General features: G+C 43.1%; 1 protein-coding gene and 1 non-coding gene across 6 annotated transcripts; both read right to left on the bottom strand.

Annotated features, from left to right (window-relative positions):
• Nucleotides 1–37,089: 37,089 nt before the first annotated feature.
• ANAPC1 (anaphase promoting complex subunit 1) lies at nucleotides 37,090–136,388 on the bottom strand. 5 transcript variants are annotated; one of them, XM_027554519.1, is made up of 48 exons: nucleotides 136,294–136,388; nucleotides 133,611–133,847; nucleotides 132,526–132,687; nucleotides 128,911–128,962; nucleotides 128,589–128,689; nucleotides 127,918–128,000; nucleotides 126,769–126,842; nucleotides 124,917–125,062; nucleotides 124,059–124,279; nucleotides 123,158–123,367; nucleotides 120,398–120,493; nucleotides 118,019–118,109; nucleotides 117,855–117,920; nucleotides 113,712–113,846; nucleotides 112,213–112,350; nucleotides 111,581–111,641; nucleotides 109,458–109,645; nucleotides 104,515–104,589; nucleotides 98,714–98,982; nucleotides 95,709–95,800; nucleotides 94,754–94,902; nucleotides 91,245–91,323; nucleotides 90,810–90,846; nucleotides 90,658–90,728; nucleotides 88,174–88,352; nucleotides 86,144–86,358; nucleotides 84,271–84,389; nucleotides 82,986–83,257; nucleotides 80,184–80,418; nucleotides 75,730–75,821; nucleotides 74,271–74,405; nucleotides 74,013–74,095; nucleotides 72,878–72,956; nucleotides 72,017–72,091; nucleotides 66,240–66,316; nucleotides 65,604–65,694; nucleotides 65,453–65,506; nucleotides 64,410–64,603; nucleotides 59,391–59,477; nucleotides 57,819–57,936; nucleotides 56,417–56,494; nucleotides 55,997–56,064; nucleotides 54,905–55,043; nucleotides 52,906–52,992; nucleotides 51,410–51,505; nucleotides 49,387–49,585; nucleotides 42,824–42,958; nucleotides 37,090–37,458 (listed from the first exon to the last, which is right to left on the bottom strand). In XM_027554519.1, exons 2-48 carry the CDS (start codon nucleotides 133,821–133,823, stop codon nucleotides 37,343–37,345), a joined length of 5,832 nt encoding a protein of 1,943 aa, XP_027410320.1. In that variant the 5' UTR covers nucleotides 133,824–133,847; nucleotides 136,294–136,388; the 3' UTR covers nucleotides 37,090–37,342. The 5 variants fall into 5 exon arrangements, with proteins under 5 accessions (XP_027410320.1, XP_027410319.1, XP_027410321.1 ...); XM_027554518.1 differs by having other exon boundaries at nucleotides 136,076–136,351; XM_027554520.1 differs by having other exon boundaries at nucleotides 117,855–117,917; nucleotides 136,076–136,351.
• Nucleotides 113,292–113,396, bottom strand: LOC113902008. Its single transcript, XR_003513655.1, has one exon. It is a non-coding gene; the product is annotated as a U6 spliceosomal RNA (small nuclear RNA).
• Nucleotides 136,389–144,179: the final 7,791 nt, after the last annotated feature.

Genomic DNA, 144,179 nt, shown 5'->3' with positions numbered 1-144,179 from the left:
CGCTGCCAGCAGGATCTTAGTTCCCTGACCAGAGATCAAACCCGTGCCTGCAGTGGAGGCAGGGCATGGCAACCACTGGACCACCAGGGAAGTCCCGTAATTTTTTTTTAAGTCATCAAATAAATTGTCAAAACTGATTTCAAAAGAAGCAACCATTTCACACTTTGGAAGGCAGAAAGACACGATGAGCAAGCGGCTTCCAAAATACAGTGCCTGGGGTTTCCCTGGTGGCTCAATGGCGAAGAATCCACCTGCCCATGCAGGAGACTTGGATTTGATCCCTGATCCGGGAAGATCCCACATGCCGTGGAGCAACTAAGCCCGAGTGTCAGGAAAAAAAATATAGCAATGACTCAGGTGCTGCTCACAAACAGGATGCCCCCAACACCCCCCAAAGGGCTCTGTAAAACATCCAGAACATTCAAGTCCAAAGCCAAGTCAAGTGTTTCAGGCCCATAGCTCTTTTTTTCAACTGGGAGTCAGTTTTCACCAGGTGTGAGACACAGAGTCATTGACCCCAAGCAAGCACTTAGCAGAAACCTTGCTTAGCGTCAGACACTTGTCATCTTGGATTTAAATGTGACCCAGCCTGCCCCCACCTCACATGAGATAAAGGTCAGGAAACAAAACAGTTCAGCAAGACATCACTTCCCACCTGATTTGACAGCCTCAGATATTTTTCCCTCTCGCCCGCAGGCATGATCTCAACAAGGATGAACTTGAAACTCTCATTTGAGGCACACACAAAGCGGACACGTGAGTGCTGGAAGGATCCTCGTAAGGCCTGACTCATACTCGGACTGTGGCGAGAAGTGTTTGGTTCCCTTGGGAGGACAACACAGACGTTCGTATGGCACTCAGAGTTCAACACTCAGAGTTCAAGACATCCAGAGATATGTAATCATCTTTTCCCTAAAAGCCACATACTTAATTACATGTGGGATCCGATAAACTTCTCGAAAATCATTGCACAGATAGAAACCCATGGATGTCAGGAAGACCAGTTACATGTCCTGGACTATAAGTACCCATTTGGGAAACAAATTGTTCCAGTCACCTTGGAAAACAGTTAGGCATTATCTTACAAAATTAAATATAACATCTACCCTGGGATCCAGCAGACCCGAGAAAAATGAAAAGAGAAGTCCTCACAAAGACCTGTACGTGAATGCCCTCAAAAGATTTATTCCCAATCACCCCAAACTGGAAACACCTTTAACGTCCATTATCTGGTGAGAAAAGAAGGCGAGTGGTGGTACATTCATACAGGGCAAAGCCACCCAGCAATAACGAGGACCTACCACTGCCGCCCACAAGGACAGGTTCAGTTCAGTTCAGTCGCTCAGTCGTGTCCGACTCTTTGCGACCCCATGAATCGCAGCACGCCAGGCCTCCCTGTCCATCACCAACTCCCGGAGTTCACTCAGACTCACGTCCATTGAATCAGTGATGCCATCCAGCCATCTCATCCTCTGTCGTCCCCTTCTCCTCCTGCCCCCAATCCCTCCCAGCATCAGAGTCTTTTCCTATGAGTCAACTCTTCGCAGGAGGTGGCCAAAGTACTGGAGTTTCAGCTTTAGCATCATTCCTTCCAAAGAAATCCCATGGCTGATCTCCTTCAGAATGGACCGGTTGGATCTCCTTGCAGTCCAAGGGACTCTCAAGAGTCTTCTCCAACACCACAGTTCAAAAGCATCAAGGACAGGGACAAGCCCCAAACAGATTCTGCTAAAGGAAGGAAGCCAGATGCAGAGGCTGCACACTGTGTGATCCTGTGAATGTATTTTACTCCCGGCTTGCTGGGCCCTTGTTGCTGTGCGGGCTCTTCTCCAGGCGCGGCGAGGGCCTCCCTTTGTGACGGCCCCTCTTGTTGCGGTGGGCTCCAGTGCTGCTGTTAGTCACTCAGTCACGAGCGACTCTTTTCCACTCCACGGACAGTAGCCCACCAGGCTCCTCTGTCCGTGGGATTCTCCAGGCAAGAATACTGGAGTGGGTAGCCATTCTCTTCTCCAGGGCATCTTTCCGCCCCAGGGATTGAACCCAGGTCTCCTGCGTTGCAGGCAGATTCTTAACCAGAGCCATCAGGGAAGCCCCTATCTGAAGTTCTAGAAAAGGCAAAACCATCATGATAGAAAACAGATCACGGGGTTCCGGGGCCAAGGGGTGGGGGTGGCCGCAAAGAGATGGAAAGGGAGGCTTTGGGTGGTGGGGGCAGCGGTGCTGATCACACAGCCACGTATGTGCAACATGTCGTCACTCAGGCGTGTTCAACTCTGTGCGACCCCACAGACCTAGCCTGCCAGGCTCCTCTGTCCCTGGGATTCTCCAAGCAAGAATGCTGGAGTGGGCTGCCAGGCCCTCCTCGACGCCCACCCAGAGATCGAAGCTGTGTCTCTTACATCTCCTGCACTGGCAGCTGGTTTCTTTACCACTAGGGCCACCTGGAAAGCCACATAACTACACACAATTACCAAAATTCATTAAGGCCGCCTTATCTTCCACACAAACTTTATCTAAATACCTTTAAAAGTTCTTCACCTCCGTTGTATAAAAAATTCACTCTACATCTCAGTCCCTGTCCTTCTTTACTGAACATGCTGTCTGCACCTCTGTTCGGCAGAAGATTGTGGTTACATGGAATCAGAGGCCAGGAGGGATTCCCTGGTATCCCATCACTTCTAGAACAAGGGGGTCTGTATCAGGACACACCATCAGAAAGCCGGAATGGGACCCATAACCTGGACTCTGGGACATCCCTGGAGAGACAGACAGACGTAAAGCATTCCACCCCAGACAGATGCATTCCATCCCCCCACAGAGGACAGGTTCCCCAGGGGGAAACATCGCCCCAAGGATCAACCCTGTGAGTTCCCGGACTGCCCAAGAAAGGCTAGCGTGATGGTTAGAGATTACCCGGAAATAAGACGAAGGACCCCTGATGAGCCATGAGCATCCGTCATTCAAGAGAGACAGATGAGTCTGTCAGAGTCAGAGGGAAGGGACACTGCAGACGTGAGTACAGACGGGTGTCACCCCGCAGGGCCTAGCCAGATTCTAGAGGACCAGACTTCTCTTTCTTCCTCACTAGAAAACAGGCCAGGAAGCTGCTTCTTTAGGGGGCGAGCGGTGAAGGTCACCTGTGTTATTTTGTCAAAGGGACACACGCCCTGAGCCTGGGAAAATTCTTGACCAGGCATGCGAGGCACCCACAGCCGGTGTTTGCAGGTCAGCAAGCTGACCACACTCCCTTCCCCGACCCCACTGTCCTGGAAAGGTGTGGGCAAACCCAGGATGATCAGCACCACCTCCGGACATGCCAGCCGTGGCTGCCAGTTTCTGTGAAATAACAAAGACATCAGCCCAGATTCTCTTAAAGCCAAAACCCCGAATAACACCAACCATGCCACAGCTGTCCCCAAATTAAAGGTTGCAACGGCCAGGCATGAAAGGACCACGGGGGCTCGCCCAGCCGTGGCCCTCACTCTCTGCTGAACGCTGCCCACATTCCCCATTTCACAAGCCACAAGAAGGTGCCCGACCGTTTGCAACCAAACTCCAAGGAATTTGCACAAATAGAGGAAGCTAGCTAATGCCCCGACTCAGCAAAGATTCTACAGCCTTCGAGTTTCTCAGGCTCCTGGTCAGACGAGCTGACCTCACTTTCTGTCCTTCTTCCTCCCAAGGGTTGTGCTTCTCATCTTTGGGAGGGAGGTGGGTTCTCCACACTCAGTAACCCTTCCAGGAGAAGAAAAGGCCAGGCAGACCCTGCCCGTGCTGAGTTTGGAAGAAGAGCCATGACAAAGGGGAAGACATAACCTACAGGGGAAAGTGGGCAGGGTCGTTAGCTCGTGAGTGGCCAAATGGGATCGGCATTGGTCATCCTCTCCTGCCTTCCACACCCATAGATACAACGAGTTTGCATTTTAGATCACCTGCCCCAAAGGTGAACTCTCTGGCAAAAGGAGCTTCTCAAACACCAGCAAGTGTATCTCAGAACTGTGAACAAATGAGGACTTCCCTGGTGGTCCATGTGGCTAAGACATCCGAGCTCCCAGTGCAGGGGGCCCAAGTTGGATACCTAGTCAAGGAACGAGATCCCACACACCACAGCTAAGAGTTAGCACTAAACATCCTATGTGCTGTAACTGAGACCGAGTGCAGCAAAATAAATAAACATTCAAAATAAATAAAAGAAAGTGAAGAGGAACTAAAAAGCCTCTTGGTGAAAGTGAAAGTGGAGAGTGAAAAAGTGGGCTTAAAGCTCAACATTCAGAAAACGAACATCATGGCATCTGGTCCCATCACTTCATGGGAAACAGGTGGGGAAACAGTGGAAACAGTGTCAGACTTAATTTTTCTGGGCTCCAAAATCACTGCAGATGGTGACTGCAGCCATGAAATTAAAAGACACTTACTCCTTGGAAGGAAAGTTATGACCAACCTAGATAGCATATTCAAAAGCAGAGACATTACTTTGCCAACAAAGTTTCGTCTAGTCAAGGCTATGGTTTTTCCTGTGGTCATGTATGGATGTGAGAGTTGGACTGTGAAGAAGGCTGAGCGCCGAAGAATTGATGCTTTTGAACTGTGGTGTTGGAGAAGACTCTTGAGAGTCCCTTGGACTGCAAGGAGATCCAACCAGTCCATTCTGAAGGAGATCAGCCCTGGGATTTCTTTGGAGGGAATGATGCTGAAGCTGAAACTGCAGTACTTTGGCCACCTCATGCGAAGAGTTGACTCATAGGAAAAGACTCTGATGCTGGGAGGGATTGGGGGCAGGAGGAGAAGGGGACGACAGAGGATGAGATGGCTGGATGGCATCACTGACTCGATGGATGTGAGTCTGAGTGAACTCCGGGAGTTGGTGATGGACAGGGAGGCCTGGCGTGCTGGGATTCATGGGGTCACAAAGAGTCGGACACGACTGAGCAACTGAACTGAACTGAACTGAAGCATCCATTAAAAAAAGAAGACATGAAACTGATTTCTTTTTAAAGCTGTAAAGAGAAAAAAAAAAAAAAAGACCAGAAACCTGAATTAAGCAGAGACAGGAGACCAGAAGAGGGCGCCCTCACAGCCTGCAGCCACAGCAGAGCCTGACAGGAGAACAAGGACTCCTCTTCATTCCTGGGCCCGGCTTAGCCGGTGAGAAGCCACAGACGCCTATTTACTATAACCATGCCAACTGCCTCTTCAATTCTATGTGTGGCTCACGGTGGTTGCAAACCCCAAATTGCAATTCTCTGCAATAAACTCATTTTTGCTGGAGAAATATCTGGCCGTTTGTTTAATTCAGATCAACAGAACTAGTGCCAAAGACAGAGGTCGACTGACCAGGACTTAGGATGCACGTGCTGTGGGGAGCCATGACCAAAATGAGCTGTCCTCACGGCCCCGGCCTGCTCCTCAAGACCCTCGGGTCTGCCCCTCACGCCCCCGGGCCTGCCCCTCACGCCCCCGGGCCTGCTCCTCAAGACCCCCGGGCCTGCCCCTCAATATCCTCGGGCCTGCCCCTCACGGCCCCGGGCCTGCCCCTCACGGCCCCTGCAGCCTTCCTGCACCCTTAGTCTCAGCCTCCATCTCCCCGGCTATCATCCAGGCACTGCGCTGTCACATGGGTGTGTCACAAAAAAAGAATGAAATGAAGTCAGCAAACGGGATACTCCTGCTCCCTTTGGATAAATGTGCATACGCCGTGTCCCTGGCAGGGTTTATTAGATACAGTTAAGTCCCCTGTGTGCGCATGAGTTCCTTTCTGAGTTCCTTCGTAAGTCCAACTTGTTCATTAAGTCCAGCTAAGTTAGCCTAGGTACCCAACTAACACAACCGGCTATATAGTACTGTACTGTAATAGGTTTATCATACTTTTTGCACAAATAATCCATAAAAAACAAACACAGGGGCTTCCCTGGTGATCCATGGGCTAAGACTCCGCGCTCCCAATGAAGGGGCCCAGGGTTTGATCCCTGGTCAGGGAGCTAGATCCCACACGCTGCAACTAAGACCCAGCGCAGCCAAATAAATAAGTAAAAATAAAGATTATTTTTTAAAAACACAAAAAATAAGAAAACATTTTTAATCTTACAGTTCTGTACCTTGAAAAGTACAGTTGTACCAGCTACGTCACTGCTACTTATACTCATGTTTCCAGACATCCTGGGGTTAAACCAAAGATACTGTATGACTGTACTGCATGACTGTACTCTATGCCAACAAAGATCCATCTAATCAAAGGTATGGTTTTTCAAAAGATCCATCTAATCAAAGCTATGGTTTTTCCAATAGTCATGTATGGATGTGAGAGTTGGACTGTGAAGAAAGTTGAGCAGTGAAGAATTGATGCTTTTGAACTGTGGTGTTGGAGAAGACTCTTGAGAGTCCCTTGGACTGCAAGGAGATCCAACCAGTCCATCCTAAAGGACACCAGTCCTTGGAAGGACTGATGCTGAGGCTGAAACTCCAGTACTTTGACCACCTCATGCAAAGAGTTGACTCATTTGAATAGACCCTGATGCTGGGAAAGATTGAGGGCAGGAGAAGGGGATGACAGAGGATGAGATGGTTGGATGGCATCACTGAGTCAGTGGACCTGTGTTTGAGAAAACCCCGGGAGTTGGTAACGGATAGGGAGGCCGTGGGATCACTGTGGCGTGCTACAGTCCGTGGGGTCACAAACAGTCGGACACGAATGAGCGACTGGACTGAACTGAACTGTTACAGTCCTGTAAAGTACACAAAAGCACAGCCACTTGTAGAGGAGGATGCAAGCACGTGACAACATACAGCAGAAACATGGACTACCTCACGTGATTCGCGCCTTTGAAAATTTGCAACTTGAAGGTTCAAATGTAGTGGAATTACTGTATTTCAAACTATAAACAGTTAACCGAGATGACTACGAAGAACCAAGTTATTAGCTTCCACTTAATAAAAACCAGTACTCATGAATAACCCATTAATTATCAGCCAGCAAACATCTTAAACCTTACAACGTTTAATGAATGATGTGATTTGTTTTGATAATAAAACTGGAACTCTCCTGCTCTTGAATGAATTGTACCTGCCCTGGGCAGCCTGGCCATTGGCTAAATGCAGGAACAGAGCAGAAATCTGGGCAGAGCCTTCAGCTGGGAAGCTGAGCCCTTCCGAAGTCCAAGTACCAGTTGAGTCAGACAGTGGCCGCTCCTGTGTGGGGACTTACCGATGACCCGAGCGGGGAGGGCTGCCTCCCTCCCCCCTCCCCACTGCAGGGCGCACGTCTGCCTGTCTGTCTGCCGGGGAGTTGCTGTTGTCTGTCTGCTGGGTGCCACTGGAGGATCGAGGCTCCCAGTCTCACACCCTGACCTTGCTCCTCTCGCTCCCATCTCGTGCTAAGCGGACGGCCAGAGGGGAAAGAGTGAAAGGGTGCAGAGAGCCTCTGACTCGCTTTTCGTTGTTTTCGCTGTTACAGTCACACAGAATGGCCTGCCTCAGAGGACCCTGCCCCTCTGCCTGACTGTTAGAGCGCCTCTGTTCAGAACCCATCCACCTGTGGATGGCAGGAAGGAAGAAATGAACACATCCCCCGCCTCAGGCTTGACATCCTAGAACTAATGGCCTTTTCACTTTGCTTCTTCACCTTCTCCCATCTCTGGTCTAGAAAAGAACCTGGCATCCAGACCCCAATAAGATGGTTATTTTGAGGCGCTAGCCTGCCATCTTCTTGGTCAGCCGACTGAAGTCGTTTCCCTTGCCTCAACCCCCATCTCTTGGATTCATTGGCCTGGCCTGCGGCAAGCAGGGTGAGCTTGGACCTGGCAACAAGAACACTGGCAAGCACCTCTGCTTCTGTCCCAGAGGCCTTCTATATCCATCATTGCATGCTAAGTCATTTCAGTCGTGTACAACTCACGCAACCCCAGATGACCCACCAGGCTTATCTGTCCACGGGATTTCCCAGGCAAGAGTACTGGAGTGGGGTGCCATTTCCTCCTCCAGAGGATCTTCCTGACCCAGGGATTCAACCAAAGTCTCCTGCATCGGCAGACAAATTCTTCACCACTAGCGCCACGTGAAAAGCCCATACTTATCAATAGCTCGTCCAAACCTTCCCCCAACTCCAAGATAGCTATCCTCACTCTTGTTTTTGCCCAGGACACAGAGCAAATAAGTGGCCAACCTGGGACTCGGGTGCAGGCCAGCCCGAGGGCACCACCCAGGTCATCCACCACCACAGCCAGCACCCCGATCCTTCCCGCAGAAGCTTGCCACACCGTGCCCTGGGGTCTCCCCCTCCTCCGTCAAGCTCAGCTGTGTGGGGGCAGACTGCCTCTTCCTGACTCGTGTCTGCCACAGTGTAGCTCTTAGGGGATGTGCAAGAAAGTTTTAAAAATAAACAAATCTAGAAATAAGAGACTAACCCACCAACAGACAGCAGTTGCCCCTCAGAGAATGTTGCGGGTGACTGAGGGCATGGTGGGCCAACACCTCTGGTGTTTCTGCTCCTTTTGGACAAATGGGCAGGCACCAGGTCGCTGGCAGTGTTACTGGATATTATTGTCGAGGGCCTTGAGGCGTGCTGGCCAGGAAGAGAGCTTCAGGCTTCCCGACCTCTTCGGCCCCATTCCAGGGAGAGGCTCAGCAAGGAAAGAACTCCTGGAACCGTCCAGCCATGTGTGGCAGGAGGGTCACACAGTGCAGTTCATAAACCATGCAGTTCCTGTCCCTCGAGGGCCTGCAGCTGTGTCCTCTTCAGCAGTGGCCTGGGTACACCTCACGAAATCCCAGTGACCTGAGATTGGGCCAAATGAAGCTGCTTTCAAGTGGGTCCCTGGGGTAGTGAGGCCGGACCTAGAAGTACCCACATACGAAGGGCTCTGCGGGCGGAGGCTCCAGGAGGTGGCACGGGGGAGAGCTATCTATCGCAAGACCACTGTCATAAGAAGATATCAATCTGCCTAGGCTGCCCAGGTGCTGCTAGTGGTAAAGAATCCACCTGCCAATGCAGGAGATGCAGGAGACATGGGTTCAATCCCTGGGCCAAGAAGATGCCCTGGAGGAAGAAATGGCAACCCACTCCAGTATTCTTGCCTGGAGAATCCCATGGACAGAGGAGCCTGGCGGAATACAGCCTGTGGGGTTGCAAAGAGTCAGACACAACGGAAGCAACTTAGCATGCACACACAGCCAACTCAAGAGCAAGTACTAGGAAAAAAAAGAAAGAACAGTGTCTAGTGTCTACACACCAGCTCACACCCATTAGGATGGCTACTATCCAGAAAAAAAGAAACAGAAATAACACGTGTTGGGAAGGATGTGGAGAAATTGGAACGCATATGCACTGTTGTTGGGAACATAAAATGGGGCAGCCATTGTGGAAAACAGTAGAGCAGCTGCGCAAAAGATTAAAAATAAAACGACCACGTGTCCGGCCATCCCACGTGGGAGCATAGACCCAAAAGAATTGAAAGCAGGTCTCAACAGAGGTATCTGCCCACCCGTGTTCACTGCAGCCTCATTCACAATAGCCAAAATGTGGGAACCATCCAAGCATCCATCGGCAGAGGAATAGATAAACAGAATGTGGTCTACATGTGCGGTGGAGTATCACTCACCCACCAAAAGGAAGGAAATTCTGACACCTGCTACAGGATGGATGAACCCTGAGGACACTGTGCTAAGTGAAAGGAGCCAGACAAGAGCAAACCCTGTGTGACTGCAATTACAGGAGGCCCTTAGAGCAATCAGACTCACAGAGACGGCAAGTGGGACGGTGGTTGCCAGGGTTCGCAGGGAGAGGACAATGGCGAGTTTAGGGTTTAATGGATACAGAGTTTCTATTTTACGAGAGGAAAACCTGGGGAGATGGATGATGGAGATGGTTACACTGAAGAGCAGCCAAAAATAAATAAAAATTTTAAAGTAATAATTTTTGAAAAAAATAAACAGTTGCTTTAAAAATGTATTAAATACCACCAAACTATACACTTAAAGGGCTTCCCTGGTGGCTCAGAAAGTAAAGAATCCGCCTGTAATGCAGGAGACACAGGTTCGATCCCTGGGTCAGGAAGATCCCCTGGAGAAGAGGATGGCCACCCACTCCCCAGTATCCTTGCCTGGAGAATCCCATGGACAGAGGATCCGGGTGGGCTACAGTCCATGGGGTCATAAAGTGTCCAACACGACTGACCAAGTAACACACACATACACTTAAAATGGTTAAGGTGGTCAACGTTTCACTGTGTATTTCACTACAATGTTTTAAAGTGTCCACACATATTAAAATTGTTGTTGTTGTTCAGTCACTAAGTCATGTCTGACCTTTGCGACGCCGTGGACTGCAGCACTCCGGGCTTCCCTGTCCTTCACTGTCTCCTGGTGTTTGCTTAAATTCATGTCCACTGAGTTGGCGATGCTATGGAACCACCTCATCCTCTGCTACTCTCTTCTTTTGCCTTCAGTCTTTCCCAGCATCAGTGTCTTTTCCAATGAGCCGGGTCTTCACATGAGGTGGCCAAAATATTGGAGTTTCAGCTTCAACATCAGTCCTTCCAATGATCATCCAGGCTGATCTCCTTTAGGATGGACTGGTTGGATCTCCTTGCAGTCCAAGGGACTCTCAAGAGTCTTCTCCAACACCACAGTTCAAAAGCATCAATTCTTCTGCGCTCAGCTTTCTTTATAGTCCAACTCTCACATCCATACATGACCACTGGAAAAACCATAGCCTTGACTAGATGGACCTTTGTTGGCCAAGTAATGTCTCTGCTTTTGAATATGCTATCTAGGTTGGTCACAACTTTTCTTCCAAGGAGTAAGTGTCTTTTAATTTCATGGCTGTAGTCACCATCTGCAGTGATTTTGGAGCCCCCCAAAATAAAGTCTGACACTGTTTCCACTGTTTCCCCATATATTTCCCATGAAGTGATCATTAGAGTAGAATTATCTGCATATCTGAGGTTGTTGATATTTCTCCTGGCAATCTTGATTCCAGCTTGGGATTCATCCAGCCCAGCACTTCGCATGATGTGCTCTTCTGCTGCTGCATCGCTTTAGTAGTGTCCGACTCTGTGCGACCCCACAGACAGCAGCCCACGAGGCTTCCCGTCCCTGGGATTCTCCAGGCAAAAACACTGGAGTGGATTGCCATTTCCTTCTCCAATGAGTGAAAGTGAAAAGTGAAGTCGCTCAGTCGTGCCCGACTCTAGCGACCCCATGGATTGCAGCCTACCAGGCTCCTCCGTCCGTGGGATTTTCTAGGCAAAAGTACTGGAGTGGGGTGCCATTAAGTTAAATAAACAAGGTGACAAGATACAGCCTTGACGTACTTCTTTCCCAGTTTTGAACCCGTCTGTTGTTCCGTGTAAGGTTCTAACTGTCCAATCCTCACTGCTCCCTCGTTGACCAAATGACGTGTTTTGCTTTGCTGTGATGTGTATCCTCTTCAGGTTCACATCTATTGAGTATACGTTTTATTAATGGCAGAATGAGATTCAAAACAACTTTCTTGCAGAGAAAAGACAAACCCAAGAAGCAGGCAACTTGCCAGGACCAAAGGACAGGAAAGTAAGCCAACATCAGTTCGGAAAGTGCTGGCTCTGCCCCACAGGTTGGTCCTTCTGAAATCTGCCCTTGTTGGTGGGGGATGCGGTGGGGGGCAGGAGGAGGGGCAGGGCGAAAGGAGGACCAAGTTACAACCCAAAAAATGTATTATTACTCTCCTTCCGGGTTCAAAATGCTTCTTTTGATGAGTCACAAAGGTTAGCTGAGAGGCTCTTCAATTAAAAACCCACAGAGTTTTCCTTTTATAGACTGTCCTCAGGAGCCCTCTCGCTGAGCGTTCCCTCTGTCCTCACCCCGAAGTGGCAGCTGCTCTAAGCATGTGTGTTTACAGAAATACCAGTAGTTATTGCATGTTCCTTTCCATGTCATTAGGCACTGCCATAAAGCCAAGCTGGGTTAGAAATAGACCTTTCCTTCTGGGAAAAGCCGAATGGGGGCCGAGCGGGGGCCATGGTGTGTGTCTTCTGCCACCTGCTGGCCTCTGCTGGGATCACATAGCAATTACCCGCGGGATGGACAGGGTAGGCAGGACGGTGGGGACTGGGAAATGCCACTAACCAGCTGTCCCACACTGGAGCTGATTTCCAGACCTGTACTCCCTAGCAAAGGGCTCCAACCCCCTGAGCTAGTGTCTAAGAGGCAGCCCCTTGGGTCTCCCGCTGCCAGTTGAAGGGCACTCCAGGACAAGGGGAACTTACATGACAGCATGACTCATCACGTGCATGCTTAGATTTGGAGATGAGGGGCGTGCACGCCACTGTGGTTTGCAACTTTATACAACTCGCCAGGTAACTTTTTTGGTGGGGGGAGGTATAGTTGCTTTACAATGTTGTGTTAGTCTCTGCTGTACAATGAAGTGAATCGGCTATACATAGACACATATCCCTTCCCTCGTGAAACTCCCTCCCTGCCACCCCCATCCCGCCTGTCCAGACACCGCAGAGCGCCCAGCCGCCCCCGGTGCTGTACGCAGCTTCCCTGCCAGCCCTCTGTTTTACGCATGGCAGCATATAATATGCCAGTGCTACTCTCTCCATTTATCCCAGCTTTTCCTTCCCTCAGCGCATCCACAGGTCCACTCTCTACATCTGCGTCTCTATTCCTGCCCTGCAGATAGGTTCATCTGTACCATTTTTCTAGATTCTACATTAATGCATTAATATACAATATTTGTTTTTCTGATTTACTTCAATCTGTATGACAGACTCTAGGTCCATTGACATCTCTACAAAGGACCTAATTTCTTTCCTTTTTATGGCTGAGTAATATCCACGGTATAAATGTACCACATCCTCTTTATTCAATCATCTGAGCCCAGCAGTGCATTTCAGTTCAGTTCAGTCGCTCAGTTGTGACTCTTTGCAACCCCATGAACCGCAGCACGCCAGGCCTCCCTGTCCATCACCAACTCCTGGAGTTGACCCAAACTCATGTCCATTGAGTCGGTGATGCCATCTAACCATCGCATCCTCTGTCGTCCCCTTCTCCTCCTGCCTTCAATCTTTCCCAGCAGCATTTGACAAACGTACCTCTTCTAATCCTCAACCCAGCTGCATCAGGTTTGTTCTTATTTTAGAAGTGAGGAAACCAGGGCACAGAGGGGTTTGATCACTAGGTTAATTACCTTTCTGTTACAGAGAGAGAAAAATGAAGCATTCTTGGCGTCTTGTTGGGAAGCTAAACTACAACACAATTGTAATCCATTGTCTATTTTCCCAAGTAAACACACCAGCATAATGATATCCGAGCATCCTCTTAATAGCTTGGAAGATCTCACTTGAAAGTTCCACAAGCAAATGAAGCATCCGTACCTTTATAACCACCATTCCATCTCTTGGTTCATGACAACAAATATGGGTTGACCCTCTTCTGGGTTCAGCTACTAACTACTCCATCACTGACCTTATGATAGGGGGCACTCTTGAGGCCAATAAAAGTTTGGCTATTTCCCAAATACAAACTAATCTTAAATAATGAAACTTTGCCAGCTCAGAGGATATTCATGCTCTGAAGCCTGTTCACAAAGAATTGGGGGCAGATCATGTTCTCCATGGGCTTCCCTGGTGGCTCAGAGGTTAAAGCATCTGCCTGGAATGCGGGAGACCTGGCTTTGATCCCTGGGTCGGGAAGATCCCCTGGAGAAGGAAATGGCAACCCACTCCAGTACTCTTGCCTGGAGAATCCCATGGAGGGAGGAGCCTGGTAGGCTACAGTCCACGGGGTCGCAAAGAGTCAAACAGGACTGAGCAACTTCACTTCACTTCACTTCATGTTCTCCTAGGTGACCACCAGGGGGAGTGGCTGGGTGGCAGGAGCCCAGGGCAGAACAGCTTCCAGGGGCAGTGAGAGTGTGAGGGATCTGAGCCCAGACCCTGAGATAGGACTGTGCTGGCACCATCATCCTGGTGGGCTGACATCCTGAAATCCAACAAGACCCTGGGACTTTTGGCCTCCAGAAAGACAGGTGATGGGGCCACTGCAGTCAGCAGCCTTCACCGGCTGCACAGACCTGCCTGGGGCAGAGGCACCTGCAGAGCAGGGAGACTCAGGGAGAAGGAGGCAGGCAGGGGAAGGACGGGGGGCTCTTCTCTCATTTTCTGCCCCTCCTCCAGGCCCGCCCAGTGGCCACTTTCCTGCCTTCTCAAGAGCCATGTGTGAAAGCATTTGATCATCGCCAAAGCCAGGTCGGGGGGACGAGGACAGCCACCGCAGCACCCCAGCGCCCCGGCCTGGTTCCCGTGTGCCCACCGCCTGTGGCTGCCTGCAGCCCCCACAACCTGACCCAGCCCCCGCCCTCCGCTCTGGCAGACCCACTGAGTTCTGGGCTGTGTCCTCCACCTTTACCTCCCACATCCCCTTCATTCGTCCACACTCACTGAGTCTCAGGGTCCTTGCAGTCGACCCCAGAGGTCTGCACAGCTGCCTTGTTTATCAGAATGCGTGCTCACTACCTGTTCACTCTCCGCTCCATGGACACACTGTCCCCTTGTGGGAACTCTTGCCAAATGCCATCTTGAGACCGTGATTCACTTTTATGGTGATTTCTGGGTGCCAGCCTTCTTCTTCCTTTCCCTCTGTCTCCTCTTTCTTCTTCTTCATCTTCATCTCCATCTCCTCCTTCCTCTACAGCTTTTATAAGAAGCCTGCATGTAGGAACTGAACTCATTTCACGCATATAAATATTTTGGCCACCTGATGCAAAGAGCTGACTCATTGGAAAAGACCCTGACACTGGGAAAGATTGAGGGCAGGAGGAGAAGGGGACGACAGACGATGGGATGGTTGGATGGTATCACTGACTCGATGGACATGAGTTTGAGCAAGCTCCAGGAGTCGGTGATGGACAGGGAAGCCTGGGGTGCTGCTGTCCATGGGGTCGCAAAGAGTCGGAACTGAGCGACTGAAGTGAACTGATATAAACCCAGGCTCTTGACGTCAGCTCTTTAAACAAACGTTTTCTTAATTTAAATAAATAAAGGGCCAAATCAACTAAAACCTTGGTCTTCCTGCCCCATCAGTGCTTAACAGTAGTCAGGGAGGAAACAACTTTGTATTTGAGGAAGTGATGTTCTTTCTGACCACAGCTATGACCATGCCTTTCAGTGGCCCTCTCTTTGGCCCTGCTTGCTGACCCTGTACCTCACAGACCCCCTGCATTTCTGCACCCACTACACAGGAACGCTGGACTGCACGGTCCAGCCAGTGCACTCCAGGACCGCAGCACAGCTTCGTTTAACCTAAAAACCCACTGAAGAGGGAACATTAGCATAGACCCAATCTCTGTCAACAAGATAAAAAATAGTTAACAACTTCTCTCAAACAGAAGTGGTATTTAGATTAATCAATATCCATAAATACATTTGAGCTTCTAATAAGTTATCCCATAAACACCGCACATTATTTCAAATTAAAATGTTATAAACTCCTCAAGTCATGTGACCTTTACACTCTCAAGACACTCTCCATAAGTTACCACGGCAGCCCCTCAAGAGACATGTGCAAAATAATAAACACAATCCCTGCACCTTAGCAATTTGGGGCTTCCCGGGTGGCTCAAGTGGTAAGAATCCGCCTGCCAGTGCAGGAGACGCAGGAGACACAGGCTCAATCCCTGGGTAGGGAAGATCCCCTGGAGAGGAAATGGCTACCCACTCCAGTATTCTTTCCTCGGAGAATCTGATGGACAGAGGAGCCTGGTTGGCCACAGTTCAGCGGGTCGCTGAGTCAGACATGACTTAGCAACTGAGCACATTAACAATTTAAGACGGTGATTTTTCACAGTGATTTTAAAGTACATTTAAAATTTTAAAGTACATTTAAATTGTAAATCCCTTAAGCATTTATGTCCACTAAAGAGGTTGAGTACACTGGCCGGGAGAATTTTTGCCCAGTAACCAAGATGCTCTGTGTTGCTGTTCAGGCTTCCTCTCAGCAGGGGGCACTGCAAGCCAACCTAAGCACATCCTAAGCACCACTGGCGCCTGATACTCACCTGGCTGAGATCTAAGGAATTTACAAACCCATCGTGCATCAGCCAATCCTCGCAACAACTCTGGAAGGTAGGAACTGGACTGTGTTGGCCACGATCCCATACTTAACGCCAAAGTGTTGGTCTAATTATAACTTTGGTCTGGGACAGCAGACCACGTTTGGGGCAGCACTTTCCTCTAAGATGGTCTCCAACCATGAAGCCCTTCCACCTAAAGCGAAGGAACACATTTGTTTTTGTTTCCCTCTCACAAATCTGTGAAGGGAAGAGAAAAGGGGGCCCGAGTAAGACCACACCTGTTCCCTGTGCTGGGGAGACCCGCTGGCCAGGCCTAAGGGGTCACGGAAGGAGGAGAAAGGGCTTGGTGGTCCAGGAGGGTCCTCAGACAGCCTGCTATCTGTGACAGAGTTATGCTGAGACTTCCTTTTATTATTTTATTGAGCAGTGTTCTGTGCTTCATTTATTTTTTAAGAAGTCATCTTATATCTCTTCTGATTCCATGGATTGACAGAATGTGATTAATGTCACCTCTGCATTTTCAAATTTAAGTATAAAAATGATCGAATGAAAAAGAAAAGAAGTGTAACGTGAAGTTGTCAAGAGCTTTCAGTTTGCATTTTTCTCCCTAATCTCTTGATAATTTGTATTTACAAATGCAGCTTTCAGGGAAACCACTTCCTGTGTTGAACAAAGTTTGTTGATAATATAATAAAGGCTAGAAGCTCAAAACGTAACAGCAACAAAAAAGTTACTACCCTGGACTTCTGGTTACAGACAAGATGTACTTCTCCATATTCCTCCTGCTAAGAACAGTTATAAAACCTGGATGTTATAGATGAAACATGAGAAGATTCTGAAAGGTAGAGAAGAAAAAGAAGATTGGATGAGGACCTCAGGACCTGAGGAACAACCCAGCAGTAAGTTCTCCAGTTTCCTTCTTGACTTCTTATATCTCAGACTGGGCTGGAGAAGCTGGCACCTAGAAACACCAGTGGGTGCAGGCAAAAAGCCCCCCAAGATGTGCCGGCTCTTTTTAGTTAAAAGATCAAGAAGATAGCAGCCTAGCAAAACAGAAAACTTCTGGACAAAAACCACCTACTCCGGCCAAACACCATGAAAAACAAAGGGGGGGCCTTAGTCCCACACTTGTTATTGAAGGATGAGTGGAGAACCAGACGCTGGAGAAGGGCATGGCAACCTACTCCAGTATTCTTGCCTGGAGATTTCCATGGACAGAGAATCCTGGCGGGCTACCCTCCATGGGGTCTCAGAGTCAGACATGACTGAAGTGACTTAGCACACATGCACACACAGAGAACCAAAACATCCATCCTCTTCTGGTTGTAACAAGATGCTCTGGTGTTCCCTCCACAGCCAGGATGGTATCAGAAAGGGCTGAGTGAGAGCCCAGAATTTTCATCCATGCATGGGGTAAAACATGCCCCACCACTTGCAGCGCCGATGGAAGCCGCATAGAGATCCTGGGCTCTCACCCGCTCCCAGAAGTACAACCACTCAATAACTTACACAAAGAAATACACAAGAATGCTCTACCCCAAACTGGAGTTATAAAGTATACTAAAACAACTCACAGGAAGGCAGGAAAAAGAAAACAGAGGACCAAAAAAGAGAACAGGAAGGAAACGAAAGAGGAAACGGCAGGCTTAGCCCTAATATACAAATCCTGACACGAAGTGTAAGTAGTTCATTAGAGAACGATCTTACGGTTGCCAGGGGTGGGGAAGGATAGGCGTGAGGTATAGTTAGTTTGGGGTGGACATGTGCGCGCTGCTGTGCTTGGAATGGATCACCAACAAGGACCTGCTGTGTAGGACAGGGAGCTCTGCTCAGTGTCATGCGGCAGCCCGGGCGGGGCGGGAATCTGAGGGGGAAGGGATACATGTATGTGTATGGGTGAGTTCCTTTCCTGTCCTCCTGAAACTATCACGACTCTGTTAACTGCCTATACTCCAATATAAAATAAAAGTTTTAAAAAGCAAATGTAAATACTCTAAATACACCTACTAGGGACTTCCCTGGCAGTCTAGTGGTTAACACTCCATGCTTTCAGGGGGCATGGGTTCAATCCCTGGTCAGAGAATTAAGATCCTGCATGCTGCAAAGTGTGGTAAACAAACAAACATACTAAAAAGACAGAGTGGATTAGAAAACATGACCCAACAATACGCTGCCTACATGAAATTCACTTCAACTATAACAACAGAGGTAGGTTGAACATTAAAGAATGGAGAAAGATACACTTTGCAAAGATCAGTTCAAAGAAAACAGAGGCTACATTTATATCAAATAAAGTAGACTTCAGAGGAAAGAAATTTTCTCAAGAGAAATAATAGGAAATGTTATCTAAATGTTCCCAAAATACCCAGAACCACCCCAAGTTCTTTCTCAAAGTCAAATCCGCGATACTCGACTTGGGAGCCCAATTTCCTCTAACTGCCCAGCTGAGAAGAGAGCAGCTAAGTGTACTCTTCTCCCGGAAAACGGGCTCTTTGAGGAAAAGGCTCAGAGCAGACTGTGTCTCACTGAGAACTCCAGGTAGACCCCAGCTAAGTGAAGAAGCAAGACAAGAGAGGCGCAGGACAAAAGGAGGTGCTCCTCTCAGCTCCCATATTCACTCTGGGGATCATACGTTAACAGATGTTGGTCTCAGATACATCAAGAGGGTGAATGGAGGGAAGATGGATGATTTAAGCCTCTTGAGAATAAACAGAGGTTTCCCCCAAACCTTTCATGGTTCAGGTCAATGCTACACGCTCTTTCGTAAGATCTGATCATCTTAGGGGAGCACACGCGGGTGCCCGGCACGGGGAAGAGACTGCTGACCGTGTGGTCTGGGGTCACCATCGGTGGAGCTCTCCTTGACTTCAGTCCCAGCCAGGTGGGTCCAACATGTATCCATTCACAATCTAAAAACAATCCCCAAATCTCGTCAAAGCGTCTGCCTTACACCATCCGCCCACTGCAAGAGACTGAGTGTCGTTCAGGGTCCCTGGCCACGTTCCCGAGGGAGATGTTCCTCCTCAGCCTTCAGGCAGAGGAATAGATGTTACCTTCCTAGTGGAAGCTGTGGCTTCTACCTTGTTCTACATCCTTATTCAAATGCTTTATTGGGAAAACAGTATGTATATGCCTTGCTGTGTGGTTCACAAAGGTATCTTCATGGTTATTATATTATTGTACCTTCAGCATCACGGGCATTACCCGACTCATCCAGAATTGCTCAGATCAGTCAGAACGACTCCACTCTAGGACACTTGCCCCTCACTGTAGGTAGGGGCAGCACAGGCTCCATTCTGGGGGAAGCAGCAAGTCCCATGGAATATGTTTCCATTCATCCTCTGCAGTGCCTACGTGAAATCATGGGTTCTCCTCAGTTGCTGATGGTGTAACCCCAACAAAGGCCTCCTCTAATTTCAGTAATTGAATATGACTGGTCAGCTGAGAGCATGGGGGAGGTGGGGTGGGAGGATGTCTTCATAACTCCCGATAGTGTGTTTCTGAAAAGTTGGTTGCTGTCTCAACATGCAACAGCAGCAATGACCTCTATCAACCATGACTGCTGGGCTTCCCTGGTGGCTCAGTGGTAAAGAAGCCACCTGCCAATGCAGGAGACACAGGTTCAATCCCCGCGCAGCAATGAAGACCCAGCCAAAATTAAATAAAATTATGTTTTAAAAATGAATGGTAGCATCCATTCCACAAATAACCATAGAGTCCCTACTGTGTTCTTCAAAGGGCTGCACAAGTCACCCTCCTGACTCCCTCCTGAACTCACAGTGGCAAACCCCAGCAGGAAGAACAGCCACCATCCTACCGCCAACACCAACACCTGCAGAGAGAGCCAGGAGGGTTCATAGTCACACCCTATCAAGGAAGAGGGAGAAGAGGAAACCCACAGACACCTTCCTAGCATCAGCAGCCACAGAGCCCAGTTGCATCCTGCTGCTGTGTATGTGTGTTAGCGGCTCAGCCATGTCCGACTCTGTGCGACCCCACGGACTGTAGCCCGCCAGGCTCCTCTGTGCATGTGGTTCTCCAGGCAAGAGCACTGGAGTGGGTTGCCATGCCCTCCTCCAGGGGATCTTCCCGACCCAGGGATCGAGCTCTCATCTCCTGCATTGTAGACAGATTCTTTATCGTCTGAGCCACCAGGGAAGTCCATTCCGCTGCCAGCAGTCTCATAAAGATGGGAACACGGAGGCTGGTGCCACGGCGTCTCCACCACCACTCCTATGTGGGGAGAGTGACACCATCACAGGAAGGGCGGAAACGGGGCTGGCAGCGTCAGGAAGGGCAGTGGGGAGGACACGCTCATCCCTGTGGCCCCCAGAGTGACCACAGAAGCTCCATGGCCGTCGGTGCCCTATTTAACACCACCGACTCAGTGGAAACTCTGGGTGATAGAGAAGGACAGGAGGGAAGGCTGGCATGCTGCAGTCCATAGGGTCGCAGAGTCAGACCTGACTGAGCAACTGAGCAGCAACAGCCTAGTTGGAGAGGGATGTTTTGTTCTTGTTTGGTTTGTTCATTTACTAGCTGCGCTGGGTCTTCATGGCTGCACTGGCTTTTCTCTAGTCATGGTGAGCAGGGGCTATGCTCCAGCTGTGAGGCGCGGGGGCTTCTCTTGTTGCTAATCACAGCTCTAGAGAGCAGGCTTAGTTGCCCTGAGGCACGTGGAATCCAAGTTTCTGGACCAGGAATTGAACCTGTGTCCCCTGCATTGGCAGGTGGATTCTTAACCACTGGACAACAACGGAAGTCCTGAGAGGGAATGCTTTAAAGGAAAAACATGACCCCGTCAATTTAGTCTTGCACAGACATGGCCTGATGAATCAAAAGAAGAGACTAGTCCCTGTCAAGCCCCCCATCACCCTGCCCACACTGGAATCCCCTGCTAGTGGCTCTCAGAGCCAAATCCTGAAATGCAGAGCCCCTGGTCAGGCTTAGTAGCTGCCGTGTTCTGCATGCCCTCCACACAGCACTCCATTTTTTCCATTTGTTGCCATTGTTTAAAATATGCAAGATTTCACTTAATAAAAAGTCCGGATTTCTGGCTTCTTTTAAAGCATCATAAGACCTAGACCCAAGTCGGTGTGTAGAACTGGGGTGGGTGACGTTTGCTGCCCAGGACTGACACCCTCGCCAGCCCTCTGGGCCACCAGCTCTGTGCTGGCTTCCCCGTGGGGGTGCTGACTGGTCCCTGAAGACATGTGTGCTGGAGTCCACGCTAGCGACAGTAACAAACTTGCCTCCCTCCACCCTACCTATGCTGGAGATTCCCAGGACAGAAAAATTTCCAGAATATAGAGACTCCATAAAGAAGCTTCTGCTCCTGTCCCCTTTCACCACCCTCCCTGCCCCCACCAAAAAACCCAAGTTGCCCTCCAAGAGTCATATCTTTTGTGAAATCTGAAGAATGGAGGAAGCTTCAGGGCAGCTCTGGCTTCAGGATATACTGCTCTGTGGGGCTAGAACGAGAGGTGGAGACCACAGACTCAACCAGAGTCAGAGTGTCTGGGGGAGGAGAGAAGATGCCACTCTCCCCTCACCCTCCCACCCTCTGTCTCCCTCAACTCTGGGGAGGGCATGGGGTGCCAATCAGAGGGAGCCATGGCAGAACTTGTGGTCACTGCACCACAAATTCTGGCAGCCAGGCTCCCCGTGGAAAGAACGTTTTCAAGGGGCCCGGCCTCTGCCATGTTTGTGTGCGTGCAGGGCCACTGTTTTCTCATTTATCAATAAAGTACTTAAGATGACTCTGTTTCAAACGGCTTTTAGCAGTGAACTATTCTTTCCAAATTGATTTCTCTACCAATCCCCAGTAAGCAAAACAGACACAGAAGATGAGCGGCTATCTAAAGCTGGAGGTGAGAATGGGGAGTGGGTGCAAATGAGGAGGAGGAATATTTTGGGGGGATAGACGTGTTCCAAAATTAGATTGTGGTGATGGTCGTTCAACTCTGTGGAAATACACTAAAATTCATTGAACTGTATGTTTTAAATGAGTGAAAATTATGCTGTTTAGCATATATCAATAAAACTTGTATACCTTAAACTTATACAGTGTAGAATGTCAGTTATATTTCAGTAAAACCAGAAGAAAAAGTGGTTTAAAAAAAAAGAGGATGAAAAGGTAACCTACAGATTGGGAGAAAATATTTGCAAATCACATATCTTACAAAGGACCTGTATCTGGGATATATATCATAAAAAATTCTCAAAATTCAACGGTAAAGAAGTTAATTCAAGTAGGAAAAAAACATGAACAGACATTTCACCAAAGAAGATACACAGATGGCAAATAAACACATAAAAAGATGTTCAATATCATTATGGAAGTGCCAATTAATTCCACAATGAGATATGGTTAAAATAAAAAGTGATAACCCAAATGCTGACAATGATGTGGAGAAAGTGGATTATTCATTCACTCCTAGTGGGGATGTACATGGGCTTCCCTGGTGGCTCGGTGGTAAAGAATCCACCTGCAATGCAGAAGACACAGGAGATGCAGGCTTGATCCCTGGGTCAGGAAGATCATCTGGAGGAGGCACGGCAACCCACTCCAGTATTCTTGCCTGGAGAATCCCATGGACAGAGGAGCCTGGTAGGCTACAGTCTATAGTGTCACAAAGAGTCAGACATGACTGAAATGACTGAGCGCATTGGGGATGTATGACAGGGCTACCCTAGATATGGCAGATTCTTACAAAACTAAATATGCACTTTACCATACAACCATGGATTACGACTAAGCGATAAAAAGGAATAAACTATTGATCTATGCAACTCAATAAATAGTTCTCAAGATAATTATGCAAAGTAAAAAAAATAGACCAGATTATAGTTTCCACTTATATATTTTTGAAAGTAAAAAATTACATGGGAGTTCCCTGATGATTCATTGGTTAAGAATCCACCTGCCAATGCGGGGGGACATGGGCTCCATTCCTGGTCTGGGAACTAAGATCCCACATACCTTGAGGCAACTAAGCCTGTGCCCCACAGCTGAGCCCAAGCGGCAATGTCCATCTCCTATGGTGATACTCTGCTACAGACATACAAGTCTGTACCACTGAAGGAAATTTGTTAAAAAGGGTGTATAGTGTCTGTCTATCAGTTTTGACAACTGCATGTGAATCTACAATTATAAATTGAAAAGTCAAAATTTTTAAATCTTAATATATATAATCATGCTGCTGCTGCTAAGTCACTTCAGTCATATCCGACTCTGTGCGACCCCATAGACAGCAGCCCATCAGGCTCCCCCGTCCCTGGGATTCTCCAGGCAAGAACACTGGAGTGGGTTGCCATTTCCTCCTCCAATGGATGAAAGTGAAAAGTCAAAGTGAAGTCGCTCAGTCGTGTCCAACTCCTAGCGACCCCATGGACTGCAGCCTACCAGGCTCCTCCGTCCATGGGATTTTCCAGGCAAGAGTACTGGAATGGGGTGCCATTGCCTTCTCCAATATAATCATAGCTAAACACAAATCAAGAAATGTAGTAAACACAGGAAAGATAGAAAAAATAAACAACTTTATTATGGATATTCATCAATTTTTATCACTTTTTGGATATGTGGATGTATCACTTTCATTTAGAAACATGAATTGGTTAGACAAAACAAAAGCTGAGTTTCAGAGCTATTACTGGGGCAAGAGAAAGTGATCCCAGTGTTCAGCCTGGGACACTAACTCCCTCCTCCTGAGGCCCACAGTCTTTTCCTTGAGAGTCTTATAAACCCAAGAGCACTTCCTGGCGGAATGGTGTGACATCATCATGAACTCATGGCAAGGGCTCCGGAATCTCGGAAGCCATGGGATCCTGAACACTTGGCTACAGTCCGTGGTCTTCTCCCGCTGCTGTAAGTCTGCATGTTGAGTAAGGGTGGGGGCCTAGGTCTTGAGGGAGCCTCGTGGTGTTCCCTCAGGGTGGGCATCACTCTTTTCTGTACTAAGGCGAATCTTGGGTCCTGAACTGTGTCCTTCCAAACTGTCACAGTGGATGTGGAAGGGGCCACCTGTGAATTTCCAGATGAGTGACTGGGATGCAGTAGAAATACAAATAGGTCTCAAGTTTGGGGTGCGGGGGGGAGAGAACCAGAGAGGATGTGGGTAAGAGGAGAACAAAATGAATCTGGGGGAAGGGGGGAGAGAGAGTAAAGCGATTTCTACAGAGAACTTGCCCTTGAGAACCCTGGGCGCATGTGGACATCATTCAGGGGGAACACTGCCCTCAGAGGCACAGGCGGGACTGGACTTCTGGAGGGGGTGCCCTCTCAATCAGCTTCCAGGACTGTTTCAGACTGGCTTGGGCCACTCTGCTCAGACTTTTGCCAGGCTTGATTGCCCGTGGTTTTATAGTGGTTCACAGGGCTTCCCAGGTGGCCAATGCAGGAGATGCCAGAGGTGGCAATTTGATCCCCTGGTCCAGAAGATCCCCTGGAGAAGGAAATGGCAACCCACTCCAGTATTCTTGTCTGGAAAATTCCATGGACAGAGGAGCCTGGCAGGCTACAGTCCATGGGTTTGCAAAGAATTAAACACAACTGAGCATGCACACAGGTAGAGCTGATAACATAGCATGAAAGGTGGCCCAGTTCGACCCTAATGGAAATGAGACTGAGGCTCAGTGGTGGCTGCCACAAGCCATTCTTCCCTTGAGCACTGGTCAGACACGAAGTTTTTTTAGTATCTATTCACTTATTTATTTGGTTGTACTGGGTCTTAGTTGGGATCTAGTTCCCTGACAATATGGAACTCGAGGCCCCTGCATTGGGAGCATGGAGTCTTAGTTAATGGACCATCAGGGAAGTCCCAGACTCAAGTTCTAATCCCAAGTCCAAACAGCTCTAGCCACAGTTAAGGAGCAAACCTGAGACAAATTACATCATTGCTTCCTCACCTGTAAATAGGCGAGTTATATACTTAACCTCATGCCTCATTATAAGGATTGAATGAAGTAATTCCCAACCACTAAAAAATATCTGAAGTTTACTAAGCAGTCAATAACTGTTAGCTACAGTTATTGCTATTTTAAATATTATTTGGTCTCACAATCAGCAAGTTAAGCAGAAAGAAATGGCCTGGTCAAGGTCAAGTTGGTTTCTTTCTTTTCTTTGCTGCCCAGAAAAGACAGGATCCCTCTGAGCTCCTCATTGGCTGCCTCGGAGACAGCTCCAAGCCAACAGGACTCAGCAAAGAAGAAAAGGGTGTGCATGGAAGGGAAGGCAGGTGCGTGTGGTCATTCGCCACCCCCACCCCCCACTTTATCCCTGGTCTCTGAATGAAGGTGACAGGTCGCCATGGCTCCAGCATCAATTCCCTGAACTCTCACGACTGTGCATCTGCAGGGTGGGGGAAAGGGTGTCCAGGGTGGGGAGACAGGAGGCCACTCTCTTGTTCACTTTTGTAGTTATTAAAGACACCAATGACCAGAGAATTTCACATTTATCTCCATAGAGGAGTCCCCCAGGCAGAAAGAGCCATGGAAAGAGGCCCAGGAGCACAAGATTTCCCCGGCAAAGAAAGGTAATTATTTACTCAATTCCTACCCTCCTTTATGAGGATTCTGAAGTGGTTTAGTGGGTATAGAATCCACCAGCAATGCAGGAGACACAGGAGATGCAGGTTCAATCCCTGGGTTGGGGAGATCCCCTGGAGGAGGGCAAGGCAACCCACTCCAGTATTCTTGCCTGGAGAATCCCATGGACAGAGGAGCCCAGCAGGCAACAGTTCATGGGATGGCAAAGAGTCGAAGCCAACTGAAACAACCAAGCATGCACACACGCACCCTCCTTCATAGATGAGCACAAAGCAGGTGATGGTCATTCTTATTCTTCAGATATCATATGCAAAGACCTCAAGGTGAGCAAAGCGAAAAGGAAAGAGCCGAGTATTTCCCAGGTGTGTCCCCGCCCCTGACCACACAGGGTCCTTCCTCTCTCCAGCAGCTGCCAGGAATGGGAGCCCTCTGGCCTCCAGTCCTGCCCCTCTGGAGGCTGGCCCTGAGCAGAGAACCAGGAAGATGAGAGGCCGGAAGAGGAAGAAACTAACGGATGTGAAGGCAGGTATGTGTTCTTGGCTTCCCTAGCCCTCCACGAAGCATCAGTTACTGCTGAGCAACCACTGTCATCTTGCCCTCATGGCGGACCTTGGGTGGCAGGATCCCGTCTTCAGGTGAGCTAAAAGGATGGATTCAGGACCTCCCAGGTGGGTCAGATCTTGTTTACACAAGAGTCTTGTGTTCACACAGAGTCTTGTTCCTGCAGCAGCCCACAAGAGCAGCTCCCTGGCCTCCCACCCCAGCTCCTCAGAAGCTGTCTCTGAGTTGAAGTCCTGGAATAAGAGGGAGCAGAGGAGGAACATATGGACTATCGATCACATTGAGGGAACAAAACTCAGGATGAACAAGAGGAGAAGACCTAGCTATCGTCCAGAAGACCAAGAAGCCTTCTATCGACTTCTGGGTGTGTGTTCTGAGCCAGTGGAGGGTCAGGTCTCTTCTTCACCGAGGATCCCAGGGCCCAGGGATTGTGGCCAAGACCCCCTGGGGCTTGGAGCTGAGAGGTGTCCAAGTGGCGCAGCAGCAGATCACCAGGCTTTCATGTTCTGGTTCTGCTGTGGTGCCAATGGGTTTTCCTCTGAGACAAGTTCTTGGTGGGAGAAGAGAAAAAGACTCATGGCTATGTTCAATGATCAAGACAGTTTAGGACAAATCAAGGGGGGAATTCTCTGCTCACATTTATTCCATCCAGTTAAGGTTTTAGAGATCAGTGACGAAAGGATCAACTAGATCTTGCTGCCTTGATGGTCAAAGTGGGAGGAGGCCCAGAATAATTACAAAAGTAAGTAATTTGCCAGTGACAAATGCAGAGAAGGAAAATTCTGGAAAGGCAGTGACACCTGAATATCCATTGGCAGGACTGATGCTGAAGCTGAAGCTCCAGTACTTTGGCCACCTGATGCGAAGAGCTGACTCAGAAAAGACCAACAACATCGGTGACACCTAGGGGCTTCCCAGGGGGCACTAGTGGTAAAGAACCCACCTGCCAAAGCAGGAGACCTACGAGACGGGTTCAAACCCTGGGTCGGGAAGACCCCCTGGAGGAGGGCATGGCAACCCACTCCGGTCTTCTTGCCTGGAGAATCCCATGGACAGGGGAGCCTGGGGGGCTACAGTCCATAGGGTCACAAAGAGTCAGACAGAACTGAAGGGACTTAGCACACAGCACAATGGCACCTAGAGATGGACTGTGGACAAGAGTAGGAGTTTTGTGATACAGATACTCAGGGAAGGTCTGCAGAGGTGACGTCATGACCTGAGGCAGGGCCCAGTGTGGTAGTTTAGGGATGACACACACATGACACTGTCCACTAGCTGCGTGCAGTTATTCAACACTGAATATTTAAACTTCTGAAGCTCAGTTCCTGGTTCTTCTCACCAGCCACATTTCATATGCTCAGTAGCCACACATGGCCAACAACTACTTTTTGCTGCTGCACTGGGTGTTTTTGCTGCATTCAGGCTTTTTGTAGTTTCTGTGAGCAGGCTTCTCCTTGCGGGGGCTTCTCTTGTTGCAGAGCACAGGCCCTGTGCTCAGGCTTCAGCAATCACAGCACACGGGCTTAGTTGCCTCATGGCATGTGGAACCCTCCCTCCCAGAGCAGGGATCGGACTCGCATCCCCTTCACTGGCAGGCAGATTGCTGTCCACTACACTGCCAGGGGAAGTCCTGACAGCTACCATGCTGGATAGAAAGATCTAGACCATTTTCATCATCACACAGCTCGGAGCCAGGCTTTCGGCTGCTCCCTGTGTCAGGGAGGGCAAAATGATCCACAATCCCTCCATCCTCCCATCTGCGCAAATGTCATTGTCCAGGGTAAAGAGTGAAGAACAAAGAGGATCTGATATTCTCAGGTCACCACTGGAAAATGGTGACCTCCAAGGGACAACAACTGTAGCCCCCCATGAGCCTGCTGGGGGCAGGTGAGGCCAGGTTATTATCTGCAGGAAGTGGCAGAATCCAGGAGAAAGAGGGCAGGATGCCCAATACCGCCCACCCCAGCTTGGGGGAGAGTATGAACTCCCCACCGCCCACACAGGGTGCTTGGTTATCAGATGGGGCAGGAAACCCTTGCAGTGTGAGGAAGTGAAAAGAAATGTGGTGCCCAGAGGCCCAAGGCCATATCCAAGCTTTGGCTCCAGGAATACTGTGTTAAAACTTTGAGAACCAGGTTCGTATCTCTTCGTGAAGCACACTTATTAACTCCCATGTGTTGAAGATTAAATAACAATAGCAAACCACCTGCGGCTGAGACCCACTCTCCCTGTGTCAATGGAAAAAACAGCTTTGTCACTCGTTAAAGCTCTGAGCCTCCCAGTGGGAAAGAGAGTTGCCTGCACTCCCTGAAATAGAGGAAGGGGGGAGAGGCTTCCTGTCCTTCTCCTCCCTGTGAGCTGAAATCCCACAGCCCCAGGCTCGCTGCTCCTGGGCCCTCATCACGCCTCCCTTCCTTTGCAGAGGATCCGGTCATCCAGAGCTTCTTGGAAGCTGACATTTTCCTGAAGGTGTCTGACAAGGTATTCACAGCACTAACATGGGGAGGGACTGAGGGACTGCAGGGTCACCACCCCATGGGCACAGGGACAGAGGACCAGACGTCAGCCTGGGCGGAAGCCCTGGAGAGACCCACCCCTGGTGCCAGAAAGGAAGGACGGACAAACTGGCAGTGCCCTGCACTGGCCCTGAGCGTCTCCTTCCTGGCTTCCCATGGTTGGCTCGTCTCCACATGTCAAAGGGCCAGGAGGCCCCCAGCAAGGCCTACCCTGGGTGGCTCTCCCACCTGGGCGGGGGTGGGGCACACAGCCCATTCAGAACGCTCTCCCTGCCATCCAGCCCTGGCCGCCCTCCCCTGCTCTCTGTCTCCACGCAGTACCTGCTGTCCATGGTGGTGGAGTACTTCGGCCGTGTGGGGCTTCCCGGTCACCTCTACAACAGGATCCACTTCTTCCTGGCCCTGTGAGCGCTTCCCCGAGGGCCCCCAGTGGTGGTTCAAGAAGGGGTCACAGGGTCAGAGGAGGGGAAGGCAACCAGTCAGATCCTGGGGTAATGAATGTACCCAGGAGACACCGCGTGCTGCCCAAAGACACAGTGACCCAAGGTGGAGAGCCCCAGGGGAATGACAGCAGCCAGACCCTTGCCCTGGGCTGGACAGGCTTGGAGTTGAGCGCCGTCCTGCCGTCTGGATCCAGGAGCCCCAGCCAATGGGGCTCCCCTGGACCCAGGCCTGGATACCCTGCCCTGGACGCTGGCTCCTCAGGGGGACCTTGGCAGCCTCTCCACTGCCCCCCTTGCCCTGAGGCTGGGAGCCCTTGCGGGGCTGAGTCCAGCCTGCCCTCTTTTCTGGTGGCAGCTACATTGCCTCCGACATGGAGGAAGACAACCCCACGTCCAAGCGGAGCATCTTCCAGTTCCTGCTGGGCAGGGAGCACTGGCCAGACCTCTACAAGGAGTTCCTCAAGCTGAAGGTGGAATTCTTCCATGCGATGGGACACCGAGCCTGGGTCACCCCCGAGCTGTGCGAGGAGGTCTGTCGGGGATGAGGGCTGGGGGGCCACACCCCAGAGGTGACGGGCTGGGCCATTCCTCAGGGGGCTTACCCTGCTGTGCTTCCCTTTTAGATCCAGGCTCAGAACCCACATCACTGGGTCTGGAGTCGGGCGCGCCAGTGCGCCCCCTAGGTTCCCACGGAAATGGAGTGGGGAGTGCAGCTGGTCCAAGTGAGTACAGGGCTTCCTGGAGGGGACAACGCCACCCCTCTATGCCCTTGCAGTCACCTCCAGGGCTGGTGGGCATGAGGAGGAAGTGCCACTGCGTCCCTGGATGTATGATTAGCCTAGTAAGCGCTCTGAGAACTCCCGTGGTACAGAAAGTAATTACTGTGTTTATATTAAAATTCTCCCAACGGATTCCATTACGGAATCATGAACTATGCTGTACAAAGTCCCAATTTGCATATCAATCTTTTTTCTTTAGGAAAACTCTCGAAAGCGCTGATCTAAGTCATGAAAACCTCTGCAGGGTTTTGATCTGAGTTGAAAATTTTAAATATAAATACATGAAAAACAGTGAGGTCATCCTTTCTGGAAAAGGAGCTATTACCCTGGTGGCTCTTGGGGTAAAAAAAAAAAAGAGAAAGATTAATTCCAGCATGTCATCAAAAGTTCTGTGCGCTTTGCTCCCTGGGCTGGGTCCCTGAAGGATGTGGCAGGGTCTAGCCTCTCAAGGATTAAAGGAGCTCCTAGAGCTCTCTGGTGTTTGAACAAGTAAGCTCACTGGAAAATAAAGCAGCACACACGTGGAGCCAACAGAGGACAGCTGCGGAGACTCGGCGCCTGACATGCAGCACACTCTTCAGTATCTGTCTTCTTTGCCTTCAATTTCGTTCTTCTGTGTGGATCTACTTTAAGTGAAGGGAGACCTTCCATGAAGGGCATGAGGATCCCTCCGCCTGGGCTGGAACAATCCTGTGAGCTGAGCCCCCACCCCGTCTCACAGCAGGGCGTGGCGGGGCGCACACTGACCCCAGGAGAAAGAAAAGGAGAGACAGAGCAGGGTGGCTGTGTTCTGAGATAAACCGAGTTTGGTATCAAGTTCCATTCATCCCCAGCGTTTTATCTGACAACCAGGCATATGTCAGGACACACATTCCTACCGTACATATCAGGAGTCTCAAAATTCCAAAGAAAACAGCATTTTTACCACAATACTAAACAGAGAACAGCAGTCGCTGGGGCCCCTCCTGGGCCTGGCCATGATAAAGACGACGAGGGTAACGGGGATTCTCCCAGAGGCCGTCCTCTGCGCACCTGGAGCTGCGGTCCTGACAGCCTCCTCACCAGGGGGCCTGCCACCCACCCTGACCCCACTCTAACTGGGGTGCCTCCTTCCCAGGCCTCGGGCAGCCTCAGACAGACAAAGCACTGGATGGGTCTCCAGCTCTCCACAGGCCTACGGACCATCGCGAACTGAACCTGCGGCGCCAAACCAGCTAGTGGTATGATGGCCCCTGGCCTCCCGGTGGGTGTCAGCCAACAAGGCCCTGAGCCCAAGGGCCCTGGAAGGGCTGAACAGTAACACGGAGGGGCCCCCATGGGAGCCGAGACCAGAGCAGGTGCCTCCATGGTGACCGAGGGCAGATGGAAGGAGAAGGGCTGGGAAGTGCAGCAGCAGGCCTGCACCGCCAGGGAGGAAGAACCTGAAGAGGAGCCCAAAGAAACGCCCAGGCGATGAGGAAAAGAGGTGGAGGCGGGAAGGAGAGAAACCCGGGAGCAGAGAGCACGACCAAGGACACCTGCAGCCAACCTGCTGGAGAGCGGCCATATCCGGTGAGACGGGACACTCCAGCTGAAGGGCCGAGGGCAGACACGGAGCACACGGGCAGGTGGATCAAAGGCTGCCAGTGGGAACAGAAGAGAGGGCTCAGCAGTGAAGAACCCTTCTGCCAAGGCAGGAGATGAGGGCTCAGTACCTGGGTCAGGAAGATTCCCCTGGAGAAGGAAATGGCAGCCCAATGACGTATTCTTGCCAGGGAAACCCTGTGGACAGAGGAGCCTGGCAGGCTACAGTCCATGGGGTTCAAAGAGTTGGACACGACTGAGCGACTTTCACTTTCTTTCGTATGTGTAGCCCCTTTAGGTACAAAGTTTTCTTACTGAGCGGCTGCTATACGGTATTACTGGGTAATTGCCAGACAGAAACTGTTGAGCTCTTCATCTTTTTTTCCCATGAAAATGTCTAATTTTGCCAAGAAATTTCTGCTAAGGTTCCCAGGAACCTCACAGTCAAGTGTTACAACAGTTGGTCTTGAAAAAGCCAACTCCTTTCGGGAAGCAATACAATTGTTGTTCAATGCTATTTCATGAAGGTTTAGCATTTTCTTCGCGTCTTCGAACCTTCCAGAAGCAAAGGACCACAGTACTTCCAGCCTGCGACACTCAGTCAGTGCTTCCCCAGAAGGCCAAGGTGGAAGCAGCTGGGCTAAGGGGCGGTTCTCTCCCCAGGGTGGCCACTGAGGGGCAAACCCAGAACCGACAGGATTGGACAACAGGCCACACCATGTCCCCACCCACCCTCCTGAGTTCAGTCCTGGGAAGCCCGATTCAAATGGGGCCAACCCCAGAACACTCCAGCGGCTCTGCTAAAAGGTTCCCCTGGCATGTGGGAGGTAACCCAAGGCCTCTTGGAGGTCACCGCTGCTGCAGTGCTGAGAATGGTGCCATCAGCGGAGCTGGTACGGGGATGGCAGGATCACAAAGAAACGTGCGGGTTTCAGAGACTAGCTGGGCCTGATCATGGAAACGGCAAGTGAACAGCACTGGGAACTCAGGGGAGACTGCCAAGGGGCAAGGGCGGCAAAGCCCAGGGGAGCCGAGTGGTAGGCACTCTGGACACACTGTGTTTGCACCTGGATCATTACATCTGACATAGCATGACAGGGTTTGCTCAGGAGCCCAAGCAGAAAGGGTGCTGATAAACGGAAGCAGATGGAGGGGCTTCTGGGGCAGAGGATACAGAAGCCCCAGCAGACCTGCAGAAACCCCAAGGCAAGGTGCCACGCAGAGCTGGCATTAACACCCTGCAGCCAGGTGAGCACCTCCACCCCCTTGTCCACCTGCAGCAGCTCCGCCTCCTCTCCCCCCTGTAGGCCACACTCGGCATGTCCCGCTGGCACCTCCGAGGGCACTCTTCTTACCTGGCCCCCATGGGAAATGTGGGTGGAGGCTGAGGAGTGAGGAGGAGGGGGTGAAGATGCCCAGCTGACATCCAGGCACTGCGCAGGGCAGAGGCGGTGACCCACAGGCTGGAGTCTGGAGGGGGTGGCACAGGGCACACCCAGCCCTCCCCTGGGGATCTGCAGATTTCACCCGAGGGCTGGTGCCGCTCTCATCTGATCTCACGGGTGCTAATGACAGTGGATCTGCTCAGGATTCTCCCTTCTTCCTTCAACTCCAGAGTTCTACACATTTACCCAAATACCTGCTTAACCTCAGAAAGGCTACAGTAAGTAGAATGAAAACATTCCTGATAAGTGAGAGATATGCACACACATAAACACAAATGAAAGAAACACGAGTGGCCTTAAGTAGCTTTCAGCCACTGTTCCTGTGACAAGTCCCCCAAGAACACGACTCGCCGGGCCAGGATCCCAGCATGTCAGGGTTCTGAGTGCACACGGTCCAGAGCTCGGCACCTACCCTTAAGAATCGAGATGGCGCCACTGACTACAGAGACGAGGCGGCAGACCACACCTGACTGAGTCCTGGAGAGAAGGCGGTGGAAATCAGGTGCTTATCCACAGATTTTCAGTGCTTTTACTGAACTTAGTATAAAGTTCTTTTCCTAAACTTCTTATTTCATGTTCTAACGTACCATGGAAGAAATAGTTTTAGCTAAGAGAGAAACAGTTTAAGATGGTTGTTGTATGACTAAGAAAGCAGCACAAAGACTAATTCAATAAATCTAATTCCAAGAAAATACACACAAAGACCTTTGTTTTTCCAAAGATGTGCAGAGAAAGCAAGAGTCATCTGTCTGCTTTTTAAGGTGTTCATAAACTCTGCCTGGTGCACTAGCCGAGTAACTCACACTTCACCAGCCTCTTCCTGAGTGTCTACTGGACCAGGAAGACGGGCAGTTGTGGACCAAGTTCTCTGTATGAACAGCATGGCCTGGGTGCCCAGGCTTGTCTGGGCAGTGACTGGGGGTCGTGTGGCCTCGGGCCGGCCACCTCCTGCCCTGACCCTCAGGTCTCAGCTACGGAACAAGAGGCAGGACCAGGGGCCACCCAAGGGAGTGTCTGGTGTAGATGCCTGACCAATGGGCTCCCCTCATCTGGAGCCTCCAGGTCTGGCCCTCTTCGCAGCCCCTACTCTGCATGCATGCCACACTGCACACCAACAGAAGACGCAGCAAAGCGAGAGGATGGCCAACAGCCAGGTCTTCCTCGTCCACGGGCCAGAGCCACGGATGTGGTTTTAGAGGCTTTTACCAAAGAACACTTTTCTGAAGCTCATGACTGCACTGAGAAGCAGCCACCCTATTTCAGAGTAGGGGGAGCCTGGTCTTGGAAGCAGGAAGGGACAGTCACCTGGGAGCTGTGGGAACCAGCGCGAGTATCTGCATGGTGCAGGAAGTGTTGACACCGCCCCCCTCCCAGCCTGGGAGAGGCCTCTTAGGAGGCTCTCTTCCCACCTTGCCCCCGGCTCCCTTCCACTGCTGGTTCACAACTGCAGACACAGCAGGCGCAGGGCAACCAGATTCTGTCCCCTCTCCCACTGCTGAGCTGGAGAGATCATCATACAGGGAGGCTTCTCCCACAAAACTTGGTCAGGATGAGGATGGGGAACCCAGAAGAGGCCCGCAAACCTTATGAAGGAGGTAACAAAATCTTCCTGGCTTGGTCTCAGATTGGCCTACGGCCTTCAGTTTCACCCAGCCCCCAGTGGTGTCTCCCGGCTGGCCCACTCAGGATGGGTTTGGCACGTGCGTCGCTTGGAGTCCTGACACGTCCCTTTCTCTAACAATTCCTTCTCCGCTCCATGGCTCTCGTTTCCAGCCCCCATCTGGGCTCCCACACTCAGGGGCTGCCCAGCAGGTTCACCAGCCTCACACCACCACCAGGCTGAGAGATGCAAGTCCCGCCCCCTTCTTGCCTCTTCTAGGATGTCAGGAGGTCCCCTGAGCTGGGACATGCCCCTCTCAGCAAGCTGTGAAGTTGGCTGGTCTTCAGGCAAAGGGTGAGAGCGTGGCCTTACTCAAGGAAGACCGGGCAGCACTCAGAAGCTCTGTGAGGCTTCCACCACTGGCGTCCCTGCTCAGGCCTGGCGACCATGCCTCAGAGCTGCTCCCAAGTTCATGCCTTCACTGCTTTGTAAGGCGTTGGAGGTAGGAGCACAGGTGTCAACATCCATCAGGGAAACAGTATTAATGTACTGTTTCTTTAATTACATCCATCTATGGAGGCAATGCCACACATTTCCACCTGTGTAAGCAGAAGAGGTGGACGGACGGAACTAGCAGGAGTGAGGAACCACATTATGACAGATGCCACCAAGACGCACCAGAGTCTGGACCTCCCCTTTGTAAGGGAGCACTTAATGAGGTGGAGGAATTTATTTCCCGCCAACATACAGTAGCAGGAAGTGACAGAGGCCACTTCTGGGTCCACTCGGACCCGGAAGCATTTTTCTTCAACTCTTCCTCCTCCACAGCTACGAGGAGGCTAAAATGTCCTGGGTGGTGGTTATACTCTCAAGATTTTCGGAGAGCCCATGAACAGCTGGCACTGACTTCTCCGATGATTCAGGCATGCTTACTCAGGAGTCAACTGTTCAGAACATCCTCTGTCTCCTCAGGAGGCCTGAGATATAAAGTCAACGCTGTTTCCAGACTGCAACCTTCCAGCCTGCTGAATCCCTGATAAAGCCTGATCACTGCTTCTGTTGACAACATTCTAATGACCGTTCTCCTTCTACATGACAATTCGTAAGTAACTCAAGTCATTCTTCAATCAGAGAAAAGCTTACAAGTTACAAACAACTCAGAGTGAAGACACCAATAGCTGCCCAGTACTGACTTCTTTAGGTCCTGGCTCAAATGAAATTTTCATAATCTACCCTTTTTTTCTTCTATTTTTAATTAGAAGAAAAACTTTTAAATGTGAAGGAAGCACATTTCACCCTCTCAATCAGCCACTTTGCCCTTGATTCACACGTGAGGGTAAGACAGTAAAGGTCTGAATAAGAACCACTGTGCACACTTTTGGGATGCAAGGAGCAAACACCATTTAGGTTTTTGTCAAAATCTCATTGGAAACATTTCTATTTGTTTTAATTTTCACTTTTAAAATTAACTGTAGAATCTCACAATTCAGGATGTGGAAACATGAAATCATAAGATAGACCTTGCAGCTTTGACTAGTTTAAGGTCCCACTGGCCATTTAAGGAGGCAGAGGGCATCTCAGAATTTAGACAACAGGAAGTTTTCTTCTTCTTAGTCCGGAAACCTGAAGCTGGAGACATCTTATACAAATACCGTTCCTCATCATCTAGTCCAGAAACTTGATGTGGGTGTACATTCTCTAAATCCTGGGTGGAAATGAACTTTTATTTTAAAATATAATTTCTGAAGACGTCTCTGTAGTGAGAATTTTGCATTTTCTCTAGAGCAGGATTCGTGCTGGGCACGAACCTTTACTAAGGTAGAAATCTCTTCCTGCTTAAGATGATCCTTCATACTACGGCACTGTCACAGGATGAGCAAGCTTACAGTGGTGACACCTTCAGTTCAGTTCAGTTCAGTCGCTCAGTTGTGTCCGACTCTTTGCGACCCCATGAATCGCAGCACGCCAGGCCTCCCTGTCCATCACCAACTCCCGGAGTTCACTCAGACTCACGTCCATCGAGTCAGTGATGCCATCCAGCCATCTCATCCTCTGTCGTCCCCTTCTCCTCCTGCCCCCAGTCCCTCCCAGCATCAGAGTCTTTTCCAATGAGTCAACTCTTCGCATGTGGTGACACCTTAGGAAATGATAAAAGCCCTTTGTTGCTGCAGAAAGTAAAATTATATAACAGAGCCTTTTAAAAAACAAATACATTACTGTATGTAAAACAGACAGCTAATGGGAAGTTACACAGGAGTGCAACACAGTGCTCAGTGACAACTCAGAGGGATGAGATGGAGCGAGGGGGAGGGAGGTTCAAGACGGAGCGGGTGTATGTATGCTTATGGCTGATTCACACTCTTGTATGGTAGAAGCCAACAGGATGTCGTACAGCAATTATCCTCCAATTAAAAATAAATTAAAAAAAAAAATAGTGCACATCTCCATAATGCCCCCTGCAAAAAACTGCCTTCCTGAGCATAAAGCCACTTCACCTGAATCACCAGAGCTGAAAGATTCCAAAAACTAATATACACCCCAGTGCCCACTGCTCTACTCTGAAAAATCTTAATCATCAAGAGTTTTGAAAACAAACCAAAACATTTTATTTACAAAAGTAAAATTTCAACTAATTTTTATATATCTTATCACGTTAATGCCGACAGCAACAGAGTCTCTGGGATATTTGAAACACTTGGATTTTTAAAATACACTGAGGTCTGTGCAGCTCATTCCCCCCAGCTATATTATAAAACTTAGAAAGGTTTCTTTAGCTTTGTCGTTTGGTCACATTTTTTGTGCAGAAGTCACGCTTCAGGGTAGGCTTACCACCAGCCATGATCACATAACCATTGGCTGTGGGTTTCCAAGGAGCAGAGGAGCCAATCTCAGCAAGGCCCGCACTGGCATCTTCAGCTGTTTAAATTTGAAGAGGAGTTCCGCAAAGCTTGTGCTCCCTGAAGAAATGGAATGGAAGGGAAGGGTCACACGTCACTCAACAAAGTCAGCCTCTTTCAAGGAAGCTTCAGACACACAATCACTTCTAAAGTTGGTATTCTTCTCTTTGAAAACAACTGTTAAAAGACACTACTTACCTTACGGATTTCCCTCATACACTCTAGGAGATGATTTGATAAAAAACTTTAATTTATTCCATTCTGTACTTCTGAAACTGACATAACTATATGTGAAACAATACTATCTACATACACATATTATTTAAATATAATAAATAAATACACCCAGTGCCTCCTTGGTGGCTCAGATGTAAGGAATCCACCTGCCAATGCAGGAGATACAGGTTCAATCCCTGGATTAGGAAGATCCCCTGGAGAAGGAAATGGCAACCTGTTTCAGTATTCTTGCTTGGAAATCCCCATGGACAGAGGAGACTGGTGGGCTACAGTCCAAGGGTCACAAAGAGTCAGATATGACTTAGCAAATAAACATCAACAGATTTCCTAAGAGCTCCTTAAAACCAAAGACAGGGAACAAATGCATAAGAGCTATGAAAACACCTCCAATGTTCTGATACACTATGGACCATTCAGACTTAATGTGACCATCACTCTGGTTAGGTTTAAACATTTCTCCTAGTATCTGTTTCCTATTTGCTCTGCCTGTTCTCTGCTCTCCTCTCCCTCTTTTGGACTGAGTACTTTTATGACTCCATTATACCTCCTCTGTTGCTTACTAGCTCTAACTCTGTTTTCTTATTTTTAGTGTTTGCTTTTTGATTTATAGTATTACCTTTACCACGGATTACCTTCAAGTGAGATTACACCTATTCACAGGTAGTGAGAGCCTTATGGCTATACTTCCATTTCTTCCCACCCAGTCTTTGTGCTACGATTATACACGTCACTTTTCAGAATTTACAAACGCCAGTAGTACATTGTTATCATTTTTATGAGTCAGTTGTCTTCTAAAAAGTAGTTTGAAAGAAACAAACCTTATGTATATACTCATGTAGTGACCATTTTCTGCTCTTCATTCCTTTGTGTAGATCCATATTTCCATCTGGTATTATTTTCCTTCTGTCTAAAGGACTTACTATGACATTTCCAGTAGTGTGGGTCTGCTGGTTATGATTTCTTTCAGCTTCTGTGGTCTTTTTTTTTTTTAAGATATTTTTGCTGGGCATAGTGTTTTTCCTTTGAGTTCTTTACAGATGTTACTCCATTAACTTATCACTGGCCATGCTTCCTATGAAGAATATGCACTCTTATTTCTGTTTCTCTGTAACATGCTCTTTTCCTCTGGCTGCTTTTAAGATTTTGGGGGGACAATTTATTACATACCTTAGCATAACTTTATGTTTCTCAGACTTTGGATTCGTTGGACTTGAAACAGTTTTCACCAAACTTGGAAACTTTCCAGCTGTTATTTCATCAAGTATTTTTTTCTGTCCCTCTCCCCCATTTTTCTCTTCAGGGACTTCAATCTCTTGTAAACTGGATATTTGAAGTACCAGAATTTCTTCCTCCATTTTTAATGCTCTGTTCCCTTTTTTACAATTTTTTTTCTTTTTGCACTTCATTTTGCATAGTTTCTAATGCTGTGTCTTCAAACTCACAATTATTTTATTCTGCAATGTCTAATCTGCTATCAATCCAATTCAGTGTATTTTTCTCCTCAGAAGTATAGTTTTCATCTCTAAAAGTTCAATTAGATTCTTTTTGTATCTTCTATATCTCTTAATGTTTTGAAGTATGGAACAAAGTTATAATACCTGTTTTAATGTCCTTGTCTGCTAACTAACATCCACTGATTTCTCACCTCTTTCATTATAAGTTGTTTTCCTGTTCCTCTGTATGCCAGACATCAATGCGGGGTGCTGGATATTTTCATATTTCTGTATTCTTGAACTTTGTTCCTGAATGTAGTCACATTACTTGAAAAAAGTTTAATCCTTTTGTGTTGTGCTTTTAATATTTTTTTAGGTGGGATTAGAACTCTGTTTAGTTTAAGGCTAAATATTTCCCATTATTGAGGCAAGATGTTCCTGAGTAAGGCCACTTGAATTGTGAAGTTGTGGGAACAGGCCCTGTTCCTGTTGTTGTTCAGTCGCTAAATTATGTCTGATTCCCCGAGACCCCATGGACTATAGCAGGCCAGGTTTCCCTGTCCTTCACCATCTCCCTGAGTTTGCTCAAACTTATGTCCACTGAGTCGATGACGCCATCCAACCATCTCACCCTCTGTCAGCCCCTTGTCCTCCAGCTCTCAATCTTTCCCAGCATCAGGATCTTTCCCAGTGAGTTGGCTCTTTTCATCCAGATGTAAAAAGTACTGGAGCTTCAGCTTCAGGATCAGTCCTTCCAATGAATATTCAGGGTTGATTTCCTTTAGGATTGATTGGCTTGATCTCCGTGCTACCCAAGGGACTCTCAAGAGTCTTCTCCAGCACCACAATTCAAAAGCATCAATTCTCTGGTGCTCAGACTTCTTTATGCTTCAACTCTCACATCCATACATGACTGCTCCCAAACCATAGCTTTGCCTATATGCACCTCTGTCAGCAAAGTGATGTCTCTGCTTTTTAATACGCTGTCCAGGTTTGTCATAGCTTTCCTTCCAAGGAGCCAGAATCTTCTAATTTTGTGGCTGCAGTCACCATCAGCAGTGATTTTTGGAGTCCAAGAAAACAAAATCTGCCACTGTTTCCACTGTTTGTGAATCTGCATAAACTGGGAATGTGCCCTCTAATCCATCTGGAGAGTTCTTCCTCAGCCTCGGGAAATTTCTTCACATGCGTGTGCTGAGCAATAAAGACGCTCCTAATATTGGAGGGGGACCCTCTGCATGTGTCTGGCATTCTCCGTCTGCTGCTCTTTCCTCTCCGGCACTCCATCATGTAAACTCTAGCTCCTTTGGCTCCCTGCATTCTCAGCTGTCGGAGTCCTCCAGGTTCTTCCTGGGTGCCCTCTCCTTGTCTCCCCGCCCCCGCCCCAGTCTGGAAACAGTCAAGGCGATTAGCTGGGGCAATCACAGAGCTAATCTCATTGTTTCTCATCTCTTAGGGGTCACTCTTCTTCACTGCCTGATACAAAAGCCATTGATTCATATGCAGTGTCCAGGATTTTCTGCCTTTTTGTTTTTTTGTTTCAGGTGGTATAGTAAATCAGATCTCTGTTACTCCATCCTGGATGAAAAAGGAAGTCTATGCTTGAAAATTTTTTTTGTCTGTTTAGTAGAGACTATTATGCAACTAGGTGTGGTTTTCCTTGCATTTATCTTGCATAGGGGTCCATCATCCATTTTTCAAAATTCTTAGCCTCTGTCTCTTCAAATGTTGCTTCTCTTTTTCTCTCTCCTCATTGTGGGATACATGCATGTCTGACTTCACTGTACTTCAAATGTCTCTTCCTCTCTTTTCTGAATTTGATACTCATTTTTCTCTCTGTGCTTCGAACTGTTTACTTTCTACACACCTGTCCTCCAGTTCATTTATCTGCTTATGTCTAATATGCTAACTAACCTACATAACAAATTCTTTTTTTTCACCCTGCTGGAATGGCTTTTGGAGTCTGTTCCTCTACCAGATACTGAACCTGGGCCATGGGCAACCACTGGACTGCCAGGCAATTCTCTACATACTGAATTCTTAGTTATATTTTTCAGTTCTAGAATTTCCTTTAACTCTTTCTTACAGATTCCAAATTTCTGGTGAAATTCTTCATCTTTCCCTCTATTTTCTTGGAAATATTAGTCATAGTAACTCCAGACACTGAAGTAATCTAAGTCTGATAATTCCAATATGTGGATCACATTCAAGCCTGTTTCTATATTACCCTTTTTCCCCTTATGTCTTTTCATTTTGATTCAGCACTGATACTGTGAATTAAAAATTACACAAGTTCAAGAGGTATTTTCTTCCTCCTATAAAGGTTAATTTTTCTTCTGTCAGCTCTGTCCTAGACTGGTCTTAGGGCTGGTCTGTCTGGGAGGCTTACCAAAGCCTCCACCGTGGCGGGCTGCGAGCACTGCCCTCTGTTTCCTCGGCACTGCAGTGCTGCTGAAATCGCCGCTTGTATTTTAGTGTCCTAGTTTCGCTAGATTTCCTGAAGTTTTACCCTGTGCGCGTGCAGACTAAGGTTTGATAAACGCCTCAAGGGAAGAGAGCACCCAGGTTTTGCGTTTTGAACTCCTATGGTTTCCTCCATCTGGGATTCTGCTCCGTAAGCCCCAGGCCTGGGCAGTGATTAATCCAACCTCCGGCTCCTCCGCCCAGCAGCACTGCTGCTTTTTCTGCCTCTCCACTTCTTCTAACGAATCTGCTTTTTCTGCCTCTCCACTTCTTCTAACGAATCTGCTTTTTCTGCCTCTCCACTTCTTCTAACGAATCTGCTTTTTCTGCCTCTCCACTTCTTCTAACGAGTCTGCTTTTTCTGCGTCTCCACTTCTTCTAACGAATCTGCTTTTTCTGCCTCTCCACTTCTTCTAACGAATCTGCTTTTTCTGCGTCTCCACTTCTTCTAACAAGTCTGCTTTTTCTGCGACTCCACTTCTTCTAACGAGTCTGCTAAGTGCCTTTGGGAGAATGCCAGAGTAAATACGGAGCTTCTCAAATGCTTCCCTTCTCTCAGGAATTCTTTTTCCTCAGTCAAGTCCAGCTAGTAGGGTTGCCACCAATGCCTTTAAGCTTTATGAAGATGTCCACTTTTATATTAGCTTTTTGGTGTGTGGGAGAGTCTGTCTAATACAAGCAATTCCATTGTGGCCACAACTAGAGGTCTCTAAACAGTGCATTTTTTTCTGAGGTTTTCAAGACAGACAGGTATCAATAATGTCATTACACTTTAAATGATTAAATGGACAGATTTTGTATCTGATTCTACAGTCTGAAAAATACAGTCAGATGCTAAAACTTCAAACTCTGTTATAGAAATATTCAAATACATACAAAATTAGACTGCTATCACTTCAAAGTTTTATAATACTAGAAATTAATATTATGTGTTTTTTAAAGATATAAACTGAAAACCCAGAAAATAAAGAAAAATAACTAGTAAAAGTCAATTAACAGAGAAGAACAATATGAATGTTAGCTTATTAGTATACACCGGTATTTGGGGCCCTGTAAAGAATCTGTCCTCTTCTGAATGGAAATAAAGGTTTATGTATATGGAAAGCTCAGGTAGTTTTATTAGAGTCTTTTGGTTTTGTTTTCTGGGGAAAAAATGTCAACAATAACCTCCAAACATGAACGAAGCCAAAAGTCTAACTAGAGAAAATAACGCAGTAGAAGTTCCTCCTACCAAGAAGCTAAACCCATCAGTGGGCAACACAGGCGTGAAGAGAGGGCCCAGAGGCAGTTACCTTCCAGGCCTATGGACGGCAGGTGCTGCGGGGCCGGCACGGAGTGGTAGACCAGGAAGCAGGCCAGCATGCTCAGCTGCGACTCCTCGCAGGGCTGCCCGCTGAGGTAGGCGTGCACACACCTGTCACCTCCAGCTGTGAGGGAGACACACATGGAACAGAGCCAACTGATTACACCACGGAGAGGCACAAGGAACGAATTCTTATTATTATTTTCTCATCAAGAGCTCACTGAGCACCTACCATATATCAGACAGTTCCTATGCTGGGCATTAACATTACTGCGGTAAACCAGCCAGAGTGCCCATCACTGCAGAGTTTAGCGTGTTGTAAGGGACAGAGATAGTATAGACCTAACATCAAACAGATGCTAATTACAAATCAGGATGAGTGCCATCGAGATGCAGTGGTCACCACGGTCATCTTCCCGGATACCCACTCTGCCACCTTTCCCTCCTTGCTCATACGTGAGGGGACTGGATCCTGATTCATCTTGGTCAGAGGTTCTCAAACTTTAACAAACATCAGAATCACCCGGAGGACTGATTAAAACACAAATGAGTGGACCCCAACAATTTCCTGGATGGGGCCAGGGAAACTGTATTTCCAGCAAGCTCCCAAGCGATCCTGCTGCTGCTGTTCCAGAACCCACGCTGTGAGAACCACGGGTCTGGGGCTATCCAGGCAGTGTCACTCCCCAACACATTGACTGGTTCAGGGACAGGCAGACAGACATTCAGGGCGAGTGACACACTCTGCCCTCAGAAACGATCAAGGAACGTACATGAGTTTCAGTTCAGAGACACAAGGAGATGCCTGACAACATGTCTGCTAGAGGCTTGCAGGAAACAAATTTCTTCATTCTTACGGAAACGCGCAGCTTGTGGCAAAGAACTGTTACTGTTCTGCCATCAGGAAAAAGTACTCTGAGGATAAAGTCATGGCACAGAGCATAACCGATGGAACCTCAGAGAGACAGAGCTGGAGCCACTGCAGTAAGACGTCCCTTCAGCCTACAGTCACTGTCGACTTCCAATTACATAAGTTTGTATGTGTCCTACTGTTTGAGCCGGGCTCCTCTGGTGGCTCAGCGGTAAAGAATCCGCCTGCCAATGCAGGAAACATGGGTTCAATCTCTGGGTCAGGAAGATCCCCTGGAGAAGGAAATGGCAACCCACTCTAGTATTTTTGCCTGAGAAATCCCATGGTGAGCTACAGTTCATAGGGTCGCAAAGAGTTGGACACGACTCAGTGACTAAACAACACTTTTTGAGCCAAGCTGAGTCAGGCCTGCTGCTTCTTGCAGATAAAAAAATTCTGATAATACAGAGAAAAAAGTTGAGAGAGAGAAAGAGAGGAGTGAAAATGGCAGGAAAGGTGCCTGAGGCAGTGTGGTCACAGAGGCCTGGGAGGAAGGGGCATATTTACATGGAGGCTGTGAGAATGAGCATGAGTTGGGGAGGCAGAGAATGAGAGGAAAAGGTTCTTGGGATGGGAAGCAGCTCCTTCACCAGTCCTGTGGTGAGAAAGAGCTCTGTGCTTTCGGGGAAGTGGAAGGGACCAGGGGGCCTGAGTAGAGTTTATGAGGAGCAGGTGGTACAAAAAAGAGGCTGTGGAGAGAGACAGAGGCCTTGCTGGTCATACAGGGCCTGGTAGCAAATGGTAAAGATTTTTTTCACAACTGAATCAGCAGCCTTTGCAAGATTTTAAGCAGGAGAGTTAGATCCATTTACTCTTCAGAAGACCACTGTCAGCTGACTAGAGACGGCGAGAGGGAGATGAGAGTAAAAAGCAGGAAGACGTGCAGGAGGCTTCAACCGTCTTTGTCCAGGCAAGAACACATCACTGTTATAAGACAGAAGTGGCAAAATGTGGACAGATTTACGAGATGTTTAAGAGTTAGGAATGAAAGGCTAAGGTAATGGATTGGCTACCACAGGAAAGAAGAGAAGCAGAGGGAGGAGGGGGCAACAGTGACTCCCAGAAAGGCAAGGAAGGACAGACCGTGAAACAGGGACAAAACAGAATTTGTCTTTTAACAATTGGTAAGTGGGAAAGCGAGCTGTCACAAAAGTCAAGAAAGATCACTTTCCTTAAGAAGGAGATGGAGTGCCAGGAACACTACCAGAAGCCCACTGGACCTAACAGGAGGATGTCAGTCTGGTGGGAGGTGGGACACCTGGGCGGCAGCACGAGGCCTGATAAAGGGAGCAAGAGAGGCCCTGCTTTGGCAGCTTCTCGGCAGAGGCAAGAGGGAACACAGCCACTCAGCTCCCTGTCCAGGACTTTCTGTTTCGCTGATTTTCTCTACTGTTTTTCTGTTTTCAATTTCATTGATTCCTGCTCTTAAATGCTTGCTTTGGGTTGATTTTGCCTTTCTTTTTCTAATTTCTTGAAGTAAGAACTCAGATTAGTGATTTGAGACTTTCTCAATGTAAGCATTTAGGGCTATGAATATCCTTCTTGATACTGCTTTAGCAGGAAGATTTACACTACAAAATTTCAAAATTTACTCTAAACCTACAGTAATTCAGAGGGTGTCTGGTAAAAAGACAAACAGATCAATGGTACAGAACTGAGTCCAGAAACAGACTCACACTTACACAGTCTACTGATTTTCAACAAAGGCCCCAAAGCAATTCAATGAGGAAAAAAGTCATTTGCACAAATGGTCCTGAAACAACTAGATATCCATATTTAAAGTTAAAAAAAAAAAGGACCAATCCTATCTCACCCCATGTAAAAAAAAAATCAGTTTGAGACAAATCATAGATCTAAATACAAAAAATCAAACTATAGAGCTTTTAATATTAAACTTAAAAAAAAAAAAAACTTCATGACCTAGAGTAGGAAAGATTTCTTAACACCCAGAAAATAATAACCCTAAAACAAACTGATAAATTTGACTTCATCAAAACTTAAAACTTCTGTTTATCAAAAAACACTCTGGAAAAAATAGGCCAGGCATAAAGTAGGAGAACATAACTGCAAAACATATTTGACAAAGAACTTTCAGCCAGAATATATAAAAACTCCTACAACTCAATAATCATAGGACAGCCAATTTTAAACATGGGTAAAGGTTTCAAAGCTCAAAGTTTCCCTGGTGGCTCAGACAGTAAAGCATCTGCCTACAATGCAGGAGACCTGGGTTCGAGACCTGAGTTCAGTCCCTGGGTCAGGAAAATCTCCTGGAGAAGGAAATGGCAGCCCACTCCAGTATTCTTGCCTGGAAAATCCCCTGGACAGAGGAGCCTGGTGGGCTACAGTCAATGGGGTCACAAAGAGTCGGACACAACTGAGCAACTTCACTTCACTTCAGCAGTAAAGAGTCCACTTGCCAATGCAGGAGATGCAGGAGCCCTGGGTTGGGAAGATCCCTAGAGAAGGAAATGGCAACCCACTCCAGTATTCTTGCCTGGAGAATCCCATGGACAGAGGAGGCTGGCAGGCTACATACAGTCCATGGAGTTTCACAAAAGTCTGACATGGCTTAGTGCTAAATAATAGCAACAATAAAGGTTTGAAAAGATATTTTGCAAAGGATGTATGAGTAACAAATAAACACATACAAAAATAATTAGCATGATGAGTCATCACAGACATGCAAATTAAAACTACAATCAGACACCACTATATATTCAGTAGACTGTCTAAAACTAGATTGATAATGCCAAAATCTGCAATGCATCCCACTGCTAGCAGGAACCTAAAATGGCACAATTTGGAAAACTACAGCAGGGCAATGGGAAGCTACAGAGAACACAAGAATGGCAGAATGTGGATACTGCTGAAGCTGCCTGACGGGGTTTATGATACTATTATGTTTACTCTGCCTTATGCTTTAAATTTCTCCATAATAAAACGCAAAAGTAAACAAAAATTTTAAGTTCTTAAACTTTAAACCCAATTTTCTTTGCTCAAGATTAAAATCTAATTGAGATAAATCACAAAACAGCAACAAAATACGATCAATCTGCTGCACTAGTTTGGGTTACTAGTGAGCGGCCTTAAAAGTCCATGTGTCGCCTGTGATTTCACTGAGACACAAACACAAACGACATTCCCAGCGCTGCTGCACAGGCCCTGCATCTTCGTTTATTCTACTGTTCTCCACCCCAAAGCTGCCAGCATCCGGGAGAGGAGACCACATACCAAAGACTTTTTTAAGTGACGGTCCTTTTTCAATAAAAAAAATAAAGAAATACACATTGTTGGCAATCAGAGTGGCGAGCCAAATCTGGTGAAGGCTCAGAACAACACTGTAAACCACCAGCCGTTCTAACAAGGAGGGAGGAGAAAGCAAGTCAGGGCTGTTGTAGAGAGCGCTCTAGTCACTGCCGGAGCCTCACTACATCATACGACACGTGCATGTCAGAGAATCCGTGAAGGTTTGGGGACTCATTTCTTATCAACAGCAAGGGCCCGTTATGGGTGAACAAACACGAAACTGAATAAAACCAGAACAGCAACATCTATAAAATAACAGGTATTTTTTCCCAAACATGAGAACAAAACGATTATCATATTTTTAGAAATTCTGAAACTTTATGACCTTGCAAATCTCAAGAAGAAATCACACAGCAGATGCAGGTGTTAAACACGGGGACTTTGAAATTGCTGTTTTCCATATACATATCCCTCAGGCTTCCTTGGTGGCTCAGTGGTAAAGAATCTGCCTGCAATGCAGGAGACCCAGATTCGATCCCTGGGTCAGGAAGAGAAAATGGCGACCCACTCCAGTATTCTTGCCTGGAGAATTCCACGCACAGAGGAGCCTGGCATAGTACAATCCATAGGGTTGCATAGAGTCGGCCATGACTGAACCGACTAAGCAGCAGCAAGCAGCAGCATATGTATCGTTCACAATCTGGCATACAATTAAATTTTTTCAGAAACTTTTTTTTAAAGAAACAGCTTGTGTGTTAATTCAGGAGGAGAGATGGGGACAGATGGGAAATGGGGAGCGAGGGGCTCCTTTGGTGTTTGCCAAAAACCACTCCCCCTTACCCCTCCTCTGGGCTGGGGCCCTGGTGGGCTCTCCCCCACTCTCGTGCACATCCTTCTCCCTACTCCTTTGCATCCGTTTGACCTTGACCTCCAGTAACTGGACAGAACTTACCCTGACTCTACAGCTGGGTGAAGACAGTCTCAAGCTAACCTTCTACCCCTTCCCCCTCATTTCCATTTCCTATCTAAATAAAATAGAGGAAAAGCAAGAGCAGCTGGGACCTTGGAGAAACAAGTCACCCCAGGGCTGGGGGCGGGGCAGGCAGAAGAGCCTCAACCAGGTGCAGTCAACAGGTAGACAGCTCCAAACATAATCACAGTCAAATCCCTAGGTTTAACCACTTTCTAACAACTTTATAGAATCAAAAGCTGTTACTACTGATATTATGAGGGTTAGCATTTACTCAAACCAAGTTGCTATCCAATATGTTTTGGAAGCATCAGAACTGAAAAGAATAAAAAGATCAAGGAGTTAACTACTAAAAATGGATTTCAGGCATATATCACATATTAGACAGCTTTCCACACATCAGAAGGCCCCATCACTTGCCTCCGTAATCACTTCTACCCTGTCAGGAGTAACTTCACACTCCCCCTGCAATCACAAGGCAGAGCTTCTACTGAGAAGTCCCAGGTCCTCACGGACTGGCTCACGGAACTGGTGAAACAAGCATTCACTCTAAACTCACATCAAGTTTTCAGTGTGCACAGGATGCAGGCAGAAAAACTGGGGTCAGGTAGGGGACACACCACACCCCTAAGAAACAGGAGAGAGAGGCACTGGAAAGAAACAGGATCTGATGCTGGAAAAGATGAAACAAGTTTCTAAGTGTCAAGTGGTTTTTAAAATGCTACATTATACATTCTCTCCATGATTATAGAGCAGAGTTACATACATCTGTTAAAGAAGTCAGGACTTCCCTGGTGGTCCAGTGGTTAAGGCTTCAAGCTCCTAGACTTCCCTGGTAGCTCTGTGGATAAGAATCCTCCTGCCAACGAAGGGGCTATGGGTTCGATCCCTGGTCCGGGTAGATTCCACATGCTGTGGAGCACCTAAGCCTGTCCCCCACGACTTCCGAGCCTGTGCTCTAGGGCCCTCCAGTCACAACTACTAAGCCCTACTGAAGCCTGTATTCCTAGAGCCCATGCTCCGCAAGAGAAGCCACCCCAGTGAGAAGCCTGAGCACCGCCACGAAGAGTAGCCCTCAGTCTCTGCAACTAGAGAAAGCCCATGCACAGCAACAAAGACCCAGTGCAACCAAAACAACAGACTCGGAACTCCTGATGCTGGGGGTGCAGGCTGGATCCCTGGTTGGGGAGCTAAAATTCCTACATGTCACACAGCGTGGCCTCAGTAAATAAATCCCACTTTCTATCCTCAAAAAATGTTAGAGCAGATAATCAGAGCGTAATTCACCTAACTGGAAACATGACATCTACAGCCATTTGCGATTGTACTAGGACTTAACCTGCTTACCAAGGAAAACAGGTTGAAACAGAAAGCCCTGAGGCCCAGTGCAGCTCGAAGGACAGGGGTGCAGTGCTGCTCTCACCTTGCAGCCACTGGTCCAGAGTGTTGTCAGTAGTGCATTTGACAACAGGGAGGAATTCCGAGTTCATAAAAAGCCCGCGATTAGGCTGGTTCTGCAGCCGTTCCTGATGGCTCCTGGAGCTGAAAAACTCCAGCACCAACTTTATCTGCCAGAGGTCAGATGTCTCAGACATTTCTCTTCTTCCCAGTCTTCTTACAGCCTTGCAGAGAGAACAGAAATCCACTTGAAAGAGTGAAGATTCGTCACTTCCTTGGTGTTGTACACTGGAGCACTTTTTTAATATGGTCATGAGATCAAGGAAGGGCAGGGGGAGCTCGCTCTGTGTTTGATGTAGCCTGTGCCACAGAGAAGCCCATTAGTGGGTTTAGGTACATGGTCATTCTGTTCAAAACGAACATGAACAGCCTTCAGATAAAAAATGGTGAAGGCAAATGAAGCTCATTCTTGGCTCAATGGCTCTGAGAAATGAAGACCTAATAGGTCTACAGCTGAGCCCCTCTGGGAAACCCAAGTTGGTACAATGATTTGTCCGCGATCAGGCCAGGGATCCCAGGGGTCAGGAGGCAAAACCTGTATTATTGACAATACTGTTCTTGGGACCCATCTGCCAAAGTCACCATGGCTGCAGCCAGAGGGATGTTCCACTATAGGTACCTGCCCATGACTGCCAAGAGTTAAAAGTTCAGAGCGTAAGAAAAGAACACACTCTCAACCATCATCTGAAACACCACTCATGACTTGGTTGCTGTACACAGACACACTGTGAGAAGCGGTACCGCTGTCGACACCACATACTTACCAACCGAAAAAGGTGGATGCCCGACAGTAGGGGCACTCTAGGCCCACTTGGTTATTCTGCAACTGGCCTTTTTAATCAAGACTGTTTGCAAAACAGGTTTTGGGGAATTATTTCCTGCATTTTCCCACTCAGTTCTTCAGTAGAGATTCTTTTTCCATTAGGGATTACCTCCTTTGACACTGAGTCCCAAATTCTTATCTGTGAACTCATTATATCATAGTCACTTGAGCTGTTTAAAACTATAGATCCTGGACTTAAATCTCAGAAATTCTGATTCAGTAACTGTGGAAGGGGACTTGAAGATCTGTACTGTCAAGATTTCCCAGATAAATTTTAGCCAAGTTAGAAAGCTACTGCCTTAATTTAATGGCAAATCTGAGTCTCAGTGATATGACAACATTAAAAAGCCATATGTATTACTAAATAGGACTTCCCAGGTGGCTCAGTGGTAAAGAATCTGCTTGCCAATGCAGGAGATGGGATTTCGACCCCTGGGTCAGGAAGATCCCCTGGAGAAAGAATGGCACCGCACTCCAGTATTCTTGCCTGCAAAATCTCATGGACAGAGGAGCCTAGCAGACTGCAATCCATGAGGTCATAAAAGAGACAGACAGGACTTATTAATTAAAGCAACAATTACTAATAACCTAAGAAAATAAATAAGTTCAATCCTTTAGGAAAGCTGTTGAGCATTATCTTCTGCATTACCCCTTTTAGACTCTTAATTTAAAGCAACAATAACACAAAAGAAATTTTAAAAAGAACTCCAGCTCCCTAAACCCCCACATGCTGACACTGTGACTTCTGTGAGCTTAATCACCAGGTGTAACTGCACATTACTGCCACCTCCAGGGCACTGTTTGCTCACTTACTGTTCACTTGCATAAGCTTTTCCAGGAAAAGGCTTTGTCAGGAGGGAGGCAAAAGACCACACAAAGATGCAAGGGGAGAAAGGGAGGAAGCGTGCACTCCTGGTCAGAGGAAGAGGCCAGAGGGGAGAATGGGAACCCTTGGAGTAAGAGAGCCCATTTGTCATCATAAACTCTAAGCTTCTGGTATATAAAGAGCTTTCAACTTTGATAAGAGATTTCTTTTCTGAGATTCTAAAAGCGAATGAGAAACTAAAAAGATGGACATAGAGGAAATCTTACTGTATTGTCTGGCATGTTATTTGAAATACAGGATAATGCTCATCAGAATTAGGATAGGTTTTCTGAACCATACCTGATCCATCGCTATGTACGCAGGTAACATCTCTGGGGTCTCCTGAGTCACACATTCATAGAGCACTGAAGAGAAGAGATCCAGAAGCTCCTGTTTCTGTGGAAAGTCAGAGTCTTTTTGTAGCACAACAATGTATATTCTAAAATCAAATCAAAGAACAACTGTATAGTCACTATGATGGCCCATTCTCACATTCTGCAGTGAATGATATAAAAGGGTAAAAAAGGCTGCTACGGGATTCTCCAGGCAAGAACACTGGAGTGGGGTGCCATTTCCTTCTCCAATGCGTGAAAGTGAAAAGTGAAAGGGAAGTCGCTCAGTCGTGTCCGACTCTTAGCGACCCCATGGACTGCAGCCTACTAGGCTCCTCCGTCCATGGGATTTTCCAGGCAAAAGTACTGGAGTGGGGTGCCATCGCCTTCTCCGAAAAAAGGCTAGGTCTTTATAAAATCAGAGTGCATGCAATATTAAACACCAATAAAAATACAATCAAAATTAAGTTCCAAGAAACAGTTAAGGCTCAAAGTGCTATAGAGGAGAGGAATGAAAGAAGCTGGGTAAAACGAGCAGACAGGACATCACAGAGCTATGCCGTGGGGAGGGCTGGCAAGAGCAGGATCCAGAAGGGGCACCCAGCAGCCACCAAGATGCAGCAGAAACATTGAGCAGAACAGGTTTGGGGCGGTGGCATAGCAAGCCCAGCTGGGGTCAAGGGCAGGCGTGGGCCTTCAGCAGAGACCTGTGGCCTTCAGCAGAGACCTGTGGCCTTCAGCTGAGCACAGGCCCCAGCCCTTACTGGCTATGTGACCTCGGGTATGTGACAGGTCTAAGTGGCAGTATTCCTCAGCAGGCAGTACCTACCCCCAGGGTCAGAGTTAAATGAAAAAAATTATAAAGAATACTGAACAGAGTGCCTAACACACAGTGAAGATTCAATAAATAAGAGGCAGGAAGGTTCTGTCATTTTACTTTCAAAACAACAATGTAAGGCAGGTTATGTTATAATCCCACTTTTAGGAATAAGGAAACAACATCTCAAAAAGACTGAAAACTTTTCCAAGGTCACACCCACTTGCAGACAACAGGCCATCAATCCCAGGTCATGTAGTTCCTACATCCAGTCCTTGCCAACTGAGATGATGGATAAATCAAAGAATCTACTAGCAAGCACCCTTAGAATCCTGAAGAGAACAGCTTTATGACCAACAAAAAGGGTTATAAAATAAAGAGAAACAAGAATCATTACAAGAATACATAAATACCAGTGATCAAAATTAATGTCTTAGAAATTTTAAGTTGTTTCTACTATTAAGATAGGAAATTGCTGAATTTAATAGTTTTAGACTATGAAAAACCTGTATTTGCCAAACAAAAATCATTCAATGTGCCTAAGGCGTGTCATCAAAGACAGATAAGGATATTTTGGATTTTTGTTGGCGGTCTGAAGATAGAAACAAAGCCTAGTCTTGGAGCTAAGCAAAGCACATAATACATACCTGCCCAACGTTCACAGTTGGTTTGCAGAAATATTCAGCAAATGACAGAAGTGCTGGATCAGAAGTGAATGTGGAAATCGTTTCAGGCTAAAAAAAATGAAGAATAAGTATACGTGAGATAATAAAGATTCTTTTCATTACGACTCAAATTGTATGCAGCTGTAATCTACTTTTTTTTTTTTCACATAATGTTTCCACAAAACCCAAGGCTGCTAGAGCTTCATTAACCTATTGGGTTGAAAGTCTTTTTTCTTTTTTAGTAATATCAGCTTACTTCTTCTTTTTTTTCGTACATGCCCATCCCAAACTCCCTCACTATCCCTTCCTATGTTTCTCGCTGGCAACCATAAGCTCGTTCTCAACGTCTCTGAGTCTGTTTCTGTTTTGTAAGTTCCTTTGTATTACTTCCTTCAGATTAAACACATAAGGGATGTCATACTTAAGAAATACATTGCATAGGCTACCATGAGCTACTGATTTATCAAAGGGCAGATTAAAACCAGGTGTTTCTTATAGAAGTTGCCCCAAAAAGGTTTTCCCTTCCTTCTTAAACTAACTGAAAGGCAAATTAGAAACTAGAATTATTACTGAACAGATTAAGGAAAAAAGACTCTAACAGGCCACTCACAGAAAGACAAATGCTGTCATAAGGTCACTACAGTCACGAAAGAGAAAGGACAATGGTGGCTGCCAGGGGCTGGGGAGAAGGGAATGGGCAGTGTTAATGGGGTCAGAGAGGCAGCTCTGCAAGAAAAAGACAGTCATGGAGATGGATGGTGGTAATGGTAGCACAGCGATACGAATGTACTTACTACCAAAGAACTATACACTTAAAAGGGTTAAGCCAGTATATGTTATGTGTATTTTACAACTTTAAAAAAAATTGGAAAAAAAGGGTGACAAGGAGTACCACTCAAGGTTCAAGACTGAAAATGGAATATGAAGGTTTTACCATTTTCCACTGAGGTTTATATTTTACTTCTGAACCCCAAGCAGGCAGGAAATGGAGATGGTCTTTTAATTTTCATATACTTGCCCCATGAAAACTCAAGCCTAAACTTATCTATTTTCTTTACAAACTGCATTAGGGTCTTTGAGATGGGCCTTGGTTTATGTTGGGCTTATATCAGGCTTCCCTGATAGTTCAGTTGGTAAAGAATCCACCTGCAATGCAGGAGACCCCAGTTCGATGCCTGGGTTGGGAAGATCCCCCAGAGAAGGGAAAGGCTACCCACTCCAGTATTCTGGCCTGGAGAATTACATGGATTGTTAGGTTCATGGGGCTGCAAAGAGTCAGATACAACTGAGTGACATTCACTTTGGTTTAGTGCTAATTAGCAATAGTGTTAATTCAAGTTAAACTTTGCCCCAAAATCCTTTCGAATACTGACAAACAAAACTCACTGATGTAAACTACCTCAATTGATTCTCTGGGAACTATAATAAAGACTCAGTCCTAAGAACTCAAAAGTGCTACCTTGCAAAAAAACGTTTTAAATTTTTCCCATGAATTAAGTAAATCTTAATGGATTTGAGGATTAACTATTAAGCTAATTTTTTTTTAGCGTTAAGACATATTTTGACTGTCCCTGCCACTAAATATAAATCATCCTTTGAGTTCTGGCAGATGGCCTGTATTTTATAACAGCCGTAACATAAACAGCCAACAGGCCCTGGGTCGTTCAGTCTTTATAATCTGCTGTGATTAGTGAGTGGATCTACCTAAACAGTACCATAAATGTTATGATAGAAGTATATGCTTTGGGTGGACTAGTAGGATTTGAACCTATTCCCTCTTGTTGTTCAATTTTGGTTTTTGTTCTAATTGAGATATAATTGATATATAACAGTTTATTAGTTTCAGGTGTACAATTATTTGCTATTTGTATATACTGACAAATGACAACCACAAGTCTAGCTAACATCCAGCATCACACTTAGTTACAATTTTTTTTTCCTTCTGATGAGAATATCCTTCAGTTTTTACCAATCACACTACCTTGAAAGCTCGAGCTTCAGAGTTCCTGTTAGCTACAGTCTGGGCCAATAAACTTTGCCACCCCATTGGATCTTCTTTGTAGGAGAGCTGACCTGCTCTGAGCTTAACATATAAAACCCCATCCTTGGAAAGAATGGACCTGAAAGAAAACAAGAATGGATTTAATACAAGGCATTACTGGGAGCTGTTGCCTGGAAATGTAGTTCCCAATACTATGTTCACATGAGATAAAGTTTTCACCACTTTCTGCTATGTGATTATTTATTGTGTTGAAACTAAACCAGTCCCTACAAGTCATAATCAAGTTCTGCTTTTCTCTGCTGTCAAGATTCAAGGAGCCTATTAAATAAGGCAGCATTCTGACTATTTGCTCAAGTATGAATTTCAAAGAAGATATTTTATCTAACATGTATTCCCTTAAATATCTACTGATTGGTTTACAGCAAAAAGAAAAAGATGCTAGAAATCTAAAGACAGAATACAAAAAGCAGCTATTTATAGTCTGGGAGAAACAGAAATGAGGATGATACTGTAAAATCTGTTACAAATTGTTAAACTTTCTGCAAACTTAAAGACTTAATTTACATGCTAACTGAAGTATAAAATTATTAGCACTCTCTGTTCATCAAAGTAATTATCTGCATATGACCATTTCCAACCAAAAGCAATCAACCATCATCTTAATTTTACAAGAGCCATCTAACCAGAAAATGGTAAAGAGATGCAACAGAAGATGTGGTCTGACAAACACCAACTGTCACAAAGTTCCCTTTGTGGACATATAAATCAGCTTCATTTTCTTAGATTAAATCTTTCATTGTTGCTCCATAAGACAATTCCATGACTGTCCCAATTTAAGTCACTCAAGTTTCTCAGTGAATTAACAGTTAGGGTTTGACTTCTGAATGTAAAATTTTACTTCCTACAAAGAACTTTTTCAAAGAGAGAGATCATCTTCTTTAACACTCTACACATCGTCCTGGATGAGATGAAAGGGTGACAAGGAGCATTTCACATAATTATCATCATTTATACCTTCCCATATATTTCTATTCCCTTCACAGACACATCTGAGAAATTCAATGCACTTACTTCAAGTGTTGTGTTCCCTTGCTTAAATCTATGAGCAGTTCCCAGTATCTTGGGCCTTTAACTTTAATCTGCCAAGATAAATGTAAACAGTCAATCCAATCTTGGGGAAGGGTTAGTAGATAAAATGAAACCCACGCTTCTCCAAGGAAATGAGAATAAACTGGGCTAGAAAGAGATGGTGAGAGGTTAACAAGCCCATTTCCAAATGAACACATGAGTCATTTCTCAGGCCAGTTCGGCACTCAGCAAAGAGCTCCCAGTGGGGACCTCTCTCCCCGTCAGGACCATTCCCCCTGCTGCTGCTTGCCCACTGCTTAGAAAGCACTGAGAACGCACAGGCTTTTCTTTGGCTATCTGTAATGCTATGTTATTCTGGTTGAATCTCCCCTTTGATGATCTCTCTATTCATTTCTTACTCACCTGTTTCAAAAGGTGGAGTTCTGGAAGAAGGGTGGGGGCCATCAATTCTTCTTTGGTTTGCTCATACCACTGAGTGCCCTTCACAAATAGAACAGTCATCATTTACTATACAGTTAGGGGAAAAGTACAAAAAACATTCACCACTGCATGCTTTCCCTTCCCCGGAGGTTGGAGACAGACTCTCAACAGCATAAAACCCCCTCTGATACTCAAGTCTGACCAGACTACCGTCTGCGATCCTTGGCAGAGCCCACAGCGCCGCCCAGGGCTCCGAGCCCACGCCTCACCTGCCAGCAGCACCGCGCCTCTGCCCTTGCAGGAGGCCTCTGGCCTTCTGCACGCTGTCTTCTCTGCCAGGAACGTGCCCAGCTCGGCTGGCAAACCTCAGTCCAGACACCGTGTCTACCATGATGGCCTCCCAACCGCCAGGAGTGTTGATAAGAGCACGTGTCAGCTCCCCCCGCCCCACACAAACCTCCAATTATCTCAGGCTACTCTTACTGAATCCAAGCCTGACACTTCAGTGACAGACATTCCTTAATGACAGTCTTAATGAAATGACAGTCACCTCAACTTTGTATTCCAGAACCTAGCAGTTTTGGGGTTTGTTATTTTTTTGTTTTCCTGTTTTGACCACACCACATGGCTTACGGGATCTCAGTTCCCCAACCAGGGATTAAACCCATGCCACAGCAGTGAAAGCTCAAAATCCTAACCACTAGGCCACCAGGGAACTCCCTAGCACAGCTGATACACAGAAGGTACCGAACAATTCTCTGAAGGGAGCATGTGCACGCGTGCTCAGCGGTGTCAGATTCATTGATACCCCGTGGACTGTGGCCTGCCAGGCTCCTCTGTCCACGGGATTCTCCAGGCAAGAACACTGGAGTGGGTTGCCATTTCCTTCTCCAGGGGATCTTCCTGACCCAAGAACTGAACCCGCATCTCCTGTGTCTCGTGCATTGCCAGATGAACTCTTTACCACTGAGCCGCCTGAGAAGCCCAGAAGGAAGGACATAATGGCTTATAATCTGTCCGTGCATGTAAATCAAAGCTCTCTCATCACACACTCTGAAGCACTAGGCTGACGTCCAGAAATTAACTCCCTTCGTTCTTTGGAACGTGACTGTCAGCTACGTAAAGGTAACAGGGACATTTACAAACTACAAGCTCTAAAAACCAAAGAGCAGCTGACGGTCCCTAAACTATTACATCTGAAGGCTACAAATGAGCCTGAACGGCCTGGCAGGATGTACATTAACTGTGGAGGCTTCAATTTTTAGGGGAACTCAACTCACTGTTGTCATCTTTTAAAGAACAACGCTTTCAAAACACTTTGATGTGCAAAGACGGATGAGTGGCAATAAAAAGCAACAAGGCAACAACAGAGGCAGAAAGCTACCTTATAGGTCACTTCTAAGAGGGCGTAGCAGGGCATGTTTGTGTCCACATCCACGGGCACCAGCAGTCTGGGTTCTGCAGCCAGCACGTACAGGTGCCGGAGAGCCTGGAGGTGATACCTGTTCACAGAAAACACAAAAGGCCGTGACAACGGGAGGCAGCACAGCAGCCTGCGAGCTGAGACACGTCAGAGCCGAGCGGCACCCGCCCAGGACGGCAGTCCTAAAGGGCGATGATGGGACTCAACCAAAACATGATAGAGAGGCTCTCTTTTTGTACCAGTTACACAGAGGTTCTTGGTGCTTGTCACCAAACCGTTCTGTTTAAAACAGCTGATACTGTGACCAGCACCTGTTCCTTATTGTTGTTCAGTCGCTAAGTCGCCTCTGGCTCTTCACGACCCCACCGACTGCAGCACGCCAGGCTCCTCTGCCCTCTGCAGTTTACCGGAGTTTGCACAAATTCATGGCCATGGAGTCGGTGATGCTATCTAACCATCTCCCTTGTACCCTAATCGATAGCTGACTTCAACAACTCAAAACAATCTTCCCTAAACTTACAAGTAAGAGACCACGCATCAGAGTTACACTAATTTTAACAACAATGTTCTTATGTACCATCTATCATTAAAGTTTGGACTTTAGGGATTCCCTGGCAGTTAAGACTCAGTGCTTCCAGGGCAGGGGGGTGTGAGTTTGATCCCTGGTCAGGGAACTAATATCCCACATGTGGTGTGGTGAGGCCCAAGAAATTTTAAAAAAGAAAGTGCAGTTTGGACTTCACATCAGGCTACTTCTGTGAAAGCGGTCTTCCCGCCATCACTGGCTGCCCGTGACACTGCAGCTCTGAGCGGCGGCTCAGTTCCTGCGGGCCTCCCTCTCTTGCTCCTTCCCTGGCAGACCACTGGGGCTGCCTGAGCTGAGCTCCCAGAGCGCCCTGGATGTCACTGGGCACAAGGGGCTATCTTCTGCCCTTCCTCCACAAACAGGAGAGACTGGCTGGGCCCGAAACTTGTGGTGGTTCTTTGCGCTCTAAACACAGAGCTGCTGTGTTATCAGATGGCTTCTCCATGCGTAGGGTTCTACTCGTCACTGCCACTTCTAAACTAATTCTTGGCTGCATTTTCTTGTCCCTTTGCCAGTTAAACAAAACTTCTCAGCATTCAAAAGGGAGCAAACGGAATTCATACAGACCTTGCCACTACATCAGATAAATTCGTCTCTCAGAATTAAACACTTTGGCCAAAGCGTACTCAGTTTCTCCTGCTGCTGTCTTCTGCACGGTGAGTTTCCCCTAATGATACCCCTGGTCTGGCCTACTTCTGGCCTTAGAGCAGTTCAACTGACTAGAGAATGGGAGAAGGCTGGTCAGGAATCAGAAGCCCAAAGTTCTCTTCTGGCTTAATATTTTGCAAGAAAAACTTTTTAAAAGATTTACCCAGGAAGATAACTAAGTTTAAGAAAAGACTATAGCGAATTTGGAAATGAGTCCATGGAGCCAAAACACACTCAGATGACTCCCCTCCCCCCAGCTAACTGAAGAAAGGCCACGTGAGGAACACCACTCGGCTCACCGGTTGTCCGTGCTGTGAGCTGGGAAGTGGGGGTAAAGGGCACACAGGAGGGCGGCGATGGACGAGTTTGACGTGCTCAGAGAGTACCTGCAGGACAAACACGGAGGAACAGGCGTTACTCATCACACAGCAAACCTTCAGCTTTCACAGCACACTTGAGAATCGGGAAATCGGGGTGTTGTGGCAAGGTGCCTTGATGAAACTAATGCCTTGATCACTGTGGGGGCGTCAACAACAGGAACGTTTTAGTCAGTCCTTAAGCCATTTCAACATCAGCTACTATTTAAGGCAGAAGTGACACATCACAAATGTTAAATTTCAAAACTTAACATTAGTAAGCAAAGTTTTGACCTAAGAGAGAACAGCAGTGAGAACAATGAGCACAACTGTAGAGATTACAGATACTGAAAAAGTTATGTGTAAACTACACTGCCTTCTTCTCCAGTTTTATATATACCTGTTAATAGAATGCTGAAACTTACTTCTAAACATACAGGGTTTTTTTTTTAACTGGGTATCTCAAACACTTTTTTCCTTTCTGTAAAGCACAGATATTTCCTTAGAATGCCAGACTAAATAAAACAGGCAAAAGCTATCATTAAAAAGTTACAATGAATGAATAAACAACTATTCCTTGAAAAACAAGGTTCTGTTCATTATCGGTATGATAAACTTATCTTATAAAGGCCATACACTCTTAGTAAAGTAAAATCTTTTGAGATTTTCTTAAATTAATATTTTACTGTTGCTCAAAAACAGGGTGACTAAAGTTTTAGTCTTTCCTACAAATACTTTGAAATAAAGATGATTCTGGACATCACATAAAACCACTGCTATCACTACTCAATATACATATTTTTTATTATACATATACATGTAGACATCCCCGTATCTCTTTCCCTATCTCTTTTAATAATTAGGGTATCAAGTAAGAATTCAGTATTTATTATACACATATATATTTTATGAAGAAGAGATTTCAAAATTTAAAACACGGAAATACATCTATTTTGACATGAGCATAAGCTAGGCCATTTTCTCTTTATCATTCTGATAAATCCAAAGATAAACATTAGATATTAATGTCAGAAATTTTGAGATTAAGCATAAGGGTTAACTATGCTAAGAGAAATGTAAACCTTGTCACAGAGTGCACACAATCATTCAAAGATAAAACAGTCAGTCACTAGAAGAGCAGCAGCAGGATGGGCAGGATGGGAGAAAAGCTACTCAAAATGCAAGCAGAGCAAGTAGGGTCCTACAGCATGTGATGACAAAAGATGAGACTGAATCAGAAAATAAAATAAATAAGAGGCTTATTTGGAAAGGAAAATATATTTTTAAAAGAATTTTTATGATAATATTTCCTTAACCATTCTTAATTTTAAACAATTAAAAGACAAAACTTCTACAAAATGTGTCAAAAGGAAATGAATGCACATCTTTAACAATCTTGACTTTTTGTACTTACAGAAGGATGTGTTCCAATGTTTAATTCACTCTCAATAGTGTAAAGTAACTACTGACTTACAGATATTGTGTCAGTTGTCCAAGGTCACAAACTCTAGAGCTAAATAAATGAAAGGATACACTACACTCATAGACTTTAAGACTCAACGATGTCAGATTTCAATTCCTCCAAACCAGTGGAAAGATTCAATGCAATTCCAATCAATATTTAATAATGTTATTTAGTTTGGAAAAATCACAAACAAATCCCACCATTTATATAAAATGTAGAGAGCCAAGAACAGAAAAACATATTTTCAAAGAACATAGCTCACTTTGGAGGATTTACTCTACTGGATATCAAAACTTATTATAAAAACTACAATAATTCAGTCAACTGTGGTACTGTGCAAGTATAGAAAAACAGACAACTGAACATAACAGCCCAGAAACAAACACATGTACATGGACACTGAACTTACAACAAAGGTGGTGCTGCCGAACAGTGGGGGAACGGTAAGCTTTTTGTTAACAGCAAAGTGCCAACTGGGGCGAGGGGCGAGGGGCGAGGGGGGAGACACAGAAAAATCAGTTCTGGGTAGATTTTAAATCCAAATGTGAGTGGAAAGGCTGAAAAACTTCTAGAAGATAAATAAGAGAATATCTTCATTTCTGGTGGGTAAGGAAATATTTCATCAAAAGGACAAAAAAGGACAAACCATCAAAGAAAAATATTAACAATTCTGTTCATCAAAAGATAACATTAAGAGAGTTAAAAGGTAAGCCACAGAGTAGAAGCTAACTACAACATGAAGAACAAAGGTCTTGGAATCAAAATGATAAACTAATATGGAATAGTCAAATTAATAGAAACAGAAAGTGAAACAGTGTTTGCCAGGGGACTGGGCAAGGGGGTAAATGAGGAGTACTTGCTTAGCGGGTACAGAGCTTCAGAGAACGTCAAGGCTGTATATTGTCACCCTGCTTATTTAACATATATGCAGAGTACATCATGAGAAACGCTGGGCTGGAGGAAGCACAAGCTGGAATCAAGATTGCCAGGAGAAATATTAATAACCTCAGATATGCAGATGACACCACCCTTATGGCAGAAAGTGAAGAAGAACTAAAGAGCCTCTTGATGAAAGTGAAACAGGAGAGTGAAAAAGTTGGCTTAAAGCTCAATATTCAGAAAACTAAGATCATGGCATCCAGTCCCATCACTTTGTGGCAAATAGATGGGGAAACAGTGGAAACACTGGCTGACTTTATTTTTTTGGGCTCCAAAATCACTGCAGAAGGTGACTGCAGCCATGAAATTAAAAGATGCTTACCCCTTGGAAGGAAAGTTATGACCAACCCAGACAGCATATTAAAAAGCAGAGACATTACTTTGTCAACAAAAGTCGATCCAGTCAAGGCTATGGTTTTTCCAGTAGTCATGTATGGATGTGAGAGTTGGACTATAAAGAAAGCTGAGTGCAGGAGAATTGATGCTTTTGAACTGTGGTGTTGGAGAAGAGTCTTGAGAGTCCCTTGGACTGCAAGGAGGTCCAACCAGTCCAACCTAAAGGAGATCAGTCCTGGGTGTTCATTGGAAGGACTGATGTTGAAGCTGAAACTCCAATACTTTGGCCACCTGATGCAAAGAGCTGACTCATTTGAAAAGACCCTGATGCTGGGAAAGATTGAAGGCGGGAGGAGAAGGGGACGACAGAGGATGAGATGGTTGGATGGCATCAGCAACTCAATGAACGTGAGTTTGGGTAGGCTCCGGGAGTTGGTGATGGACAGGGAGGCCTAGTGTGCTGCAGTTCATGGGGTCTCAAAGAGTCGGACACGACTGAGCAACTGAACTGAACTGATAGCGTTTCAGTTTTGCAAAAAGAAAAGGCTTTGGAGATTGGTTGTACAACAATGTGGATATATCTAATATTACTGACATTTAAAAACAGTTAAGATGATAAATTTTATGTTATGTACATTAAACCACAAATAAAAATTTTTAAATGAATAAACCAATATGAAAATGGGTAGCAAGAGATTTGGCCATCAAAGGAAATTTTCAGTTGGCCATCAAAGCTATAAAAAGGTGCCACATACCATTATTCAAGAAAAACAAAATGAGATACTACTACCCAATGGCTAAAATAAAGGTAGCAACAGCAGTGTTGACCAGGATGGGGAGCAACTGGAAATTTATATGATGCTGATGGGTATATAAAATGGTAAAACCCCTTTGGAGTACTGACGGCATTATCTACTGAAATATAAAAGAAATATACACCCAATGACCCAGTTCTACTCACAGATCTGTACACAGCAAAATCAAAAATATGTACAAGAATGTTCATAACAGTTTCAAACTAGAAAACAAGCATATCCATCACTAACAGAGTAAGTGGATAACTGTGGTAAACCATACAATGGAATTCAAGAGCACTGAGACATGAATAAACGCCACCGGCAACACGCGTGAATCTCAAACACAATGCTGAGCTAAAGAAAGAAAGTATGTGAGGACACACAGTATATGACTCCGTTCTAATTTCAAAACTAGCCTAACGTGTCAGAAACCTACACGGCATGTATGTTTGGGCAGAATAAAGTAACAGTAAATTGGAAGGGGCATAGCAGTTGGAGATGGGTATTCTGAGTGACATCTTGCTCTATGGAACATCTAAGAGATTCTCAAATTGTAGGTAGTTCATTGAGTCATGCCCCTATGACTTGCACACTTACACTATTCTGTAAGTGTATTTTTTCCAAAACAGATCATTAAAAGCCAGGGAAGTCGTATAAAAGGATGAAGTGGTCAGGAATGATAGATGCTAGAAAGAGAGCAAGAAAATTGAAAACAGCAAATCTCATAGGCGTTGGTGACTGACAGTGTTCATGCCTTTTATGAGACAACAATTTAGTAGAAGAGTAAAATCATTCAAGAGTGAGAAACAAGAAGTGATACAATGAAGTACTGAGTACAGACTCTTCTAAGAAAGGCAGTGATGCCACATGTGTTAGAGAGAGGATGGTAACTCTCCTAAAGAAAAAAAAAGTTGGTCGCACAGTCGTGTCCGACTCTTTGTGACCCCATGGGCTATAGCCCGCCGGGTCCTCTGTCCATGAATTCTCCAGGCAAGAGTACTGGAGGGGGTTGCCATTCCCTTCTCCAGGGGAACCCAGGTCTCCTGCATTGCAGACAGATTCTTTACCAACTGAGCTACTAGGGAAGGCCCCCATGCTGCTGCTGCTGCTGCTGCTAAGTCACCTCAGTCGTGTCCGACTCTGCGACCCCATAGACGGCAGCCCACCAGGCTCCACCATCCCTGGGATTCTCCAGGCAAGAACACTGGAGTAGGTTACCATTTCCTTCTCCAATGCATGAAGGTGAAAAGTGAAAGTGAAGTCGCTCAGTCGTGTCCGACTCTGAGCAACCCCATGGACTGCAGCCAACCAGGCTCCTCCGTCCATGGGATTTTCCAGGCAAGAGTACTGGAGTGGGGTGCCATCACCTTCTCCGGAAGGCCCCCATAGTGGGGCATAAATTAACTGATGGTTAAACTATATTACCTGCCTCCTCCCAAAAATAGAAGTCCGAGGGCCATGTGATGGGCTAAGTGGAAACCATAGTTCATTTCACCACCTGTTTTCATGTGTAAGAAGCGACAAAGCTGCAGCACCTTCAGGTTCCCCGAGCCAGCCATCACCATGGCGAGAGACAGCAGCACCACGCTCAGGCAAGTCTCCAGGTTGTAAGGACCTGTCTGGAGACATGAAGATGCCACACCACATCAGCTGTGCTACATAAAACTAAAGCAGCCAGCATTAGACTACAGATGTTCACAACTTAAAAACTCTGAAAAAATATTTTCTCTGATTATGAAATTTAAGTTCCAGGTGGAAAATTCAGACAATAAGGTATCAAGAAGGAAATAACAATTACTTGGAATACTAAAAGCTATAAACTTTTTTGGCTTTTCCCCCAAATCTTACCTATAGTATCTATCTTTTAAATGAAATTGAGATATTATTACATATAGTATTTTTAAGTTTTTAATCTATTTTATTATAAGCAATCTTCACTAGTAAAAATTCTTACACAACATGCTGTTGATAGCTCCTCTATATAACAGTGTAGATATACCATAGTCCACTTATTGACTACTTTTAGATTTTTTTGATGCTGCAAATTTTCTAATATAAATAATGTTAATTAAATATTTTTTTAACCAGGAAATAAAACCTTGTGGTCTTACTATCATCATCAGAGCAGCAATCCTCAATAGCAACTGTATTTTTTCTAAGTAATTTTTCCAACAAGCAGTTATCAACATTCAGTACTGAGAATGGCATAAGATATGACAATCCATAAAGGTCATGGCTTTTCTTAATTATTCTCTCATCATAAGAAATAAATGCCTTTAAGGGTAGTCACATTCTCAACCAACTAATATCCCAGAACTAAAATACAAAGATGAGCCAAAGCCTCAAACCTCCCATTCTAAATTCAAAGACTGTACAGATATTTGGCAACACATAAGTAGTCGAATTATCAGTGAATTTTCTTCAAGTTTAATTTTATTCCCAAGGAGAACCATCATAAAAAGACTTACTACAGAAGCATTAGGTGCAGACAAATAAGTCATAAAATCTTTTGCAAATTTATGCTGGAAAAAAACAAAATAAAAAATTTAAGGTTAAAAGACACATACTAAGGCTCTGTAAAAAAGAAAACAGAACAGAGTAGAGGAAGATATTTCTTACCAAACAGTTAAATGCTGATAAGTTTTCTGAGCCAGCAAATCGAAAACCCAGAGACAAACAAGCTCCTGCAATGATGTAGACATGTGCCTGCCTGAAAACAGATTGCAACAGATTGATTGAAATACTCTCCTTGTTTTGCTTTAAAATTCACTATTACTATTACCTGGGGACACAAATAATGAATACTCCTGTTCTCTAAATTAGTTTCTTCACTTCTGGGAACGCTCAAGTGCGCCTGTACTCAATCAACTGGCAGGTTTCCGTCTGCTTTCCTTAAGCAGAAGCACCGTGTGGCTCTAGCTGATAAAGTCTGCCTCATGCCTGCACTGTCTCATATGCAGCAAAAGAAGATAGTTTCTAACAATCACTGAGGATTTTTTTTTAATGAAAAGGATAAAAAAGGAATATATGTAAGTTAAATCTCTGATACAGTTTATGAGGGTAAAAATTCTATGCTTTAGAGAGCTAAATAAAAAAACAAACTGGTGAACATCTGATAAACCATGGTTAGGAACATGGTGGATTTAGAATAATTACTCAAATCAAGGACAGCATTTCTCTTGCACAATATATTTCAACTCATTTATCTGACAGATACTGGAGTAGCTAATGTGTATTAGATGTTTCAGGACTTACGACAAAGTTTCCAAATTCAAATCCTCTGAGCAAGGCAATTCAATCTCACTGAGAGAAATACTATTTTCTCTTATAATCTGTCAAGACAGAAAGCAGAATACTTGGATATTAACATTCAAGTTACAAGTATCTAGTAATTTGAATAATAACATACTGCTTATGGTCATATTTACATAAGCTTTACCAAACCATCTCATTCAAAGGCCTATATTTTAATCATACTGACTGCAATCCAATTTCAGATCTAAGATGGGACAAATACTCAATAGGACTGGACTACTTGAGTACATTCTGAAGCAATAACAGAGCAGTAATATTTCACGCCAGTGAACTGAAATCCAGACACGATGGCCACAGAGGAGACCTGGGGCAGGACTGAGGGGAAGCAGCAGGAAAGTAGAAAAAGGCAGTTGGAGAGAACTCTTAACCAGAGACATATGAATGTCTCCAGTATTCAGACTCATGAATGTTTCCAGTATTGAGCCTACCTTCCTGCCAAAGATAAGGTTAGTTACCATATTAGTCACTCAAACTATCAATATGTTAATTTGTTAACTATTGTTTAGAAACCCATCCCTTTCCTTTTAGTATGAACAGGAATTTATTTTTTTTTAAATACAGAGAATATCTAACTTTAAAACCACGAACTGATTTCTCTTCACTTAAATACAAATAAAAAAGATAAAGCTATATATTTTCTAAAACTTATGAATGCAAGCACATAGAAGAAAAACTATGAAGATTTATTCCTATGACTCTTTTTAGAAGACATTTCAGGATGCTTTCTATAATAAACCAGTAAGTACTCAGAGTCATTTATGATACAATCTTCTTACATACTGAGCACCACCAAATCAAAAAAAAAAAAAACCTTGAAATACCTTCTCCCTTTCATAATCTCAATGTGGTAAGCAATTACATTGGCTATGTAATACAGGCTGGTAACTACTTCCATCTTTCTTCCTCTTGTCTTTATTTTTAATTTGGAATGTATCTACTTAGAAATTGAATCACATTCTGAAAAACTGATATAACTCCAAAGTGAGCAGTAAATATATACATGGATAACCTAATTATAACATTCACTATATAAATCAGCAATAATATCATACAGGAATCAAATATTTCTATTTTGAAAGCAGGCAGTTACAAGCTCCTTTTTATCTTAAAAAGCATATAGCCTGGCACTTAAAGGTCTAGGTTCTAATCAAAGCAGGGCCACACATTAGCCCTGAACCACCTCTGTAAAACAAGCAAAATTATATTCCTACCTTCCAGGTTTCTGTGAGGATTAGAAGACTTAACCTACTCAAAGCTCTTAAAATTAATACCTGGCACATATTCTTTGTGTTAGCTGCTATTATTATCATTATTATAGATCTGTACCATTCCTATCACAAGATCACACTTGATCATAAACCACTTGAAATCATCACTAAAAACCTGAGTTATAATAACTGTGTGCGGGGGGTGGGGAACACACTCTTCAGCCTAGCCCTTGTTATCGTTTCTACGGCCTCGTAAGTTTAAAAAAAAAAAAAGTAAGAAATATAAGGTGCAATCAAAGGGAAACATGTAATCACTTATAAGCAGGCTGAGGCACACAGGAATGAACAAGAAAAAGACCACCGAACTGCTGGTTTTTCCCCCTAATCTTTATTTATTTGGCTGTGCCAAGTCTTAGTTGTGGCATGTAGGATCTTTCAGCTGCAACATGTGGAATCTAGCTCCCTGACCAGGGATCAAACCCGGCCCCCTGCACTGGGAGCGCGGAGTCTCAGCCACTGGACCACTAGGGAAGTCTAAGACAAAAATCCTGAGCTCTCACGACTGCCCCGGTACCCAGTGGCTAAGACTCCATGCTCCCGGTGCTGAGGGCCCAGGTTCAATCCCTGGTAGGGGAACTGGATCCCACATGCTGCAACTAAGAGTCTGCATGCCACAAATGGAGATCCCGCATGCCACAACACAAAGACCGAGGATCCCGCACGCCGCAACTGAGACCCAGCACAACAAAATAAATATAAATAAATAGTTAAAAAAAAAATCTCAAGCGCTGAAGGCCTAACAGCCAGTTTAAGTTTTGCCCCACCTCTTACTAGCAAGGGTGGTTTTGGACCAGTCTGTCCTCTTCCAACGTAACAGTGAGGTACTGAGCTCTAGCTACTGTGTGCGAGTTGCTAGGAATGAAAGATGGAAAAGATACGGTAACTGGCCTTGAGGTCTCCTGACACACAAATAATCAAAAGTACATCGTTCCCACCCATACACTGGGGGCAATACTTGAACAATTAATAGCATAACAGTGAACAAAAAAAAAAAGAAAGAAAGAAAGAAAAAGAGAAACAGGTTGCAGAGTAAAGCTTTTTTATGAAGATGTTAGTTACTGTATTTGATACATGCCTTAAGTTCAAACAAATAAGCAGTTTATAAAGTGACCTTATTAACCCATTTTTGATGCTAAGTTGCTCCCTACAAGCAGCCCTGCTACGGAATCAATGAGATGACTGGGTGGGAACCAGGAGAAAGTAGAGAGACAGGCATATCAACAACAGAACTGTGAACTTGTTATATATCCTACTGGGTAACCCTAATATAATAAAGACCAAATTTAAAATTATTAAGTCTGAAGGAAAAGGAATGTCAGAGAGATAACTATATTAAAAGTCCAAGGACTACATTTCCACAAAACTTTAAAAATAGAAGTTATATAAAAAAAGAACTTACATGAATTTTCACTTTCCATTTGAAAATAGTTATTTGTGTACATGCTTAACCTCACTTTGAAAACTAAAAAAAATATAAACTTAGCAAACTAAAGTTTTCTCAAAATCAGTCTACATGTCAGATGCATCTTAAATGTAGCATGGAATTTAGGATGGTGTCTTGCATTTGCAAAGGATCAACAAACATATGCTGAATGAAGGAATAGAAGAAAAAGTATAATTTCATCCTACAACGTACATTTTAAAGCATACTTTCCAGAAGAACTGCTATTTTTGACATCTAAATACTCAAGGAGTTAAATGTCTGCCTAGCCCACGAATCATATGTGACCAGGGCAGACCCAGGCCCCACAGAATTAAAGAACTCAACTGAGACTAGAACTGGCACCCAAGAGACAGGGTTTGACATTTGATTCCAAGTAAATTAACTGCTGCTTTAAAGCAAAATGATTTGTGTGTGTATGTATATATATTTATGTGTTCAGTTCAGTTCAGTTCAGTTCAGTTGCTCAGTCATGTCCGACTCTTTGCGACCCCATGAATCGCAGCATGCTAGGCCTCCCTGTCCATCACCAACTCCGGGAATTCACTCAGACTCACGTCCATTGAGTCAGTGATGCCATCCAGCCATCTCATCCTCTGTCGTCCCCTTCTCCTCCTGCCCCCAATCCCTCCCAGCATCAGAGTCTTTTCCAATGAGTCAACTCTTCGCATGAGGTGGCCAAAGTACTGGAGTTTCAGCTTGTACACACACATAAAGATAAGTATGCATGTATATACACACGTAACACTCCTTAGAGGAATACAACAGGAACTAGAGTCTTTAAAAAGCAACATGCACATTTTTACTCTGTTACACATATTTTCTAATTTTCCTTGTCATGGCTTCTTAGCCATCATTTAAAAGTGGACATTTAATTTCCAAATACATGGGTTTAAAAAAAAAAATATGCAGAATGCTTCAGACACAAATCAAAATTACTTAACATAAGAAAAAGAAATGCGACATACTTCCAGGAGAAAAGACCATAGAAAATCATCCTGAAATGACCACACTCTTGGCATGAGAAGAGAAGGATTTTAAAGCAGCTCTTCTAACTGGAAGGACAATATGCTCATAATGAAAAGACAGAAAATCTCATCACAAAATGTATGAAACTTTAAAAAAAGTTATATTAAAAAAAGAAAAAGTAGAAATTACTTAAAAAGGAAAAATGCAAATTTTACAACAGCAAAGTACAAAAATGAAAATTTTAAATTCACTTAATGGACTTAAATAGGAAAATGAAATGCCTGAAAAAGAGTAAGTGAACATAAATTCATAGAAACTATGCAATCTGTAGAAATGGTATAAAATACAACAGTGATCTGATTTTGACAGAGGAGTCACAGGAATACAATAAGGAAAAGAAGGAATACAAATGATGTTGGTGCAACTAAATATCTATATTTTTTTTAAAAATGGAAGCCTTAACCCTTAATCTCACATCATCAACAAAATTACTGAGATAAAATATATAATTATACATAAAAGCCAAAACACTGGGTTTTAGAAAAAAATCTTCAGGTTAGTCAAATTTTTTTTCCCAAGGATTCAAAAAAGCAATAACTATAAAATTGAAAACCGATAAATTAGGCATTATCAAATTTTTAAAATTTTATGCTCATCAAAAATGTTACTAAGAAAATGAATGGGTAAGCCATAGGTTAGGAGGGATATCTACAAAACATTTATCTGATAAAGGACAGGTCCAGAATATATTAAAAATTCCAGCAACTCAGTAAGACCCACAAAATTTTTTTTAAATGGGAAAAAGATATAGACACTTCATAAAAAAGACATATGAAGAAGCAATAAGCAAATAAAAACTTTCTCAACATGCAAAATGAAACTACAGGAAGACATCATTACGCATTAACAAGCAGAGCTAAAATTAACGACTACCAGCACCGGCAAGACGGGCAGCAGGCAGCACTCGCACACACCACTGCTCCGAGGGAAAACGGCGCACCGTCCCCGGAGAAAAGCCTACTGTCCTCAGAACGCTAAACGTGCCGTCCACTCTATGCCTAGGTATTTCACACACCACTGCTCCGAGGGTAAAAGGCGCACCGTCCCCGGAGAAAAGTCTACTGTCCTCAGAACGCTAAACGTACCGTCCACTCTATGCCTAGGTATTTCCAATACTAAGTAAACACTCAAGAGAAATTAAAATATAAGTCCACAAACTATATTTATGGTAGCTTGATAATAACTGAACCTAGAACCAACCCAGGTGTGAATGGGAAAAGGGAAGAGAATTCTCAAAAGAGAATGGAAAAAGAAATTGTGGTATATTCATACAATAGGATACTACTTAACAACAAAGGCTGAACTACTGATACACTCAGTAGTATCTCAAAATCATGCTGAATGAAAAGAAGTCTTATACAAAAGGGTTTATACTGCGACTCCATTAATAAAACGTTCTGCATCAGGCAAGCTTATACAGTAAAATATTAATTGCAGTAGCTAACTGGCTGTACGAGTGTTTGTATAACATTCTTTCAACCTTTATTTTGGAATTTTCTTATTAAAACATTGGAGAAGCATTCTAGCACTCTTAAGGATTTATTTTCCAAATAAAACAGTAACAAGGACATGGATAGTTAATTAAAGGGCAACACTTAGTTACAATATTTACAATATTTGGGGTTTTTACAAGAGTCTGCTTATTCTTTTAACTACTTGGCTTACTGGGTAAATATGCCATAAAATAATTAAAACAACTTATTATATACAAGATCAAAAATTGTCACAAAGTAGTAACTTTGATAAATGCATACTTAACTAGAATAAAAATGTCAAAAACACTTAGGTTTCTTTAAGGAAGGCTGTGGTCTGTGCTCAACATACAATCTTAAAATGAAAGTTCCTGTGTTTTGAAGAAATACCATAATCATCAATATTGTCTTCAAAAGAAGTAGTATTTTATAGGGTTTTAGAAAATCCCACAAGAAATCATAATTTACATGATTAAAAATAAAATAATATTTATCATACGTACGTACTTGAGGAACGTTGCTATCCACCCACTTGGAATTTGGTAAAATATCATCCCACAAAATCAGGCATCGAGCAAGCGTCTTAAAAATGAAATACAAAAAAATTCATTACAGCAGGGGAAGTTCACAGATTTTGTAATGATAATACCAGTAACAGAACAATTTAAGAATCAGTTCCCAACTGATGGAAATTTTCAAAATAAAGCTAAGTATATAATATCAACCGAAGCCACTCACTAAAACAAACTGAAAGTTTACTGGGTTGGCCAAAAAGCTCGTTCACATTTTTACATAAGATGTTACAGAAAAGTCCAAGTGAAGCTTTTGGCCAACCCAATAGAGGTATCACAAAAAAATCTAAAATTGAGTTGTTCATCATCGAAGTTTGGAGAAGTTGGAGAAAAGTTTTTAAAACTTGCCCCATAAATGAAAAGCCATAAGGAAAAGAATCAGTCTACAGAATTTAAAGCCTATCATATGCTAAAAACATACATTTAAATATCAAGAGGAAAAGTTTGAGGTAGTTTTGTCAAACAATTACTGTCACAAATTATACCTTTAATAATATTACTGCATTCCTAAAAATAATGAAAAAAATGTAAAACAAAAGAAGTAATGAAGCCCCACTGAGTCACTGCTCATTAGGAAGTTTGAATAATAATGTGAAAAGTTAAAATGTTACTTCAAGTATTACATATCAATGTGGTTGCTTTATTTAGCAATTCCTACAGCTATATTTGGGAATATTCAAAAGAATACTACCAGTTATACACACACATGACGGATTAACAGTAAAGGCTTGCTTACGGAGACATTTTATATAGATTCCTCAAATTAAGAGAAATGAAAAACCGCGAAGTACCATACCCTAAGCAAGAGGAATTCTGGCTTCACGAAGTCCAGCAAATACATGGTGTCTGGAGCGCGGAGCCAGTCTGCGATGGGCCTGTCGGTGGTGGATGCCAGCAAGCGTTATTGCCCAAGAAGAGAGTAGACAGTCAAGAATCACAAGACACATTTCAGGAATTTTCTTTCCACTCCAACTACCGCTCTATTTTTTTCTCACAATACTTCACATCCTCCAAAGTAATATCTGGTACGTATGTATGCCTTACTATAAGCTAAGTATTTGTTTTATTCACTGAAACATCTCCGGTGCCAAGAAGGCAATGACGTATGCTTTCATCTAAACAGTAGATGAATAAATCTGCTTTTACCCTTAATTTTGCTAACATTCACTTTGTCTAAAAAAGGAATTTACAATATTGAAAAATTTCTTGAATCTCAGACAGTGTTTTTAAATCAAAAGAGTCAAAACCCAACTTACTCTATGCGAAATATAAAAGAATAAAAAGCCAAACATCAACTTTCAAGTGCCAACACTAGTTATTAGGGTTGGGAAGGCAGAAGGTATGGTCATTAAGAAAGCTCTTGAATTAAGCAGAAACCGTTTTTATGGATGGGAACCAGGACTATAACAATGCTAAGTATTTCTGATTTCATCAGTTCTCACAACATGCAAAATCAATGAAAAGGAATTTGGACACTGTTTGATTGTCAGTGACGTCAACTATAAAAATGAATAGAAACTGGCAACCGTATTGTCAGATGTTGAAATAACTGGCAGTATTTGACAGCACTAAAGCCAGGCTGATCTAGCACAGTTTTACTGTTAGTAAACACAGTAAGATAATTTAGTGTCACTACTGAGGTCAGAGTGGGGCTTCCCAGGTGGCTAAGTGATGAAGAACCCACCTCTCAATGCAGGACATGCAAGAGATGTGGGTTTGATCTCTGGGTCAGCAAGATCCCCTGGAGGAAGAAATGGCTACCCACTCCAGTATTCTTGCCAGAAAATTCCCACGGACAGAGAAGCCTGGCAGGTTACAGTCCACAGGGTGGCAAAAGTCAGACATGATTAGGCAATGGAGCAATTCAAAATCAACTGAGGTCAGCCAGGCAGTGACTGTCATGGCAAGGGATGGGTGGGCAGACACGGTACCTGTTATTGGTTTTTAAGTAGATCATGGCCAAAGCGAGAGTGGCACCTGGACAAGTCACATCCACATTTATGGTATCTCCTTCCTATCAAAAGAAAAAGTTTATTTGTGTAAAAGAGCTTTGAATTACTCTAAAATTCTTCTGAATGCTAGCCATACTTAAAATGAACATATCTACAAATGCTGATATGAAAATTACCATTTCTTAAACTAATTCCTTAGTTTCCAGAACTCTGATCTGTTGCTTGATCTGGACCTACCTTGATCTGGTAACTCGGTGACTTATGTTTCTCTCTGTGCATCCCAGCTTGAAAGCGCCTGTGGCCCCCAACCATGTACTGATAGAGCTGCTCGGGCACGTTGAGGTCCGACATCCCTATCAGGTTGCTGCCGTGCTGGAGGACAAAGGAACAGGGTGTGAAAGGAGATTTTACAGAGTAAGATCCCGAACATACGCCCATGACAAAGCACCAAGTAACTTCAAAGCTGGGTATTCAGGTTTTTTAATCAATTAAAATAAACATTTCTCATGAGTTAACACTCAGTCTACTAATAATTCACATTAAAATTATATAATACACATGCAGACAAATTAATACTTTCATTCCATAAAATACACAAAAGCTTCAAAATATACTTAATTTTACTAACAGCTAAAGAAATTGTTATGTAGGTAAATGAAACCTGAACTATAAACATCTCAATCCCTTCATTATTGTGCCTATGAACCATTCCAACAATAATAACCATAGTAATAAAAATAACTTTCTGAACACTTAACTTTCTTCCAGGCACAATTCTGTGTGTTTAACATGGGTTCACTTACTTAATATGACGACAAGCCTATCAAACAGCTGCTGTTTTACAGGTGAGAAAAGGAGGCACCCAGATCGCACCCACGGTCACACAGCTACTAAAGAGCAGCAGTGGCCCTGAGACAGGGCAGCCTGGTCCCAGTCTAGGGAGGCGCTCAACTACCGACAATACGGTAGTTAAATGATGAGACTCTGGTCACAACCAGAACTCAAGTCCCAATTCTCAGTGCGATGCTTGTTTCATTGTATCATCTGCCCCCTTACCTCATGTGTCAGATGTGAAGAGTCAAAAACCTAACTGACAGCTTTCTTTATATAATTTAGTTTCAGTATAACCCTGTATTGGAACCCACAATCTTTAATCAAAGAACCCACATTCCAGCTGACACAGTCATTTAATGAAATGTTTCTGGTAATTCTATACTGTGTCTCCTGAATGGGGTTAAAGATGGGTCAGAGTGATACTGCATTCGGTAACAAAACAGCTGCTAACAGGGCGACCTTCTGGGATATCAGGGTGCCAAAAGACAACTTTGGTTTATCTCTAGTAACTTCTACACTCTTGACGCTTCCCACCAGACTCATGTTTTCACTGGTTTCTGACTAACAGGGCTGTCACTTCTTCATCTTACGTCTTGAAATCTGTCTGACAAATTTCATTCCTAGGGTACATTCATAAGCAGTTACATCTAAGCTGGGGTCAAGAAACCTGAAAGCCCTACTCTTCACTATAATTTCTCTCCATTTCCAAATATGACACTTAGAGAAACATCCAGAAAGAAGAAAAGAGCTCAGAATCAGGGTCAGCTAAGGCAGAGCAGTATTCAGAGTAATGTGTCCGGGTCGTTTGTCTCGACAAGCAGATGTTGTCACTAAAGCACCTGAAGGCATGAACTCTGCTTACCCCCAAGCAAACCATGCCCAGGGCTAAACCAGCAGCCAGCGAGTACGATTCTCTGTCGGTGCAGTACTCCATTTCTGGACCAGGGGGCCGTCCTATAAAACATAAAGCAACACAGGTCAAGCTGGTCTCTTAAGAGCCTAAGTCGTAAAAGTTTTAAAGCTAACTTTCCAGTAAGTTGCCTAAGAGCTATGAATTCAATATAATCCCACTGAGAAAGATCTGACATTCTCACAAATGTCCACTACTTTTGGTTTACTACAAAATAAAACCCAAACACGGTTCTTCTAATTTGCCAATTTGAAAGGAATGACCTTAAAATACTGCAAAACCTTGGGCTTTATAATAAAACCAAAAAAAATTACCAAAAAGTAGGAAGAAATTTTAAATGGGAGGAATGCTCAAAAAAGCTTTAATTTGTAATTTCTTTCCTCTTTCCTTTTGTTGTTTTACTATTTTCAAATCCATTCATTAGATGTGGTGTACACATGTTCAAATACTGATAATGAACAGGAAGGACACTTCAAGTATTTAAGAATTTTAATTCTTAACTATGCAGTTCAGTTCAGTCGCTCAGTCATGTCCAACTCTTTACAACCCCATGGACTGCAGCACACCAGACTTCCCTGTCCATCACCAACTTCCAGATCCAGACACTTATTTTGAATCTAGATAATACTAAGCTTTACTATGATAGAATTTTTCTGTACTGATGCCAAAAGTCTGACTAGATGTAAAATTCACACTTTTAAAAAGTACCCTTTAATTCTAACTCCACCCCCTTTAATGCAGCAAAATGTATTTATATTATACATATAATGTATTACATCCCCAAAAAAGTTCACATTCCTAGAATTTCATCCCTAGAAAAAAAAAATTTTTAAGAGAACAAAACAATTACACATGTGCAATCAGTAAAATGTTTATTGCTTAACAGCAAAGAATTAAAAACCACCTAAAACTCCTGAAAATAAGAAAATGATTGGGCAATTTACAGAACATCAACTCAATGAGCTATTATACAATATAAAATTGATTTTAAAAGCTATTTTTGACAATAATATATGAAAAGGGCAGTACAAAAATGGTATGTATATGGTGACTAATTATACAAAGAGCATATGCCTATGAATCCACATGAATCTTTTACAGGTAATATACAATCTTCTATATACAAGATGAAAGAGCTAAGGCTGTGAGACATGTGTGATACTGGCATTAGATATCATCATGATACAGCCAAAGAATGTATTGCTATTGCTATTGCTAAGTCACTTCAGTCGTGTCTGACTCTGTGTGACCCCATAGATGGCAGCCCACCAGGCTTCCCCGCCCCTGGGATTCTCCAGGCAAACACTGGAGTGGGTTGCCATTTCCTTCTCCAATGCATGAAAGTGAAAAGCAAAAGTGAAGTCACTCAGTTGTGTCTGACCCTCAGCGACCCCATGGACTGCAGCTTACCAAGCTCCTCCATCCATGGGATTTTCCAGGCAAGAGTACTGGAGTGGGGTGCCACTGCCTTCTCCGAAAGAATGTATACTACCCCATAAATGAATAACTTTTTAAAGTCAGTCCTGAGGATCTTCTGACTATTTCTCAGACCAATCAGTTAAGCTATTATATATTTTGGTAATAGGAAATTTTATTTTGAGAATAACTTATTTCACCACTATAGTAGAAACAGAGGAAAACAATAGAATGGGAAGAACTAGAGATCTCTTCAAGAAAATTAGAGATACCAAGGGAACATTTCATGCAAAGATGGGCTCGATAAAGGACAGAAATGGTATGGACCTAACAGAAAATATTAAGAAGAGGTGGCAAGAATACACAGAAGAACTGTACAAAAAAGATCTTCACAACCCAGATTATCACGATGGTGTGATCACTCACCTAAAGCCAGGCATCCTGGAATGTGAAGTCAAGTGGGCCTTTTGAAGCATCACTATGAACAAAGCTAATGGAGATGATGGAATTCCAGTTGAGTGATGCACTGAAGTGCCAGTAAATTTGGAAAACTCAGCAGTGACCACCGAACTGGAAAAGGTCAGTTTTCATTCCAATCCCAAAGAAAGGCAATGCCAAAGAATGCTCAAACTACTGCACAATTGCACTCATCTCACACGCTAGCAAAGCAATGCTCAAAATTCTCCAAACCAGGCTTCAACAGTACATGAACCGTGAACTTCCAGATGTTCAAGCTGGATTGAGAAAAGGCAGAGGAACCAGAAATCAAATTGCAAACATCCACTGGATCATCGAAAAAGCAAGAGAGTTCCAGGAAAACACCTACTTCTGCTTTATTGACTAGGCCAAAGCCTTTGGCTGCGTGAATCACAACAAACTGTGGAAAATTCTGAAAGAGATGGGAATACCAGACCACCTGACCTGCCTCCTGAGAAATCTGTAGGCAGGTCAGGAAGCAACAGTTAGAACTGGACATGGAACAACAGACTGGTTCCAAATACGGAAAGGAGTACGTCAAGGCTGTATACTGTCACCCTGCTTATTTAACTTATATGCAGAGTACATCATGAGAAATGCTGGGCTGGATGAAGCACAAGCTGGAATCAAGATTGTAGGGAGAAATATCAACAACCTCAGATATGCAGATGACCACCCTTATGGCAGAAAGTGAAGAAGAACTAAAGAGCCCCTTGATGAAAGTGAAAGAGGAGAGTGAAAAAGTTGGCTTAAAACTCAATATTCAGAAAACTAAGATCATGGCATCTGGTCCTACCACTTTATGGCAAATAGATGGGCAAACAATGCAAACCATGACAGACTTCTTTTGGGCTCCAAAATCACTGCAGATGGTGACTGCTGCCATGAAATTAAAAGACACTTGCTCCTTGGAAGAAAAGTTATGACCAACCTAGACAGCATATTAAAAAGCAGAGACATTACTTTGCCAACAAGTTCAGAGCTATGGTTTTTCCAGTAGTCATGTATGGATGTGAGAGTTGGACTATAAAGAAAGCTGAGCGCTGAAAAACTGATGCTTTTGAACTGTGGTGTTGGAGAAGACTCTTGAGAGTCCCTTGGACCGCAAGGAGATCCAACCCATCCATCCTAAAGGAGATCAGTCCTGGGTGTTCATTGGAAGGACTGATGTTGAAGCTGAAACTCTAATACTTTGGCCACTTGATGCAAAGAGTTGACTCATTGGAAAAGACCCTGAGGCTGGGAAAGATTGAAGGCACGAGGAGAAGGGGACGACAGAGGTTGAGATGGTTGGGTGGCATCACCGACTCAATGGACATGAGTTTGAGGAAGCTCCAGGAGTTGGTGATGGACAGGGAGGCCTGGCGTGTTGCAGTCCACGGGGTCGTGAACAGTTGGACACAGCTGAGCAACTGAACTGAACTGGTAGCACACTACATAGTTGATTCCAATTCGTTCCTGCCCCGCAGTACTCCTGTATAAACATCCACTCTCCCGACAGAGTCTCCTAGTGTACGTGAACACTCGTGACTGGCTTTGACCTAGGAGCCTGGCTGGCATAACATAAGCAAAGGTGTAAAATGTGCCTCCATTATTTGGTTCTCCACTTGCCCTTCTGTCATCACCACAAAAGCAGCACACCCTCCAGTCTGGGTCCCAGAAAAAGTCATTTGGAGCAGAGTCTGAGCATCAGACCCATAGATCTAGAGCTTGTAGCCAATAGGCCCGGGCCAATTTTGTGGCTATCCTGAAATACATGTAGAAAGATCCTGAACAGGGCAGAACGAAACATGTAAGTACATATCTAAATTACTGAATGCACTAATAATGCTAAGAGCATCTCCATTTGTCAGAAAAAGATGACAACATCCAAGACACATTTCCAAAAAATGTAGACTCAGCTGAAAACACAGAAACTAAATTTCATCACTAACGTACCCACTAGTACATAAAGGAGAAAAGGAGGAGTCAAGCACTCCCATTCTGTCAGAAGTACTGTTGTCCAAGAGAATAAACACTGTGCTTTCAGGGATCAAATCAACTTCGAATTTTAAGTGCAGACCATTGCTGGACAAGGCCTGGCATAGACAGAGCAGGATAAACAGCACGCTCACGTGTGATTTTAAGAGCACAGGCGGGAATTCCAGGGCGGTCCAGAGGTTAGGACTTTGCGCTTCCACTACTGGGGTCCTGGGTTCAATCCCTAGTCAGGGAACTGAGATCCCTCAAGCCGCATGGCATACTCCCTTCCAAAAAGAAAGACCACAGACCACCTCATTAAATGGGGCCATGGAGGCGCAAATGGGCGGGCAAACAGTGAGCATGCAGACTAACCACCTGCAGAGTAACACAAGTCTTGGAAAACACTATCTGTAATTTTTTCTTATTAGTACAGCTCTTTCTATGCTTACAAAACCTACTATTTTTTCCCTCATTCTTATAATCTTACTATTTTACTTTGGCTCCTGTGGAATGGGAAATAAACATGAGACCGCAGCGCATCGAAGTCCTACCTATTTCAGCCAACAGGACCTCCGCGGTATGCCTGTGAGCCGTCCCTTGATAAACAAGGCCGATGCCAACCACTGCAGCCACCTGGACATTGTGAGGAACGTCAAGCTCTGTGGACGTTGGGGGCAGGAGAGCAGGAATGTGGATGCTGAGAAGCCGGGTAACTGACATATCCATGGTGCCTAGTTTAGCAGCAGCAACACCAAGAAGCAGTCCAATGCTTGTCATCTCATGACCCTAAGACAGAGAAGAGAATGAGACGTAAGTCACTACCAAAACAAATATGCAACTTTCATAAAATACTTCCTGCCAGTAATTTTATTAAGTACTTTTATGTGACAGGCACAATGAGAGGCTCCAAGAATACATAAGCAAAGTAAATAGAAATGGTTCTTGTTCTCATGAAGTTAGTGCCCTTGGGGGAGAAAATGTGTTAAGCTAAAAAATATATATTATCAAAAACTCATTTAATGAAAAAGTAAATATTACATGAATATTTTAACAGAGCCTAATTTATTTTAATTGAAGTACAGTTGATTCAGTGTTGTGCTTAATCTCTGATGTACAGCAAAGTGACTCAGTTATACACATACATACATTCTTTTTTTATATTCTTTTCCATTATGGCTATGTCACAAGACTGGATATAGTTCCCTGTGCTACACAGTAGGACCTTGTTGTTTATCTTCTAACTGTAACAGTTTGCATCTACCAGCCCCAACTCCCCGTCCATCTCTCTCCTTCCCCTTTTCCCCCTTGGCAACCGCAAGTCTGCTGTCTATGTCTGTGAGTCTAATTCTAACAGAGCCTAATTTAGATTAAGAGGAACTGGGGTATCACTAGAAATCTCTAAATAGTAAACTTACAATAGAATGAGTACAAATTAGCCAAGAAAAGTGGCAAAAGTTGGGGGACGGGTGTCACTGAGATTTAGAAAGTAAGAGAAAATGATGTCAGGTGAGGGAATATATGCAGATAATGCCAAGATGATTCAAAAATAATGATGCTTGCATGACAACAAGCGTGTCAAGACAATTCAATGGGAAGAGTTTTTTCATAAAAAGGTGCTATGACAACTGTAGAGCCACTTGCAAAAGAATGAAATTTCATTTACTGAAATACCTTACATTAAACATAAAAATTAACCTCAAGATGTAACTAAAAGTAGAAAACTCTTAAAAAGCACAAGTGTAAATCTACATAACAAGTATACACCCAAGTGACCTTGGGTTAAGCAATAACTGATTAGGTAAGATACCAAATGCACAGCAACCAAAGAAGAAACAGATGAGTTGTTGCCACTGTTTAGTCGCTAAGACATATCTGATTCTGTGACCCTACGGACTGTAGCCCGCCAGGATCCTCTGGCCGTGGGATTCTCCAGGCAGGAATACTAGAGTGGGTTGCCGTTTCCTCCTCCAGGGGATCTTCCCGATCCAAGGATCAAACCCACATCTCTTGCATCTCCTGCACTGGCAGGCAGATTCCTAACCAACTGTGTCACCTGGGAAGCCTAGATGAACCAGATTTCATCAAATTAAAAGCTTTCGTGCTTCACAGACACTATCAGAAAATGAAAAGACAACCCAAGAGACAGCACAATGGGAGAAAATTTTGCAAATCATGTACCTGTTAATGGTCTGGTATCCAGAACACATAAGGAAGTCTTATAACTCAACCAATTAAAACTAAGCAAAGAATGTGAATAGACATTAGTCAAAAGACCACATATAAACGACCAATGAGCACATATAAAGATGTTCACTATCATTAACCATCAGGGAAATAAATGCAAATCAAAACCACAATGAAATATTACTTCACACCTACTGAGGTGACTAAAATTAAAATGACAGATAACAACAAGTGTTGGCAAGAATGGACAGAAATTGGAACCCTTATGTATTGCTTGTGGGATTATAAAACGATGCAGCCACCCTGGAAAACAGTTTGGTAGTTCTTAAAAAATTTAAAAAGGGCTACCAAATGACTCAGCAATTCTACTCCTAGAAATATACCGAAGAAAAACGAAAACATTCATCCACACAAAATGTTCATAGTAGTATTACAGATAACAGTCAAAAAACAGAATAAACTCAAACGTCCATCAACCGATGAGGAAAATAAAGTCTATCCATACAATGGATGTCTACTTAGCAATAAAAAGGAACGACGAGCTAGTGCACGGTATTAATATAACATGAACAAACTTGAAAGCGTTACAGTAAGCAAAAGAAGCCTCCCATAGGAGACCACCTACTGTTTGGTTTCATTTATATGAAACGTCCATACTGGCAAATCCACAGAGACAAGAAGTAGATGAACAGTTTGTCCGACTGGAGGGAGAGGGGACAGCTGACTGCTACTAGGTAGGGGGTTCCTTCACGGGGTGACGAAGATGTTCTAAACTTAACAGTAGTGATGGATGCACAACAACAACGTGACTATAATACAAACCACTCGTTTTAGGCCACGAGAAAGAGTCTGGTTTGCAGAGGAGCTAAAACAGCCAAGCCCTACGGTTGGAGTGTGAAGAGCAAAGGAAAGAAATGCACAGAGTAGGTTGGAGAAGTGAGTAGGATCACACAGGTTCCAAAAGGCACATTAAAAGCAACGGAAGATCACTAAACAGTTTGAGCAGGAATGCGATCTGTTCCAATTTATGCTTTAGAAGGATCTCTCTGCCTGCTGAGAAGAATGCACTTAGAGGGACATGACTGAAGAAGAGCGCACAGGACCCTGAGGAGCTACAGTAACAGCCCTGGGGAGGAGCAAGGCCAGGAGCCAGCAGCATGAGTTCTCACTTTGGTTAGGTAGTCGTGGATATTGAGAGTAGCCAGCTTGGTAAGGTGCCCGTTAAGGCCCAGGGCCATGAGAAAGCCAGCATACTCATTGGCTAGCTCGGCATGCTTGGGCTTATTGTAGACGATCCAGGCCGAGTCGATCTGGGAGGCAGGGGCTATCTTCAGGCCCGCAGCCACACCATTGTGGAAGCTGGCCCAGCTGGTCATGTTGGGGGGCACGTCGATATTCCCACTGTTCAAGTCCACTGTCGTGTTCCGAGGAGGGGCCCGCCCTAGGCAGACAAAATGTAAAACAGAGAGTGAAAATTCAGAAAATCAAAATTGTTACACTGATTTCTGAGAACAAAGATCACTTTGCTGCATTCAAAACCCTTAGCCCCATAATATCTGGGGCTACATGAATAATAATTTCAATATGAAATTGATAACAATGATATTAATTTCAAATGTACCGCCCTACTTTTCTCTTCCTCTCTAGATGTTAAGAAAACATGGTATTTTCAAAAAGACAAAGACTTTTACAAATTTGCTCTATCTCTATCTCTTACGTATATGTCTCTCTATATATAGTAATCTAATTATATGCTATTAGTAAAAATTCCAAATTGCATTCAAAGATACCTATATAAAAAAACATCATTTTATACACTTGAGTTACCCTGTGAATCAGAAAAGAGTATTCACTAAATTTAAATCTATGGTCAACTTACTGAAGAGCAAATAAACTGTTCATAATGCTAGGCTCCCTATGAATTCCTTTTCTTGAGTGTTTTGATTCTAATCTACACTGTGTACTTGCAAATACTGAATTCTCTGTATATTTTTAATGTTCTATAATAGCTTAAGTCATGGATGAATAGTTAAAATAAATATTCTAAACACTGCACAAAGTTATACAGTTCACTAGAGGTTTGAAACATGTTCTGAAAGTTATGTAAATTTTAATTAGATGCACAGTGTCTTATTTGTAAAAGTCTATATACACATACACACACATACAAAGACACAGCATAAAATAAAATATATTTGCATTCACCATTTGCTTTCTGTACCTAAGAGCTAACTCAAATGCTGGTCTGTGAGAGTACCACATTGGTGACAAGTTCATGACAGGCACTTTTACTTTCTCAAAAAGGGCAGAGAGATTAATAATGAAACAGCAAGTAAAATTTCTAAAATGACAGTTCATCACAAACATAAGACACAATACTGATAATGCAAAAAGAACTCCACTAAACATATAATTCATCGTTTTCCTTTCTCACTGACCCAGAGTTTAACATACCAGTTAAATTCAGCTTAGGAATAGGCAACGGTTCTGTTGGAACGGGATGGTATGAAAACAAGGTGAACATTCCTCGTCCTACTGGGAGAGCCATAGTCCGCTGACACAACTGGAGCAATCTATAATTAAAATTAAAGCCATTATGTGAAAAAAAAATTTAAACAGACAAACAAACTGGAATGTAATCTGTAGTGAATATTTTAAAAGCAGCAGTGCTGTGAAAGGTGAAGCCACATCAAAGTAAATCCCTACAAAGATGTGGGTCAATCATCTGAACATGGTTATTCTTTTTCACACTCTGACTCCCATTAGAGGGCTTCCTCTATGGCTTAGCAGGGAAAGAATCCTCCTGCCAATGAAGGAGAGGCAGGTTCAATCCCTGGGTCGGGAAGATCCCCGGGAGGAGGGCACGGCAACCCACTCCAGTATTCCTGCCTGGAGAATCCCATGGACAGAGGAGCCGGGTGGGCTACAACCAAAGGGCTGCAAACAGCTGGATACAACTGAGCACCTAAGTACGCATGCACTCCCATTAGAAAGTCTAAGAGGGAGACGCGTTCCTCCTTCTGTTTCATATTCACTTTGAATTAAAACCAGCTTTCTATAAACCAAGCCAACTCTCCCTAAGTATTCAAAAAGAAAAACCTAAAATTCTATTTGAAATAATGCTAACACTCTCAGAGGCAAACACAGGGTTTGTCGGGTTTCCTCACCGTGCTACTGCCAGTTTAGCTGGGACCCTCCTCTCATCCTTTTTGTGAACACAGCCCTACTGCCACCTCCAACGCCTACACACAGGAGAAAAAAGAAGTCCTTGTTTTGGAGGTGAGTGGATTTCATGGTGTCCCCGGAACAGTGAAGTCATCTCATCTACTTGATGGCCAGGATTTATGGAACTAATAGCACTGCGTTAACTACGTTCAAGGTTAAAATGGCTTCTCCAGGCTATGTTTTTGTTTAGTCACTCTAGTTTATCTCACTCTTTTAGGACTGAAGCCCTGCCAGGCTCTTTTGTCCAAGGGATTTTCCAGGCAAGAATACTGGAGTGGGTTGCCATTTCCTTTTCCAGGCTATACTTTGAAACTAATCCACTATTTTTTAACTTGCTTCTATGTTAAAATAAGTGGCATCAAACAGAAATTGTGGAAGTAGGAGCATTTATATCCAGGAAATAATACATGCTAAATCTGAAGACACAGAAATATCCTTTCTGAGGCTAAGAAGAAGCTAAAACTCTCTCTGCAGACAAAGCTGTTCACAGGCATGCTCTCTCCCTTATTGTAAATGCATACACCTGCTTTCCTCATTCACTGGGGAGGAACACTTCACTGTAGTAAGATGACTCTTTACGAGAACACTGCCCCACAGTAATTTGTCATCAGGGAAATTCAGAATTAGGCCAGAATGCTACATCCCAAAACATTTTTAGCAGAAACAGAATACATAATCCACAAAATTACAATAATGAAAACAAAACCAGTATACCCGTTCCACTTAAGATGCAGCTGATTTTAAGATGCATCACTATTTCATGAGGTTCTAAGAAAGAAAAAGCACTGCCAACTAAACCGTAACACCTACAGACACCCACAGACTGACAGATAATCTGATTTCAGAAATGTGAAAAGGTTAAAAAAAAAGATCAGCATCACAAAATCAATGACCTCGGATAACAAAAATGTCTGACGGCACTGAGCTCTACGATGTGCCCAGCAGTGCTCTAAGCACTACGCACAAACGGCCCACTGGATTCCTGAGCAGCCCTGTGAGGTGTGAATGAATGCTACCGTCATGCCTGTTCTTCCAGCTGAACAAACTGCGGCAGCATTCAGTAATTTTTACTTAAATTCCGGCAGCTGATGTTTGCCTTCACCTGTTCTCTTTCTCCTCGATGAACTCGTGGTCACTGAGCTCGGGGTACTGCACCACATTGACGCGGACAGGATGTGCACTCTGGAGAAGCCTTCGCACGTCCTGCACCCGTAAGTCTTCGCTCCATATTAGCGACATCACCTCCTGATTCATGTCATTCATGCCATCATCCTCCTCCTCTGTTTCTGTTCCTGAAGGAACATCTGATGAGAGCACCTGAGTAACAGACTTGGTTGTAATACTAACTTAAAAACCAGCCAACACGCATTTGTTGAACATAAGAACGCACAGGGTGAGGTACCAAGTCTACATCAAACAAAAAGCATACGCCAAAGCAGGGCTGGCCCAGGTTCCCCGGGCATACGGGGCTCCTACCTAGAAATCTTTAATTGTATTGTATTGCCTACAATACAATTTAATTAATTGTATTGTAATACAATTGCCTAAATACAATTTAATTAATTGTATTGCCTACTTGGAAAGATTCTTTACTCAGCCAAGGGGAAAGCTTTCAACTTAGAGTAATAGTCAGGAGGCTGATCCCACAGAAAGGAATATTCTAAATAAATTATAAAAATCAAACTATATTCTAAATATTCTGAAGAGGAAACATATTACTGGCAACACAAGATTAACCCCACACAATGTTACTAAAGAACCGACACCAATTTAAATACTGTCTTTAATTAGCAGAAGAAAACCACCTGGAAAGGTATCAACCAAGGGCTGGAGGAGGTCCGACTAACACTTTCTCACTTCCATGCTTTAAACAGAATGGATCATGGTTGGTTTTCCCTTTTCTTTTTTTGTCCTAAGTATGTTCCAAGTATGTTTCTTAAAAGGAAAGGAATTAAATGCAGCAAAACAAGTGAGGAGAGTTAATTGCCTGCTTATCATTCTGTCCTCATAAGCTCAGCATGTGCTTTAACTTCCCAGGCCAAATGATTCAATCAGACTTCAGAACAGAAGAAATAGCAGAAATCTTGTTTTCTCACACTTTTCTACTCCTTTCACAAAATATTAATTCCTAGATGAAAGGCTAAAATCTTGCAACATTTAATGTGGAAGCAACATTAACCAGGAAAAAGAATACTGGAAGATACGACTAAAAATCAGTCTGACTTTAGTTGCTAAAAATTTATTATAATTTCTATGGAATATCTAATTTTAAAAGAAACTATATTCCAATTGGTGAGTCAGCAATAAAATATAGACCCAAATAGCTGATAAATTTGAGACGAGTTACAAAACATAACCTCAAGTAACTGAACAAACTGAATTTAGCCAGAATTTCTTAAAAGGACATATAAATACAGATAAACGATTATCAGTATCATTTGGCTTTAAGGCTAATGATGGTCTCATTCATAGTAACAAAAGAGGTCTAAATGCTAACGACTTAATCTTGGTTGAGGGAAAGATAATCATATTATTAACAAAAAATTTTGGTTTTCTGTTTAAAATAAGACAAACACTAATTCACCTAAAACTTCTTACTTAAGTGCAGATTAAAAGATAGATGGGGGCTTGCCTGGCAGTTCAGTGGTAAAGAATCTGCCAGCCAATGCAGGATATGCAGATTCAATCACTGGGAAGGGACAAACCCCGGAGTAGGAAATGGCAACCCACTCCAGTGTTCTTGCCTGGAGAATCCCATGGACAGAGGAGCCTTATGGACTACAGTCCATGGGGTCGCCAACTCAACAGCAACTTAGCAACTAAAGAGCAGCAGCAGTTAATTACTAACGTGGTATAAGCAGGGAATCAGTCATGGTAGCTGTCTACTAACTCAACACTTGTCCTGACTCAAGGCAAAGAAAGGTGCAGGTAAGACAGAGCATTCACAAAATCTATTTCCATGTTCAATCTACAATGAATAAAATTTACCCTATTTTAAAGCATATCTATCTAGCATATGATAAAAGATAATCTGATACATACACCTGCAAAAATTCTTAAAGGAAAATGGAGGGAGGCTCTACTCTAAGTCTACTGAGGCTAAAACTGAACATGGACTTTCCTGATACTCACAGATTTTCCTTTGGGCAAGTTTCCTTCGCAGGCCTGCTTGGAAAGATCCTGACGTCCAATCAAGAGGCAGACAGCTTCCGGCCAGTCTGAAGCAGGCTGCTCCCGACAGTGATAAATCGCATCTCGGATGGGAAGAGCTATTCCAAAGGGAAGCGTTTCCAAGTCTCTTAAAGTGAAACCTTGTGACGGAGGGAAAGGAGAAAATTCTTCAGTCAGACTTAACCACTGTCCCAATCCTCCGAATAAAGTTAGTAAACTCTACCCTAACAAATAGCAAGAAACCGATTGTATTCATTCTGCTACCAGACCAGCATCTTGACATGAGTATTCTTGGGGGTGGGGGGGGGGGGGATTCCTAAAGACTTTGAAGAAAAAAGCATAAACAATCCAATAGGAAAATCAAAGGACAAAAAGACATTTCCCTAAGAGGAAACACAAATGGTCAATAAACATACAAAAAGATGCTCTGTCCAATGAGTGATCAGGGAGATGCAAAGTAAAACCACTAGGAAATGAAAATTCATACTCATCTAACAGACATATATTAGAGTCAATCAATACTGCTGCTGCTGCTAAGTCGCTTCGTGTCCGACTCTGTGCGACCCCAGAGACGGCAGCCCACCAGGCTCCCCCGTCCCTGGGATTCTCCAGGCAAGAACACTGGAGTGGGTTGCCATTTCCTTCTCCAATGCATGAAAGTGAAAAGTGAAAGGGAAGTCGCTCAGTCGTGTCTGACTCTTAGCGACCCCATGGACTGCAGCCTACCAGGCTCCTCCATCCATGGGATTTTCCAGGCAAGAGTACTGGAGTGGGGTGCCATTGCCTTCAATACTAAGTGTTGGCAACTACACAGAGCATCAGTAACTGTCTTCCACAGAGGACGGTGGTGTATACGGGACCAACCACCTTGGAAAACACAGGTATAGTCAGGTTCACCCTTACAGCCCATCAGCAGCCATACAGAAACGCGCGCACAGGGAACAAGGACATAAGCATTAAAATATTCATTAGCAATTGTTCATTATGGCAAAACGTGGTAAGGCAGGAAAGAGTCCAGTTTCCATCATCAACAGAACAGATAAATAAGTCGTGATATATCCAAGCAGTAGATTATATAGCAGTGAAAATGAATGAATGACCTTCTGCTACGTGAGTCAACATGGATGAATCTGTAAATATTGAGGAAAATAAGGTAGTAAAAAACATATATCTACACTGAGCTACATAAAGTTAAAAACATACAATACTAAGTAATATATGAAGGTGATAAAAAAAATGACAGACGGTAACACAAGATTTAGGATGGGTGCTGCATCAATGGTTACCTGTAGCAGTAAGGTGTGTGTGAGAGAAGGATATACAGGACTAGGTCCACAGGCCTTTCTACCACACTGACAATGCTTTATTTCTAATAGTGGGCGACCAGGACATCAATGCTCATTTTACTCTTATTCTCTAAACACATTTCATACACTCTCTTGTATATATACCATATTTCATTTAAAAATTTTTCACAACCTCAGGTTAATTTTTTCTGAAATGATTTTCTAAATTTTATAATATTTTACAGTATTTATTAACATAGAAAATTGGTTAATTAGAGGTAAAAATGTTACCTTATTTGAGAATGACACTTATACTAAATGCTATGTAACATACAAATGAATAGAACTCATCCAATATTTTTCAGCATAAGTATCTTATTGGTAATACTACATGACAATTACTGGAATTTTCAAGGAAGCATAACAAAAAAGAAGAGTGAAAAACTCAAGTCATTTAGAATATTCTCTAAATAAGAATTCAGAAACCTCTTGTAATATTCATTAAAGCACTACTTTCAACATACTATTTTATAACACCCTCATTTTTTATGTTTTCATATTGTTAATATTTTTGAAACATTTTAGTTCATTTTTATAGAAAGTTTTGGCAGTTTACTCAGCTTAAAACCCAAAGGCACAATCTTTAGGAAGAGAGAAGAAATTCTCTGCCTTCCTTTCCCTTGTCCCAGGTGAATCTGCCTCTTGGTACATAAAATCCCTGGCCTGTATCACTCAAAAGCATACTCTAAGATATACACACATTACTTTTAGATTTTGCCAGAAATAATCATTTCTGGTATCTAAGTTAACAGCTTCAAATCTGAATGTGTAGTGATTAGCATTCTCCATTCTGGGGCCACTCTACAAAGCCACAGCCTCTACTGGTCTCAGAGGAAAGACATAGATTTTCCACCCACCAAAGGAGAAAAGGCTGGTACCCAAGATGTTAGTAGAGGGAAGCTGTGAGACCGTCAGGCAAAGAAAGGGTGGCTCAGGGGGCCATCATCTCAACACTGTGGGATCCTGCTGTAGAGCCAGAGGCCCTGCCTTCTCATGCCTCCCAGCTCTAGCGAGCTCTGAGGACACAGGGCCTGGTTAGGAAAGGGCAGTCCAAGGAAGGGATTTCAAAGACACATGAAAGGTAACAAGAAGACCTTACCTACATTAGTCATCCAGACAACTAATCTCTCACCCAGGCTAGAAACCGACGCAGAATGCCGGAAACTAAACCTGCAAGAGAGCAAACAGGAGGCTGTTAGACATGAAGTCGTGAAACAGGCAGTGTAAAAGTACAAACTGAGTAAAAGTCACCTGCTCTCCTCTTGTTCTGCTTGTGGCTTCGGGGGGGCTAAAACAGAACAAAACTTTATTTTGATAGTTATCCTGATAAAGCAAGCAGGCAACATATAGAAGACATTTGGAAAGAAAAATTACAGATAAAGAACTCCTAAAAAACAATAAAATAAGCAGTACTCTGGCAGGTTGGAAAGTATAATCATTTCCCTGGGGCTAAAACAGCCCTTTTTAGACATATTGAAAATGTAGTTTGTCAGATTTTAAGTAATCTTGGTCTCTGAAAGTGAATTGTGGACTCAAGACTATAACTGTGCCATTTTGTCACCTCTAAAATGAAGCAAGACACGGCACCTGAAGTACACTTAGAAAAGTTTTAATTTTTTTATTTCAACTCTGATACCGACATCTATAAAAATTTGTTTGGGGAAGCCTAATGTTAGACCGACTTACCTATACTTATTCTGGATAAATACTGTGAAGATTCATCAGAAAGAGAGCTTTCGTCACCAAGTATGTAGAGTGCAATACTCTGCATAAGGAGAAACTTAACATTATTTTTTAAACTCTTGAGGCATAAGCACAGACAGGAAAATTAGCCCATTTTAGATACAGAGCTCTGTGTTTTGACAAACGTTATACAATCATATAACCACAGTCAGGACGCAGAATGCTTGCATCACACCAGAAAGTGCCCTTGGGAATCACTGGGAATAAATAACGCATCTTTTTTCTCTTCCTGTATTTTGCTTCTTCAATATCATGCAAATGGAGTCACAGAACATGTTGCCTTCTGTGTCCTACTTCATTAACTCAGTTCTGTGAGATTCATCCACATTACTGCGTGTATCAGCAGTTTCTTTCTTTTCACTGCTGAGGGGTGTTCCATTAGAAATATGTACCAATCTCTGCCTATCTACTTACAAACGGATTGACATTTGGGTCATTTGTGTTGAGTGGATGCTGAGTCCTTTCAGTCACGTCTGACTCTTTGCGACCCTAGGGACTGTACCCCACCAGGCTCCTCTGTCCATGGGATTCTCCAAGCAAGAACACTGGAGTGGGTTGCCATTTCCTCCTCCAGGGGATCTTCCCGACCTAGGGATTGAACCCAGGTCTCTCAGGTCTCCTGCACTGGCAGGGGGGCTCTTTACAACTAGCGTCCCAACTTAGAGTGAGGTAAACCCTAACTCTCTACTCCTCCAGGCCCTTCTCCACTTCAGCCTTCAGAGTTCTTTGAGTGTTTGCTATTACCACTAAGATCTGCACCTACAGCCTTTTTTTGGAAAGAAAGTGGCAGTACGATGGTATCAAAATCTCAGCACAATTGGAGGGTCTTCACGTCCTAACTCTAAACCAGTAGAGACACTACGAATGATAGGCTCCTGAAAGTCGCTGACATCGCATCTAAGAAAGATATGATATAACACGAATATTTGTAAGTTGACTAGTGTAAGCTGGACACGGAACACCTTTGGCTTAGTCATATATCTCTGGCTCCCTCTTGGGTAGCTATAACACTGAGTCTACCCCATTTTAACGGAGTTGTACAGAACCAAAGTATCTGGTGAATTCACCTAAATGTTTCCACATAAGCAGCAAGGAATGAAAAAGTATTGAGCTGCCCTTAATACACTGTGAATGGACTGACTGCCACTGAATCGTACACTTAAAAACAATTAAAATAATATTATGTTATATATATTTTATCATTGTTTTTTTTAAAAAAAGCAGAATCACCATTCTGCATGTCTATTTCAGAGCCGTGGCGGGTACTGAAGACTTTCTCAACATGAAGGAAGCAGAACGTAGAGTACAGGAGGAGCAGGTGGGGAGCAAAGACATTTACCTAGTCCAGTGATATCTGAGACAGGAGACAAAAGATCTGGTTCTCCTATAAGCCTGGGAAAGCCCCATCTCAAGAAAGGTCCACAGAAGACCTCTCGGCAGGCTACTCCAGTATAAGGGAACCAAGGGACGTTATTGTGAAGGAGCTTACCTTTATCGGCACCCTTTGGTTCTATCTGAATCAGCTCTGATCTTGGATTAACTATGTATTAATAACGTTGGGTTAATTTTTTTAATAAAAATTATTTCATTAAAAAAAATTCAAGTAGGATTTTTTGTAGCTATGGACAAGCCAATTATAAAATTTAAAGGAAAAGGCAAAGGAACTAAAATAGCTAGAATAATTTTTAAAAAGAAAAGTAATGGAAGGAAGAGTCACACTGACCAATTTTAAGACTGACTATAAAGCTACAGTAATCAAGAGTCTGTGGACCACAACACAGGCCAATGGACTAGAATAAAAAGTCCAGAGACAGACCTACAAATACGTCAACTTATTTCTGAAAAAGTGCAAAAGAGAAAGAACAGTGTTCCCAACAATTGATGCTAAAAAAAAACTGATCATTCAAATGGAATAAAAATTTCAACATAAACCTCACATCTGATTTAGAAAAAATTAACAAAATGGATCATGGATCTAAATATAAAACTGTAAAATTTCTGGACAAAAACAGAAGAAAATATTTCTGACTTGGTTAATGAGTTCATAGACATGACACCAAATGCACTATCCATACAGAAAAAAGTGGATAAACTGGCTGGATAAACATTAAACATTTGTGCTCCACAAAGGAAGCGCTACGAGAACAACAGGACATGACGAACCACAGGAGAAAACGCTTCAAACCCATGTATCTGACAAAACCCCCTACGCAGGCACATTCAAAATATCACTAGCCATTAAGAAAATGCAAATTTAAACCACAGTGAGTTATCACTGCACATCTATAATGAGAAAATTTACAAATCACGACAATACCAAACACTGACCAGAATGCGTGCAGGGAAACTGGAACGCTCACTCACTGATGGTGGAAATACAGATACATGAAATTAATGAATGCTTCCTTCTTGGAAGAAAAGCTATGACAAACCTAGACAGTGTATTAAAAAGCAGACACATTACTTTGCCAACAAAGGTCGTATAGTCAAAGCTATGGTTTTCCCATTAGTAATGTACAGCTGTGAAAGTCTGACGATAATGAAGGCTGAGCACCAAAGAATGATGCTTTTGAAATGTGGTGTTGAAGAAGACTTTTGAGAGTGCCTTGAACTGCAAGAAGGTCCAACCAGTCAATCCTAAAGAAAATCAACCCTAAATATTCACTGGAAGGACTGATGCTGAAGCTGAAGTTCCCATACTTTGGCCACCTGATGCAAACAGCCAATTCATTGGAAAAGACTCTGATGCTGGGAAGAAGGCAAAAGAAGAGGGTGGCAGAGGATAAGATGGTTAGATTGCATCGCTGACTCAATGGACATGAATTTGAGCAAACTCTGGGAGACACTGAAAGACAGAGGAGCCTGGCCTGCTGCAGTCCATGGGGTCGCAAATAGTTGGATACAACTTGGCAACTGAACAACAGTGACAATAACAGAGACTCTGAAAAACAGCTTACAGTTTCTTAAATATATTAATCTTATATATACTTGCTATATGGCCATCAATCCCACCTCTGGGTACCTACCCTAGAGAAATGAAAACTTTTGTTCACACAAAAACCTAGATTTGAATGTCTACAGCAGCTGTATTCATAACTGCTTAAAAACTGGAGTCAACTCAAGTATCTTCAGTGGATGAATGGATAAACCAATGTGATATATATATCCACACAACGTATAGCCAACACTCAGCAATTAAGTGCAATGAATTGTTGCTACAGCAATACTTGAATGAATCTCAAAAGCAGGAGGGAATTTTCTGAGGGGGTTGATAGAACCATTCTGAATTCTAATTATGGGAGGGATTACATGAACTCAACATTTATTGAAATCCACAGAGCAATACACAAAATGGGGGGGAAAGGTAATTTTTCTATATGATAGTTTTTCACATTACACTGAAAGTTAAAAAGCAAAAAACAAACAAGTTTGGCAACACATTGAATACATACCAAGACTACAAGTCTGCCACGTTCACATATTCCGGGGAGGTAAGGATAGGGGGGCACTCCTTCCCCCTTCAGACAGGAGCTCACCCACTGATAAACACTAGGTGGCTCAGGAGTGAAAAATGGCGGGTACTGCATAGATCCCGTTTGACCTTCAGAAAAAGATGCAAGAATACACTAAAACAATACTGTTTTAATTCAGAGGAAAGATTATCAACAATGCCTGTCATTTGAAAACAATCAGAGTAACATTTTTTCCATATTCTCCAAAATGCTTCATGTTTTCTGCCACAGTAAGTATCTGATCACACATGTGGAATTTAACTAATATTTTATCTGATCCTGGATGGAAATTTAGCAAATTCTTATGTTCAAGGCATATAAAGAATGTCACCAAAATTTTCTGCCCTAACTCTAATGATGAGAAAAGACAAGACACCCAGGATTCTGCTCTGTTTTAACAACTGGGCCCCAATCTAGAGTCCGTTTAACTCAGGGTCCAAGACAATACAATGGCTATGAAACTGTTCTGTGTCTATACTGTTCAATACAGCAAACACCAGCCCCACATGACCGCTGAGCACTTGCAATGTAGCCAGGGCAACTGAGGAAATGAATTTTTAGTTTAATTAACTAAAATAACACACAGTGGGTGGTTACTAACTGGACCACACAGGATAGCAAAGCATCCTTGGCACTGGAAGCTCTAAGCTTTTGCAAGGCAGAACCTTGGGGATGAGTAAAATCCACCCCCCAACCCCCCACACTGAAGAAGCTATGGCTTACTGCAAGTCAGAGATCAAACACTACAAACTAAAATCTGCCCTGCCTGGTGGAAAGACACTATCCCTGATTTAGAGGTTAACAGTAAGAAATATATCCTCTGCTATTTACCAAGAAAAACACAAGCAAAGGTCAGTACACTGTTGAGAAAAATCTTTAACAGCAAAACACTTACCTTGGTCAATTGCGCACACTTGTCCAGTAGTTCTGACAAGTGTTGGGTAGTCTCTATAGTAATGATCTATGTAAGGCTCCAATTTTAAGTCTCTAAAACAATGGAACATATAAAAGGAATTAACAAGCAAGGTATTATGGCATTCTCCTCCCAAACAGTTAACAAGACTCCTCAGTTGACCTTTTTAATTTAAAACATTTCTTTGGAGAAAGAAGACAACCACATCTAGAGTCTCTGTATTTTATTTCTGGACTTTAAAGTGCCCAGTATGACAAATGCAACCAAAACTCCTTCTGCTAGATAAATTTTGAGGGTAAAATTGCTGTGAAATCTGTGGTCCAATTTCTCCTCTGTTAATTTATTAGATGTGTGATCTTCAGGAAGTCAACTTTCTGAATCTCAGTAATTTTTCTTCTAGAAAATGGTGAAACACCAGTCAACTCACCCTCAAGCTTTTAAGATTAAATAATATGTATGAGAAATACCTTATAAAGTGTAAAACATTATACCAATTTTACCTATTTCGAAGAGCCATGATTAGGGTTTGAAAATCATTTCATTACAAAAGTATCTTCCTCAAAGTAATGCTTTGTCATTAAGAGAAACTAACCATCAATTAAAACTGCCGTGTCTCAGAAAAGAATTTCAGTATCTCAAGGAAGGCAGCATAAATCAGAAAATATACTACAACCTTAACTCAGAGGTTGGCATTTTAATTCAAACTTAACTTTATCACCAAGGGTCACAAAGGCTCAAACAAGACCTAAGTATAAACATTTTGAGTTCAGTGCCAAACACAAGGTGCTAGAAAAGACTGTTAAAAATACCATCAGATGGCTAACAAACACATGAAAAGATGCTCAACATCACTCATTATCAGAGAAATGCAAATCAAAACCACAATGAGGTACCATTTCACACCAGTCAGAATGGCTGCGATCCAAAAGTCTACAAGCAATAAATGCTGGAGAGGGTGTGGAGAAAAGGGAACCCTCTTACACTGTTGGTGGGAATGCAAACTAGTACAGCCACTATGGAGAAGAGTGTGGAGATTCCTTAAAAAACTGGAAACAGAACTGCCTTATGATCCAGCAATCCCACTGCTGGGCATACACACTGAGGAAACCAGAAGGGAAAGAGACACATGTACCCCAATGTTCATCGCAGCACTGTTTATAACAGCCAGGACATGGAAGCAACCTAGATGTCCATCAGCAGATGAATGGATAAAAAAACTGTGGTACATATACACAATGGAATATTACTCAGCCATTAAAAAGAATACATTTGAATCAGTTCTAATGAGGTGCATGAAACTGGAGCCTATTATACAAAGTGAAGTAAGCCAGAAAGAAAAACACCAATACAGTATACTAACGCATATATATGGAATTTAGAAAGATGGTAACAATAACCCTGTATACAAGACAGCAAAAGAGACACTGATGTATAGAACAGTCTTTTGGACTCTGTGGGAGAGGGAGAGGGTGGGATGATTTGGGAGAATGGCACTGAAATATGTATAATATCATATATGAAACGAGGCGCCAGTCCAGGTTCGATGCACGATACTGGATGCTTGGGGCTGGTGCACTAGGACGACCCAGAGGGATGGTATGCGGAGAGAGGAGGGAGGAGGGTTCAGGGTGGGGAACACTTGTATACCTGTGGCTGATTCATTTTGATATATGCCAAAACCAATACAATATTGTAAAGTTAAAAAATAAAATTAAATTTAAAAAAAAAAGAAAAAAAAAATACCATCAGAACAGTCTTACTGTGGATCCACTACAAGAGCCTGAAAGATACAGGGAAGACAAGACTGGGACACCCAAGGACCAGCAAAGAGAACCAACATCTAGTAAATGGCACCTGTTCTTAAAAACGAACTTGAGCGGCTTCCCTGGTGGCTCAGTGGTAAAGAGCCTGCCTGCCAGTGCAGGAGACACGGGTTCCATCCCTGGTGCAGGAAAATCCCACATGCTGCAGAGCAAATAAGCCTGTGCACCACAACTACTGAGCCTGCGCTCCAGAGCCCAGGGGCCTCAGCTACTGAAGCCCACACACCTAGAGCCCAGGCCCCACAATAAGAGAAGCCCCCAAAACGAGAAGCCTGCACAGCAAATGGAGAGTAGCCTCCACTCGCCACAACTAGAGAAAAGCTCAAGCATCAACGAAGGCCCACCATAGCCAGAAATAAATAAATCAATAAAAATTTAATGGTCCACCCTAAAAAAAAAATTCCCCCCCCCCCCAAAACTTAAGCATGTTTCCTCATCACTGGAACAGGGATTGGAGTACCTACTTTGACAATTTCTACATGTAAAGTACAGTTTTGTTAGTTTAAACCCTGACAGCTCAGTTGGTAAAGAATTTGCTTAAAACCCAAGAGACTCCAGTTCGATTCCTAGGTCGGGAAGATCCTCTGGAGAAGGGATAGGCTACCCAGTCCAGTATTCTTGGGCTTCTCTTGTGGCTAAGCTGGTAAAGAATCCGCCTGCAATGCGGGAGACCTGGGTTTGATCCCTGGGTTGGGAAGATCCTCTGGAGAAGGGAAAGGTTACCCACTTCAGTATTCTGGCCTGGAGAATTCCATAGACTCTATGGTCCATGGGGTCACAAAGAGTGGGACATGCCTGAGCAACTTTCACTTTTAAACACTATTTGAATCTAAGGCATCATTGTAAAAACAGCAGGTGTCATTACAGACTTTCCACCACAATCATGGTGTCAAAATGAAAACCAAGCAGGTTATCCTCACTGTGTAACACACTCTATTGCCTTTTCCACTCATCTGAGGACAAAACCCTGCAACCCCAGCCTAACCCATGGCCCTTACACAATGGATCCCTTCAAACAGTTCTGTGGCTTATGGAAAATGCTCCTTTTTGTTGAGAAGGCAGAATTCAGAAATTTATTTGCAAGGTTCCTATTTGACATTCATGGCCAAGAATTAAGTCATCTAATGACCTTTTTGAAATTTCTAATCTATAAACAATATTTACCTTGCCAACTGGACGAGAAGTTCAACAAGTGAACGAACCCCTTCTCCCATTAGAGTGTTCAACTTGAGTTCCTCATAGACCAGGTGAAGAACAAAAAAAATTGCAGGTATGTGAGTGAAGAGAAGTGTAGAAGAGTCCAAACTGAGATTCTGGGAAAAATCCTCATCTTTCATCTGTGAAACTTCCAAAGGACTCAAACACAAAGATCTGTTCAAGAGATGAGACTCAACATTCTGGTGGTAGTCTGAATTTAGTAAATATTCCCAGTCCTAAGAAGAATAAAAAGGATATTAACTTTCTAAATAATTGTAATGTCACCATTAAAGAAGAAGATCAAATTCACTTAAAACAACTCAAGTTCCATTTTCACATTGTTAACATTATTAAAAAAAAAAAAAAAACCACAATGCTGAAAAATTGAAACCAATACCTAACAGCTAAGCAATTTCCAAGTGCCAGGAATAAATATTAAGACAAGCCACCTTTAAAAACCACTTGAATCATACCCTTTTAAGGAAGAGACTTTAGTAGAAGAATTCTACTACTTAAGCAGAGATTGAAAGAGAAAAATTTAAGATTATTTTGGCAATGTCTCATGGGCCACAAGAAAAGGAAAGCCTAGAAGTGTAGAGAGGCAGGTGTAGGGACCACTAGACTGATTTGGGTTTGGGTAAGAGGAGAGATCTACTTGAATCCAGCTGATATACATGTATTTCCATGTTGACAAGATGCTGAGGCCAGTAACATGCCTGATAAGCAACTGAATTTTATATATGAACTATACTACACTTTACAACTATTGAGTCTATTTTAGTTTCTACTTTATTTGGGGGATGGTCTTGATCCCTGTCTCCTGTACAATGTCATGAACTTCCATCCATAGTTCATCAGGCACTCTATTAGATCTAGTCCCTTAAATCTATTTCTCATTTCCACTGTATAATTGTAAGGGATTTGATTTAGGTCATACCTGAATGGTCTAGTGATTTTCCCTACTTTCTTCAATTTAAGTCTGAATTTGGCAATAAGGAGTTCATGATCTGAGTCACAGTCAGCTCCTGGTCTTGTTTCTGCTGACTGTACAGAGCTTCTCCATCTTTGGCTGCAAAGAATATAATCAATCTGACTTCAGTATTGACCACCTGGTGATGTTCGTCTGTAGAGTGACACTGTACAGGAGACAGGGATCAAGACCACCCCCAAGAAAAGAAATGCAAAAAGCAAAACGGTTGTCTGAGGAGGCCTTACAAGTAACTGAGAAAAGAAGAGAAGCGAAAAGCAAAGGAGTGCGGGGAGCGAGCTCCGCCCGCGGCAAAGGTCATGAGGAAGGAGGCTTGGCATACGCAAAGGCAGGATCGAGCCTCAGGAGTTCCCCTGGAAATTCTCGAGCATCTACCCCCCAAACCAGAGTCTGCCTACTTTCTGCTTTGTGCTTTCGCCTACACCTCTGACTTTAAGGGGGGCTGTCCCCCACTACCTCTCTCTGAAAAAAGAGTTAGCTTACAGCTCCAGTTAATAATTCCTGGGTGTGACAGTGTTTCAACCTACAAACACCTTTGGAAGTCCTCTAGCCTGCCTGAATAGGTTTTTCCGGCCACATGTGATTGCTCAGAGCCTCCCAACTGTGAGAGGCATGAGATGTTCTAAACTGTCTAAATACAGATTCCTCTGAGCGGTTAAAAGATTGATTAGAAATTGTATTGGTGAAGGGATTTTCACTTCTTGGGCCAATGTTTGCTGCTAAGTTTCCATATCCCTTACCTGCTGTGTCCCTGGCAGTGTATTGATTAATATAATTGGTGTAAGTAGTAGCTTTAATGTTTGTAACCTGGGACCCTTGAGTTAATTCTTTTTCTTGTTATAGCCCACCACACCTTTGCTCTGTAGGAATGCAACTTTATCTAATGCTTTTGGAGGGTGGCTCCTGACCAATCACCTTTAGAGAAAAATAAGTTTTCTGAAGAAAGGGTCTTAAAATGTTAACAGGCCTCCTGGCCAGAAGATGATGCAAATCACCTAAGCTTTTGCATATGATAAGTTTGCAGGAAGAAAGCTTGGCTTGCTGCATGACTCTACCCCTTCCCCCATTATCCTCTATGCATAACTTAAGGTATAAAAACTACTTTGGAAAATAAAGTGCGGGCCTTGTTCACCGAAACTTGGTCTCCCCATGTCGTTCTTTCTCTCACCTCCTGGCTGAATTATTCAGCCTCTTTTCTCCACTGAATTTCCTCACTGAGCTATCCTTATTTCAGCCTCTTTTCTCCACTCAATTTCCTCACTGAGCTATCCTTATTCTATTACTCTTTATATCCTTAATTAAAGTTTAATTAAGCAGTCGTTTCCTGATCCGTCCCTGCTTTGAATTCCCTGGATCCACCAGGGCTGGACCCCGGCAAAGGAGAAAAGGAAAGATATACCCATTTGAATGCAAAGTTCCAAAGAATAGCAAGGAGACATAAGAAAGCCTTCCTCAGTGATCAATGCAAAGAAATAGAGGAAAACAATAGAACAGTAAAGACTAGAGATCTCTTCAAGAAAATTAGAGATACCAAGGGAACATTTCATGCAAAGATGGGCTCCATAAAGGACAGAAATGGTATGGACCTAACAGAAGCAGAAGATATTAAGAAGAGGTGGCAAGAATACACAGAAGAACTATACAAAACAGATCTTCACGACCCAGATAATCACAATGGTGTGGTCACTCACCTAGAGCCAGACATCCTGGAATGCGAAGTCAAGTGGGCCTTAGGAAGCATCACTATGAACAAAGCTAGTGGAGGTGATGGAATTCCAGTTGAGCTATTTCAAATCCTAAAAGATGATGCTGTGAAAGTGTTGCACTCAATATGCCAGCACATTTGGAAAAGTCAGCAGTAGCCACAGGACTGGAAAAGGTCAGTTTTCATTCTAATCCCAAAGAAAGGCAATGCCAAAGAATGTTCAAACTATCTCACGATTACACTCATCTCACATGCTAGTAAAGTAATGCTCAAAATTCTCCAAGCCAGGCTTCAACAGTACATGAACAGTGAACTTCTAAATGTTCAAGCTGGATTTAGAAAAGGCAGAGGAACCAGAGATCAAATTGCCAACATCCGCTGGATCATCGAAAAAGCAAGAGTTCCAGAAAAACATCTACTTCTGCTTTATTGACTATGCCAAAGCCTTTGGCTGTGTGAATCACAACAAACTGTGGAAAATTCTGAAAGACATGGGAATTCCAGACCACCTGACTTGCCTCCGAGAAATCTGTAGGCAGGTCAGGAAGCAACAGTTAGAACCAGACATGGAACAACACACTGGTTCCAAATAGGAAAAGAAGTACGTCAAGGCTGTATACTGTCACCCTGCTTACTTAACTTATATGCAGAGTACATCATGAGAAACGCTGGGCTGGAGGAAGCACAAGCTGGAATCAAGATTGCCGGGAGAAGTATCAATAACCTCAGATATGCAGACGACAGCACCCTTATGGCAGGAAGTGAAGAAGAACTAAAGAGCCTCTGGATGAAGTGAAAGAGCAGTGAAAATGGTGGCTTCAAACTCAACATTCAGAAAACTAAGATCATGCCATCTGGTCCCATCACTTCATGGGAAATAGATGGGGAAACAATGGAAATCATGACACACTTTATTTTGGGGGGCTCCAAAATCACTGCAGATGGTGACTGCAGCCATGAAATTAAGAGATGCTTACTCCTTGGAAGGAAGTTATGACCAACCTAGACAGCATATTAAAAAGCAGAGACATTACTTTGCCAACAAAGGTCCATCTAGTCAAAGCTATGGTTTTTCCTGTAGTCATGTATGGATGTGAGAGTTGGACCATAAATAAAGCTGAGTGCCGAAGAATTGATGCTTTTCAACTATGGTGTTGAAGAAGACTCTTGAGAGTCCCTTGGACTGGAAGGAGATCCAACCAGTCCATCTTAAAGGAAATCTGTCCTGAATATTCATTGGAAGGACTGACGCTGAAGCTGAAACTCCAATACTTTGGCCACCTGATACAAAGAACTGACTCATTTGAAAAGACCCTGATGCTGGGAAAGATTGAAGGCGGGAGGAGAAGGGGAAGACAGAGGATGAGACGGTTGGATGGCATCACCGACTCAATGGACATGAATTTGAGTGAGCTCCAGGAGTTGGTGATGGACAGGGAGGCCTGGCGTGCTACAGTCCATGGGATGGTAAAGAGCCGGATACGACTGAGCAACTGGACTGAACTGAAATAGTTTCTACTTGTGATTTATTGTATTGTGTTGAGACAGTCTATGGTTGTATTGTGTACAGTTGTATTGTGTTGAGATAATCCATGGTTTCTTCAGAACTTGGAATTTATTGGTGTTTCTGTCAGGCTTAATACAGTGTATTATTCTAACTTAAAATTCTTGCAATAGACATAAAACCAATCATAAAAATTAAAATTTATAAGTCAGACAACCAAAATAAAAAACTCTTCTCAGCAAAAGATACTGTTAAGCCACATAGTGGCAGAAAATATTCCCAAAACACACATATGACAAAGAACTCACATCTAAAATATATAGAGAACTTTAGATCAATAAATATTTTTAAAATCAAATTTACACCTGAATAGAAACTTCACAAAAAGATATGTAAGTAGCTAATAAGCACGTGAAATAGTGCCTAACGTGATGAGTCATTTGGGAAAAGCAAATTAAAACTACTTAGAGAAACTACTTTGTACACACTCAAATGGTTAAAAGGAAAAACACTGACAGCAAATGTTGGCCAACTCATGTACTGCTGGTCAGAGTATAATACGGTACAATCAATCAGAGACCAGCAACAACCCAACTCATGTACTGCTGGTCAGAGTATAATACGGTACAATCAATCAGAGACCAGCAACGACCCAACTCATGTACTGCTGGTCAGAGTACAATACGGTACAATCAATCAGAGACCAGCAATGACCCAACAAGTGCACTGCTACGTATTCATTTAGCCAAGAGAAATGAACATACAGGTCCACAAAGACTAGTTCCTGAATGTGGGCACCAGCTTCCTTCATAATAGTCAAATAATGGCAATACACATCCGCAGAAGAGTGACTATAAAAACCCGGTATAGTCATACTACTGTCCCAATAAGGTACAGACTACTGATATCTGCAACATCGATGAATCTCAAAAGCATTATGCTGAATGAGGGAAGCTTTACACCAAAGACTACATACTATATTATTTTACTTATATTAAGTTTTAGAGTTGGCAAAACTAACATATGATAGAAATCAAATCAGTGGATGCTTTGATTAAAAATGGCTCAAGAGAACTGTATAGAATCACAGAAATGTTTTGTCCTTAACAGCAGTGTGGATTACATGAGTGTCTATATGTCAAAACTGATCAAACTGTAAATTTAAGATCTAAACATTCCATTTATGCAAATTATACCTTAATTTTAAAAGAATGTGTTGAAACACAAGAATATACCCATGGAATCTGATATGTTTGAGAACTTAAAGAAACACTGCATAGTAAATGCTGTCACTTAAGGTAATGAATTGGCAGTAAAACATCTATAAACTCAAAGTTATAACATACAGCACTATGTATGTTTAGTAATTTTAAGATGATCATTAAAGAGAAAAGTAAATAAATAATCAGAAAACTTGACAGGCCCTATCCTTCAAAATAACTGTCATTCAGTATTAAAATAAGCAAAAGCTGTTATAAATATGCACAAATCAACACGAACACCACAAATATGGGGGACTGGTACAAGTATCCACAAATTAATTTGTATCAGCAAGAAAAAACAATGCTTACATCATCAGATCCCGTCTCAGAAGGCCTTGCCTTTTTGGGTGCAATGACTGGGGAAAGTGATCCTTCAAAGTCAAACTGGAAGATAACCCCAAAAGAGAAGAGAAAAATCATGTAAATTTATCACTTACAACAGATCAACTTAAAGGACTCAGTAATCAGTTCTACCAATTATGGAAACTGAGGAATGACATCAAATTTCTTTCTCTCATCTGGAAAAACATGATACAAACACCTTTCTTCTAGGGTCATTGTGAAGATTAAATGAAATCATCTATATAAAGCATCTAGTCTGGTGCCTGGGCTCATAGGTTCTGCAACAGTAGCTTCCTTTCCTCCTCACTTCTCTCATGACATTGATCTTCACTCCATTGGTAGAACAAGGACCATTAGTCATATCCAAAACACACCCAGTCTCAGAGAATCAACCCAATGTTAGCCAAATGTCAGAGCTAAGCAAACATACATTTAGACATATATTTGGAGTCTGTCTATAGTGACAGCCCAACAATTCTCTGGCAGAAATGGGTGCTCTCCAAAATCTGAGTTCTCCTCTTTCTTCTGGACCCACAGCCAGGCTGCTGTATCCCAGGCCTCACAGTGAGATGTGGCCCTGTGACAGTGACTATCAATGAGAGTGGACGTCATCAATGCCAGACTAGTTCATGAAAACCTCCCATGCGTGCTCCCCTACGCTCTATCCCTCGCATCTGACTGGGTGGTGTCAACTCTAAGGTGATCTTTGAAGCCTCAGGTTGAAGAGGACAGATGCTCCATTAGCCTGGGTCCCTAATTAAACCATGTGGCCTGTTTACCTGCTAAGCACCGTTAAAGGAACAAGATACACATTTCTGTTGTGTATGCCACTATATCTTTCAACGGCTTTCTGTTATAATAGCCTATCCTAATACAGTTACATAAAAGCAGTTTTCTAAAAGTTCAGCCTAATCCAATTTTCTCTGGCATAACCTTAGCCCCTTCTGCTACTTTGCACAGTCACTGAACTATTAGTTCTTCAATCATAACCGTATAAAAGGAAAATGGTCTATTTTCCTATGCTATAGAAACCTACATATTTATCAATCTCATTCATCTGAAAGTTGATTTATATATAAAAACTAAACGTAAACAGCAATATTTAAAACTGAATATTTAAATATAAAACTGAATAAAGTTAATTTTAGAACTGATCAAAAGAACAGGTTTTCTTATGAAGTATTCAAAGAAAACAGCCCAAGAAAAAGACAAAACACTGTATGATCTCATTCACTGTGGAATCTGAAGTGTGACACAAATGAACCTACCTACAAAACAGAAGCGACTCACAGACACAGAGAGCAGGCTTACCGCTGCCCAGGGACGAGAGGAGGGAGGGGTGGACTGGGAGTCTGGGGTTGGTGGATGCAAACTATCACATTTACAATATCGAAAGGACGAGGTCCTACTGTACAGCACAGGGAACTATATTCAATGTTCTGTGATAAACCATAATGGCAAAGATTTTTTTTTAAAGAATGTATTAAAAAACACACAAAAAAACTGAGCCCAACTTATATACAATATTATCAAAAAACAAAAATGACAAGAGTAAAATCAAAGCAACAAATGAAATGATTTTACCTGAAACTTTAACCAAATACAGCATGCATACACATACACAGTCTAAGTCCCACAATCAGAAAGAACACCCCTGTTATGGTTGTCAAATTCATTAAGACCTGGAGTTATGGGAAAGAATAGTGGAAACTGATACAGATACCTTTCTGTCACACATATGGATGTTTCATTTTCATTATTTTAATATGTCACTGCTTAGCCAACCCTGTTATATAATCCTGTGGATCACTGACCTTGATCTATCATAATCCGACTACAAAATATTCATTTATCTGCTTTCTCCTGGGACAGTCGATTCAATGGGAGGAACTATCTGTCTTGCCTAATGCTTATCTGAAAAGCCTGGCTTCATGCTTCGCCCACAGCAGGGACTCAATATCTGATGAAAATATGAGCATCCCAAAGGACAGAACAGTTAACCTCAGATGCAGCCACTCACAGAACCTGTGAACCAAAAAGAAACATCATCTGGCCCAGAGCCGTCATTTAACATCAGTAAATTCAGGAAGGCCCAAAGAAATTCCAGAGTCACATAGCTGGTCATTGGCAAAAATTCTGTACTCTTTACTCTCCACCCTATTACTTTACTGAAAACAAAGAGGATATATCTGGACAAAACAAAATAAAAACTATTTGCCACTGAGGACCACTTCATCCTGAGCTTTCACTGTAAGGACAACCAAGACAAGGTTTAACTATGCAGTCATCCAAATAAATGTCAAAGCAACTCAGTCTCAGGGCTCATTTCCTTGTTCCTTCTCTTAGGGCTACCACGCAACAAATCAGTCAGAGTCAGATTCTTCTTTACAAAAGAAATAAGCAGCTGTGTACTCGGTCCTCTCTACAACAGGAAACATGAGGGGCTACTGGCCCTCTGCGAGAGAATGAGGCACAGTGATGTGGATTCATCAAGTCCTGCAGGACAGCAACACGCAGAAACTACAAGAAGCTGAAGCAGATTTATTCATATGTAGAAACCTTCAGTTTCTGTAAGGCTCAACTTTTTCATATTTAGTAAAGAATGGAAAAATCTGGACTGAAGTAGCATTCACGCAATTGTTTGGAATAAGAAAACTGTCTATTTTCCCAGTAAAACTTTTCCCAAGGAAACTGCAGAAGGCAGTTCTTTCATATGATATAACATATATAAACTCTTAAAAACAATACTTCATTTAGTTGGACAAGGGCTTTCATTCAGCACATGTTCACTAGGCATCCGTCCTTGCCCGGCACTGCTATTTACCTTCCTAATGGGAGCAGAGACACACAAAATAAGTAAAATATACAGCATAGCATATTTAACGAGTGCTAAGAGAAAAATAAAACAGGTAACGAGTATAATAAGTGGGAGACAAGGGATAAGTACAACTCTACACAGAAGAGACACAGCAGGCTGCGCTGAGGTGACACCTGGCCAAGGCCTCAGCTCGTCTTGCCTGATGAAGGCATTTTCTCCAGCGTGCATGTGTGCTCAGTCGGGTCTGACTCTGAGACCCCATGGGCTGCAGCCCACCAGGCTCCTCTGTCCATGGGATTTCCCAGACAAGAATACTAGAGTGGGTTGCCATTTCCTTCACCAGGGGATTTTTCCGATCCAGAGATCAAAGCTGCATTTCCTGCATTGGCAAGAAGATTCTTTACCACTGAGCCATCTGGCAAGCCTACATTTTCTCCAGAGGGAAGAGCAAGTGTGAAGACCCTGAGGTAGGAACATGCTTGGACACGTTTGTCCTTGTTCAGGACAAACAATGGAAACCAGCGTGCTGGAGACAACGTGAGCGAGGCAGGGATGAATCAGAGGTTAAAAAAAAAAAAAATTGGAAAACCCATCCCCATTTACCTATATAGAAATAATAAAAATTCTGAGTTGGCAAAGGTTCAGCACACCAAGAATAATCTGGGTGGTGAAGCAGGCACTTTTAAATGACATTGGTGAGAATGCTGATTGGACAGACAGTCCTTTTTGAACATTATTTGACCCAGTAATTCCTCTTTTAAGGTTCAATTCTTGAGAACTGACTAGAGATCTAAAGATTTGTGTATAGAAAAATGTTACTCAAATTACTCATAAGAAAAAAAACTGATTCAGCAATGTTCAATTATTAGCTATTGGGGCTTCCCTGGTAGCTCAGATAGTAAAGAATCTGCCTGTAATACGGGAGACCTCGGTTCTATCCCTGGGTTGAGAAGATCCCCTGGAGAAGGGAATGGCAACCCTCTACTCCAGTATTCTGGCCTGGAGAATCCCATGGACAGAGAAGCCTGGTGGGCTACAGCCCACGGGGTCACAAAGAGCTGGACACAAGCAAGCAACTAATACTTTTACTTTTTCACAATTTTGACAAAGCCATATTGTAGCCTATTATGAGAACAATAATCGGGGGAGGGAGGTTGAAGACTTTTTAATATGGGAAATTTTCATTGATATGATGTTTATGAGAAGCAACAATGAAAATGTTTACAGTGGTTATCTCTTAGTATTATTTTCTTTTTAAGCTCTCCATTTTCCAAATTTTCCTCAGTAAGCACGTATACTTTTATAATGAAGAAAAACAATGACTTTTTTTTTTAATGGATTTGCTGGTATGAAACCCAAATGTATTGACAGGTACAGCTGAGTTACCTAGGGAAAGGTAAGTGTGATGTAGAGTGATTTCTTCAGAGTGAACCAGGCAAGGCTGTCCTGGGAAAGACCTCCAGAAGCAAAACGAAAACACCAAGACTGAAGTCCCTACCCTGCTGATTTGTAAATAACCTATGAAGGACCTGTAAGAAAGTTTCTCGGGAGGGAGATGAGGAGCTTAGTTTGTATCATTGACAGACTAGATATTTAGGCTAAAGTACTTTAAATCCCCTTCAAAATTAAACCTTCCTCACAGACCAAGCAATAATGTGGAAAAACAGAGCCTGGGCCTCGAGAAAAGAACATTAAGCCATGAGTCAGAAGATACACCGTAGGCCCAGTTTAGAGATTTCTCTAGTCTGTGATCTCCTTCTGACTCAGTTTCTTCATCAGTAAAATCAAGACTACTCCTACTAATCTAAGCATAATTTACACCCATGTTACAACGATGAAATGAGAAATAACAGTCAAAGTGGTTTACGTTATAAAAACAGAATGATTCTAATTACAAAACATTATCATTAAAGTACTATTTGACTTACAATGCATAGATACGATAAGCCTTAGCATTATTCCATTTTGATGAATAAGGTATGCCTATTAGTACACTGGCGTGTTACATACTCTGAATGTTGTGTTACCAATTATGCAAACATTACACTGATAACCGTGTATCTCAGGAGGAAAAATGATCATATGTACTCACATTTCTTGTCCATGCTAAGCGGTCTGTGTTATAACCCATCATGTTCATGAGACACGTCACAAATAAGTTCCATTCTGAGTGATCACTGGGCCCTCCTGGGGCACTGTGGACACTGTACCACTTGACGAGCATCTGAACCGCTATTTCTTTCGGCAGAATGAACTTAATCGCTTGCAAACAAGTTTGTACTATTGAAAGCAAAGATTAGTTTTAGTATGCTTTCTAGGCATGCATTTCTTTTCCCCTTTTACTACGGTTTTTAAATCACTGCTATATAAAGGTCAAGCGCTATGAAAAGGGAACTGCCATTAAAGAGCTGGTGGGACACAAACCTGACCTAGCCAGTCATCTGAGTCTGAATTTAACAGGGCTTGTGAGAGGTCTCAGAGCAGTGTTTTCGTCATCAATTTAGGGTCAGAAATAGAATAACCACATAGCCCAGGTTACCTAAGACAGAACTGACTGACATCTGTGGCCCCAACAGCTTCCCATTTTTGCTCTCAAAAATGTCCTAGTTTGGGCAATGAATTAAAGATCATTCTAACAAAACCACACAATTTCTACATTAATAAATTCATATAAAATATTGTTTCAATACTTCAGTAAATCTAGAATAATCAATACATACATCCTCAAATAAAAACACTCACCGAGCTTTAAAATATGCTGTAAATGATTAAACATTCTGGTTAACCAAAGCTTTATAACTGTTCATTATTTCTGACAGCCCTGTTTCTATGGTGTTTTACATGCTCTCTGTCTTAAACAGATCAGTCAATACCATGTAGTCTACACCTTTCTTAATGGCTCGATACCATTAGTACGACAATCAGTTACAGCACTGCGCTGTCACACAGCGACTCCCTCAAGGGGCAAGGGCTATGGCTATGAGGAGGCCTAGGTCTGCTTTTAGCAGGAAATGGCCCCGACCTGCAATGTTTTTGTATACCCACATAATCTCTTTAGAGGATTTTTTCCTTCCCTTCCCAAATTCACTGTTACCAGGGCCCATCCTTAGCAGTATATGCTTTTTCTCATCAATTTGCTATGTGTGTGCACACACAACCAAGGCTGGAATCAAATGAAACCAATGTCAGAAAAGCAAATAACCAAGTTTGTCATGGTTGAATCCAAAATCAGTGTAAACCAGATACCGACTGAGGTGCTGAGGAAGGTTTTATCAAGTACAAAACCTTCTGTGCACGAACTATGTGACTTCTATTTGCTCCTGCAAGAGTTAAGATTTCACTTTGTTTTTATTTATTTTAACTAATCCATTAATTGTTTTTATATATTTTGGTTAGGCTTATACTTCTTGAGATCACTGGCTAAATACCTTTTAGAAAAGCAAGGCAGCTCCATACCAACTCAGAATATCATCTACCACACTGATGAAGAGTACTTCCTAAAATGAGAAAGGCACTCCAGCCCACTTGGCAAATTCCAGAGATCACAAAATCTGCCAACATTCTGCACTGGAAGTTGGATTTTGAAACTAACAGACATCCTGAATTTTCTTATATCACACAGGCATTGTTTTCTTAACTTACATTTGTTGGCAAATCTTTTTGATTACATGGTTTTCTTTATTCTACGTTCAGAAATATTCTCCACCTAGTACTTTCCAAATTGCATTTCAATAATTATTCAAGCAGACTCTGATTTTATCAAAATACTTCTGAGTATATTTTTGCTAAAATGTTAAGTTTTCCTCAAAGGCAATTATGTTAATTTCTCAATTATTCTTAACAATTGAGAGATTATTTTTGGATTAAAAAACATCAAATATGCCAAAATCTGTTTTGGTTGCTTGGGCTTGTTTCTCAGACTTTCTTGCAAGAGGCGTGTCCATATGCTGTAATCTCACTGCACAGCTTCCTCCCCCTGAGAAAGCTCACAGAAGTGGAACCAGCACGTGCTCCCGGGCCCCAGCCTTGGCGCACACACGGATGGGCCATACACAGTGCTCGGCGGCGCGTCACCGCTTCTCGGCGCAGGAAGAAGGCCCATCCCGCGGCTCCAAAACAGCAAAACGTTTAAAGCCTCAATTACTAATGTACATCAGCAATTACTCCAAATCAAACTAAGAACACATGAACGTGAGGTTTGATCCTCAACCATACCTAATTCAGAGGTGGCAATTTCAGGAATAGTGATCCTCACCATGGAGCCATTACTCAGTTCCTAGGGAGAAGATGGAAACAAATAAGGGCAAGTGAATAGAATCTGTTCATTCTAAATCTCTGGATGTCTAAAAAATAGCTGATGCTTAGCAAGACTGTTTGCCTGTCAAAGAAAAATGCAATAAAATAAATGAAAAATAAGTAGTATTTTCAAACAGAACTGAATACTTTGAAATTTCAGACACAACAAATGTGCTTATTTGTAAAACATTAACAAAAACTCTTATCTTTAAACAAAGTGGCTAATTTTCATATAGACACTAAGAGTCACCATCACCAAAAGTCTCACTTTTAACAACAAAAAAATTGTCTATATTAAAATTGAACTGAATGAACAAGCTTTGTTTCCAATACACTTTTTAATAATATAAAAACTTTAGAAAAAAGTGGGATGAAACTACTTTAAAGAAAAATAGGGCAAAAATATGATGTATTACAAGTGCTTTTAAAAAACCACATGGAATATTTGTCTGCACTTTTCAGACAAAACTCTGCATTCTGACAAACTTTACATGACAGCCATAATTCTTGGAAAGCTATTCTACCTTTTAAAAATAAATGTGCACACTTACTAGCGTTACCCTGTTACGGACAGGGTCTCTTATAGAATGAATGTAAGTCCCAAGCTGTTGGAAAGTACAATCCTCAGTATAGAGAGAATCATGAAGCTTTGAAGAATCCCTCAGTTCTGGAACTGGGGACACCAGAACCTGTACAGGGTCATAAATACAACACGTGAAGCATTTTTGAGAAATTAGGATGAAGAAATTACATGTCTTTTTTGCATATGGTTTAACAATTATACACAATGATTTTACACCATTCTGTTATAAGTATGACTAAGTAGCCTTTCCCAAGGTCCCCACCAAGAGCAGCTATAAAAAGTCAATAAAAACAGGACATCTAATCAATGGCACTGGAGAGTTGTGGAGATAACCTGGACTTGAGGGGCCAAGATCAAAAGAGAAAGGAATCAAAAGTAAGTGGCCCCACAGTTTAATACCACTTGGGATCTAATACCACTTGGTCTATCTTTAATCCCAAGATAAACCCATCTAAAACACAAATCCTAACATTCTTAACTGCAAGCTCTAAAACCTACAATGTCCTACTGACTGCATTCAGAATGAAAAACCTTTTTATCCTTTATTCTTTAAGAGCATGTCAGGTGGAGTGTAAATACTAGCTCTACCACTTATGAGCTGTATGTTTTCAGCTAAGTAACCTCCTTGTATCTCCATGTACACATTTGTAAAACAAGGATTAATATTTTCCTAATAAAGCTGTTTTAAGGGACTAAATGAGTTAATACACATATAATGCTTGGAACAGTATCTAGTACATAGATAATACTAGAATATCCCACCCCTTGCCCTGCCTTACCCAACAGACCACATGGATTTTTAAAAGTATTCATTCATTCCACAGACTTGTTGAGTCTTAACTTGTATGCCAAGAGGTGGAGGTACAATTATATGTTAGCAATGTTCTGCACTGACCTGCCTCCATGCCCACGCCCACGGGATTCCTCTTTACCCGAATGCCCCCTTCCACCTGCAAATATTCTATTTGTCCTCCAGGTCCAAACCAAGTCAGACACACCTCTCAGAGTTCCCTGTGCTACAAAGTAGGTTCTCATTAGTTACCTTTTAAAAATACGGGACGTTTCACGAATTTGTGTGTTATCCTTGAGCAGGGCCCATGCTAATCTTCTCTATATCATTTCAATTTTAGTATATTGCTGCCAAAGCGAGCATTAAATTATGATTTCTTAAAACAGACAGTACATCTGATTCACACAAGTAAATTGTGAGATCCCTAGATGAAAAAGAATGCATCCCTCTCCTCACTGCAGCATCCTCAAAAAGCACCTCACACATCACAAGGGAAATCACTGCACATTTACCGAGTCATTTGTGTTTGAAAATATTCATATTCTACAAGCATTAGCTAAACTTCCAATTTTACAGTTTTTAAAACAGAAAAAAAGTTAACCATGGAAAAAGCTAGTATTTGACCCAACTTTTCTAAAACACTATCAATTTTTGACAACACCTACTCCCCTTCTCACCTCATCCAGGGATCCAAGCAGCTTACTCAGAGGGTTAGCAGTAGTAACGCCGTCAAGCGGGGTGCTGGGCCGAGGCATCGTGTTGGACATGGTCAGGGAGGGAGCTGGCAGCCCCGGAATAAAAACCTTCCCCACCTGAAAGAAATGTAAAAATATGGGGAAAAAATATTAGCTTTCATGTATCATGTTCTTGAATGAAACATTAAGGCATGTAAGCATGTATTTCTTTTGCTATTTCAAAGTTTATGCTCACCACACACAACTAAAAACAGGGAGAATTAAAATTTTAATCACGTATCAAATTCCACCATCCAACTACATACAAACATCTTGACATAATTCTCTTAGTCTGATTCCTTCTTTTCATTACTAAGAACTTTTTGAAGGCAGGAAACAGGGGATATGTTAATACAGTTAAGACATTAAACAAAATGCAAGTATACCACACACTTTTCCACCTTATTGGACGTAAAGGCAGCAGGCACATTAAGCTTTCAGAGATTATAAACATCAGTCTTATTACTAAGTTGCCTGCCAGAGAGAAAAAAGTGTCATTTATGTCTTGGGGCCAAAAGATATTAAGCTGAAGTGACACTCAAGAAATTAAACCCAACCTAGTCCAAACTGTGCTCTCCAGCTTGCAATCCATCACAAACTCTCAGACACTTCTTCCTCAGGAAACCAGACATAAACTTCTCACTGACCTTCAAAGAGTGAGTCAGCAATCATGCTAATCACTCTTTCTTTTAACCACCCGTACGATTCTCAGAAAAACAACACAGAAGTTCACGTCCACACAGTCTGAAAACTTTTTTTTTAATTTATTTTTAACTGGTGGCTAACTGCTTTACACTGTTGTGTTTGTTTCTGTCATACACTGTGAATCAGCCATAAATATACAAATGTTCCCCCCTCTTGAACTCTCTCCCAACCCCCTGAAAACTCTTGATAAGACTAAAAGGATATTCAGAACTAAAGTTGAATTTTAACAATATACATATTTATGTATATGTACATAAATATACTATCTGAATACACTACCTGAAAACTGATAAAATTACATAAGTTGTCCAATAAAATCCTTAGGAATAAAAAATAAAAATGACAGTCAGAACTAGCATGTGGAGGTTTTTAAAAAAAAAAACAACATCAGCAACCACCCCTCCAGATCATAAAAATATGGAATAAGCGCATTCTATGCTATTACTCCCACTAACTACCACCACCACAACAGGATCTGCATGAATGTGTGATACAACTAGCTAAGGGCTGTAGAAGGTGAGGAACGCTGACAGGCTGGGGGCCTGAGAACCAGGAATGAAGTATGAACCCCCTACCTTTCTGTTTTCATTTCTCTACCTCTCTACTTGAGCTGCCCTGGTGGCTCAGATGGTAAAGCGTCTGCCTGCAATGTGGGAAACCTGGGTTCGATCCCTGGGTTGGGTAGATTTCCTGGAGAAGGAAACGGCAACCCACTCCAGTACTCTTGCCTAGAGAATCCCACGGACGGAGGAGCCCGATCCCTGGGTTGGGAAGATCTCCTGGAGAAGGAAACGGCAACCTACTCCAGTACTCTTGCCTGGAGAATCCCACGGATGGAGGAGCCTGGTAGGCTACAGTCCACGGGGTTGCAAAGAGTCGGACACGACTGAGAGACAAAACCAGGCCTTGCACTCTTGAGGGGCCTGCAACCCAGAAATGCTCTCAGGCACAGAACAAAAGAGATCCCACGAATACCCTGCTCTTTTTGCCAAAACTTGGTCAGGAAGAGTGGCCAAGCAGGGAACAACCACATTCGCCACATCTGCCCCACTTCAGTCAAATACACAAAACTAGCCACAGCCCTGGTGCTGGCCCCATCCAGACATGTGGATGGAGATGAGGGGCAGGGATCCACCATCCCACCTACGGGGACGAGGCAGCACTCTGCCCCGGCACAAAGCCGGGAGGCCAGGCCTATCCTCTCTGAGCCTCTGCTCTGCAGTAACCAGGCAGAGTGGCCTCCCCGCCAATGGCTCTGCAGCTGCAGAGACTGCAGACCCTGCTCTCACGCCAGGCATATGCCCCTCACACCTCCCCACACTGCAGCAATGGTCAAGGGGGAGGAGCCTGGCTCTCATCCTTACTCTGTAGGAATAAGCTGGCCTACCTCTTCCCACCCTTCCTCCACAGACTTCGGGTGGAGCACTCCATTCCAGCCCCACCCTGCAATAACTAGGCAGTAGGGAGTGAGGAGAGGGATGGGGAGGAAGGAAATAGAGAAAAGGACTTTCTAAATAAGTGCATGAAATCCTGGGCGGGCCTCTCAGTGACCCCTGTGTGACTGACAAAGACACAGTGAAATATCTGAGAACTAAACACCATTTAGTTCTCAAACTGGCCTCGAGGTAGGGTGGAAGTTCAAGCACACCACAATTTCATCATGGGAGCAGACCCCCAAAAAAAGACCCAATCAGGAAAGGAGTAGCTTAACAAGCTAGAGAACTTTTAGACAATAATCAATCTACCCCAGACAAACACTGAGGAAAAATACTACCGCCTGTGAACAAAGGCCAGGTGGGAGGCTGGACCTCCATTCTCACCTGGCTCTAATGAGGCACTGATTTGGGGGAAAAAAATAGTACTTTGGATTAGCAATAATGTAATGAAGACTGGGGCTTCCCAGGTGGGAAGCTAGTGGTAAAGAACCCACCTGCCAATGCAAGAGACGTAAGAGACGCAGGTTTGATCCCTGGGTCGGGAAGATCCCTGGAGAAGGAAATGGCAACTCACTCCAGTGTTCTTGTCTGGAGAATCCCATGTACAGAGGGGCCTGGCAAGCTGTGCTCCATAGGATCGCAAAGAGTCGGACATGACTGAAGCACTAACACTAAAGAAGCTTTGAGAATTCACACACTGCTGGAGGCAAGGAGTACAACCTTGCAACCTTGATACAACCTACACTTTGGAAAACAATATGGCATCCCCGGGCTAAGTTGAATATGCATATATTCTAAAGACTAGGAGATACATGTTTTTTAAAAACCCTTTTAAGCATTGTTTATCAGAAGAAACAGCGGACACAACAAAACAATCCTCATGGCTGGTAAAGTTCTGGTGTACTTATGCAACGGAAAACTGTGTAAGAGTTAGTCAACAACAGCTTTGTGTCTACAAAATATATCTAAAAATATTCAATAATATGATATTGAGCAAAATAGTCAAGTCAGAGAAGAGTATACGGTATGTTTCATTTATATGAAAATTCATACACAAAGAAACAACTTATTCTTTAGTGATATAATTGCAAAAAGTAGGAACAAAAAACCCGGGACTGATTTATGGCAAGAAAAGACACTGTCTACCTCTGGGGGATGAGGATGACAGGGGAGAGAACACCAGGAGACTAAAACTATGGGCAACATCCTACTTCCTAACCTGGGTAGAGGGCATATGAATGTTCACTTCATTATTCTTCAAATTGTGTGTATTTAAGTGTCATACTTTACACGTGTAAAATTTACATCGTTCTGTATATAAATTTCACAACTGTTTAAAAAGAGACAGCCAACATACTATATAATATACATTTAACGTAATGCAACTTTACTAAAGCTCTGAAAGTTAACAAACCTGACCATACATTAATTTTAAAACTACAATCTTTATAAAACTTCAGTTAACCTTTTCTCCTTTTATTAAAAAATAATTTATCTACATTCATTGATGCTACCGCAACTACACTGTGTTCATAATGCCAATCCATCTAATGACCATGAGACCTAGACCTCCAAGTTGCTGTTGCTTAATCGCTAAGTCATGTCCAACTCCTCTGCAACCCCATGGACTAAAGCCCACCAGGATCCTCTGTTCATGGGATTTCCCAGGCAAGAATATTGGAATGGGTTGCCATTTCCTTCTCTGGGGATCTTCCCGACCTGGGGATCAAACTTGCATCTCCTGCATTAGCAGGCTGGTTCTTCATCACCACCAGGAAGTACTCCAAATAAGGTTCAACCTAAACCCAAGGGTTCATTTTCAACTCTTATAGAAATCTGCCAAATTCCAGTCATGAGGTAACAAATTTTGAATACCAACTAACACTAAAAAATAACAATTAAAGAAGCAGTCCTACGACAGCCTGGGGTGCTATGTGTTACTTACCCGCACCACCCCTGTATACAGCACCAGGTTTCCACTGCTTTCCAGGACCAGCATAGTGTCTATCTTCTTGAAAAAAAAAAAAAAGCAAAAAAATTTTTTTTCCAATTGTGCAAATTATAAAGTATAAAGAGTTTCAACTTCTCAAGAAATATGCTTGCATTTACCTCCACTGGCGCTGCATCCTTTGCCTGGATGTTGGTGACAGAGCCGAAGATGAGCTGCGTTTTATCATTACTCTCTTGAAACTTTACACATCTAAACATTCAAATTAAAAAACAAATATACTATTGATACATGCAACAAACCTGTACTTATACTTAATTCAAGGGTATTAGGCTGACTGTTAAACGCCCATTTCAGAAGGTTACTTACTGTTGGGTTCCATATTATAACATCTTCAATGACAAATGACAAAATTACAGAGACAGAGCAGATTAGTGGCTGCCAGGGACTGCGGCCAGTGGGAGGTGGGTGTGATGGGCATGCTTAGCCACTCAGTCGTGTCCAACTCTTTTGCAACCCCATGGACTGTAGCCCGCCAGGCTCCTCTGTCCACGTGATTTTCCAGGCAAGAACACTGGAGTGAGTTATGATTTCCTCCTTCAGGGGATCTTTCCGACCCAGGGATCGAGCCTCTGTCTCCTGCATCTCCTGTGGCAAACGGGTTTCTTACCAGTGAGCCACCTGGGAAGTCCAGGGTGTGGAGTATGTGACTCTAAAGGGTAGCTAGCATGAGGGAGATCTGCGAGGTGATAAAGAAGTTCAGAATTTCGACTGTGGTGTCTACACACAGCGACACGTGAGAAAACGTCACTGAACCACACGCACACGCACACGAGCACATGTAAAGCTGACGGCTTGAACAAGGTCTGTGCCCTGTACTGCTGTCAGTTTCCTTGCTTGGGTAACGCACTGTGGTTGTGTAAGATGTTACCTCTGGGGACAAGTACTACATTACAACTTCCTATGACCTGTAATAATTTCAAAATTAAAGGGTCACTACATTGGCAAATATATGAATACATATTTCACCTAAGAAGATAAACAAATGGCTAATAAGTGCATGAGAAGATGCTCAACATCTTAAGTCATCAGGGAAATGCAAATTAAAACCACTTCAAACACACCAGAATGGCTACGATCAAAGAAAATAACAATATCAAATGTTGTCAAGGATGAAAAATTGGAACACTCAAAAATTGCTGGGCGGAATGTAAAATGGTGCAGTTTAGTTGGAAAACAAATTTGGCAATTTAAAAGCTGCCAATGAGTCCTCTTTCCAGCATCTTTCCGTGCTGCCAGAACGGTGCACATGAGTGTCCTGGCTGAAGCTCTCAAGAGTATCAACAATGCCGAAAAGAGAGGCAAACGCCAGGTCCTTATTAGGCCATGCTCCAGAGTCATTGTCAGGTTTCTAACTGTGATGATGAAGCATGGCTATATTGGCGAATTTGAAATCACTGATGATCACAGGGCTGGGAAAACTGCTGTGAACCTCACAGGCAGGCTAAGTAAGTGTGGAATGATCAGCCCCAGATTTGATGTGCAACTCAAAGATCTAGAAAATGGCCGAATAACTTGCTCCCATCCCATCAGTTTGGTTTCGTTGTACTGACAACCTCAACTGGAATCATGGACCATGAGGAAGTAACGAAAACACACAGGAGGGAAAATCCTTGGATTCCTTCTCTAGGGATGTAATACATACAAATAAAATGCCTCAGAGGACAAAAAAAAAAAAAAGCTGAAAATGAATGTATCATTTGACCCACTCCTAGCTATCTACCTATGTACATGAATCACATATGTCCACACAAAGATTCTGGCTCCAGTGATCACAGTGCCGTAACTCACAACAGTCAAGAGTAGAAACAAACCAAATGTCCATCAACCAATGAACAAAATGTGGTACTACACAGTAATAGGAATAAAATGTTTATACATGCTACAACACGGGGGGTCCTAAAAAACATGCCAAGAGAAAGAAGGTTGCAGACACAAAAAACTATCTATTGTATGATTCTATTTATATAAAATATCCAGCAAAGGCAAATTTGCAGGGGCAGAAAGCCTATATTCTGGTGGTCTGAGGTCGGGAATGGGAACACAGACTGACGAAAGTCAAGCACAAAAGATCTTTCAAAAGTGATAGAGGAAGTTTTAAAACTGGATTGTGGTGATGTTGCACAATTGTAAATTTACTAAAAGTCATTTAATTATACACTTAAAACATGTTAACTTCATGGTATATAAATTATTTCAATAAAGTTATTATGTAAAAAAAAAAAAAAAAGAGAGAGACAGAAAAAAGAAAAGAAAGAACAGCCCTAGAGATAGAAGCACAGGTTCAACTCCTGGGTCAGGAAGATTCCCTGGAGAAGGAAACTGCAACCCACTTCAGTATTAACTGGAGAATTCCATGGACAGAGTATCCTGACGGGCAACAGTCCACAGAGTCATAAAGAGTCAGACACAACTGAGCGACTAAGCCCTAAACACAAATGTATTTACACTGATTAAATGAGAAACATAAACACACTTACCGTAACTGGAGCTCGGACTCTACTAAATAGCACAAGAACTTCTGCCCACATAGGTCAGATGTAATAAAGACTTTGGAGGCCTGTGAATTTTTCTTCCTGTAATAGATATATTAATAAAGAAAATGGTGGCACTGGCTTAAAAATCTACCTCAGATATTAATAAAAAGTCTTTGAAAATACAAGAAATACTAATTGGGCCAAGCAATAACTTTGAAGACACAAAAGCACTTCTAAGAACTGAACTTCATCATCTCTGAGATTCCTCTCAGCTCTGATTCTGAGTCCACTACATAGCTTTTTGGGGGAAAATTACAATAAACGTAATCATTACCTTTTTAATTCTACACTATGCTAGTTGCCTACAGCCAAAGTAATGCAAACTTGAATTCCTATCTCTTACAAGGTCTAAGGGGTCAGACTTTTTATAACATGACTTCTCCAATCTATCCTTACTCTCTAAGATTAGGTTCCACTTTACCTCTCTTTTTTTTAAACCATACCCCAAACTTCTCTATTCTCTGCAAAAGTTTCTTTGCAGAGCAGTGCAGAGGACTGGAACTGTAAAATAAGCATCTGCAATATATCCAACTTAGCAATAAGGTATTTAAGGAGAAATGACTTTTTTTTTCTTTTAGTGACAGTATTTTCTTTCCATTTACTTATTTTTTTAAATTTGGGGCCATACAATGCAGCACATAGGATCTCAGTTCCCTGATCAGGGATTGAACCTGTGACCCCAACCCCCACCCCACATTGGCAGCATGCAGTTAACCACTGGATCACCAGGGAAGTCCCAAAACAAATGATTTTTAAATACAGGGAATTTTTGTTATATACAAGGAACAAAAATGGAACCTACTTCAAGCCTGTACTCACATCTTCACTTTCCTCCAAGTGTCACTGACCTGCTGGCCTAAGAGCACGGGTGTGGCCTCCATCTCACGGGAGCCCCAGTGCGGCCTATTTGATAATCATCACCTTCTTTCTCCCCAGGGCCAGTCTCTGCTCCTGAGGGCCTGTCTGGTTCCTTGTTCCATCAATCACTTCCTCTTCCCCGTATTTTCAATGCTCTCCTGCTCTGGGTGTGTAATCTTTGCAGCCTACTCTCTCACTTTAAAATGAGTCTTTAAATACACAGATGTACTAAAACATCAGATTATATGAAGGACTTACTGGTCGCTTAGCTGACTGTAAAAATGGTAGTGTGGTTCGGTAAAAAAAGCGTCCTTACTTTCTAGAGAAACACACTGAGGAATTTAGGGGCAAAGAGGAAGATGAATTTTCTCTAACCTAGTTTAGGAAAAATGAAACCCTCCCTGGACCCTGAGGTGCCTCCAGCTAGTTTTGGACCCTCATTCCCACTCAAAGGACTCTGTGGACAGTCTGTGTATCCATGCTCACCCCTCCAGTCCCCACTGACTTTCTCCACCGCATCCCACTACACCCTACCCCACGCAAGGTGCTCTGGACAAAGTCACCGGGGAACTCACTGCCAGCAGGTACCGCCTCTGAGCCCACCCTCACTGCCACACTTCACCGGCATCTGACGACACTGACACCTTCATCTCAAGCCTCCTTTCTCATGTTCCATGATTGTCCTGCTGCTTCCCCTCCCCCAGACCTCCCTTGCTCTGTCTGTCTGCAGCAACCTTATCTCTTTTCACCAACCTCCTCCCCAAACGTTAAGTTCCCAGGACTTCAGTCCCTAGCCCTTTTTGATTCTACACAGCCTGGTTTTAACTATTCAGAGGTCACAGACTGGGAATCTAATGAATGTTAAATCCTCTCCTAAAGAAAAGGCCTAGACACCACCCGTACCTTTGATTACTATCTTTGATCCCAGAGGGTTACCAGAACCCCTGTTCATCCACAGGCCCTCCAGAACCCCAGGAACTCAACCTCTACACACTCTATAAACTCCAATCCACCTGCCTTGCCTCAGTCCCCACTGTTAAGTGACTGCTCCGCCCCCTGTCCTTATGACTCACACATAAAGCACCTCCTTACAACTTTCATGAGACAGAACAGCCCCAACGGCTTTCTCTCTCTACCTCCTCTTTCGCAGCCCTTTCCCCTTCTCCTACATAAACAAATTGACAGTATTTTTAATCCCTGGAACATACCACACATTCACACTTCCTAACTTTTCTCCTGATCCCCTCTAACGACTGTGCCTTCTCCACTTACCCACCCAGAAAATACCCAGCTGTCTTTTCAAAGTCCTGTCTGCAGATGTGCAGTGCCACCCCCCCCCAGATGTCTCTTTTTGAGGACAGGGACAGTGACCTGCTTGCTGATAAACCACAGCCACTAACACACACACTGGCACTGACTGAATGAAGGATTAAAGAGAACACAAAAGGAGGAAGGTCGTGTAGAATGGAGGTCTGAGTGGTGTTTCACAGAACAGCTGATACTCAACTAACAAAGACAAAACTTCAGAAAAATGCTATAAAACCCTAAGTTGCCTAAACTACACAAATTAACTGTTTTTCCCTAAAACAGCAAACACTTCAAATGGGAGAGATTACTACTACAAAGTTAAGGAAGAAACAGCAAATGACAAAAGAATATTTTTATGATCATCTTAATATCACTAATATTCTCTACTGAAACTTAGGTAGCCTTTAATATATATTTCTATGCATTTTTGTAAGTATTTGTAACTGCTTATAGCAAGAAGCTTTACACAGAATATCAAGTGTTTTCTAAAACTTTTAGCATCATTTTTCTCTCAATATAAAAATATATCCTCCAAACCTCAGGCGAGTAATCGTTTCTGTCCATAAGTGGTCGATACAAAGCTCAGGAACAATGGGCTCTGTTTCTGGTGCAAGAAAGGAGCCATTAGAATTACTACTTGGAGAATGAGAAAAACTGTGTCTCTTTGGAGACTGATTATGGCTTGAAAGGTTGAACCTTTGCACCCCTGAAAAAGAGTACACTCCTAAGGCAGGGGAATGAGCACGACTGCAAAACAAACAGAAAAGAGGGCACCATAATTAATAACACAGGCTGACACGACACACTTTCCAATAAAGCTTTCCAAACTCTATGTATTCATGCAAATATTCAAGGCAGAAACCCAGTCAGAAATACAATTAAAAAAAAAAAAAAACAGCTACTTAAATGGTTTAACATGCTTTATTATATTCTAAAGATTTAGAACTCCTGCTGGAATAATTCTTTTTTTAACTGAAAATCAGTTCATCTTCTGCCTCAGAAAAGGAATCGCTTATTCAAAAAAGTCTAAACTATGTTCTTAGGTACTCAGACATATACATATGAACAAAACCCAGATTATATAGATACTAATAAAAACAAAAGCTAAAGCAAACTAAGACAAAAGAAAATAGTACCAAAATATCTCAGGAATTAATATTCACCGAACTGCTGCCAAGCAGTGGTAACAATTTGGCACTCTTAACAACAAGAATTGGCAGCTTCTACACATGACTCGCTGGCAAGGCAACACAGTAGGCCTGGAATCTTGGTAAAAATAGCTCAATGGGCATACTGCTTTTTTTTCTAAAAGGTACTCAGAAGCTGTCAAGAGAAATTTTAAATCCTTCCAATCACAACAGAAAGTTTAAAAAGAAGGTATCTTTTTCTTGAGACATCTTGTTTAAAACCAGGAAACTCGTCCACACTGAAGTCCCACCTGAGAGCTGCCATGTTGGAAATGGAAGGTGAACGGGAGTGCAGGCTGGGCGAGGAGGTGGAGCGGCTCTGGCTGTGGATGGAGGAGTAGTTCTGGAAGGGGGAAGCCACGGGGGAGTCGCCCTTGGAGAGGCTTCTGAGGTGTGCTGTGAGCGAGCTGCTAGTAGCCACGTTCTGGGGGGTGCCCCCCTGTTCAGAGAACTTTAAAACAACATTCCCTTCCTTAAGTCAAAATGAAGGGGGATGGGGAGGTAATCATTAGATTAGAAGGGCAATTTCCTTTCAGGGTAGTTGCCAGTTATTAAAGATATAACATTTTTTTCCCTAAGATACTCAATTTATTTCACGAGTCTTCTAAAAGCATACAAACAAATATCATACATTAGCACACATATACGGAGTCTAGAAAGATGGTGTGCTGCCAGTGAGTCTATTTGCAGGGCAGCAGTGGAGAGGCAGGCATGGAACAGACTGAGGACACAGTGCGGGAAGCAGAGGGGGGACGAGTGGAAAGAGTAGCATGGAAGCATACACGCTACCACACGTAAAACAGAGAACCCGTGGGAGTTTGCTGTGTGACTCAGGGAGCTCAAACTGGGGCTCTCTGACAACCTAGCGGGGGTAGGCTGGGGTGGAAGGAGGGAGGCAGGTTCAAGGGGGAGGGGACATATGTATACCTATGGCTGATTCATATTGATGTATGGCAGAAACCAAGAGAATACTGTAAAGCAATTATCCACCAATTAAAAATAAACAAATTTTAAAAATAATTTTTAATGAGTAGCAAAAAAAAAAAAAATGCAAGTTTTCAGTATTAACTATCTTTTTCTGTTAAGAAGTGACTTGCCTTCACCCTTACCTCTGTTTTGACTCTCCGGAGAGCCCACACAGAGTGCAGACCTTGAACAGTGTCATAGGTCATGACAATGGAGGGATCGGTGTGGAGAAAGACAATTTTCATTGCATGATCTACAACATACTGTACCCGTGATGAACCAAAAAGACCTTAAAGATAAAACAGAAATGATCAAGTATAGGACAATGGGCTTCACAAGACTTGTTTATGAAGTGACTCTTGCAATTCCTAAAGACACAGAGAAATGAAGGTAATAAAGGCATGAAATCCATTAATATATTAATATGACATAATTAACTCTCCATTTTTAATACATTTACTTTGGGCATCAATTTCTTCAAATATATTAAAGATGAGAATGTTATGAGCTTTTATATCACACACATGTACTTAAATGTTAATGAATTTAAGCCATTAAACTCATCAACCACAGGTAAAAGGTCCATGATTCCTTTAATAACTGACTTATTCATAAATTTTAATCAACTATTCTGCCAAATTTGACTTCCTTAGTGGTTCTTTTCCTCTGTATGAAATCTGTCCTCGATGGTAACCATTCAAACAGTGCTGAACAATACACTGCTGTTATTGTTTTACTGGGAAGACACGCAAAAATAAGTTTTTTCCTAGTGAGTTCAGCTTTTCTATCTATAGTACCACAAACAAGTTCCTATTTCCTTATTTGACAGTTTCCAAAATGTTTTCCTCTCAACATATTTAAAAAATTTAAAAGAATTGGGTTATAAAATTAAGAAGTACATTATAAAGAAAGAAAAATCACTCATAATTCCACTCAAAATAATTATTACTAAAATTTTTAGGAGCATTCCTCCTAGTTTTGTTTTCCTGTACAGACATATTTTTTGTTTTTACAAAATTAGAATCATATTCCATTTAGTTTTGTACCTTACTTAACATGAATAAGCAATTCCTGAGATTATCAAATATTATTCAAAAATTTGAGCAATAATGGCTGCATACCATTCGACCATATGCTCTGACACGTGTGCTTAGGTTGTTTGTAGTTGTTAACAGTATAATATAGAATTATCAACAAACTTTTCTGTATAAGGCCAAAGAGTAAATAGTTTAGGCTTTGCAGACCACAAAGTGAATCAGTAGCGTAATTTATTTTGTTTTTTCCTACAACCTTTTAAAAAGGTTGAAACCACTCTTAGCTCATAAGGCTTAGGAAAATAAGCTGGATTTATCTGCAGTTTGCCAAGCCCTGATAGAGAAGATAAAAATCTCAGTGGTATTTCAGAATATGTACTAGGGACTATGTCCTTAAAACTGGTTAAAAAACATAATTTTTTTTTAGCCTTCAAGTATCATTATTCATAATAACCTATGTTTGCTCACATTTAAAATTTTAAAATAAGCATCTAGAAATACGTCTAGAAAATATTAAAAAAATTGAGTCCCAGAAAATTATATTATGAGCAGGGTAAGTGAAATATTAAAATTTACACCATAAAGGTCTAAGGCTCTCCATTTCTTTTTTCCAGAAAAAAGAAACAATTTTAGTTTATCTAAGTCCTGTTGATTTATTATTAATTACTGAGAAACAGAGTACAGAGTCATCTACAGCTAAGTTAGAAAATCTAAAAAAAAAAAAAAAAGAAAATCTATCACTATTCCTGGCTCTATTTTTACTAAAAGAAGAGTTGTTTAAAGTCAATACCAGGATATTCAATGAAGTAATTAATATGAATTATTTTCATAATTATTTTTTAATGCTTAAATTATTTTACCTTTATAAGACAAATCAAATTTTCATAACCTCCTTTATTTCCTCCCCACTCCCAAACTAAAATAAGAGTCTGCGTAAAAGAATTTATAAAAATACACTTACTTCCAGATTTGCAAACTAGTGGTGTAATTTCATCCAGTGGATGCAGCATGCTGAACAGAGTGGGTAAAGGTTCTCTAGCAAGGACAAATAAACAATCAATCACCAACTCCATTTGTGCACAAATTTTGAACATTCTCTGCAAATAAATGTCTTCTGCAGACTAGCAACTAGAAATCTACAGTCTCGAAGAGCAACCCTCTAAACTCTGACATACCGTTTTTCACAGCATCTTCGATTTTCTTTCTAGAAATATCTCTTATGCAGAGTAAGTCTACACACACACACACACACACACACACACACACACACAGCACAGAATCAGTGTAGCCCAGGGAGGACCCGCAAGCAGCCGTCACCACCTTACAGACCAACCGAGAGAGGGGTGTAAGGCAGTCATTTTTAAAAAACACTTTTCTTAGTGGCACTGTGTCTGACAGCTAGGAAAGAAATTTAGTCCCCTAGACCTATTTACAAAGGCATGTACTTTAAAAAGGAAGAAGAATAAATGCTTCAAGTAAATTAAATGGCTGCTTTTTAAGGAGTGACTGAAAAAAAAGGAAAAGAACAGACCTTCTATCTGAACACAGAAAGAGATCACAATCTGTAAGCAACCTTCTCCAAACTTAGTATCTACTCCTTGCAACACACTGACAGGTAACTGGATGTTCCTGCCCTTCGGAGAGCTGAGAGCTGATTAGGGAGACAAACTAAACACATTACCACTTACTACACACCTAAGACTAGGAAGCTCTATGTCAAAGATTGTACACATTAGCTCATTAAAACTGCATAAAACCTAGCAAGTAAAGAGAGTATTCTTCCTTTAACAGGTAAGGAAACTAATGCCAAAGCTAATGATTTGCCCAAAGTAACATAATGGAAAAAAATGGCAGAGCTAAGAACTGAGTCTTACTATCTTTAAGCCAAGAGTTCGCTCAGTTTTACTACCTGGGGGACAAAAGCTGAGATAATTAAGTGCCAAGAGAGAAGTACCAATAGAACTCACAAGTGTACAATGATGAGGTGAGAGAAAAGGCATCTATCTGCACTGACAGCATGGTAATTTTCATCATCCCAAACTTTTGGGCAAGCACTTTTACCTAAGAACCAACAGAAAAAGCCCAAGGAATCATATTCTGACCTGCATACCTGGGTGGGCCTGGAGGAACCTCACATGAAGAGCTGCTTCGTTCGAACAGCAATCCATACTTGGTGGGCCAAACATTTGCAACCTATTTGGTAAAAGGGTAAGGAAAAACAGAAGTAAAAGAAATGACTCTTTATAACATGTTTTTATGAAACAATATAGAACATTAGATTTTTCTTCCAATATAATAAGAGCTTTGCAGACTAACAATCTATAATTCTAACAAGGAAATCTAAGAGAAAATCAAATATACGGAAGAGAAGTTTTATCTAATATTCCCACCAGTGCTAATATCAGTACCAAACTGACAATGTGATTAAAGGGTAATGACTGCATTAGGGCATGAAAAAAGATGATGAGAAACAGGAAAAACACTAATATTGCTCAAATGGTTGAGTATAACCAAAGTGATTTCTTACAAATGTACTTAAAATGAAAAAAAAAAAAAAAAAAAATCCCAGAAAAGATTTCACAATTCACTTCACTAGATAATTTACCTTTTAGGCAAAGGATGGAAATGGCAAGCAATTACAGCTGCTAAAATTTAGCTATTTTATTTCAGTAAAAATAACATTTGTGATTATACAATGTGAGAGCAGCAGTACTTCTGAAATCAATTAATTCAAGAATAAGCTCCAATAAAACACAAAAAGATTGAAACACTCAGACTTACCTGAAAAGGTAAAGAAGCTATGTAATCCTTTCCTTCTATGCTATGCATGTTGATACATGAGCTTTGCAATATACATATGCATCTTTCCACTTCATCACTACCTGAAAAGGGAGTACAAGATACATGCTTTTTTTTTTTTTTTTTTAAAAAAAGGTTCCCAAATACAAGTTACAATTTCCAATAGCACAAATTCTTTAATGAACAACATAAAAATGCTCAAGGTAAGCCACTATTATTAGTGGCTACCTATTTTGACTGGAAAAAAAAATGAGATAAACATTTGGAATCATAAGATCAAATAAAATTTCAAAAAGAAACTTACTGTAGTCCTTATCAGACTTATCCTGTGATATAATGAAGTCACACCACAATGCCTAAAATCAAAACAAAATGCTTACTTAAGAAAATGGTATCTAAAAATAACCTATTAATTAATAATATCTAAATAATAGTGTCATGTACATAACTGTCCCACCTTATCAGCTCAACACATACATATGGGAATAAGGAAAAATAAGATAAAATTAGACTAATGATAACTATTTTCAGATAAACTATGTCTGCTAATAAGGTTTATGAAGAGAAAAGGGAAGACAAAAATCCACAAGATAGAAGCTTTGAAGCAGAAGTGAATTCAAATAGAAATTCAACCTATATTAAACCCTATATCCTATACAAAGCTAAAGATTATTGTAAAAGCTGAAAACTGCCAAGCTATTTCATAATCTCCAGACTTACCTAATGATCTTATCACTCTTTGACACACCTAGAAATCCCTCATTAAACGCTCATTTTAAAAATGTGTGTGTGTGTGTGTGTATGTACATACCAGGAAAACTTTTAAAAACCATTAAACTTTAACTGGCATGCTTGACAATCACATCGAAATTATCTAAAGAACGCTAGACTGGAACAAACACAAGCTGAAATCAAGATTGCCGGGAGAAATATCAATAACCTCAGATATGCAGATGACACCATCCTTATGGCAGAAAGTGAAGAACTAAAAAGCCTCTTGATGAAAGTGAAAGAGAGTGAAAAAGTTGGCGTAAAGCTCAACATTCAGAAAACTAAGATCATGGCATCTGGTCTCATCACTTCATGGGAAATAGATGGGGAAACAGTGGAAACAGTGTGAGACTTTATTTTTTGGGGCTCCAAAATCACTGCAGATGGTGACTGCAGCCATGAAATTAAAAGATGCTTACTCCTTTGAAGGAAAGTTATGACCAACCTAGATAGCATATTGAAAAGCAGAGACATTACTTTGCCAACAAAGGTCCGTCTAGTCAAGGCTATGGTTTTTCCAGTGGTCATGTATGGATGTGACAGTTGGACTGTGAAGAAGGCTGAGCGCCGAAGAATTGATGCTTTTGAACTGTGGTGTTGGAGAAGACTCTTGAGAGTCCCATGGACTGCAAGGAGATCCAACCAGTCCATCCTAAAGGAGATCAGTCCTGGATGTTCACTGGAAGGACTGATGCTGAAGCTGAAACTCCAGTACTTTGGTCACCTGATGTGAAGAACTGACTCATTGGAAAAGACCCTGATGCTGGGAGGGATCAGGGGCAGGAGGAAAAGGGGGCGACAGAGGATGAGATGGCTGGATGGCATCACCGACTCGATGGACGTGAGTCTGAGTGAACTCTGGGAGTTGGTGATGGACACGGAGGCCTGGCGTGCTGCGGTTCATGGGGTCGCAAAGAGTCGGACACAACTGAGCAACTGAACTGAAAGGCATTTTCATGTGCCTTTTTAATTGTGGTAAAACATACATAAAATTTATCTTTTTAACCATTTTTCAGTGGCATTAAATACGTTTACAATGTTACATGGGGGGAAATAATCATCAAAAAGATCACTGGCTTCAACACTCCTACACAGAAATGCTTTCACACACTGTCTGAAATTGGGGAATAATTCACTTTACCCTTCCTACTAAATTGTTATAAGAGTACAACACTCATCATAAAATAGTTAACAGGGAAAAAAAGCAGTCGAGATATGATTTCAGTGTTTACAAATAAAGAACTTCACATGAATAAGAAGCCTCTAAAACCTTCTGTCAATAGGCGAACAATTAATTCAACTACCAAAAATGCTTTCATTTTCCCCCCAACTTGATATCCTAAAATCTTTCCGTAAGAAAAGCTGAAATGGTACAGTGACCATCTGTCTCACCTAAATCTGACGGTTGTTACTAACCTTTTGTGTATCTGTTTATGTGTGCATTCCTATACATAAGGATGTGGGGAGTGGGGAGGTGTGTTTGAAAATTGCACACAGCATCACTTCACCCCGAAACCCGTCATCTTGTATTTCCACCTCATCATCTATTTCCTAAAACTGAAGACGTACTCCTATTAAACCTATAGGTTTAACCTATAAACTGTCATACCACTTGAGGAAAAAAATGTAATTTTCTACTAGCACCTGATATCCAGTCCATTTTCAACTATTTCAGATTTTCTCAAGAATGTCTCCCTTTTTTAAAAATATAAATGTATTTATTTTAATTGGAGGCTAACTACTTTTCAGTACTGTAGTGGGTTTGCCACACACTGACATGGGTTCACATCGGGTATGCCTGTGTCCCCATCCTGAACCCCTCTACCTCCCTGCCTGACCCATCCCTCAGGGTCGTCCTCGTGCTCCGGCCCCAGCTGGTTCTCAAACCAAGATTCAAAGTTCATTTAACGACATTCAAAAAATACTGTATTTGCTGATGTCCTTTTAGTCTCTTCTAACCTAGAACAGCCCCATCTTTCTTTCCTGCTCCTTGACTAACTTTTTAAAGAGGCCAGAATGTAGACTGTTCCACATTCTGAATTCATACAATTGTTTTCTTGTAGTGTTTTTTTCCTTCTATTTTTAATTATGGAAAATTTCAAATACAAAGTAAACAGAATAACATAATGAATACTCATTAGCCAGTAATTATCAACCTCTGGCCATTCTTGTTTCATCTATACCTCCAACCCACTCATCTCACGATACTTTAAAAACGTACCCTCTGGTCCCTATACTTTCTATAACTGAAGGTTGAACTAGATGCTCACGTTATATAATCTGGGGAAGAAACTGAGAGGATGACAACATATACTGCATCGTAGCTAGAGTCTAGTGTGCCTTTGTCCCACTACTAATGATGGCAAAGAATCACCTGGTGGAAATGGAGACCAACAGATGTCTCTAAAATAGAGATACATCTGTTGCTTTATATTAGCAAGTAATCCACAGAGTAATACCCTGGTGCACGGTAATGTCTTTTCACCCAGAAGTGTTACCAGTCATTAACAATCCTTTTCTGAATCAATTATTACAACTGGAGGTGACAGAATGATGATTTTTTAACTCTACCCTTCTATTTTTACTAGTTGGCACTCTTCCACAAATAAGGGAGATAAACTGCATGTCTTCCTAAACAGGAAGGGCAAATACTTAATTCCTTCTCTTTAATTACCAATTATCACAACAGATGTAGGTGTCATATCCAACTGCAACGAGACCAAGTAGGTTTTTCTCTCTCTGATTGTCACTAGGAAGTAGGTATTATTGAATACCTGCAATCAATTATAATCATCGTGTGTTAAAGTATTCTTTGTACCCTCAATGTCTTAGAAATTTTTAGAGAATAATGAATCTTATCACTCAAGAACAGTGTTTAAAGACTCATTAAACTGACAAGTTCAGTCGCTCAGTCGTGTCTGACTCTTTGCAACCCCATGGACTGCAGCATACAAAAAAGGACAGTGGGAAAAACTGACTGACAAAGAACAGTGGGAAAAAGGTGACGCTATAGGAAACAAACGGACTTTTAACACGTACACCCGGCTGCTGGGATCACTGTGCTGTTTTTATTATTTCTGTTAAATTTTAGGACAAACATTGATTTTAAGTGTTAAATAATCAAATGCTAAAATTCAAATCAACTCACCTGTTGAACAGGACTGTCAACTGTAAATGCTTTATAAACAGCCAATGCCTGGCTTTTACTTCCTTTGCTCCAGATAACCATGTTTCCAGCCATGTAGAGTTCCTCATCGTAATCCACTTCTTCTCCAATTTCACTGACACCTTTTCTTAACTGCCAGCTCTCCTTAAAAGTTAATACATACAAGACATGTTTAAGCACTTTTTCAATAGTATGGAGCAAGATTTACTAATTAAATCAAATAATTACCCAGATACAAGTCTCCTACTCTCTCTTTGCGTGTGGAGTAAGACACAATCCAAGCCCAACTTTCAGAAACTCGGTGCCACTGATTAACAAAGTGGGGTGTCTGGGTATGTGCATCATATATCTTATAGGATGTTTCATGTTATACTATCGTATTATTTGTCCAAAACATAAACATGTCTGCAGATCCCAAAATGAAACCAACATGCCTGGGGAAACTAAAAAGGTATATTAAGTATAGGGAGAAGTGATGGAGAGGGGCAGTGAGGTGCACGTGGGAATCACTGGGGGAGTTTATCCACAGGGCAGATTTCCCTGCTTCACAGCTACATTCAACTTCTGTCCCTGGGCATTACAATTAAATGGGAGAAAGAAAGGTTTAGATTTCTAACTACACAGACTTTCCTCTCCCTGAGATTGTGGTATCCTAAGTGGAATAAGGTGGGAAGACTGATTTTCTGACACGCTAACGTCTCATCCCTCTATTTAAGAACTAGGGGAAACGTAAGTATTTTTCTGCAGCAGGGACCATTTCTAACTCTACTATCTAATCAAACAACATGATATCTGGTCCCCACATACTAAGTGACGAGAAAGAGGTTTAGAATGGACCATAACCATAATACTTACTATAAAACCATGAGTTACATGTCTAAATAAATGGTTATGACACCATAATACAATGAAGTCATTATTTTAGTCTTGACTGAAATTACCAAATCTTAACCACTACCCTAGAAATACCATTATACTCCTTTCTCAGTGGCAGGTAGTCTTAAATTACAAGTAGATCACAACATTCTACATTTCAAAAATATTATGGGAAAGAAACTTAACGGAACCTTCTGTTTCTCATGGATGGTAACCTCCTGAAGGGATCCCACTAGGCCAGCAGCACCATCAGAAGACCATAACTCGGAGGCTGGCTGAAGCTGGCGAAGCTGGAGGTTCAAAGCATTAGGGTGGTGCTTGCAGTGGTCTCGACCAAAAGGAACAAATTCCTGCAAATCCCCGGCTGCAATCATTGTTGCCCTTTCTTCATAGAAGTTCGACATGGGTTCCAAATATCAACATTATTTCTGTATGAATTCAAACACATTGTAGTCAGTTTCTGGAGTCAAAACCAGAATAAAATGTCATAAAAGTTTACAGAAGAGTCATTAATTCTTAGATGAGTGTCAAATAATCCAATCATATTGTAAGTGTACAAGTAATTAATAACATCGAAGGTCGTTCCAGACCTGCCTCTCAGATGACTAGTCATCGGCACATTTTAGCTGGGCCCACAGAAGGTTAGCACTGAAGGCCAGCACCAGGCTGAAATGAGCACTATGTCCCACAACACCTTTCCCGTGTCTCACACTACACACTAGCTTTTCCACATTTCACACATGAAGCATTCAGACAAGGTGCGCTTTATAGCCCCATGACTGCCCGGCTTCTTAACATTAAAGGTCATTTCTGTTCATTTCCGCTGAAACCTAATTTGAAAAACACATTTCAAGGATCACTGGCATGTTGGAATGAAACAAACCAAAAAACCCAAAACCTCATATTACCTCTAATTCATCGTAAATTGAACTACTCCTTTCAGCTGACCAAGCCACAAGTGAAAGTCAAAGTCACTCAGTCGGGTTCAACTCTCTGTGACCCCATGGACTGTAAAATCCATGGAATTCTCCAAGCCAAAATACTGGAGTAGGTAGCCATTCCCTTCTCCAGGAGATCTTCCCAACCCAGGGACTGAACCCAGATCTCTTGTACTGCAGGTGGATTCTTTACAGTCTGAGCCACCAGGGAAGCCTGATCAATCCACAAAAGACCTAATAAACTGTCAAATGTGACCAAGTTATGACACCCCAGTCGACCAGAACATACAACTACAATCCCAATTTGAGGGCCAAACACAGGAAACCAAGGCATGAAGAACTCTGGCCATGGGATAGCCATACTTGTAGCAAATTTACGAGTCCTAGCTTTTAATACAATTTATTTACAGTACAGCTCATCACCATAAAGATGTGGACGAGCTGTGGGTGGAAACATGCTTCTTTACTTCCAAAACATTTCTACATACAGTAATGGACAGCCAGTAAAATTCACTGTATGATATAGTAGATAAGGTAGATGCTAGTTTTCTCTCCAAGACAATACCTGTCCTAAAAATGGATTTTGTGGCATGTCGAAGCTGAAATCCTCAAACACATATATCAAAACCAACATTTAACCATAGTACCATAAACAGTGTTTGGAACAGCACTCACAATTAAAAGTTTAACTATATTTGACATATCTCTCATCCCATCTGACGTCTTTTTGGCATCAATAGGGTTTTTTTTTTCCTGCACCATCAAAAGCCCCTGTAATTCCTATGCAGCTCTTCCAGGGTCAAAGTTATTTTGCTATGAGTTAAATGCAATTCCTGACACAACTGTATGTCATAATCAAAACACTTATTTTTCTCCGCTAAAATTCAGAACTGAGAACACTTGAACTTGGGATATAACTGAAACAGTACCTTATAAAACTTACAAGAAAACAACAAAATTCACTTGGTCTGCCTATCAACAGAATAACAAACGTTAAAGAACTGACCGGAGAGTTTATCCTACTTCAGTTTTGCAATTTTGGAACGTTATTCTATTAAAACTTAGAAAATTACAAAACTATTCATTATACAGTTATTTTCACAGTACAATATTTATGTATTATTTACGAGAACATATTTAATACTTTTGCAATCTCAATTTTTTACGTGTTTTTACTTATCAGGGGAGGCAACATAAAGAGCTACAGATGAAAATACTGTATTAAACTGATACGCTATAAATCAAGATATCAGCCTTGCTTAATAGCAATAAAAACTACCCTGCCAGAGGTAACCACAAAGCTGCTTCAAGAGTAAATTCGACTAAATTCAAGTGCACACACAAGACAGTTTGAGCCTCTGCAAAAACGCAGAACTTCCCCGGCCCCTCTAGAGTCAGAAGAATCCATCAGGCTAAGAGCTTGAGCCTCAGAACTTCGTTTAAAGAGGGCAAGGGGCCGACCTAGAAGTTGAGACCCCCATGGAAGCTGAGACCCCTTTCGCGCTGAGCTCAGCAAAGAAGCCGGCGCGGAGCGTAACAGAGAGATGCACGCCGGAAAGCACAGCCCGCAAACTGGGGTCCCCATGGCTCCAGCGCGCGCTCAGGAACCGTCCCGAGCTCCCAGCCCTCCCTATCAGGGAGCGGGTAGGCCTTGGGACGAGTGTTAAGACCACGGGATACGCGATGAGCCACCAGGCGTGGCGGACCGGGGACCACACCTGTGTGACTCGGGACGCGTCAGGCGCGGCGAGCCCCGGCTGCTCTCCGGAGGCAAGGGGACCGAGAGGGCCCAAGAGTAGCGGCGGGGATGGTCACGGTGACTCCTCGGCCACTGCAGCTTCTCATTCCCTCTCCCTCCCCTGTTCCGGAGGAAGACTGGGCAGCAGCTGTGGACAAGACTGCTAACAACAGGAAGGCGTGCGGGAGAACCTCTCACCCGAGACGTTCAAATGGTCGCGTCCATCTTGACTTTCCCGTCGTGCCTCGCGCCGGGGTGGGGCTTCGGCAGGAGCGCGGCGAGCCTGCGGCTGTAGCGCCTGCGCAGTTGCGGGAAGGATGCTTTGGGCTGCCGAAGGCTCTGTGGGTGAAAAATCCGCCTGCAATGCAGGAAACACATGAGAAACGGGTTCGATCCCTGGCTCGGGAAGATCCCTGGAGAAGGAAATGGCAACCCACTCCAGTATTCTTGCCTGGAAAATCTATGGACAGGGAAGTCTGGCAGGCTCCAATCCATGGGGTCGCAAAGAGTCGGATGCTAATGAACGACTAAGCACAGGCACCTTCTGTAGTGTAGCCGCTGTGACCCAAAGCAAGACTACCTCTGCTAGGGTCTGTGCTGGAATAGGACCTTCCTGGTGTCCAGTTCTCCACGTCATGTCAATACGAACCTGACCTGCCTCCTAACTATGAAAAATAAGATTTTCTGGCCAGTTTCCCTCTCCTCTCCTGACCCCCAAATGGGAGGTATATGCCTCCAGGCTTGAGGAAGGGTGGGGAGTCTACTGATTTTACCCTCTACCAATGCACTTTAACCCTTCCGACGTCTGGACCCTTTGAAAAGTTGATGAAAAGTATGGTTGTTCTGCAATTCATGGAGTTTCAAAGAGTTGGACACGACTGAGCAACTGAACTGAACTGAACTGAACTGATGGTTGTTCAAGCATTCAGTCGTATCCAACTTTTTGCAACCCCACGGACTGCAGCACGCCCTGCTTCCGTATCCTTCATCATCTCCTGGAGCTTGCTCAAACTCATGTCCATTGAGTCGGTGATGCCATCCAACCATTTCCTCCTCTGTTATCCCCTTCTCCAGAGGTCCTCAATGAAAACATTGCTCCTAATATCTGAGCTTCACAGAACATCCCCAAGCGATTCATAGGCCCAAGTTAAAAACCTCTGCTTCACCCCTTCCTCCCTGTCTATGGAATTAACTGTAGAATAGCAGGCTTGTGAAAACAACAACTTTCTTGAGCTGTAATCTCACTGTGTGGCATTGCTAGGTTTAAAGGACTAATAGGCCTAAGAAGTTAAGTCACTCGCTCAGTCGTGTCTGACTCTTTGCGACCCCGTGGACTGTAGCCCACCAGGCTCCTCCCTCCATGGGATTCTTCAGGCAAGAATACTGAAGTGGGTTGCCATTTCCTTCTCCAGGGGATCTTCCCGACCCAGGGATCGAACCCAGGTCTCCCGCATTGTGGGAAGATGATTTAACCTCTGAGCCACCGGGGAAGCCCCAATAGGCCTAAGAAATAAAGTTCAAATACTTTATGCAGAAATATAAAGTTGCCTGAAACGTCTGTGCCTTCACTAAAATTCTCTCCTTAGAGTCTCCAGACACACCTTAACCTTGGGGCCTTGGTATATTGGTTCATTCTCATCTCTTTATTTGAAATGTCGACCTTTAGAGTTTAGTTCAAATGCCTTTTTTCAGAAGGCTTTACTCCAACAGGAAGTCTCTGAGTGCCACCATCTGCTATTGTCCCACCTCAACCACCACCATGGCCTGATGCTACATGAGCCCTATTTCCACCAGCCCTGTGGTCCCCACCACCAGTCACAAGGCCTTCTCCCCTGGCTTCACTGTGTCATCAGGCCAAAGTCACACTCCCTGGGGCCCTGGATTCTCCTGCCACTGCCAGACTTGGAGGAAGTGCCTCTTCACAAGGTGTGTGAGTTGTCTTCTGAAGGGGCTAAAGACATAAACCCAAAAACGTAGAGAGCAAATTTAGTGTGTCACCGTTGGTCACTCAGTCGTGTCCAATTCTTTGCAACCCCATAGGCTGTATTCCACCACACTCCTCTGTCCTTGGGATTTCCCAGGCAAGAATACTGGAGTGGGTAACCATTCCCTTCTCCAAGGGATCTTCCCCACCCAGGGATCTAACCCGTGTCTCCTGCACTGCAGGCAGATTCTTCACAGTCTGAGCCACCAGAGAGCAAATTTTGATCAGCAGAAAGAAGGCAGATAGGAACCAAAGAAGTGAACCCCGTCCTTTTCCCTCTGCCAGACTATTCTACAGCGTGGCTTCTCTGCACAGCCTGCCAGGAGACGTCCTTGTGGCCGAGCAGGCATGCCTGCCAAGCAGTCAGCTGAGTTTTTGGCAGTGGCCAATGCAATGCTTCTTATCCGTCCCTGCTCCATTTTCCCTTGCCTTTATTCTCTCTCTTGGGCTAAAGCATCAGCACTCATCAAATTTGCCTCCAGCTCTATTTTTTAGGGAACACAGTCCACAAAGAGTGTCCTATGCTGCTTATTGTCCAGTCTATGAATACAGTCACTGAAAGGATTTACCCAGCTCTTCCCCCTGAGTGTTCCCTTGTCTGCTCATAAATTCTCCTCAAGATTCCTCTCCATGGCCTCAGCCTATGATGTTTTCTCAGGACTAGAGTTTCCTAAAACACAGGACTTTTCATTTAATTTATTTTTGGATGGGAACAGTGCTTTTAAAAAAAATCAGTTCTTTTAAGGATTTTGTTTGTTTGTTTGCCGCACCACATAGCATGCAGGATCTTAGTTCCCTGATCAGGGATGAACCTGTGCCCCCCAACAGTGAAAGTGCGGAGTCTTAACCACTGGACTGCCAGGGGAGTCTCTAGAGGGACATCTTTAAACACCACCATCCCTTTTCTGAGTCTGACCATTTTACTTCCAGTATGGGTGGCTCATTGCTGTTGTTATTGTTGTTTTTGTTTTGCCTATGGAGTGAATTTTCATGGCAAGGAGTTCCCGAAACCAGAAGAGGAAACACTTTTATTCCGCCATTGTGTTCACAACACTGAACGGTAACTTTTCCTTGTGCCGTTTTGCAATGACTATGGAAGCCATTGTTCCGGGAGGGCCTGGAATTAACCTGAGCTATTCTGCTAAAGTTTCTTCATGGCCCTGGCTCCTGGTCAGGGCATGAAGCCTACTGATTATTCATGTTGATTTGTGGGATCAAGGAGGTTCAGGGAGATTTGTACCAGCTTGTCAGTGCTGTTTATTGAAAACAGTGAGATACAAGGACCTACTTGTCCAACACAAGGAGCTATACCCAATATCTTCTAATGACCTATAACAGAAAAGAATCTGCAAAAGAATACATGTGTGTGGTTTGTGTATAACTGAGTCACTGTGCAGTACATTTGAAACTAACACAACATTGTATATCAACTATAATTTTAAAAAATTGTTTAAATAAAGAACAAAACAATAAACAATGAGTTACAGGATTTGCACATGGTCTCAGTAAGACCCCAGGGCTTTCCTGGTGGCTCAGATGGTAGAGTCTGCCTGCAGTGCGGGAGACCTGGGTTCAATCCCTGGGTTGGAAGATCCCCTGGAGAAGGAAATGGCAACCCACTCCAGTATTCTTGCCTGTAAAATCTCATGGGTGGAGGAGCCTGGCAGGCTATAGTCCATGGGGGTGGCAGAGTCGGACACGACTGAGCGAACATGTCCATGCATCGGTGTGACAGCTAGATGGAGCTGCTGTTGAAGCCAGTTATGCCGTGGGAGTATGCCTAAGGGACCCCGGGCATGTAAAAATCCTCAGCTGAACTTCTCTTTGGGGATCCCTGGTTCCGAGGTGTTCCCAATGGTTCCTGATCCAAAAGAGGGAGTGCATCTGGCCACACATCTTCCAGAAAGGGTGGACAAAGGATCCTGTGCCTGGTCTCTCTGGAATCATTACAGTAAAACAACCATTAACTGTGACGGATATTAACTTAACTGCTGTTGTTTTTTGTGTCCTGTTTCTGTAACAAACTGTAGGAGCTGGATCTGGTGAGTCTTTTTAGCAACTGGATTCCTGTTTAACCACCACTTAGTTATATCAGTGCACTTATGTTCAAGGCAGTATTCCAAATGGATTGTTTCACCTGAAGCATGGTCCCCCAAGAACTTTACACCTATGCCCCAGCATGCTGCTCAGTACACTGACTGGAGGATCTTCCATGCACCACCTACATTGCCCAAGAAACTACCCGAGACTGGTGCTTCCCCTAAGAGGTGGGGTGTTCTGAGTGGACTTTCTTACAGGCACCATGTCAGTTCCTCAGCAAACTTCAAGAACTTGGCCCTTATATGTATTTTCAACATGTTGCTCAACACACGACATGGGGGAGAAGAAGTCAAGGGGCTTAGCCTCTGTCATGCTGCAATGTCATTTATGTATTAATAGTACTGAAACCACTAAGAATTATGACAGGGCTAGCATGAAGGGAGCACCAATGATGCAAATACTGAAATCTTCAAGGAACAAGAGGAGAGACCTAGGGGTCTGTAGTGACCTCAGCAGCCAGGTCTGATGATATGAGACTCAAATCCTGAGACTCTGGAAAGAAGGGCAGAGAATGGTCTTCAGGCATCAAGGACAACCCCACCTCTGGGCTTAGGGGTAAGAGGGATGTGAGTGCAGAAGGCAGGTTCAGCAAAGAAAAGCCAGGGTGCTGTGATGGGAGGACCATGGACTGGCTGCTGGACAAGTGAGAACCAAAGTGGTTCTTGACTGGCATTTGGGTCAATGAGACTGGGGCTTCCTGATGGAGGTAATGTGCATTAGCTCAGTGACACACTCTAGGTGCTCGTCTTATACCTTGATGTGAGCACACGCTTAGTAGATTTTTGTGAAATCATGAGTGAATGAATGCCTCTCTGGCACTGAAACCAGTTTGAGACTGTTTCTCGGCACACCATCATTCACAGAGTATGCCTCCAGCAAGCCAGATCCCTAGATACTGGGCAGTCTCCACCGTGTTAAAGTGAATGGGAGGAGACTAGCTTGAATTGGGGGTCCATGTGGCAGACTGAAGGCAGGAGTGGAAAGTCAGTTACAGGCCCCAGTTGGGGACAAGGCTGAGGGGGTGAGGGGGTCGTCTGTGTAGATGGGTCGGCCGACAGAGGGAGGGTGTGGCTTTAGAGTAGGGCCACTGATCCAGCAAGTCCACTCCTGGGCATAGACCCAGACAAAAGGTAATTCAAAATGATATATGCACGCCTGTGTTCATTGAAGCACTGTTCACAACGGCCAAGACACGGAAACAACCTAAATGTTCTCTGACAGATGAACGGATTGAGAAGCTGTGGTACATACACACACTGCAATATGACTCAGTCATTTAAAAGAATGAAACAATGCCATTTGAGGACCATGGATGGGCCTAGAGATGACCACACTAAGTGAAGCAAGCTGGAAAGAGAAAGACAAATACCATATCATATCACTTATAGGTAGAATCTAAAATCTAAAACAAACGAACATACCTGTGAACAGAAACAAACTCACAGAACAGACTTATGGCTGCCAAGGCGGAGTGAGGGTGGGGGAAGGGAAGGATTGGGAGTTTGGGATTAATAGATACAAATATTGTATATAGGAGATACAAACAACAGAGTCCTACTGTATAGCCCATATTGAACTATATTCAGTATCCTGTGATAAGCTATAATGGAAAAGAATATGAAAGAGAATATATATGTGCATAATTGAGTCACTTTACAGCAAAAATGAAGACAATTTTGCAAATCAACTATATTTTAATAAAACAAACAAACAAATACACTAGGGCCGTCTTTACATTTTTCATGTGCAGTTTGGCCTGCTCCCCTGAGGACCTCAGTTGTTAGTCTTGTACCTCATTGCTGATATCCTGAACATGCTTGATGACCAGACTGTTCACAGTGCCACTTAATGTAAGACACAGCCCTTCTACACTTGACTCAGCAGGAGCTGTCTTCCCCGGCCCCTGGATGAACACTGCTATGGGCCATGTTCTTTCTTACATAATAAAAGTAGGGGCTCCACCTTGCAATGTGCAGAGCCCCACCAGATATAGGAGAGAGTGTGGACACTGGAGTATGAGTTCCAGGTTGGTGTCACCCTGCTAAAGTTGCACAAAGGTAGCCTTTTGGGCTACATCCTATAAGGATGAAAATAGTTGTATAATATGGGATCTATTTTTTAAAAAACTAACATTTCCCATCACATATCTTTATAATTAGGACATTAACATTCAATAACATTCAGAGGCATGGCAAGTATAAAATTAAAATGGTAGAATCAGAACTTCCCTGGTGGTTCAGTGGTTAAGATACTGTGTTCCCACTGCCACAGAGAAGGTGATGGCAACCCACTCCAGCACTCTTGCCTGGAAAATCCCATGGACGGAGGAGCCTGGTAGGCTGCAGTCCATGGGGTAGCGACAAGTTGGACATGACTGAGCAACTTCACTTTCACTTTTCACTTTGATGCACTGGAGAAGGAAATGGCAACCCACTCCAGTGTTCTTGCCTGGAGAATCCCAGGGATGGCGGAGCCTGGTGGGCTGCCGTCTATGGGGTCGCACAGAGTCAGACACGACTGAAGCGACTTAGCAGCAGCAGCAGCAGCTCCCACTGCAGGAGGCATGAGCTCAGTCTGCTTGGGGAACTAAGATCCTGCATGCCACGTGGCACAGCAAAAAAATTAGAAAAAAAAAAATATGATAGTCAGTAACCTACATTTTAGCTAGTGTTGATGTCTGTGGAAGTTTTAAAACAACTCCTCTGACACTTCCATCATCAAGAGGTGGGGGTTATGGCTCTTTCCCAGGAGGGTGGGGTTGTGACTGTATCCACCATCCACCCAGAGAGTCTGGCTTAGTGGAGTCAGGTGACCTCTGAGGCTAGGTTTTGAAAGGCTATGCAGCTCCTATCTTGGTCACTGGAAGGAATGGTCACTCTTGGAGCCTAGAGTTTCCTTGTAGGACTTCCAACTACACCTAGGCCATCGTAGGGAAGCCTCATTTAGATGGTCTGATCTGCAGCCCTGGACTTTAGAGTCATTGCAGTGTAAGTACCCGCTATGTGAGGATCAGGGATTGACCAACTTCTGTAAAGGGCCAGATCACGTGGCCTTGTGGCCTCTGATCTCTGTCGCAGCTATTTGACTCTGCTGTGACAGCACAGGAGCAGCCATGAATAACACACACTGCATGGCTGTGTTCCAATAATCCTGATTTGCAAACACAGGCAAGAGGCCCACCAGCTATAGTTTGCTGATCCCTGTTCCAGATGTTTCTAGTCCACAGTCATTGAACCCAATATTTCAGCAGAGATGGAAGAGGTAAGACAACCCATCTTCTTTGTACCCTGTCTAAATCTCTTACCCACACAATCTGTGAATCTAACACAGCAGCTGTGATTTACCCATGCTGTGTCTGGCGTGGTATATCACACAGGAATAGATAACTAGACAGTTTTATACTAGGTAAGCCTACTCATCAACAGTGTATTAAAAAGCAGAGTCATCACTCAGCCAACAAAGGTCCATATAGTCAGAGCTATGGTTTTTCCAGGAGTCATGTATAAATGTGAGAGGTGGACCATAAAGAAGGCTGAGCACCAAAGAATTGATACTTTCAAATTGTGGTGATGGAGAAGACTCTTGAGAGTCCCTTGGACTGTAAGGAGATGAAACCCATCAATCCTAAAGGAAATCAACCCTGAATATTCATTGGAATGATGGATGCTGAAGCTGAAGCTCTAATAGCTTGGCCGCCTGATGTGAAGAGCCAACTCATTGGAAAAGACCCTGATGCTAAGAAAGACTGAAGGCAAGAGGAGAAGAGGGTGGCAGAGGATGAGATGGTTGGATGGCATCACCAACTCAATGGACATAAGTCTGAGCAAACTCCGTGAGATAGTGAAGGACAGGGAAGTCTGGCATGCTGCAGTCCATGGGGTTGCAAAGAGTTAGACCTGGCTTAGCGACTGAACAACAACAAAAGCCTCATCAAGAATGTGAAGCATAGCAAAGACTTGAAGGCGGAGAATTAACTAAGAGGGTGTGAGTTTATCAGAAG

Source organism: Bos indicus x Bos taurus, chromosome 11, assembly GCF_003369695.1.
Source record: "Bos indicus x Bos taurus breed Angus x Brahman F1 hybrid chromosome 11, Bos_hybrid_MaternalHap_v2.0, whole genome shotgun sequence".
Taxonomy (NCBI): Eukaryota; Metazoa; Chordata; class Mammalia; order Artiodactyla; family Bovidae; genus Bos; species Bos indicus x Bos taurus.
The sequence above is the reverse complement of the archived record's forward strand: the minus strand, read 5'-3'. Positions and strand labels throughout refer to the sequence as shown.

What these genes read in the sequence shown, in the direction of transcription:
- ANAPC1 (XM_027554519.1), bottom strand. Translation starts at nt 133,823, where the DNA reads ATGTCGAACTTCTATGAAGAAAGGGCAACAATGATTGCAGCCGGGGAT. An exon ending in ATCGAGGAGAAAGAGAACAG is followed by an intron (nt 84,390 to 86,143) that starts GTGAAGGCAAAC and finishes TTTTAATTATAG; the next exon opens with ATTGCTCCAGTTGTGTCAGC. An exon ending in TTGAATTTGGAAACTTTGTC is followed by an intron (nt 65,695 to 66,239) that starts GTAAGTCCTGAA and finishes ATCTGTTTTCAG; the next exon opens with GCAGGCACATGTCTACATCA.